The sequence below is a fragment of the Dreissena polymorpha genome, chromosome 15 (assembly GCF_020536995.1).
Source record: "Dreissena polymorpha isolate Duluth1 chromosome 15, UMN_Dpol_1.0, whole genome shotgun sequence".
NCBI lineage: Eukaryota > Metazoa > Mollusca > Bivalvia > Myida > Dreissenidae > Dreissena > Dreissena polymorpha.
In genome coordinates this window covers 63,087,329-63,231,507 of record NC_068369.1, presented here as the reverse complement: position 1 = coordinate 63,231,507, position 144,179 = coordinate 63,087,329, and the positions used below count along the sequence as shown (strand labels likewise).

The 144,179-nt window shown below is 35.7% G+C and overlaps 2 protein-coding genes across 3 annotated transcripts; one reads left to right on the top strand and one right to left on the bottom strand.

The window, feature by feature from the left end:
• The first annotated feature begins 70,102 nt into the window (after positions 1 to 70,102).
• On the top strand, positions 70,103 to 118,775 carry LOC127860432 (galactocerebrosidase-like). Of its 2 annotated transcripts, XM_052398510.1 has the most exons (19): positions 70,103 to 70,364; positions 86,027 to 86,098; positions 86,635 to 86,703; positions 87,098 to 87,161; positions 87,901 to 87,989; positions 92,182 to 92,346; positions 95,275 to 95,313; positions 95,689 to 95,825; positions 96,467 to 96,584; positions 98,388 to 98,425; positions 99,655 to 99,779; positions 101,733 to 101,872; positions 103,164 to 103,253; positions 104,774 to 104,863; positions 106,284 to 106,425; positions 108,275 to 108,446; positions 108,814 to 108,980; positions 112,067 to 112,143; positions 113,350 to 118,775. In XM_052398510.1, exons 1-19 carry the CDS (start codon positions 70,224 to 70,226, stop codon positions 113,629 to 113,631), a joined length of 2,217 nt encoding a protein of 738 aa, XP_052254470.1. In that variant the 5' UTR covers positions 70,103 to 70,223; the 3' UTR covers positions 113,632 to 118,775. The 2 variants fall into 2 exon arrangements, with proteins under 2 accessions (XP_052254470.1, XP_052254471.1); XM_052398511.1 differs by lacking the exon at positions 86,027 to 86,098.
• Positions 118,776 to 121,969: 3,194 nt separating this feature from the next.
• On the bottom strand, positions 121,970 to 130,490 carry LOC127859794 (uncharacterized). Its single transcript, XM_052397300.1, has 8 exons — positions 129,903 to 130,490; positions 129,009 to 129,306; positions 128,381 to 128,518; positions 127,938 to 128,075; positions 127,496 to 127,642; positions 125,448 to 125,653; positions 124,665 to 124,802; positions 121,970 to 122,005 (listed from the first exon to the last, which is right to left on the bottom strand). The coding sequence occupies exons 1-8, from the start codon at positions 130,191 to 130,193 to the stop codon at positions 121,970 to 121,972; spliced, it is 1,392 nt and encodes a 463-aa protein (XP_052253260.1). The 5' UTR covers positions 130,194 to 130,490.
• Positions 130,491 to 144,179: the final 13,689 nt, after the last annotated feature.

Genomic DNA, 144,179 nt, shown 5'->3' with positions numbered 1-144,179 from the left:
CAAACAAGTCTGCCAAGTTTCGTCGCTCTGGGTCACCTACTCCGAGAGATAATCGCGACTTCAGGCTCCTATTATGGGGTAACGGGGCCAATACGGGCCAGTTAGCGTACCTTCGGCGACACTTTCACCGGAAGCGGTGGCACTGAGACGCCACATTGCACTTTTGGCATGCGTGGCCCATCGGGCCAAACAAGTCTGCCAAGTTTCGTCGCTCTGGGTCACCTACTCCGAGAGATAATCGCGACTTCAGGCTCCTATTATGGGGTAACGGGGCCAATACGGGCCAGTTAGCGTACCTTCGGCGACACTTTCACCGGAAGCGGTGGCACTGAGACGCCACATTGCACTTTTGGCATGCGTGGCCCATCGGGCCAAACAAGTCTGCCAAGTTTCGTCGCTCTGGGTCACCTACTCCGAGAGATAATCGCGACTTCAGGCTCCTATTATGGGGTAACGGGGCCAATACGGGCCAGTTAGCGTACCTTCGGCGACACTTTCACCGGAAGCGGTGGCACTGAGACGCCACATTGCACTTTTGGCATGCGTGGCCCATCGGGCCAAACAAGTCTGCCAAGTTTCGTCGCTCTGGGTCACCTACTCCGAGAGATAATCGCGACTTCAGGCTCCTATTATGGGGTAACGGGGCCAATACGGGCCAGTTAGCGTACCTTCGGCGACACTTTCACCGGAAGCGGTGGCACTGAGACGCCACATTGCACTTTTGGCATGCGTGGCCCATCGGGCCAAACAAGTCTGCCAAGTTTCGTCGCTCTGGGTCACCTACTCCGAGAGATAATCGCGACTTCAGGCTCCTATTATGGGGTAACGGGGCCAATACGGGCCAGTTAGCGTACCTTCGGCGACACTTTCACCGGAAGCGGTGGCACTGAGACGCCACATTGCACTTTTGGCATGCGTGGCCCATCGGGCCAAACAAGTCTGCCAAGTTTCGTCGCTCTGGGTCACCTACTCCGAGAGATAATCGCGACTTCAGGCTCCTATTATGGGGTAACGGGGCCAATACGGGCCAGTTAGCGTACCTTCGGCGACACTTTCACCGGAAGCGGTGGCACTGAGACGCCACATTGCACTTTTGGCATGCGTGCCCATCGGGCCAAACAAGTCTGCCAAGTTTCGTCGCTCTGGGTCACCTACTCCGAGAGATAATCGCGACTTCAGGCTCCTATTATGGGGTAACGGGGCCAATACGGGCCAGTTAGCGTACCTTCGGCGACACTTTCACCGGAAGCGGTGGCACTGAGACGCCACATTGCACTTTTGGCATGCGTGGCCCATCGGGCCAAACAAGTCTGCCAAGTTTCGTCGCTCTGGGTCACCTACTCCGAGAGATAATCGCGACTTCAGGCTCCTATTATGGGGTAACGGGGCCAATACGGGCCAGTTAGCGTACCTTCGGCGACACTTTCACCGGAAGCGGTGGCACTGAGACGCCACATTGCACTTTTGGCATGCGTGGCCCATCGGGCCAAACAAGTCTGCCAAGTTTCGTCGCTCTGGGTCACCTACTCCGAGAGATAATCGCGACTTCAGGCTCCTATTATGGGGTAACGGGGCCAATACGGGCCAGTTAGCGTACCTTCGGCGACACTTTCACCGGAAGCGGTGGCACTGAGACGCCACATTGCACTTTTGGCATGCGTGGCCCATCGGGCCGAACAAGTCTGCCAAGTTTCGTCGCTCTGGGTCACCTACTCCGAGAGATAATCGCGACTTCAGGCTCCTATTATGGGGTAACGGGGCCAATACGGGCCAGTTAGCGTACCTTCGGCGACACTTTCACCGGAAGCGGTGGCACTGAGACGCCACATTGCACTTTTGGCATGCGTGGCCCATCGGGCCAACAAGTCTGCCAAGTTTCGTCGCTCTGGGTCACCTACTCCGAGAGATAATCGCGACTTCAGGCTCCTATTATGGGGTAACGGGGCCAATACGGGCCAGTTAGCGTACCTTCGGCGACACTTTCACCGGAAGCGGTGGCACTGAGACGCCACATTGCACTTTTGGCATGCGTGGCCCATCGGGCCAAACAAGTCTGCCAAGTTTCGTCGCTCTGGGTCACCTACTCCGAGAGATAATCGCGACTTCAGGCTCCTATTATGGGGTAACGGGGCCAATACGGGCCAGTTAGCGTACCTTCGGCGACACTTTCACCGGAAGCGGTGGCACTGAGACGCCACATTGCACTTTTGGCATGCGTGGCCCATCGGGCCAAACAAGTCTGCCAAGTTTCGTCGCTCTGGGTCACCTACTCCGAGAGATAATCGCGACTTCAGGCTCCTATTATGGGGTAACGGGGCCAATACGGGCCAGTTAGCGTACCTTCGGCGACACTTTCACCGGAAGCGGTGGCACTGAGACGCCACATTGCACTTTTGGCATGCGTGGCCCATCGGGCCAAACAAGTCTGCCAAGTTTCGTCGCTCTGGGTCACCTACTCCGAGAGATAATCGCGACTTCAGGCTCCTATTATGGGGTAACGGGGCCAATACGGGCCAGTTAGCGTACCTTCGGCGACACTTTCACCGGAAGCGGTGGCACTGAGACGCCACATTGCACTTTTGGCATGCGTGGCCCATCGGGCCAAACAAGTCTGCCAAGTTTCGTCGCTCTGGGTCACCTACTCCGAGAGATAATCGCGACTTCAGGCTCCTATTATGGGGTAACGGGGCCAATACGGGCCAGTTAGCGTACCTTCGGCGACACTTTCACCGGAAGCGGTGGCACTGAGACGCCACATTGCACTTTTGGCATGCGTGGCCCATCGGGCCAAACAAGTCTGCCAAGTTTCGTCGCTCTGGGTCACCTACTCCGAGAGATAATCGCGACTTCAGGCTCCTATTATGGGGTAACGGGGCCAATACGGGCCAGTTAGCGTACCTTCGGCGACACTTTCACCGGAAGCGGTGGCACTGAGACGCCACATTGCACTTTTGGCATGCGTGGCCCATCGGGCCAAACAAGTCTGCCAAGTTTCGTCGCTCTGGGTCACCTACTCCGAGAGATAATCGCGACTTCAGGCTCCTATTATGGGGTAACGGGGCCAATACGGGCCAGTTAGCGTACCTTCGGCGACACTTTCACCGGAAGCGGTGGCACTGAGACGCCACATTGCACTTTTGGCATGCGTGGCCCATCGGGCCAAACAAGTCTGCCAAGTTTCGTCGCTCTGGGTCACCTACTCCGAGAGATAATCGCGACTTCAGGCTCCTATTATGGGGTAACGGGGCCAATACGGGCCAGTTAGCGTACCTTCGGCGACACTTTCACCGGAAGCGGTGGCACTGAGACGCCACATTGCACTTTTGGCATGCGTGGCCCATCGGGCCAAACAAGTCTGCCAAGTTTCGTCGCTCTGGGTCACCTACTCCGAGAGATAATCGCGACTTCAGGCTCCTATTATGGGGTAACGGGGCCAATACGGGCCAGTTAGCGTACCTTCGGCGACACTTTCACCGGAAGCGGTGGCACTGAGACGCCACATTGCACTTTTGGCATGCGTGGCCCATCGGGCCAAACAAGTCTGCCAAGTTTCGTCGCTCTGGGTCACCTACTCCGAGAGATAATCGCGACTTCAGGCTCCTATTATGGGGTAACGGGGCCAATACGGGCCAGTTAGCGTACCTTCGGCGACACTTTCACCGGAAGCGGTGGCACTGAGACGCCACATTGCACTTTTGGCATGCGTGGCCCATCGGGCCAAACAAGTCTGCCAAGTTTCGTCGCTCTGGGTCACCTACTCCGAGAGATAATCGCGACTTCAGGCTCCTATTATGGGGTAACGGGGCCAATACGGGCCAGTTAGCGTACCTTCGGCGACACTTTCACCGGAAGCGGTGGCACTGAGACGCCACATTGCACTTTTGGCATGCGTGGCCCATCGGGCCAAACAAGTCTGCCAAGTTTCGTCGCTCTGGGTCACCTACTCCGAGAGATAATCGCGACTTCAGGCTCCTATTATGGGGTAACGGGGCCAATACGGGCCAGTTAGCGTACCTTCGGCGACACTTTCACCGGAAGCGGTGGCACTGAGACGCCACATTGCACTTTTGGCATGCGTGGCCCATCGGGCCAAACAAGTCTGCCAAGTTTCGTCGCTCTGGGTCACCTACTCCGAGAGATAATCGCGACTTCAGGCTCCTATTATGGGGTAACGGGGCCAATACGGGCCAGTTAGCGTACCTTCGGCGACACTTTCACCGGAAGCGGTGGCACTGAGACGCCACATTGCACTTTTGGCATGCGTGGCCCATCGGGCCAAACAAGTCTGCCAAGTTTCGTCGCTCTGGGTCACCTACTCCGAGAGATAATCGCGACTTCAGGCTCCTATTATGGGGTAACGGGGCCAATACGGGCCAGTTAGCGTACCTTCGGCGACACTTTCACCGGAAGCGGTGGCACTGAGACGCCACATTGCACTTTTGGCATGCGTGGCCCATCGGGCCAAACAAGTCTGCCAAGTTTCGTCGCTCTGGGTCACCTACTCCGAGAGATAATCGCGACTTCAGGCTCCTATTATGGGGTAACGGGGCCAATACGGGCCAGTTAGCGTACCTTCGGCGACACTTTCACCGGAAGCGTGGCACTGAGACGCCACATTGCACTTTTGGCATGCGTGGCCCATCGGGCCAAACAAGTCTGCCAAGTTTCGTCGCTCTGGGTCACCTACTCCGAGAGATAATCGCGACTTCAGGCTCCTATTATGGGGTAACGGGGCCAATACGGGCCAGTTAGCGTACCTTCGGCGACACTTTCACCGGAAGCGGTGGCACTGAGACGCCACATTGCACTTTTGGCATGCGTGGCCCATCGGGCCAAACAAGTCTGCCAAGTTTCGTCGCTCTGGGTCACCTACTCCGAGAGATAATCGCGACTTCAGGCTCCTATTATGGGGTAACGGGGCCAATACGGGCCAGTTAGCGTACCTTCGGCGACACTTTCACCGGAAGCGTGGCACTGAGACGCCACATTGCACTTTTGGCATGCGTGGCCCATCGGGCCGAACAAGTCTGCCAAGTTTCGTCGCTCTGGGTCACCTACTCCGAGAGATAAATGTCGGACTTCAGGCTTCATATTATGGGGTAACGAGACCGGCCACTACGGGCCAGTTAGCGTACTTTCGGCGACACTTTCACCGGAAGCGGATGGCACTGAGACGCCACTATTGCACTTTTGGCATGCGAGACCCAGAGGGTCCTTTCCCTCTTCTTTTCGTTTTCCCCTCTACTTCATATCACCACTCTTCTCTTTTCCCTCCTATTTCCACTTCCCTCAGTCCCTTATTTCTTATTCCTCCTACTTCCTTTCCCTTTCTCCCGAACAAGTCTGCCAAGTTTCGTCGCTCTGGGTCCACCTACTCCGAGAGATAATCGCGACTTTCAGGCTCCTATTATGGGGTAACGGGGGCCAATACGGGGCCAGTTAGCGTACCTTCGGCGACACTTTCACCGGAAGCGATGGCAACTGAGGACGCCATATTGCACTTTGCATGCGGTGAACCCATCGGGCCGAACAAGTCTGCCAAGTTTCGTCGCTCTGGGTCACCTACTCCGAGAGATAATCGCGACTTCAGGCTCCTATTATGGAGTAACGGGGCCAATACGGGCCAGTTAGCGTACCTTCGGCGACACTTTCACCGAAGCGATGCACTGAGACGCCATATTGCACTTTTGGCATGCGTGACCCATCGGGCCGAACAAGTCTGCCAAGTTTCGTAGCTCTCGGTGTTCTACTCCGAGAGATAATCGCGACTTCAGGCTCCTATTATGGGGTAACGGGGCCAATACGGGCCAGTTAGCGTACCTTCGGCGACACTTTCACCGGAAGCGATGGCACTGAGACGCCATATTGCACTTTTGGCATGCGTGACCCATCGGGCCGAACAAGTCTGCCAAGTTTCGTCGCTCTGGTACACCTACTCCGAGAGATAATCGCGACTTCAGGCTCCTATTATGGGGTAACGGGGCCAATACGGGCCAGTTAGCGTACCTTCGGCGACACTTTCACCGGAAGCGATGGCACTGAGACGCCATATTGCACTTTTGGCATGCGTGACCCATCGGGCCGAACAAGTCTGCCAAGTTTCGTCGCTCTGGGTCACCTACTCCGAGAGATAATCGCGACTTCAGGCTCCTATTATGGGGTAACGGGGCCAATACGGGCCAGTTAGCGTACCTTCGGCGACACTTTCACCGGAAGCGATGGCACTGAGACGCCATATTGCACTTTTGGCATGCGTGACCCATCGGGCCGAACAAGTCTGCCAAGTTTCGTCGCTCTGGGTCACCTACTCCGAGAGATAATCGCGACTTCAGGCTCCTATTATGGGGTAACGGGGCCAATACGGGCCAGTTAGCGTACCTTCGGCGACACTTTCACCGGAAGCGATGGCACTGAGACGCCATATTGCACTTTTGGCATGCGTGACCCATCGGGCCGAACAAGTCTGCCAAGTTTCGTCGCTCTGGGTCACCTACTCCGAGAGATAATCGCGACTTCAGGCTCCTATTATGGGGTAACGGGGCCAATACGGGCCAGTTAGCGTACCTTTGGCGACACTTTCACCGGAAGCGATGGCACTGAGACGCCATATTGCACTTTTGGCATGCGTGACCCATAGGGCCGAACAAGTCTGCCAAGTTTTCGTCGCTCTGGGTCACCTACTCCGAGAGATAATCGCGACTTCAGGCTCCTATTATGGGGTAACGGGGCCAATACGGGCCAGTTAGCGTACCTTCGGCGACACTTTCACCGGAAGCGATGGCACTGAGACGCCATATTGCACTTTTGGCATGCGTGACCCATCGGGCCGAACAAGTCTGCCAAGTTTCGTCGCTCTGGATCACCTACTCCGAGAGATAATCGCGACTTCAGGCTCCTATTATGGGGTAACGGGGCCAATAACTTTGACAGTATTTTCATATCAATGAGTACTCAACCCCTATCGTAAAATGAAGCAACGTAAGAATAAGTTTAGAATCATTTCCCTTGAAGTTGAGAAAAATATGAAATTACGCTTACAAGATGAAGCAGATTTTTAAAACCTACACAGTTCTGTTCCATTAATGAAAACTGCACACGGATGCCAGTAAAAAAGGAAACCTATGTAAATAAAATGAACTATGAAATATTTGGGGGTTACAACACAAAATCATAGATAATGGTTATTTGGGGTTATAACACAACATCATAGATAATCGTTATTTGGGAGTTATAACACAAAATCATAGATAATGGTTATACCAGTATCTTTTCTATTTTGTTTAAAATAATCGGCCAATATATTAATATTTACAGTAGAAAAAAATCGTTCCATGAAACTTCACTGAGTGCCTTTTACAATGAAATTTCCGTCGCCATTTGATGCTTTGCATCAATACTTATCTTGTATATAACTCTAGAATGCAATCAGAGAAGGTGCATACTACAAAGTACAACTCAATATTGAAAGATCCAGTGTGCACTGCTAAATTTGTATGCCTGAATCATACGTCCAATAGTACCTACGGCATTCAAATTAATTGTGCAATATTTACTTAATATAGTAATTGTTCGTTTTTTATTAATTGTACAGAACATAAGTTAGTAATGAAGAGCTTAAAATGACATATCATATTACATGTTTTATCATTCTTTGTAGCAGGAAGAATAAATCTTAAACTCAATTCAACTCAACTTAAAATATACATAAATATAGTTTTTGGGCAACCAACAGTTACTAGAAATCTGTACTCTGAGAAAAACACTCTACATATTAATTGCAAACAGGTGTAGTTTTTTAAATAAACAAACTTTTTTGCCGTTTTTGTTAAACAGACAACACGCACACTTGCCAAAAGTCAGATAAAATATGTTTTCTACTAATACATCAAAGCGCTGAGTGAAATACCGTTTGTCGCTTGTGAATTTATAAGACACAACAAATTAAAAAAAATACATTATTGCTATTGAAATGTGGGTTAAATGAGAGTGTGTTGAAAACGCAAATGCTGAGACTGTGTGACACAACACAATGAGATGATTGATGAAAAAGATCAGAAATAATACATTTATAAAAGCGAGCAGATTGAGCTCAGGTATAAGGAAGTCACTCACACAAAGGTTGGTTTTAATGCTGTTTTACCATAGGAACGCACTTTGATGTAACCATACTCTGACCCAAAGTGATATTAAACACTACACGGCGTTTGATATTTTGTTAAAACGATAATAACCAAAACTGGGCTGCATTGGAACGCCTTGATCCATGTTCCACTTTTTGTTCCCTGTGTATAGTATAGTTAATGTTGAACTAATGTTCAGTGGTTCGGTGATATATTAATTCATATGTATGATTAAGAACAATCACTTATGAAATTCTGCCTACAATTATACCCCATGTTATTCCCAAAGCTGTTTACCTTAATTCTGTTAGTTGGTAATTTAAAATCGAAAGCTCAACACCACTTTTAGATTAGCAATTTGAACTTGTGAGGATTCATGCAAGTAGTGGAAATTCTTGAAACTAGCAAAAGCTATTAAGTTACCCTACTCATAACTCATAACGATTTCACACTCAGCCAGAAATTAATTAAGAACTGAAAACCAGGCTATAAGTTCCTCCCCCTCCCCCTCCCTCTTATATGGCATGATCAGGTAAATAAGAGCAACCATATCAGAGATACAATGCAGCTGAATGGACTAACTGAAATGAACAGATGTTGATTATCACTTTATATTACCAAGCAGAAATGAATAAAAAAAATATTACTAGAAAAACGATATTTGGCGTTACGGTAATTGTTTAGATAAGAGTTGAAAACGGACATATGCGCATTATCAGTCAGAAAACTGGAAAATTCTTAATTTATACCACTTGTTTATACTTTTTCCGCCGTATCACAATTATGTTATTTAATTGTTTGCATATATATACATTTTTTATTCAAGTAGTACTACGATGAATTATAGTCAATGTCACTTATATCTTTAAATTTAATGTATGTTCACCATCTCTGTTTGTATAAGAAAAATATACATAAAGGTATGTGAATATCACCGACAATACGTAAGTACTTAGATGAATATTCACACAATCTCATAGTATTGTTTTAATAACGGTACATGTGTCGTGTTTTCTACATCTTAAAAAAGAGACTTTGCTATCAGCATACCCGTGCGTGTATCGATAGCCAAATCTGGCTCCCAATCGCAAAGTTACTAGAAGGTCATACAGATCGAGCAGTGACACTGAGATGACGTGCAATTGAGTGCCCTACGTTTAAAGCAAGAGAACACATATCACATATTTGCAATGCAATTAATATTTAAATGTCTGAATGTTTACATCAAATACGAGCAATTGAATTTTCTGTGTAAATCACAGGAAGGTTTAAAGGTAACACCACAAATACCGGATTGATAATAAACATAACGACCAAATTTATCCCAGCATAACATCGAACAGACACATTTACTCGCTTGTCTCAGAAAAAACGATTTGTCGTATAAACATGTTTGCAAAACAACGTTGTTGTTTTTTTTTATTTGATAACTTCGCTGTGTTTATTTTACGTCGTTGGCGTTTTCCATTATCAATAGCGGCAAGAGTGGCGTCCCAGTTTTATCGCAGCAGTTTTTTCCTTTGTATTCTGCTGTTACCATTGGAACCGGAAGCGATGTTTCAAACTTACGTAGCGGTAATTATTTGTTCATTTAATTCTTCAGCAAATACTGCCAATACTGAATTACCGCTGCTATACGTTTTACATTCCTATGTTTTGTTTTCTGTACAATGTCCTTTTATATGGTATAAATCGTTAAGTCTTATCCTTACGGTTAAAATATATTGAATGTCAGACTTCACAATGACCAAAATCTTTAAACAAGTAACTTTAAGAGAAGACACTAGGCGTGTATGTTGCCACGACAAATTAAGTACACCATGGTTATCAATAATTCGGTTGGTGTTGTAATCATTTCCTGGAGGGGCCTGTTTAACGCAGGCGATAATACTGCCAGTGCACTTATGGGTGTTAACGACCTCTATTGGGTATGACGATGCTTCGCTACAAAACATAAAAGTAAACTGTCTCATATTATGCTTGTGTGTACGAGTTTGTGTTTTGAAGTCCCTAAAATCTATCGATTCGTACCGAAATATGATTGTGTATATTGTGTAAAGAGTGTGTCCCGGCATTACGATCAAATTTACTGAACTAAGACTCATTGAAAGTTGGGATCAGCTTTCAACTATAGCAACAATATCACTATCTATTTTAACAAACTTGTTTGTGTCCTTTTTATGTGGCATTGTGCTCCTGTGAAAACCCGATGCAGCTACTCGAATCCCGCCTGCACATTAGGGCGAATACCCACAAACCTAGTATTGGCCAAGCGGAAAGCGAACATGGGCCCTCAGTGACTTTTATTTTTATATGGGAGATTTTTCAATAATGTACTATGTAAAATATTAACGGTACTTTGTATTAATATTCCACACGTTCTTAAATTCCGAACGATATAAAACACACGTGTAAACAAAAATCTCACGCACAAATGCAAATCATTTTTTTGGAATTGTGGGTTCAAACTCCTCCGCTGCCCCTTTGTTTTGGCAATTTACTTTAATTGTTTAAAATACATAATGAAGTGGAAAAAATTATATGCATATTCGTATCAATATACGTATTATACAATAAAGCATAGCTGAAATTTCATTAAACTGGTGAGATGTTGCAGGAATTTATTTATCGAAGAACATGTCGATGCAATTCTACTTCAATTTTTTATTGAATAACACAAATATTGCACGTTTATTATAAAGCGTAGCAATGTTCATACAATTGATACTTAATAAAGTTTTAATTATTTTCACACAAGAAATATATGTGTCGAACAAAAATCATTTGAAATTAACGGAATGAAATTTAAGCGTAGTTTGTAAACACATACCTTTTAGACAATTGATCCCTTCAGAAAATATAGTGACTTAAATTAGGGGTTTCTACGAACAAGTTAATCTTTGAAATAATTTCACAGATATGGAGATTCAACCAACCGCGAAACCGCGTAATATGTCAAGCATCTATAATCAATAATTTAGTTATTACATTTTTTATTGATTTTGATCCCAGTGCGTAGTAAAATGATATAGAGGATATGTGTTTTTGTCAGTATAAGATCGTTTGTTATTTCACTCGTGATCATAGAAAATATATTTTCACTCGTGGCTGCGCCACGAGTGAAAATATAATTTTTCTATGATCACGAGTGAAATAACAAACGATCTTACACTGACATGAACAAATTTTCAGTTTCTTTTATGCCCCTTTTTCAAGAAATTTTTTAACAGCTGTTCGCTGAAAAGTTACCCTTTCTACCCGTGCAGTGCCTCAATACATTTTAAAACACACAATGACATCATTAGTGTGACGAAATGACATCATTATACCAGCGGAATTCTCCAGTTAAACTTTTTTACAATGTAAATAAACGGTGAAAAAGTATAAAATAAAAAGATAATATGTTGGATTCGGTGGATTGTCGATTGTAATTCACTCGTGATCATAGAAAATATTTATAAATTATTTATGATAATCTAAAAATAGAAATAGGAGTTCCGAAAATTTGTTCTTTTCACCGGTGAAAAGAACAATTTGTTTATTTTCACTGTTGTTATTTCACTGCAAAAATGTCATATTTTATTATTAGGTATAAAAGAAATTAAAATATTCGGCGGCGATGGTATTTGAATCCACGCCTCTGCATAGACTGGTACCTAAACCCAGCGCTTAAGACCGCTCGATCACGCTTCCTCAATTGTTAACGACCATGTTTTGCGCGTTAAATCATATCACATTATCAAACAGCTAAATATATTTAGTTTCAAACGAAAGACATGCCCCAAAAAGAACTCATTTACGTAAGCTGTCAATTGCAGTGGCCGGTAAGCTCAGTTGGTTAGAGCGACGTGCTAATAACGGGAATGTCGTTTGTTCGATCCCAATACTGGCCAGTTAAATTAGTACAAATAACTACATTTTTGTAGGTTAACATCTCAGATGGATAGGTTTTGAACATGTGTCCAGTGCGGATTAATAGACTCATCCCTCATATATATAGAATGCAGATTTACATGAACTCAAAGTATATTGAATTGGTCTGTGTTGAATTTGAGCCCATGATGTTTGCATTTTCAGATTGAAGATCTAACTAGATAATGTAACCGGTCTGTTGATTTTTAAAGGCAAATGATATACCGTATATATATTTACTTATGATAGCTGCCGGTGGTCACGTTTAATAGATAGAGTAACGCTTTTGATTAAACTGATACTTATGAAAGTATTAATAATTTTCACACAAGAAATATTTGTGTCGAACAAAAATCATTTCAAATTTACAAAATGAAATTTAAGCGCAGTTTTAACACATACCTTTTGAACAATGGGCCTTTGAAAAAATATCGTGCCTTAAATCAGGGGTTTTTACGAACATGACAAGAATTTATTTATTAGCCAAGTTGTACAATTATAAAGTTAAACATTGAAATAAAATATCTGATACGGGTATTAAATAAACCGCGACACAGCGTGTTTTGCCATGCATATTTAATCAACAATTCAATTTTTACATTTTTTCTTGAGATTTTCCTTTTTAAATTAATGCTTTGAGTCTCGTTTATTTTTTATCAGGATGTGTAGTAAAAAGTAAGTGAAATGTATGGCACCGGTGGGATTTGAACCTTCGCCTCCGAAGAAAGTGACGCCTAAAACCAGAGCTTTAGACCGCTCGGCCACGCTTCCGCATTTGAAAGTGACAATGTATTGCGTATTAAATCAGATTTCATTATCAAACAGCTAAGTATACATTTTTTCACATTATTTGTGAAAACGCCAATGTAGTAAGAATATGTATATACATGTTTTTATCGATCTTCGTATTATACAATAAGGCATAAATGGAATTGAATTAACTGATGAAACGTTTCAGGAATTAAATTACCGGAGAATATTTAGGTTAAATGAACAATTATTACCTCGTATTTAAGTAGTATGAATAAAAATGGAATTCTACTTCGAGTGCTTATTTGATGAGGCAATATGTCACGTTCAATACAAAGCGAAACAATTTTCATTTAACTGATACTTAAAAAAGTATTAATAATTTTCATACAAGAAATATATGTGTGGAACAAAAATCATATGTGGCTTGTACAAATAATGCTTTAAGTCCCGTTTTTGATCCAAGTGAGTAGTATAAGTTTAGTAAAATCTATGGCAGCGGTGGGATTCAAACCCACGCCTCCTAAAGGAATTGTGCCTAAAACAATCGTCTCAGACCGCTCGTGCAGCTACCTTAATTAAAAGTGAACATGTAATGAGTATTTAATCAGATCCCATCAGATCAACCAGCTAAGTACATTTTGTTTCAAGTTAAAGGAATGTCGCTCTGTGTATCTCAGAAGTTTATTTACAGGTTTTCGCCGAGTCTTCACGACTACTTTATCTTATGAACTGCCTCTCTGACCATTCAGGAGAAAACATTTAATTTTGAGCCAATGTATACGAAGTCAAATTTTCCTCCACTGCCGGGGTATTCGGCAAATACATAAATATTTATCCAAATAGACCAGTGCATGGCGGCTAATGAGACTTTTATGTGCACTGGTAGACAATTTAAAGACAATTCATATATGGTTGCCCTCAAAGGACCAGGCTTCTCCGCCAAGGGAGTATTGACTATGTACAAATATATCTCTTCACTCTCCTAGCTAATTGCGCCGCCTTTGTTGGTGCTCTTGAGGGTCGCCAGAGTTCGACCTGAACCCCAACACGTTGAACGTTCTGAGTACCGCCGTCCTGGTACACTTCCATTATTTTCCTAAGGCCACCCCCTCGAAGTCCTCGTCTGCGTCGCTGCTAAAGGTCCGCCGTCCTCGATGCTGCCCCTCTGCCCCAGTCCATATTCCGACGAAATAGTGAATCCACTATGAACCTAAGGACAATTACCATTCCGCTTGGCGACTCTTCCAAGCTCTGGGAGTCAGCTAAGTCAGCAGGAGAGGAAGGCTGGCTCGTGAGGCTCGAGGGGTGACGACTCTCGCTGGATTATTAGAGCCGCCAACATAAGTTTCCCTATCCGACCCTCCTCAGACAATGAAGTGAGCCCACTTTCCAGTTACGGACCGTTACCATTCTGCTTGCCGATGTTTTGCAAATGTCTTCAAGACAATCTTCTGCGGGTGACTGTCGCCAAGGTCGCGACGTGCAAGCTATAGCTGCTGCTCGACGGAAAGGAACGCCTGATATAAGAACTCATATACAGTTTCTGTCACATTCAAGTGGTCGGTTGGCTCAGTTGGTTAGAGCTTCATGCTTAAACGGAATTTTTTGCCTAAATATTGCGATTAAAATGAGTTCATATTATCAAACAGTTAAGTACAATTTGTTTCAAGCAAATGGCAAACCTTATGTATGCATTTATTTATATATTCTGTCACTTTATAACAACGGGTTGGTTATTTCAGTTGACCATATCCTCATGCTAATGACGCGAATGTAGTGGGTTCGATCCCCATACCTGCCAATTATTTGGGTACAGATAACTAAATGGTAATGCAGATTTACATTGACCCAAAGTTTCTTGTGGCATATTGGCATTCCTTATTGTATTATGTTTTCCATATTATTTGTTTCAACTTGTGATATCTTAGATTTTCACGCAATCATAGTTGAGATAATCTTACATTCAACGGTAGAATTAAATGCTGAACTCATTCTGATCACCAAAATAATGTTTGAACACGTGATGAGCGATCTCCATATTATATAATTAAGCATGGTTGCAATAGCCTCGTACTGGTGACATGTTTAGCCTCGTACTGGTGACATGTTTTAGAAAGTAAATCATCAAAGAATATTTTTAAGTGAACAATTATAACCCATGTATTAAACAGTATAAATATCGATTGAATTCTCTTTCAATGGTTTATTTAACAAAACATGTTACGTTCATTAGTAAGCGTTACTATGTTCACGCAACAGATAATTAATGAAATATCAATATGTTTCACACAAGAAATATATGTATCGAACACAAATCATTTGAAATTTACGGAATGAAAGTTGAGCGTAGTTTGAAATCACATACGTTTTAAACAATGGGTCCTTAAAGTAAAATATATTGCCATAAATATGGGGTTTCTACGAACAAAAACAGAAGGCATTCAATAAGCCGAACTGAACAATTCTGTTGTCAAAATTTGGCATTATCTCTGACATACAGAGATTAAAAAACCGCGACACCGCTCAATATCTTATGCATTTATAATCAACAATAACATATGAAAATATATTTTTTCTGGATATATTCTTTTTTCATTTTATTTAATTAATAAGGTTGACTAGCGGAGAATCTCTTTGTCGTCGTCTGGTTCCCGACAACAGCCAGACAGGTCAAGGGAATGACGAGGACGCTGATGATGATGATGATGATGCTGATGTTGATGATGATGATGATGATGATGATGATGATGATGATGATGATGATGATGATGATGATGATGATGATGATGATGATGATGATTAGGATGATGATGAGGATGATGATGATGATTATGATGATGATAATAGCTGTAATAATGTCATCTAGTTTATCTATCCTTAATTGTAGATTTGTATGAGATTCTATGTCGTGATAGCTCTATCATAACTTTGTAGAATATGTACATTATACAATGGGATCAAATTGAATAATGAAACTTATCTTTAAAAAGCTAACCGACCGTAATTTTGCTTCAATTGCTCATGCATAGAAGTTCCCAATATGCAAAAGTCATGCTATGATTACTGACCCCACTTATCTGTGAAAAATGTATGACATTTATTTTGCCTTTTTGAGGAGTGTGTAATTATTTCAATCTGAAGGAAAATGCATAATATGCAAACCCTATATTAATTATTTGAACTAATAAGAAGACAAACATCACTGTTAAAGCATGTTTTAGTATTTAGATGGTACGACATGCTTGAATTGTAGAGTGATCATCATATGTCAATGATACATATAGAACGTACTAATATATAGTATTTGCTATAAAAAGTTTTATTGTTCAGGATAAACAATCCACAGTATAGTAAAAAAAGTGAACGATGCATTAAATTGTATTCGTTTGATGAAAACAGTATTTCTCCATAATTTTTTGCTTTTTTTTCATCAATCAAGTATTATAAGCCGGCCTTAATAAACAAATAAGCGGTACACATGAAGACGATATACGCCCATGCGCATTTGTTTGAATAAAATGTTCAAACGTTTTTTACGTTCGAGATGATACAACTACCCAGTTGTTTTATAACACGTCATTCAGTTACAGTAAATAATATGTGAGGACATATTATATTATAAGTATTGAAATTAAAGCACACAATAACCAAACTACACCATGCATGCAATGAGAATACTATACATTCACGGCATTAACGAGAACAATCAAGTAAGACGTTCATTATACATTTATGTTGTTTTCCGCGCTAAAAAGTGAGCATGGAAATGGTAGTGCTGATATATATTTACAGATGTTGAGTTAATAGTGTTTTTGCACGTTTTTCTGCCTGTACTGGCTGACGATGGATTGTGGACGATTATAGTGAGGTGTAACTCGAAATCACGACACAATAACTCCGCATCTACTGGCTCACGATGGGTTGTTGACGTTTATAGTGAAGTGTAACTCGAAATCACGACACATTAACTCCGCATTTACTGGCTGACGATGGGTTGTTGACGTTTATATTGAGGTGAAACTCGAAATCACGACACAATAACTCCGCTTATTGCATATGTTACTATATTAAGTAACAAAATTGGCCGTTTTTTCGCGAATAACTCGTGAAAATCTCGGTATTGAGCAAGTGTGCAAATTACCGGTTATTGGCACATTGTGCCAAAATCGGTTATTTGCAAACTTCCGGTTATCTCGCACCTGTTGTCCAGTAACGGCGGATTGTCGGCACGCGTTGACGTTACGAAATTAGCAACCGGAGCGTAAAAACAAAATGGCGTCTGAACGGGTTTTGTTATTGCTTTTTTTTAAACCGGCTTTCCGTACTTTTATTTGTCATGCAACAAATAGCGCAAATTATGACGTTTATTGTATGACGTAATTTCTCTGACGAAACACACTAGTTTGAGTTAAACTATCTGGATTTTAAGGACATGTTGGACGTGTTTTTTTATAGTAAAATATTTGTTTAAAGCATCGAACAAATGCAAAACGTATTTTGCATTGCGTGTTTATCGTGCATAATTGTTAACTTCGATAGCAATACAATAAAATAGTGTGGTTTAAAATAAGTTTCGATAAAGAGATTGAATAATAAAAAATGTAAGTGCAACTCGTTTCAATTTGCATTGTTCTAAATATTGATTTAAAGTTGTCATTGAGGTAAGCGTGTCGTTTATATTAAATTAAGTTTTTATTACGATATCCATTATTAATTTCGATATACACGATATTAATTATTAATTTCGATATACACGACATATGTATACACATGATGAACATATGCAATAAACAGGTCATTATACGGAGCAAGTGTGCCTTTAGTGGTTATTGGCACACTTGGTATTTATTTGCACCCGGGCTAAAGCCCTCGTGCAAATAACTCACCAAGTGTGCCAATAACCACTTAAAGTACACTTCCTCCATATAATAACCTCTACTGGCTGACGATGAATTGTTGACGTTTATAGTGAGGTGAAACTCGAACTCACGACACAATAACTCCCGTCTACTGGCTCAGGATGGATTATTGACGCATATAGTGAGTCGTAACTCGAAATCACGACACAATAACTCCGAACAACGACACAGTAATACAATTCACAACAAAGTATTTTATAAAGTTATTTCCAATTTTATTCAGTTAAATTAATAATAATTATGTGATGTTATTGACTTTTTTTTACAAAGTTTCTAAATATTATAATTTCAAACTCCCAAACAAAAGTTGTCAGTTTCAATTTTTATGAAATAAGCAATACGTCTAGATGTTCTGCCACAAGCTAATTTTCCATATGAGCCGAGCTGTTTATTTTAAAACACATCCCGCTTTTTATATTTAAATGGATGCCTAAAGTATTGTCTCTACAAATATTCGTTGTCAGTCACTGTTAGAATACAAAATATATTTAATTTATGCTTATTAAAAAAGTGCACACAATAGTCGGCATTTTGATAAAAGTCAGAAGTTTTATAAATATATTTTCGGTTATTTATCCTGATTATGCTATTACATAAATATAGTCGGATTTTAGTTTGTTTTCAGAAGTAATGTAAATACCATCGACAACTTTTATGTGTGAATGTATGAGTGTCTGGTGGTCCCCAAAATCCATGAATAGATTTAATAAATTCAAAAATCTTATGTGTGTAACCAGTCCTTGTATATTACGAAATTTGGCACAATTTATGAAATCCATAATACAATTTTTCAAACGCTAATAATAAAATACTGCTTTAATGTTATATAAACCAACAACGTATTACTCTTTACGACTATAAATAGTTTTTATGCTATAATTTTCCTGATTCTAAGAAAAACTAGTTTGTCTCTGTACTAAACCTAATATATGCAGGAACAAAGCCATCAAAATCATATCCATACATCAAATGTTAACTCTGTCATTTAATGTGCAAATTATAAAAATGTACTTACTTTTGCACGGCGCATTATGGTTAAACACGTTGCCGGTTTTTAATCCTTCACTAAATTGCAAACACAGTGCTGGTATCAAAATGCTGTACACGACACGCTTAGCCGAACACTCAAAATACTCCTGTCACCTTATCAATGAAATTCCTCACTTACTATCGACCAATTAAAAGTTAACATCCCTCACTGCATGTGGGCCCACTGAAGGATATATACTTTTTAAAACACGATCCTTGTATAGCGCAATACTTAACCATGATGTACATCAGTGTCTTAAATACATTATAGTATACTATAATATGAAATATTACTTCCCGCATTAAATGAAACAAAAACCTACATAATGTAACCCCTTGGCTACCCTCCTATAACTTTCTTTCGATGGGAGAGTGCCAGAATGGGCTGAGCTATATTTAAAATTACTCCCACGCAGTATAGTGCACAAAATAGTAAAGGACCCGCGTTTCCCTGATCGTAAAATGATATAAATCTAGTACCTCATCGTTGGTCTCTTACCGATCGTGCGCGCTTGGTTTAAATATATTACTCTACAATAAAAAATGTTATACCATATGATTCGTGTAATAACCTGAAATTAAACTTTTACTTATAATACATTTCTGTGTAGGCAATAAATAATGTGTTATAATGATAGCTGTATGTTTTACTCTATGTCTTACTGCCGAATCGATGCAAGCTGTATTTATTTCCTTGCAAATAATGTTGCTTTTCTGTCAAAAGTTATGTCTGTAGGCAACAACTAAATATAATCGATATGTAAGTGACTTCTTATACATAGTGCATGAATGGCTCACCTATGGATCTTCCTTTTTGTAGTTCCTTTACATAAGTTCTTTATTTATTGATGTTGCATATCTAAATGATTACTTTGTTGTTGTTGTTGTTGTTGTTGTTCTGTCTTTATTTTGTGATGCTATTTACCATTTTCTTTTTTCTCTAATCATTACGAAATATTGCTGATTAATAACTGACGTTAATGCAATTTTATTAACCTTTATGCACAATGTCGTCGTTGTCTTTGATTCGTAACTTTGTCCCCTTTTTGTAACCACAAAGTCTTGAAGTATTTTCACCAGACTATTGCTTATTTGAGACGTCTAGTTTTGTCCATTTTTTTATTATTATTTTTTTTTGTATACTACCTTCACATTCGTTAACTGTAAAATGATATCCTACTATAAGCGCTTTTAACAGCTGAGTAGCTGATTAAACACCAAAGATCACCTTCCCCACAACACCATTTCTTATAGTTTTTCTCTGACGGATTTCCCAATGTTCCATGAAACTGTAATGACACAATATATGTATATGCTCACCTGTTGTCACGATACATGTATGTTCATTGTATTATGTGACCTGTGAAACATAATAAAGATTTGTTCTGTTCAAAAAAAAAAAAAAAGTAGATATGATACGTTGTTCTGAAATCGGTAAGTTTCATTATCGAAGCTTTTTAGTTGAATTATCAACTCTCTATCATTAGATTTATTAACATTTATATGCAAAATATTTAAAATACGTTGTTATGAAATCGGTTAATTCCAAAGTCAAAGTTTTTTGGTTGAATTCATAATTTATATAAACACTGTATCGCTGTATTTAATTATCTTTTTTTTTTTTTTTATTCATTTTAAAGCATATATTGTATACATACATGTTTTATTCATTTGCAAACAATGGTTTTAACAAAGTATACATAAACTATGCCTGATAAAGTTTTTAGAAAAAAAATCTTGGTGTGAATAATACTAAAAAAAAAATGAAAAGAAAAATACATGGAAAAGCAAAACTTACATAAGAGTGATTAGTATATAAGTGGACAAGCATTATGAGAATTTAATTCGATTCCATTTTTGTTCAAAGATCTGCAAAGTGTCATTACTGAGGGCTATTTCTTTCTCAATCTGGATTTTGAGTTTAAGACTATGGATAAAACAATTAAAATTTGGTATTTGTTTCCTGTATTTCATGTGAAAGATAAAATATTTCATCAATACAAGAATACAATTCACAATATTATTACCATGTATTGATTTTAATGAGTTAATTCCGAAACTAACACTTAATAAGGATAGTTTAACGTTTAGCTGTTGTTGTTCAAGAAAGGATGCTAATTGATTCCAAATAGGCTGGATGTGTTTGCACTCCCAAAATAGATGTTCTATAGTTTCGATGTTTTCACCGCAGAAGTCACATAAATTGGAGTTAGATAATTTGCATTTGAAGAGATATTTGTTTGTAGCAATAATTCTATGGACGTATTTATATTGAAAATTTCTCAGTGTGCTCTCAATAGTTGCTTTATATGGCATGATAAATATGTGTTTCCAATTAAGTTCTTGATCTCGAAAAAGGACCTGCCATTTATTTTGGGTTTTGGAGTTTTCTGTAGGTTTTTTTATTTGTAGTGTGTAAATATTTTATTCGTTTTCTTTTGTCTTGAAAGTATGTTTTCTACGAATGTTGTTTGAGTACATGGTGTGTTATTTGTATTGATTTTAGATTTGATATGTTTGGGTATGTTTTTGATTAATGTGTAGTACTTCAGGAAATCACTTGAAGGTATTCCGTATATGTAACATATATTATCAAAAGAGTAGAAGTCCTTAATTCTGTCGTCGTATAATTGGTCGACATATTTAATGTTTCGTTCAAACCAATGTTTATAGAAAAACGTGTTATTGTTTGAAGTTATGTCTTTATTGTTCCATAAAATAATTTTACTGTTGGTTTGGTAGTCTAGGTTATGAGTAACATTACTCCATGCTGATAGAACATTAGATAGAAATATGTTTTCGTTGGCAATTTCATGTAAGATATTATTGCTGATGTTACATTCAAACAGTAAGGAATCACCATATTTTTTTAAAATTTTCTGGTAGAATAGTTTCCATTTACTCGTATTGGTACTATCTAGGTATCTTTTAACCCAGCTGCATTTGATTGCATTCAAGAATGAGTCAATGTTCGTTAAGTGGATACCTCCATTTTCTACGGGTTGAATTAACTGAGTTCGTTTAATTTTGTCAGGTTTATCGTCCCATATGAAATTAAATATTGCTGAATTAATATCGTTAATAATATCATTTGGTGGATTTGGGAGAACTGTTAATACATAAATTAATTTAGGAAGTGCAAATGTTTTCAATACTGTGTTTTTTCCGATAAGTGTTAGTTTACGGTGGTGCCATGATTTTAAGCAATTTTTAAAATTCTGTAATTTAGGCAGTATGTTTTTTAGAACTGTATCGTTTTCATTATTTGTAAATGTAATTCCTAACGTAGTGGCTTCATCGGATGTCCAATTAAATTTCATTTCTTTTTTATGATGAACATTACTTTGTTTTAATTTACCTACTCGTAGCACAGTACATTTACTTTTGTTAAGTTTAAGACCCGATGTCATTCCGAAAAGGGTTAGCGACTCTATAAGGTTATGGAAAGAGTCATAATTGTCATTTAAAAAATAAGTTGCATCGTCAGCGAATAGAGACTGTTTAATTTCTTCGTTAGGTTCTAGCGGTATGCCTTTTATTTGTTTATTTGATTGGATGTGATGTGATAGATACTCGATACATATAATAAATAGCGATGATGAAAGTGGACACCCTTGTCGAACCCCTCGTTCAATGTTAAGGCTGTTTGAGAAGAAGCCATTGTTAGTAACTATACTATTAATGTCGGTATAGAACAGTTTTACCCATTTGATGAGACTTTCACCGAAGTTCATATTTTCTAAGCAAGCGAACATATACGAATGATCAAGCGAATCGAATGCCTTTTCAAAGTCTGCAAAAAAAATTAGACCAGAATTATTTGAGTTGTTGAAATAGTTAATACATTCTTGTATAAGACGAACGTTCTCACCAATGTAACGTCCTTTTATGAAACCGGATTGAGATCTTGAAATGATTGATGGTAATATTTTTTTTAATTCTGTTTGCTATACTTTTAGCTGCTATTTTATAATCATTGTTCAGTAAGTTAATCGGGCGCCAGTTTGACAGGGATTCTAAGTTTTTTCCAGGTTTTGGAATGAGTGAAATTATACTTTGTTTTTGAAGCATGGTTAGACCTCCGTTGTTGAATGAATAATTCAGTGAATTAGTTAAATGTGTTTTAATATCGTTCCAAAATATTTTATAAAACTCGGTAGTGATGCCATCAGATCCCGGACTTTTGTTATTTTGCATTTCTTTAAGAGCTAATCCACATTCATATTCAGTTAGTAATCCGTCACATACTTGTTTTTCCTCTTCATTTAAAGCATGATGCGTATTTTTAAAGAGGGTGTTATTTTCGACATTATTTCGTTTATAGAGCGTTTCGAAAAATAGGCGTTGTTCTTCTAGTATTTGACTTCTATTTGTTATGTCTTTGCCATTGACCACAAGTTTGTGTATAGTTTTTTGTTCGCTTCTACGTTTTTCAATATTTGCAAAGTATTTTGTATTTGTTTCATTGTGTTCAACATGCTGTGCCCGTGCTCGAAGTATTATGCCATTGAGGTGTGTGTGATAAATTCCTTCTAATATTTGTTTTTTTGAAGCAATTTCATTTTCAATGGCGGTGGTATCGTTTGTGTTTGTTTCATGTAACTGTTTTTCAAGTGCTTCAATGACTTTTATGGTTTCATTTTCAAGTTTGTGTGTTTCTTTTTTTTTAAAGACGTGTATCTTATTGTTGTGTTACGTATATTTCCTTTGATTATTTCCCATAAGGTGTTTGGATTTGCATCTTTGTTATATTGAACAGTATTGGTTATTTCCTGTTTTATTTGTGTTTGATATTGTGTATCTAATAATATGCTATTATTAAGTTTAAAGTATCCTATGCCTCTTTCAGGTTGTATTTCATGCAGTTTAAGTTCAACTATCGAGTGATCAGTCATAAATCCTGGTTTTATGTTGCATGTGTCGATAATATTGCAAAGTGACTCAGATACTAGAAAATAGTCTAATCTGCAAAATATTGTTGGTTTTGTGTTTGAGTGCCAGGTGAATTTTCTTTCATTCGGATTAACTGTACGCCATATGTCTATTAAATTGTAGTTTTCAATTATGTTATTTAAAATGTTTCTATTGTTTGAGTGGGTATAAAGATTTCCATTTCTTTTATCTAATAATGGGTTAAGAACAACATTAAAATCACCTCCGACTATAATGTTTTTGTCTTGGTTATTTCTTATATAGGATTGTAATGTTTCGTAAAATTTCGATTCATCTGTGTTCGGGCCGTAAACGTTTATTAATGTTAATTGTGTTTCGTGTATTGTTATGTCTATACTTGCTTGCCTGCCAATTATTATTTCGTTAAAGTTATCCACTGTTATTCCTGTATAACTTTTGATCAGAAAAGCGATGCCTTGTTTATTTGTATGTTGTCCGCTAAGATAAATATCTCCGTCCCATTCACTTTTCAATGTTTGTGCTAAGGTATGTGTTAGGTGACTTTCCTGTAAAAGACATATATTATAATTTTTTTCGTCTAACCATTTGAAAATTTTAGTGCGTTTGTCTTTGTTATTTAGCCCTTTTACATTTAGAGTACATATATTAATACTCATACAAAAGGAGAGTTAAGTAAATTGCAATCTTTTGTGCGCCTGTCCACTTGGTTACTGTCCTAAGACATCGAATTGGGGTAAACATGCTAGATGAAAGATATTTTCTACTATACACCAAAAAATGAGTTGAAAACAAAAATGAACAAAGATATTTTCTACTATAGACCAAGAAATAAGTTGAAAAGAAACAAAATGAGCAAAAAAACATCCTAGATGAAAGATATTTTCTGCTATACACCAAAAAATAAGTTGAACACAAAGATGAACAAAGATATTTTCCGCTTAACACCAAGAAATAAGTTGAAAAGAAAAAAAAAGAACAAATAAACATGAGATAATAATACATGTATATTTGACTAGACAGTTAACAGGGGTCTGCCTATTAGAAATACGGTCAATTAATTCTAAACATTATTTAGTGCATTTTGATAGTGATATTAAAGCACTCGTTACGCAAGTGTAGAACTCGAACATAAGTACAATGTAATTCATGTTTTGCAATTATAAAAATTAAAAAGGTGCCATATTACTCTATATGTTTGTTTTGAATGCACTGCAGCATTTATATACACATAGGCTCTTATATTTCTATATACCCATACACAAACACAGCTATATATACATACATGCATTCAGATTTGCATACACATACACACATGTGCATATATACATATCCATAAATCACACAAATAAACTAATTTAAATTAATTAGCAATAAGAACAGCCTGTGCGATACCCCTTTATTAGTTTAAAGATGTACCAAGGCCGCTGTTCATCGAATTGGAAAAAAACTAAAAAAAGACAACAAGGAGCCTTAAAACGAAAAAAAACGAAATCAGAAAGGCTTCTTGATGTCTTGGTCTAAAATGAGCATTTTGACAAACGTAACTGTAAGCATGACACAAGACCTTCATTTTACACGCATACTCGTTAACATACACTACAATATCATTATAATCTGTATGCATGCCTTTTTGCACACATACATACATACACATACGAGCATACACACACATATATACACGCATACAAATGCACTTACACATATGCGTTTATATTTCTATATATACATACACCCACACACCTATATATATAAATATATATATATGAATTCAGATTTGCATAAACATACACACATGTGCATATATACATAACCATAAATCACACAAGGAGAACTAATTGAAATTAATTCACAATAGTAACAGCCCATGCGATACATCTTTATTATACCACTAATGAAGTTTAATTAAAACTGACCTAAATCTGCGAGATCGCGCATTGTTATTACAAACTTAAGTGTCTCAAAATCATTTATTAACAGCAGACTATTAATTTGACACAAGGAACATAACGGTAAAAAAGTTGTTTTTATATCGGGATTAGTAGAGTTCTGAATACATTTTATTGCTGTTATTTTTTAATATTTTTTAACGAAACATTCTCAAAGAATACGTTATTTATATAAATATGGTTTTATTGCGAAATTGTTGAGATTCAGATGAGTAAAACAGTTAAAAATAAAACTATCGAGACAGTCTCTTTCGAGGCGTACAAAAAGAGATATGCAAACAATGACAAGTTTTACATCAGTTTTTCTAACACCATATCAGCGACACATAAATTCCAGTTCACTATAAAGCGATATACTCGAGGAGCACGTGCATTATAACTTACTACAACTGTTCGATATCATGGGCAGACAAAAATCGTAGTATAGAGACCGAAACAAATCAGGTTACAATAATTTTAAACTGGTTTTAACAATAAAAAATGAGTTGATGATGTTTGTTGTATTAATATAGTATACACTTGTTATTGATGTTATTGATGAGTGCACGCACGTAATACCCCGGTATTCGTTTACATAGGGGGTTTGAGGAATACAGACGGCTTGAACCTATTTCGGCCACGGCAAGTCGAGCCAGTGTTGGTACTCATCCCATTCAACATGATGCACAACGTCCCTTGTGTCTTTATACGAAATGTACCCGTTTCTGGACCACACACTTTTCACCTCATCTTTCATTTTACGCTTGACACTCATAAATACCTCGAGATTTAAGGGTGTGAGGTCTTCGCGCACAAAAAGGTTTTGAGAACGAAGCACTTTACCTTGCCTCAGGATTCTGTTTCTAGTCATTCTCGATTTAAAACGCGCAATAATATCCTTCTTGCCAGCTGGACCCTTCTTTAACCTATGGGCTATATCTATGTCCTCTGTGGTAAGATTCTCGTTGGCAATGCTATTTATTTTTGCGACTATTATTTTGGTTGTCTCTTCTGCCGTTTCAAAGCTGGACTCACTTTCTATATTGACTTGCTCGACACCACTAATGATAATGTTGTTGCTCCTGCTGTATTGGTTTGATTCATTTTCTACTTTTCTTCGATTATCATCATAGTTTCCAATCTCACTTTTTAATTTCTCATTTTCTTCTGTCTGATGGTTTACTTCCGATTTCAAAGTTTTGATCTCGTTCTTTAACGTATCGTTTTCTACTTCCCTATCAAAAATTCTCGATTCTAGAACTTCTAGTTGCTTTGTAAGGGATTTCAGAAAGCCCTCTTTAACTTTTTCAAAGAGCTCAGTGACGAGATTTTTTAGCCTTTCTTCATCTCGCTCAACTATGTCTTTTACTTTCTCATTCATTTTACTTACTGATCTATCGACATTGGAAACCATGTTCGATAACTTAGAATTTATGTCTTTTAATTGCTTTTTAATTTCAGATATTTCATTTGAACGTAATTTATCATCAATTGGATTCTCATGTTTGGACGATTTTGGCACAACATTACTGTCTAGCTGGTCAGCTTTCAGTTCACTATCAATCTCACTCACACTCCCAGTAGAATTAATTTCCTTTTTACGTTTCTTGTCCGGTTTACTCATTTCGGATATTGGTGAGAAACTGTTTTTATTTTGGGCACTTTTTTATTTGGGCAGTATACATTTAACACCTCGACGTGACCCTTGCTTATAAATACAATCCATTGACTAAACTCGGTTAGGCTTGATTGAACATGTCACCAAAGATGGCGGTGTCCACAAAAGTTCGAAAAACATAACACAATACTTGAATCATCGACCGCTCATCAGCCTGCTAACTGTCTAGACGGTTTTAAAGCAATTTTCACATACTCACACTTTGAGACCTTTTACGTGTTAGTCCAAAACTTGAAATGGAACGTGTAAACACTGTTTTAACTCAATTAATTCCACCTATTATTCACACCATTTTAAAAACACGTCCACCATTCTTGACCCGAAAGCAGAAAAAAAAGTATTTAATTATCTTAGTCGATACACAAAACCCGTTATGTTACATACATCTTTTTCATCAAACGACATTTTTATATTTTATGCTTTTAAAATCTATACTAAGTCCACATGAAAACTAAATAAAGGCAATCTTATGATCTAATAAACAATATATAATTTTACAATATGAAATATAATGACATAAAACAATCATACAGGCACAATACTTGAACATCATTCTCAAATACACAGTACTATAGCTTGAAAGATACACAGACAATTATCTTGAAATATGACAACCATCATATATGAACATTTCGAGATGCGACCAACGACAATAATCAATAATGGTAAAACATGATATGATTAAATGATGATTTTTATTTTTAATTTATTTTATAAATAATTTATAATTGTATTTTTAAAAAAAGTTTGTAGATAATAATCTTGAAACAATTATAAAACAATATGATGATAATTTTGACATTGATGAGCATCATATTTAGACAAAATACAATACAAAACATGAAACAATGCTATGATGTTTCATGTTGTGTTTTTTGTGTGTGTGCTTTTTAAATATTTTATTTTACGTTTATACATTTACTAAATCTTAAATCATAATACCATGATGATTTCTTTATTTTATGAATTATTCAGATATTTTTATTTTTTTATTTTGATGAGAGTACTCTTGAAACAATGATTGAATAATATGATGATGATGTTTTTACATTGATGAGCATCATATTTGGACATTATAAAATACATAACATGATAGTTGAAATGAGACCAACAGCTTAGACAAGATAAAATACAAAACATGACAGTTGATATGAGACAAACGACATGGAGATTATAAAATACAAAACATGACCGTTGAGATGAGACCAACGACATGGACAATATAAATACAAAACATGACAGTTGAGATCTATACTAAGTCCACATGAAAACTGAAAAAGGCAATCTTATGATCTAAGACACAATATATAATTCAACGATATGAAATATAATGACAAAAAACAATCATACAGGCACGATACTTGAACATCATTCTCAAATACACAGTACTATAGCTTAAAAGATACACTGACAATTATCTTGAAATATGACAACCATCATATATGAACATTTCGAGATGCGACCAACGACAATAATCAATAATGGTAAAACATGATATGATTAAATGATGATTTTTATTTTTAATTTATTTTATATATTATTTATAATTGTATTTAAAAAAAAGTGTGTAGATAATAATCTTGAAACAATTATAAAACAATATGATGATGATTTTGACATTGATGAGCATCATATTTAGACATAATACAATACAAAACATGAAACAATGCTATGATGTTTCTTGTTGTGTTTTTTGTGTGTGTGCTTTTTAAATATTTTATTTTACGTTTATACATTTACTAAATCTTTAATCATACTACCATGATGATTTCTTTATTTTATGAATTATTCAGATATTTTTTTATATTTTTTATTTTGATGAGAGTACTCTTGAAACAATGATTAAATCATAGATTGATGATTTTTTTACATTGATTAGCATCATATTTGGACATTATAAAATACATAACATGATAGTTGAAATGAGACCAACGGCTTAGACAAGATAAAATACAAAACATAACAGTTGATATGAGACCAACGACATGGATTTTATAAAATACAAAACATGACAGTTGAGATGAGACAAACGACATGGAGATTATAAAATACAAATCATGACAGTTGAGATGAGACCAACGACATGGACAATATAAATACAAAACATGACAGTTGAGATCTATACTAAGTCAACATGAAAACTAAAAATGGCAATCTTATGATCTAAGACACAATATATAATTCTACAATATGAAATATCATGACATAAAACAATCATACATGCACAATACTTGAACATAATTATCAAAACACAGTACTATAGCTTGAAAGATACACAGACAATTATCTTGAAATATGACAACCATCATATATGAACATTTCGAGATGCGACCAACGACAATAATCAATAATGTTAAATCATGATATGATTAAATGAAGATTTTTATTTTTAATTTATTTTATTAATTATTTATAACTGTATTTAAAGTATTGGTTTGTAGATAATAATCTTGAAACAATTATAAAACAATATGATGATGATTTTGACATCGATGAGCATCATATGTAGAACTTATACAATACAAAACATGACATAATGCTATGATATTCGTTTTTGTTTTATGTGTGTGTGTGTGTGTGTGCTTTAAATATTTTATTTTGCATTTATACATTTACTAAATCTTTAATCATGATAACATGAAAATTTCTTTATTTTATGAATTATTCATATTTTTTATTTATTTTTTATTTTAATGAGAATACTCTTGAAACAATGATTAAATAATACGATGATGATGTTTTTTACATTGATTAGCATCATAATTGGACATTATAAAATACATAACATGATGGTTGAAATGAGACCAACGGCTTAAACATAATAAAATACAAGACATGACAGTTGAGATGAGACAAACGACATGGACATTATAAAATACAAAACATGACAGTTGAGATGAGACCAACAACATGGACATTATAAAATGTATAACATGACAGTTGAGATCTGAACTAAGTCCACATGAAAACTAAAAAAAGGCAATCTTATGATCTAATACACAATATATAATTCTACAATATGAAATATTATGACCTTAATCATAATACCATGAAGATTTCTTTATTTTATGAATAATTCATATTTTTGTTTTATTTTTTTTATTTTAATGAGAGTACTCTTGAAACAGTGATTAAATTATATGATGATGATGTTTTTTATATTGATGAGCATCATATTTGGACATTATAAAATACATAACATGACAATTGAAATGAGACCAACAGCTTAGACATTATAAAATACAAAACACGACAGTTGGGATGAGACCAACGACATGGCAATTAATAAATACAAAACATGACAGTTGAGATGAGACAAACGACATAGACATTATAAAATACAAAACATGGCAGTTGAGATGAGACCAACGACATGGACATTATAAAATACAAAACATGTCAGTTGAGATGAGACCAACGACATGGACATTATAAAAAAAAACATGATAGTTGAGATGAGACCAACGACAAAAGACAATATTGTTAAATTATGATACAATGAAGATTTTTTTTTAATTTTATTAATTTTTTATATTTATATTTTATTTATTTAATATGATAATAATCTTTAATCAATTATAAAAATAATGATGATGTTTTTGACATTGATGAGCATCATATATGGATATTATAAAATACAAAACATGATGAGACCAAAGACAATTGAAAATAATTAAAAATCATTGTGCAATGATATGATTTTTAACTGGTTTTATGTATCGACTGGGATAATTCAATCTAGCAATTAAGTGTTTATATAATAATGAATTAAACAAAAAATTGAAATCGGTCAATTTCATAACCGAGCTTTTAGGTTGAATTCATAATTTATATAAACGCTTTATTGCTAGATTTAATTATCCTAGTCGACACACAAAACCCATTATGTAACAATAGTATACATTGTATTTTGCTGGTTTACACTTCCTTACAAAACATCGTATTTATGGCTGTTTTGCAGTAACTGCACACTGTGTAAATTGCTGATATACATTTACAACATACAGTGCATATTGCAAGTTTACACTTGTTTCATAAAGTGTAAATTAAAATCTCAACTATGTGCTATGTAAAAACAAATTTTTTTCAGTCGAACGTCATTTAAATTTACACGAACACGAATATATTATATATGTTATTAGATATTATGGCCTGGGTATTTAATTGTATACCCAAAGCCATCAACTGCGGAAAAATTAAGCCAAATCTTGATTACTTCATGCAAATTACGTATAAAAATTAAGCTGAGTCGTGTCAAAATAGCAAATTCGTAAATATTTTATAAAAAGAAACAAAATCAAGTTGTGATTAAAATGTGTATAGCTCTGATAAAAAATGACAGTGTGGATGATTCATATTGCTAACTGTTTAAATACCCTGTAAGTTTTCCATTTGACAAATTCATACTTTGATACAAGTTAAAAAAAAGTTCTGAAAACTTTTAAATGAAATTTGTCTTAATATTTTAGCATTTACTGAAACATAGTTAAAGCATTTGATAAAAATAATTCATCAAAAGGTCATACCAATGACCGGACGCTAATTTACGTATGACTACGAGTGATTAAATGATACTCTTTAACGTAATTTAATCTTTAAAAATAGCTTGTTCACGTCTTCTCGGAATTTCCGCCCACTAAGTAAATACACGTAAAAGTTAAGGGCGTGATTAAGATACAAAAGAGTCACACTGGTTTCCATAATTATAAGCTCATGAACCACGTCTAAATTTAAAACCTGTCGATATTTATACATCAAAATACTGAGTAATCGAAATGGGATGTTGGTTACAAGGAATGTTAAATTGGCGACCAATAAATTAGTTGTCACAGAACTAACCCTATCGGAGTTTGCGTGTCTTCCGCCAAATGATTCCCGAATCTTTACACAAATAACTATACTAGCTGCAATTATGATGAAATATGGTATAATTAGAAAACAAATCCAGTCAGAATAAACGAACATAATCTCCCACTCAATGTTTATCGGACGTAAAAAATTTATCCCCCGCAAATTGATGCGCTGAACTGCGCTGAAGTGTCGTACATATTGAAGAACAAAAACAGCTAACGATATCACGCCCTCTGCTATTAAAACCACGCGAAGAGTAAGAACTTGCTTCACATTCAAAGGCATTGTTATGCTCAAGAATCGCTCTATAGTTATAACAACCAGAGTCCAAATCGAAAGGCTAACTGATGTTGCGGCTGTGAACTCATGCGTACGGACCACTAACGGATAACCATTCATAAATTGTAGTACAACAGGGATCCATATTGCAACTATTCTATAGAATGGCAACAGGATTGTCACAAATAAATCGATGCCTGCAAGTATTCCGAACAATACACTTGTTGTAGTTACTTTGTTCTTCGCAACAACTATTAAAATTAACAAATTGCCGAATATCGACGACGCCACAATCGGCATATAAAGGAAAGGCAATACACCGAACACTGTATCCAACCGATTTCCGTTACCATTCTTCGCCGAGGCGTTTTCTGAGTGATTCATTTTTGAATGTTGATGATGTATGAAATGATATAGCACATAACACAGACACATATATCCGTAGTATATATAGGCCGCGCAGCGGATTGAACGCAGGGTATAGGTGTCTCTTTGAATTACAAGTTTAATACTTCAAAATTAATAATTACATAAAATTAACTTCTAACTAAATTAAAATGAGAACTTCAAAGCGACAATACACGAACATTTTAAAGGGCGATTTAAGATGAACTTTCATGAACTAAAACATATAATTAACTCTTTGATCTGTTCCATTGATCACGTCACCTGTACGTGAGATTACATGCACGTACTCCTGCGTCTTCCTTTGATCGTATAAAATTTGCAATTATGCCGAACGGTTTGTATCATCAGAAATTGTAGGTATTGGTTGCGCTTTACTATCAACTATTTTGCAATAGCATAATTAGCTTCAGACTGCAAGAGTAGCGGCAATCGGAGAATAAAAAACTTGTGTTAATTAATTATTTTATATCGAAATTGATGACACAATCAACGTTCTTTATAATTATGCAAATGTCAATAGCTCGCATGATGACTTCTATCTATGGTAAATATATATTACTGCTTTCACTATAAACATCATTATCATTAATAATATCATCAAAATCTTTCATTAAGCTTGCTATCCTGCTTTTCATAAACAAAATTATAGAGTAGCTTCTTTATCGGTACAAAAGTCTTTAATATTTTATTCTGAAGCCTGTTCATAATTAAAAGCGCATGTGAAGGTGTTCTTTGATATTTAGTCTAGTATTTTAATAGGAATGTTAAACCACCAATTAAGGAATGATTAACCACGTATTAACAAAACTATTTTACTAAATGAATATAAAGATGGTGGTTTGAAAATGATTGATCTTTGTTCTTTAGTCAGTTCTCTGAAGTGCTCATGGATCCATAAAATTGCTACTGAAAATGGCAAATGGATGAATATAGTTAAAACAATAATTGATCTTCAAAAATTATACAAATGTGAAAGGCAATATCCAGAACACTTAACTAACAAGATACAAAATGAATTCTGAATGAATGCATTTGTTGAACTCTGTAAAATAAAGAACAATTTAAAACGCATTTTTGCTCCAAAATAAATTATTCTATAACCAAAACATAACAATTGGTAACAAAAGTGTATTTTTTAAATCATTGTTTGTAAAAGGCATTAAATTGTTTGTGACTTGATGCACATCGCTGAACTTTTAACATGCAAACGTTATGATGATTTTTGCTGAGTATTTAAAATCAATCCAAATTATCTATTTTTCGTAGGAATTATTAACGCAATTAAATAATACACGAAGCACAGAAGCTCTTATGACACTTGCTTTTTGAAGCATATTATTCCCACTAGCCTACGGATAAACAACCTATGTATGAAATAACACGGTATACGAATTTGCAGCGGTTTAAATACAGAATGATACATAGAACTCCTTATTAGTAATAATTTGGATATGCCACCTCAGCCAACTGCACGTGTTGTCAAACTAAATGTGAAAATGTTTTTTTGAAATGCAAGCATGTCAATAAATCAATAGCAGACATTATTTCTGGGTGTAATCATTTTTCGAAGTGTCTAAATATGCCTTTTTTATTCTTGGACGTGCAAATACAAATGGACCTTAAATCTTATATATATTTTAATTAAAATGTATATTTATAATAGTAAATTGAACCAAAGTAAACCCACTTTGAAAGCAGCAAAATTGTCGAACCTCCTACAAAAATGACCTAATCCGATGGTGACGTGCCCATGGTGTATTTTCCATACACCCCGAGTAATTTCCATACACCCCGAGTAATCGAGTAGAGAAATAATCGTTACGCAGTTAGTATATATATCCCATACACCATCAGTTACTAACAGTGTAACTAATATTAAAGAAAATATTCCAAATATACAATGTATAATTGTTGCCGATAATATTGCGAGTTTCTCTGAAACCGCTATTTATCTACAGCTCTAATTAAATAGTATTTTTGATTTTTGCCAATAAAGTGGTATATCTGCAAATGAAAAGGAAACCAAAATAATTGTATTTAGAAATGGTGACCAATTCCGAGGGGGTAATCACGTGATTATCAAGATGGCGACGTCAATGCCGAGGCAGGTATTTTCGCCGTTTAATACCCTTTATTACTTGTATCAAGTTTTTTAATTCCGCTCACTTTCCAGCCATATTAGCAAGAAAGTTACTGGCGTTTATTTCATGATTATATTCGCTCTATATCTAGACTTTACTCGGTGCGAAATTTCTTAGCGGGATGACCTAATTAGGGCTCCACTAAGAAAGTTTGCGGGGAGTAAAGTCGAGATAAAAAGCGAATTTAAATACGAAATAAACGCTAATCACCTTTTTACTAAAATGGCTGGAAAGTGAGCGTCATTTAAAAAAATAAAGACAAGAAATAAAGGGTATAAAACGGCGAAAAATAACAGTCTCGGCATGGACGTCGCCATCTTGACTATCACGTGATTACACCCTCTGCAATTGCATTCATATGAAAGTTGGCTCATAATAGAAATCTTCTTAATGTTACATCCGTGTACAAGTACATGGTTTTACTGTTCACTCTTAAAAAAAGTTGGTCCAAGGCTAAAGTTAAGCAAATCTTTAAATGCTAAAAAAAGTTACCTAGGTTATTTTGGAAAATATGAAATGTAAGAGTATTTTAAACTTTTTAATGTAATGGTAAAGCCAATCCTTACACACAGGGCTGAAAGTTGTTATCATACCTTTTCTGAAAATATCAAACAAATCCAGGGTTAATTCTGCTAAGATTTTATTTGTCTGAATAAGTCAACCAACAATTGGGTGGCTCCCGGAAAGGTTGGTAGATTAGAATTATGTGGAGACTATAATTTCAAATGTGTTAAATAATGGTGTAAACTTATTCACTTATATTAAACGTATTGCCATTTCATAGATACCCAAAAAACTGTTATAAATGTTGAAACGCCAGGATGAAATCGGGAAGACAAATTGGGTACTTCTGTTATTTAATTATGGTTTTGGTTATGTCTGGGTTTATGTTGGTAATGTTGATGTATTTTTACAACTGTTTCAATATCGCCTTATTCACTCCCGCTGATCTACGTTACAATGAGAGGTGCGTCTGTACGACAACGCGATACGGCGTCATAACTACAACGGTTACGGCGTCTTTCAACAGTTTGTTGACGATACGGGGCGTTGTTAAAATAAATGATAATAACGGTAATTCTGAATAGTTGTATATGTGTAAGCAAATGTTTATTTAATTAAGAATATTGTGTTCCTCTTTCACAGCTTGCCATGTAATTTATTCCTATGTTATGGATAAAATGGGAGTTATACAGACCTGTATAGACAACTCATAAAATCATTGGAATATAATTCAAAGTCTGACATTAAACAGAAGAATATGCAAACAAACGTAAGCAAGAACGACTATTGAAGCAATCTTATCAAGATCTGTCTAAAAAATAACTGCATGTAAGGGTTACGAGATAAATTTTGATGAATTTAAATGTTACGGCGTCTTACAGAGAGTGTTACAGTGCGTTTACTACAACATGTTTAAGGTTACGGTAAAGTATCGACGGGTACGATAGAGGTTTCGGTAAATAACAAGCTCTGTAAATTGTATTTATATAGTAAATGTTGTGGAGGCTTCGGCAAAATGGATCTTTATAGAGGTATTCCTACAATGAGGTGTTAATGCCACCTATTATTGTCTTACATCAGGGGCATATATCTGCAAACTGGTGATTAATGTTTAATTGATTAATTAATGCAATGCCTACAGGAAAGAATTTAGGGGCATGAATAAGCTACCACTGAACTTTAAAAAAAGAGTAATTTTAGGTACCAAACCAAACAATGTAGATTGAATTTAAAATGTAACTTTATTGAAAGTAAATTTACGATTTAATTTAATAAATCAATACTATTTTGTTATATTATTATATGCATTTATTAAAAAAAATAATAGTTATAATAAATGTTGATTTAACGGGACTGTCAACCACGAATAACGAAAAAATAAAAGTTCTAAAATACCGTGTGTTGTTTTAATTATTAGTTTATATTGATTAAAATTTCACGACTGGTATATTACATAACTTGAAAAAAGTTCATATTTTCAGTTTATTCGGTAATACAATTTCGCGATGTGAAATCGAAAGTACATCGCCAAAATTGGTGACATAACGATATACACACTATAAATAACGCAAGCAGATTGATCATTTGATATATAAAATATATACAATTCACAACGCATGCACAATTTGCATTCCTGTGTTAACCACGTGACGATGATGATCAATCTACTGGCGTCATTTATAGCTTACTGATAGTTACCTGGTAGACATTCCCAGTAAAATTTAATACCGAATATACTGAAAGTATGACAACTTAACAACTTTTTCGGCGTAAGCTGTATTAAGCCAGCTTTTCACCTTAGCCTGACCTTTGTAAGTGTCCAATAAAATTCCAATAAAATTTCCCGCGGCTAGGTACGAATGAATACACTTCATTTATTCCATGATTTGAGTATACCACAAGAACATTGGAAACATATCCGCGTCTTTGTAACACTGTTTTACTGTATGAAACAATTTTATCTCGAATGAAAAGGCTTAATAGATAGAACAGTTTTACACTCAATTCTCGACATCAATACAGTTTGTGCGTACACCTTTTATTTTCAGAGTATTACCAGCGCAAGAGCGTTTATACTTAAAAGGCTATGTTCTCATATTTAGTACTTACTTCCTTATTCCTGTCAACATGTTAACATGTAAAAGTATAAAGAGCAATGGAAGCGAGGCCTCACTTTAAAGCATTGCATTTCAACCCGCGAGGTATATCGGGTCAATTCGCGGACATTCAGAGTTTATATACAGGTCATCACCGGAGTTGGCGGCCAGTAAAATAATCGTTATATAATAAAGACGCTATCCGTGAACTAGGTGACCTGGAATTTTCTTTAGACCAGAAATATGTTAAATGAAGATATTCAGCAATATAATTATGGTATGTAAATAATAGATTCTTAATGTGTTTTCAACAATACAATGATAAATATTATTGTTGATAAATTTAACAATAATTATTCGTTCATATTGCCTAATGTTCTAAAGTGATATTATGAGCATGTAACAGTTTATAGGTGTCTATCGCAACCGTTGATTATTTTTGATGTTTCTACTTCATATACACTTATATTAATCAATGCAGCATCATCATACTTAAACAATATACCAGAAAGAGAAAAATAATGCATTTGAATATCAACCGTACTTTCGTTTGACAACTGATCATGCGTTTACGAGTTGAACCTAAATTTAGTTTTAGTGCAGATTTGTTCATACGACACAAAGACACGAAATTGTTTTACGGATCATTTCAGCTTACAGGACTGGGTGGGTCACGTAAGAATATCGAATATAAAATATATTTTTATAAACAACTGGTAGCAAGGTGAGTTGCAGATAATTAATCAGTAACCATATTTTAACTAACTATTTTGACCTGTTAATTCTTTTCAGCTCAATTCAACAGTGCAAAATGCCCATAATATCACTTTAAGCATTTGCACGATGATAATTGATACTGTTAATACTCGAATCAAATAGCAATGCCCGACAAACCACTAAAACAGGTTTGTTCGAAGAACGCGCCTATAAATACGGATACTTCTCGTGTGGCCGGTTGACTCATATGTTTAAATTTCACTTCCATTCTTCTTTTGGTTTTCTGTTTTGTATCTATAGGTTTATGACCAGCAATATGTTATAATGTAAAATAAGCCGCGAAAACTCCCCGTTACATCCCGTACTGCGTGTGATGCAGCTAAGAACTGCACAGAAAAAGACATTCGCTATCCTTGATCTCATTCATTAAACTATTTACGCCGTATATCTTTTTTAAAGATATTTCTTGTTGCAAGTAATGTAATATACCAGTCGTGATATTATAATCAATATAAACTAATAATTGGAAAAAATACGGTATTTTACAACTTTTCTTTTCTTCGTCGTCGTGGTTGACAGTCCCTTTATAGACTGAATTAATAGAAGATCTTCAATTTAGATTAATGCTATTAACAAATGTTCAAAGTCCTGTAAAATATTGTAGTAGATTTATTAAAAATAAAAATAAACACATATTAATGAATTTGCGATTCTAAGAATAATTCAGTCTTTAATTAAATATTTTTACTATTATTTTATCTAAAAATAAATGTACCAAATCTTTAAAAATGGTATTACTGATTGATTAAAAAACGCCATAAAGAAATACAAATAAATTTTACCGAAATAAAGTCTTGCTTTTAAATGACCTCAATTGTTATTTCATTCCCCGCTTTCGATGTGTGAAATATTTTCTACATTCCTGTTAAAGTCTCTATAACGGTCAAAATCAACGAAAATTTCGTAAAGTATTTCGTAAAATAAAGTTAACACCTAAACAATCAGTGTTCCTTATAGCAATAGCCACAATTTCAACGCTAGATGTGCTATGAATACATAGATTTTTGTAGATACAAAATGCTCGTTTTTATTTATTTGTGACAATTAATTTCATTTTAATTTCCCGCGAATATATATATATATATTATATATATATATATATATATATATATATATATATTATATATATATAATATATATATATATATATATATATATATATATATATATATCTATATATATATATATATATATATATATATATATATATATATATAGATATATATATATATATGTATATATATATATTCATACGACACACGAACATTATGTTAGTGTTCATGTGTCGTATGAATAGATATCGTTGCGGGAAATTACAGTGGAAAAACAACGAGCATTTTGTATCTACAAACAACTATTTTACAAGACCACATCTGGCGTTGAAATTTCGGCAATTGCCATAAGGAACACTGATTTTTAATTGGTTAAGTTTATATTACGAAATATTGTACGAACTTTTCGTTTATTTTGAGTAGTAATGTTACAGTAATTGAGGTAATTAGTAACTGTTGTTGTTGCAATCAATGACGACCTCCATCCTTACGTTCAAAATGCTACTATCGTGGAACGATCGAAATCTCCATGGTTGTAAATTTGACTTCCTGCAGGCGCTGTAACGCTGTAAAGAAGACACCGTAACATGCCTTAGTCGTAAGAGAAGATACCGTAACATTTACGCGGAGTTGACATGCTACAACTTTTTTGCAAAATCGGATAGAAATCACCAATAATAGTATACACATGGGCATCACATGTTTGTAAAAGAGTGAACTTGATACAAATCATTGAAAATAATCATCGTGACAGAAACTGCAAGCAGAAACAACGAATTTATTGGATTTTCTATGTTTTGAGCTTGAACTTCTTTCTTTTATCATGATTTCACGCTAGAAAATGTCTCGATAGCTTAGGTAGCGAGTAAAGAAACATTAATAAATGAAAATAAATGCCATATCGCGTTTTACGTGTAAGTTTAACAAAGAATTAACTCTGTAAACGCGTGTGTATGTCTTTAACTGTCAAGACGCTGTAACCGCTGTAGTTATGACGCCGTATCGCGTTGTCGTACAGACGCACCTCTCATTGTAACGTAGTTCAGCGGGAGTGTTATTTACCAGTAACCTCTGTCAGTATCACTTATGCTGCAAAGGCAATTTTTGCACCCGACAGTAAAAGAAGGATGCATGGACATGCAAATACAGGAACTGTGGCAGTGTCAGCACTAGACTATTACACCCAGGTGTAATCAGGTAGGCATCACTAAAGAGGCCTGTGCTAGATATTTTGGAACTACAGTCTATACCACACTAATTCTTTTTTAATGTAAGAGTTCTATTGTTTCATAATATTCATGGATATACATCTTATTTTACTGTGCAAACTTAAAGAAGTCATTTATTATTGAATACTTCCTAATTATTGTTTACAAGACCTTCCTGTACTTTCAATTTTTTCTTGAAACTCCCTACATAATTAATGATAAGGAAAAATGCTTTTAGCAGCTAACTCTAAAAAGGTTTATGGAATGAGTTCCATAGTTTAGGATATTTCAAACACTTTTGAATTAAAAAATAATAATTCCCAAGTGTACCCGTCCTTTTTCCAATTGGGCAAAGACATCGCTGCAATACAGAAAATCAGATTCCACAACACGGCACTTATAAGTACTGTATACAAATTAACATGTGTATCAAGTTGAGTCAGGTTCAAACTGCACAGGTCATACCGGTAACTCTGCTGGTATCAGTTATAGAATAAAAATGTTTTTTTCCCGTAAAATCCAAGGTAAATAACTATAATAAGTTATCAGTTATACAATTGCATATACTAGTACTTAACGTTTCTTAATAAGGCCCAAGCTTCGCATAGATCAATCTAAATATTAAATGATTTCAACCTTAACAAGACAAATGTTTTGCATTCACTTCCCTACTGTAAATGCAGGTTCCTGGTTACAACTAATGACCACCTGTTGAAGGAGCTAGACGTTACCAGGGAGAGACACCAGCACAAAGGTGAATCAGATTAACTGGAGCTACAAGCAGCTTAAGAAAAACCTTCAGGTACCAGTCTAAATGGTCTGATAATGATAATAGAGTGTGTTATGTGTTTTATTGCTATGAATTTTGGCTACTCTGTATCCAATATCTAAAGTGGTATTTTATTAAGATTTAGAAAAAAATTAGGCCAATCTTAATAAGAAATATTCTGCTGGAACATATTGAAATGTTTATTCAATCATGCAGCAATTTGTTGTTTGCCATTTGAGCATTTGGCATGTTCAAGCTCAACATAATATTAGAGAAATTGATTTATTTCACATTATTTTACTTATCTTGCAATGATTTTACAAGCATCTTTTTCACACATCTTGTAGATTGGTAAGCAGATATGTTCTTGCTAGATTTCAATGGTGTAGTTTTTTAGTAAAAATGTCTTGCCTTTCTATTTTGTTGTGCTGCCATTTAGACATTAGTTATAATTTGTTTGCAGTGAACTGCCTAGGTTAAGTAGACCTGGTACATGTATTCAATCAAATTGAGCCGCGTTCTGGGGAAATTGGCTTTATGCATGTGTGTGAAGTGTCGTCCCAGATTAGCTTATGTGGTCCACACATGCTTATCTGGGACAACACTTTCGGCCTAGACTGGATTTTCTTTTTCAAAATACTTTCTTTCAACGAAAAATCTCATAAAACCAGAAAGTGTCTTCCCTGATTAGCCTGTGCGGACTTTACAAGTTAATCTGCGACAACACTTTAGGAACATGCATTAAACCCCATTTTCCCAGAGCAAGGGTCGATTGTATTTATTTCCTTTCAATATGCACATGCCCTTTATTTTAGGATCCTACAGATTCTAAATGCCTATTTAGTGCAAGCTGAATATTCAGTTATAACCAAAAAGTGTCATAAGATCTTTGTTAAGACAGGGCCCTGAATTATAGCATTTAATGAGGTTATGTGCTTTTCCACACTTATTCTATGTCTTTTATAAGTAAAAGTTGAACACTAGCAACAATTTGCTACCAAAAATGTTTTCCATATATATTACTTCTTTTACATGAAAGAAATTAACATGTGTAAAAACAAGTTTGGCAAACAAAATGACGGGTATTAATTTCTTTGTGATTTTATGCATTTATTTTACACAAATTATAAAACCATGATGAAGTAGATCTATATGTAATTAACAAATATAAATCAGTTTATTTATTGTTCATCCAGGCATATACACATAACCAGACAGCAGTGCAATCTCACATGTATATGTAGGTTTTTAACTTATATTGCATATAGATTGTTTTGAAAACAATTGTATGATCATGTTAAAGTTGCATATGTCTAGTCATAAGCAGTATGTGTGGGATACACTAGCAACAGGACCAGAGTGATCATTTTGTTTTCAGATGATGTTTATTTAATGTGTGTTCCATCCTAATATTTATTTAACCAGTATGCCATGTAACACATATATTTCCTAATTTAATTGTTAAAAAGGTTATTCAGTATTTAGATTATGTTGACACGCTATTTCATCATGGATGGCTTCATCCACCGTCATTACAAGACACACAGCAACAACCTAATTGAGCCAAGGTCTGGGAAAATGGGTCTTAATGCATGTGTGTCAAGTGTTAATCAGGGCAAATCAGCGATGACATTTTACCTAAATGGAATTGTTCGATAAAAAAAAGTCTCTGGCGGAAAGTGTTGTCCCTGATAAGCCTGTGCTGACGGTACAGGCTAATCTGAGAAAACATTTTAAGCACATGCATTGAGTCCAATTTTCCCAGAGCCAGACTCAAATGTTTAAGCAATGCACTATTAAAAATATATCCAATGAAGAGCAGCAATAGTGGTTTGCATTTTATTGAAAATCTCATAATTGTTCAAATAAAAAAGATTTATTCATTATGAATAACAAGATGCAATCATCTTTCCAAAACAACAACACAGTTGGCATTTCTTGTAAACTTTAAAAGGCTATTCACACTATATGATAAATTAAACTGGTATTTATTATAAACAATATCATATTAAAGAAGCACATACAGTTCTCACTATTCTATTCATAGCAATTCATATTGATTTCAACAACGACTACCATAAACGACATTCAAATTTGCATCTTTTAAAAAGAACAAGTATTTTAAATGCTATTTCAAAACACAACCTATCATGGAAACATAATGTTGACTTTTGAAGAGGCACTGTCGTATAAATCTCTTTCTTAAAATGCACGTTTTTTAGTAAGCAAGATAGAAAATTACAGTACCTCTTCGACTCCTTCAAAATAAATTGGTACATACAAAATAAACACAAACTCATACTGATGTAACAACCGGTGACATGCAGTCTGATTTCTGGTTATCTGCTGAAACACCCTTTACAGTGTGAAAATTACATAAAAATAGTATTGTATCTAAGACATTTCTGGCTGAACAAAAGCTTTTTATAACAAACAAGAGCTGTGTTCGTGAAACACAATGCCTCCTACTGCGCCGCTTTGAAGCCATATATTTTACCTTGAAGGATGATCTTGACATTTCACCACTCGAAATGTGCAGCTCCATGAGATACGCATGCATGCCAAATATGGAGTTGCTATCTTCAATATTGCAAAATTTGACCTTGACCTTGAAGGATGACCTTGACCTTTCATCACTCAAAATGTGCAGCTCCGTGAGATACGCATGCATGCAAAATATCGAGTTGCTATCCTCAATATAGCATATTTGACCTTGACCTTGAAGGATGACCTTGACTTTTCATCACTCAAAATGTGCAGCTCTATGAGATACATATGCATGCCAAATAGCAAGTTGCTATCTTCAATATTGCAAAATTTTGACATTTTACCTTGACCTTGAAAAATAATGACCTTGACTTTGACCTTTCACCACTTAAAATGTGCAGCTCTATGAGATACGCATGCATGCCACATATCAGTTGCTATCTTCAATATTGCAAAATTCGACCTATGACCTTGACCTTTCACCACTCAAAATGTGCAGCTCCATGAGATACACATGCATGCCAACTATCAAGTTGCTATCTTCAATATTGCAAAATTTGAACTTTGACCTTGAAGGATGACCTTGACCTTCAACTTTCATCACTCAAAATGTGCAGCGCCAAATATCAAGGTGCTATCTTCAATATTGAAAAAAATATGACCAATGTTAAAGTTTTCGGACGGACAGACAGACGCCATATATATGAAATTTGACCTTCAAGGATGTCCTTGACCTTCACCTTTCACCGCTCAAAATGTTCAGCTCTATGAGATACACATGCATGCCAAATATCAAGTTGCTATCTTCAATATTGAAAAAGTTATGGCCAATGTTAAAAGTTTTCGGACGGACGGACAGACGCCATATATTTGACATTTGACCTTGAAGGATGACCTTCACCTTCACCTTTCACCACTCAAAATGTGCAGCTCCATGAGATGCACATGCATGCTAAATATCAAGTTATTATGTTCATTATTGAAATAGTTATGGCAATAAAAGTTTTCGGACGGACGGACAGACAGACAAACAGACTGACTGACTGACTGACTGACTGACTGACTGACTGACTGACTGACTGACTGACTGACTGACTGACTGACTGACTGACTGACTGACTGACTTACTGACTTACTGACTTACTGACTGACTGACTGACTGTCGGAAAGTTCAACTGCTATATGCCACCCTACCGGGGGGCATAAAAACATATTCCAACAATTATATTTTAAGTTATATCTAAGAAAAGGTTGTTGTTTTTTGTACAAAATCATTACCTAAAGTGTAAAAAATCTTGTATAATCTATAAAAAAAAATCATTTTAAAATCATTTTTCAAATTTTTTGAATCATTCATAATAGTTTTCTAATAAACGTTCATTCATGTATTTACATGATTTTTAGAATATACATTTAGGAAATAATAATAGTACATAAGGATGTTATTTATCATGTCTTTTGCTTGTTCTAATCGAGCAACAATATGAAAGCAGACGAGAAGTCTTTTCCACCAAATCCGTGATTAGTCATGATGCGGTAATTCTGATGAGAAAGAGACCCATATGGTGTCGGTCACTTCACTGCCATCACTCGTTTTGAGCAAGACCCAGGTCCTACAATGTTGAACATTAATGTTTATGAGCCTTGTCGTGCGAATGGATATTAGAATCTAACTTGTGCATCTGCCTACCTGTCTGCCATAAAGTCACGTAAGGTTTCGTGGTCTCATAAGGGGACATTATGAATCCTTATACGAGTGTACGGATGGCAGACGCATATCTGCAGCACCGCGCTGATATGTCCTAAGACCCATTTTTGCATGAGCTTCTGAAGTAAATTTCTCCTTTCGACATTTTTTGTGATCAAAATCTCAAAGATAACAAGCTGGTATATATTGTTTATAACTTGTTTGTAATGTGGTAGTTTATACTATTTAAGGGAAAATAAACCAAAAAACTACAAGATAATTTAAAATCAGATGCACTAATATTAGAGGAATCGTTCGTAAAATGATTAAGGGCTAGTCTATAGATGCATTTTAACATTATTGTTTTGACAAGAATAGCTGGATGCGGATGTTCTGATATTGCAGTGGTATATTAAATGCTTACTTAGGTGATCCTCACTCAATGCCGCATTGTCATGACAAAATCTCATAAAATTTAAAAACAAACACACATACAAGATATGCACTCACCTTGGTCATAAAGGGTGTCCTGAATCCACCTTTGGAGTGATTGCTGGATGGAGCCCCCTTAACGACACCAGGGCCTTGGTTTAACATTTTAGAAGATCAGCATCGCCCTGAACGCATGTTTAGAACCTTGGCAAGCAACATTAGACACAGCCGGACCTGCAATAACACAGCAGACATATGGATTTTTGATGGCATTCACACTTACGCAAGAACATGACTATATGTATATATATAATTTACTCATCTCTTCAATGTCTTACATTCATGTTAAAGGGACAAAGAAACAATACTTGACTGATTAATTCACTTTATGCACTTGTTCAAATTTAAACATGTGGCATAGTACCTCATTTTTATGCCCCAGGATCGAATGATCGGGGGTATATTGCTTTTGGCCTGTCTGTCTGTCTGTCAGGTCTGTCAATACTAAATAAACTGTACGCTGAAGTTTCTTTAGCTAGTTACAACAGAGACACGTTAAGCTTTTAAGTTCCTGTTATAGCGTAAATAAATCACAAAAAGTAGAACTTACCTGGGCATCATTTTTCTCAAAGCGTTGCATCATTTTTCTCAAAGCGTTTACAACAGCAATAAGGTGTCGATAGTGGGAATCCAAGCAAAACAATAGGCATTATGTCGACGGGCAAGTTTTTTACTCTATCACCGCTTTTTACGAAGGATTCCAGAAATAGTCGATGTATCATGGTTGATACCGGAGATTTTGATTTTGATGTTAATAGTGATCTCCCGGCAATAGTAATTTACGCTGCAATTTGCGCTGGAATTAGGTTTTTTAATACTGCTTCCCCTTTCGGATTGTGAACTATATATAATGGCGGTGTATGCAAAATCGAAGACTAATTCTTAATCAAAGACGCACTAGCAATCGACTTAAGAAGTAATATAGATCCACAAAGATATTAACAGCTTGTTAAATTTAGTAGCAACATAGCCAAATGCACATAGGTAAACAAAGAAACGCCGTTAGAATAAGCATTAATACAAATTCCAAAAGTTCAACTGCAGTTGTCAATAACACACACGAAATAAAGATATATATGAAGTAATTATAAACTTATCAACGTGCGACATGAAATGTTTGCATAGCAAATGTAACTAGGCAAAATGCAAAGACCATGTATCAGAAAGCATATGACAGTAGTTAAAATGAGAATGTCTTTTAACATCATGCATGTACTGGCGGATATTCCCTTCCATATTTCATTGGTCTACATTTCACGAAGAACATAACATTTATCTTTTTTCTTGGTATAGTGGAAACAGAGAAGAAATAAATTTTATTAATCTAATGAAAACTAAAAATAATCTGACATTGAAACTATATATATATATATATATATATATATATATATATATATATATATATATATATATATATTTTATACTGTAACCATCAAAAATCGTCAAAAGACAGGAACTAAAGGGTATTATCTATACTCAAGAAGTGATGTGTTTACATATTTTCCTCTCAAATATACACTGAGAGACTTTAAAAACATACCTTTGCTCATTATTGCCAAATATCATACAAATAGAAGAATGAATACTTTTAGCATTTCGTTATTTTTACAACTGGAGCGTTTTTAAAGTCTCTCGGTGTATATATTTAAATAAATGCACTTTACTTAATCACAATCAGTACATTAATGAGGTGCAATATTAAAATATAAGAAAATGGTGTATTGAACTTGTGACTTAAATAGTAACATAACGACTTTCAGATCGGAACGTCCAAATTACCAACAACGCAGTTCTCAGGCGTTCTTGGTCAAGCTAGTGACGGATCACACTGGATGTAAAGAGGTAACTTAGGCAATCAAACAGACATTGTTTATGTTAATACTAAGTTAGAAAGATCTAATTAAAAACATAATTAGAAATGACAAAAATGAATTGGTATAGTTATGCGTGTAAATTTTTCAAAGATGAAATTCTTAAGTTTGCCATTTAAATTTATTTTCCGAGACCCTACTTTTATTTTAATAAGGTAGGACACACACGTATTGTTTTACAGAGCAATTGTATTATTTACCGCTTTCTTCAGAATACCGAATATTACGCGGTGTTTTATTTATTTATTGAGTATGCGTCTTTAATAAACTAAGTAGGAACCCATTTAGAAAATCTTATCTTAATCATTATATGTTTTGTTTTTGTAAAGGATGTCGTTTATCGTGGCCCTCGTGACTCGTTCATGCAATATTGGATGTAACACGCATATATATGTGTATACTAAATATGATCCGGTTTGAATTCGAACGACTGTTAAAGTTATACCAAAAACGCCAATGTGGACACGAATAAATGACGATTGCATTTTTTAAAATCCGAGCTCAAATTTAATTTTCAGTGTGGTTAAGTACGAAAACTAAGGAAAACTGACCTTAAAAATTAAAATATTCATACTTATTTTTGAGAGGAAAATATATAAACACATCACTTCTTGATTATACATGAACCTATTTTCCAAAAACTTTTGTTCCTGTTTTTAGACAATTTTTTATGGTTACATTCATGTCTAACTTGCATTTCCAGGTTTGATATTTAGAAAGTGTCGCCGCACTCTATTCTTCAAAAACTGCTGGTATTTGATCAACACACATTATCTTTAGTCTCATACCAATCGTTCAGTACATAGCATTTAGCTGTTATCCAATATAGGGATAATACACGTTTTCGAGGGCATGATCATCTGCGGGCGCTCGAAAAGTCCGTTCCTGTCCAAGTGCGTAGCTTTCGTAAAAAGTCAAGTCAATCGTGCCTGAATTATTTAAAAGAAATCAGAAGAGCACTTAAGAATGTGAATGTTCGATGTAGCAAAAAAATGAATGGCTGGTGGAAACACTGCTCTACGTAGCAACACGATCATTTTTACATATTCATATGAAATACGAATTCGTTAACACATATCAAACATACATGAATAAGAAACGTTAACAAATTGGGCAATACAATACTCAACCAACTGCATTTAAATGACAAAGTTAAGCATTTGTTATTGATGGCCAATGTAACCTGAAACTTTGACCTAAATATAAACACAGCAGGGGAAATATAGTTAAATATACATGTGCACTTTGGAGTCGGTGTGGTGGAAGCACTCTCGTTCAATGACAATGGACCTTTTACATAGTGGCCTCAAAGTAGTTCAGATTTCATCTAGATACATGAACATGTCAAATTTTTAGGTAATTAGTAGAAGTTATGTTTTTAATATTTAGTGCGAAAAGGAAATGTTTCTACAAGAATTAAGTACATGGTTGCCGTGAACTTTGACCAAGTACCCTCAATGTGGATGCGATATGCAGCGATCATGCATGTACACAGACGTTTGTATGATGTGAATATTTGATGAATTATGTACGGATCATTTTATGTTCCCCATTCTATACTGGAAGACATATTGATTTTGCCCTGTCTGTTGGTTTGTTGGTTTGTTTGTTGGTTTGTTTGCATTAAACTTTAACATTTGCCATAACTTTTGCAATATTGATGATAGCAACTTGATATCTTGCATGCATGTGTATCTCATAAAACTGCACATTTTAAGTGGTGAAAGGTCAGGGTCAAGGTCATCCTTCAAGGTCAAAGGTCAAATATATGGGGGGACATAGTGTTTCACAAACACATCTTGTTTTATAATGAACTAGAAGCGCCCGTCCTGATTTTCAGCAAGAGTCATCTAAGGCATCCGAAACACGTATTCGCCTCGTTTGTTTGAAGCCAACCATTCATTAATAGAGGAGGTGATGTAACAAGTAAGTGCGTTGACCGCAGAGCGGCGGGTGAGGAATCAAATCTTTATTATATTATTGAATTGCGTCATCAGGAAATTGAACTTGTTAAACCTTCTTTATAGTTTCGACAGTATTTCTCGTCCCATAAACAAATATAGATCTGGAGCCTCAATACCGATCTAAGAGGGTAAAACATCGTGTTCCTGTATAAGAGCAATATAAAGAAGTGAAACTCCAGCTGCTGGAGCAGTATTAAATTCTCATTACACAATTAGTTGGTCCTTTATTTAAGGCAAGGCAAGTGACCTATTGCCAAAAACAGCACAAAACAGCACAATACAAAACAACAAACATAACACATAAATGAATAAAGCTGGGGTCACCGCCTTGGAACGGTCAATGCAAAACATTGGGGGTTTAAACCGGTTTTAGAGCGCTCAACCTCACACTTGGCCCAGCAATATTCATGATACATTTAAGTGTAAAATATTTAACCTCATAGCATTTTAACTCAAATTAAACAATATTAAAAGGAAATTAAAACTCATTCAATTTAATTACCGTTTAATTACTCAATGGTAGGAAAGAGATCAGAGCAACAGAGCTACACCTTTTTTAGGAACGATGAAATGAAACAACGAACAAGTTTCAACTACATTCCTTCTTTACATAAAAAGATTTAGGATTATAGCGTCATAAATTAATAAATCAGATCATCATCGCGCAAATACAGGAAGAAGCAGCAATAATGGGTGTAAAAGTTCCATATTACATTGCTTGGTTGTTTATGTGACTGCAAAAACATAAATCAAACAAGAAACGCCTGTCAGAGAGAAAATAAAATGAAAATTGAACGCTATAAACCCAATGACCTATGCATGTAGATTACAGCTGTGAAAGTTGGTCGTATGACTTCTTCAGTGGTGTATACAGATACAAGGTGCCTGAACCACGTGACTTTTTCGGCTATGTGTGGGACAATCGGAAGTAAACAAAACGCTTCAGGTAACGTTTTTGATAATTTCTTCATTATTTCAAAACCATTTGCAAAAAAACAAAGACGAGTGCCCGGTCATTGTCAAAAGACACAACTTTGGTAAGTTTGCGCTAAATTAATTAAGTATTTTTTCCAAAAAGTGCAACCGCGCGTTTTGAAAACACACGAAGGGAAATGCTATGTGTGGTATATTTTTTATTCGATCAACAAAAACGTTGATTACAATGTTGTCGAGGGTTTAAAAATAGGGCGGACATTGTAATTCTTCATAGAGAAGCTACATACATTGTATGTTTGCGCAAATACATCTGATTCGGAGTGTGTGTATGAAAATGTAATGATGCTATGTGTGGGACAAAAATTTAAATGCTATGTGTGGTATACAAACTAAACTAGAGAATCGAAAGATTGACATTAACGTCATTAATATTTAAAGTCGGTCTGAATAACAAAAGTTGGTCAATAAACATTGTTGGTAGTGTTTTGCGAGCCTTAAATATGATAATCCTACGTTCATGTTACTCGAAGTTATCATGATTGTCGATAACTTATATTCATATTTTGTTTACTTTTAGAATGCCATTTGTTTGCGAACGGTGTGGCAGAGAGGTCAAAACACGGTCGGGGATCTCCTAACACAAAGCCACCCACGCACGGACAGGAAAATAGTTCCGTTGGGCAAACTTTTTCTTGTTTCTATAAAATTGAAGTTTTACAAAATGTTGAATTTCAGTGAATTGTTACTGCCAACTAATGCACTTGTTCAATACACAAAATCGTAAGGATTGTTTTTGCAAGATGTCATGTAAATATTGTTGCAACAAAACTACAAACAGTGTTTTTTAGCAGGAATGTGTAGGCATTTTTGACTGTAATGATAGTGATTAAATAAGCATGAAGAGATCATACAGTATTTTGAAACAAATAGACACTAGGATAAAAAAAATCTGGAAAAACACGTATTTGTATCTAAATCCTATTGAGCTATCTGATATATCACGCATGCTATTTTTTTAAGTTTAACAGTTTATTTCATTTGTATTTTGTTCTTTTCAGGGAGATTTAAGTATTTTTGGAAGCATCTTTAAGAGACGTACTGATATCTTGATCAATGAAAAGTTGTCTTATACAAACATGTATAGTAAATGTTCCAAAGTTTAAATGACTGTTTTATTACCAGATGGTGCAAGTATTGCAGGAAAAGAAAACAATCAAAGTAAACATTACATAAAAAATTGACATTTTAACAAATTGAACAACATTATATGATTTAATGTTAATTACTTGGTGCAGTGGTAACAAGATCTTGCAGCGCCCTTTCATGACCGGGGCGAATGAGTATTTTCATTAAACATCTCAAACTATTTTCAGTTATAAAGATTTCATTTGAATTTGAGTAAATGAAGTATTGATGCAATTCAATATGTTTGTTGGTATAATATACCCCCACAAGTCAAGACGTTTTGGCGATGATCATTTGTTATGACTTAATTGGAGCATTCGTATGTTTGAATAGCAAGATTTGCAAATTCATAAATTGACTGATTACAATTTCTTTGTGAATACTTATGAACTTCTTTATGTATTTGGTGCTTTAATTTCTATTGTTACATGTGCATGCTAGTTATAAAGTAATGTTATTATTAATGACGTGTTTATTTTGATATACTGAAGATATTCATATCGAGATAATATTGGAATAGACCACAAACAAGCATTATTGGATTCGAAGATGTTCATATGGAGATGATATTGGAATAGACCACAAACAAGCATCATTTGATTTAAATTGTTATTTATTATGAAACACCTGTTTTATTAACACACATAATCAGATTTTATATTCATCTAATCAATTTTAGTAATAACATAGATACAAAACCCATAAATATACACACATATCAATACACACGCTTTGTTTTGCTTATGCAAAAATACATGTTAAATGGTATGTTTGCATAGTTAGTTGAAATAGCTTTCCATAAACATCACAGAATGAAGCGGGGTCCCTGTCTCTGTCACTGTGGTTTTGATAATTAACTTGCCACATATCACCTTCCGTGTGGTTTGATGGTGTTCATGTAGTTCTTACACAGCTTCGAACCTTAAAAGCGTTACAGATCTTTCGTCTAATCCTTTTCAAGTCTGAAAAACAATAGAAGTAATACCCATTTTAAAGCATGTGCTCTTATTTTCTATGTCATTCATTAAAAATGGACCAAATTCAATAATCAGGCAGAAATATCAATCATTATATTTATTTAAAGACAATAAGTAAAACAAAGAAATATTACATTTCAACATAACATGTATGCGTTTATTAGAATTATGTTCAGTTAAACATAAATTGTTTAATCATTACACGATTACTTCAGTATCCAATAATGTAACATTTGGTTAATTTGATATATTTTCAGGACAGACTAAAGTTTATGCTCTAGATTCTTGCAAAACTGTGTTCAGATTAAATGCAGAACTGACAGGCAAATTCTTGTATACCACACATAGCATTTAAAAAATGTGTCCCACACATAGCAGTATAACATTTATATACACACCCTCCGAATTAGATGTATTTGCGCAAACATACAATGTAAGTAGCTTATCTATGAAGAATAACAATGTCCGCCCTATTTTTTTAAACCCTAAACAATATTATAATCAATGTTTTTGTTGATTGAACAAACAATATACCACACATAGCATTTCACTTCATGTGTTTTCAAACACGCGGTTGCACTTTTTGGGAAAAATACTTTATTAATTTTACGCAAACTTAATAAAGTTGTGTCTTTTTACAATGACCGGGCACTCGTCTTTGTTTTTTTGAAAATGGTTTTAAAATAATGAAGAAATTATCAAAAACGTTACCTGAAGCGACGTTTTGTTTACATCCGATTGTCCCACACATAGCCGAAAAAGTCACGTGGTTCAGGCACCTTTAGATATGAGTTAACGATTCTCCAGTGCGAATGCACAATAGAACCATTGTCTTGTAAAAACCTGCAGCCACATGAAACAACTTCACGCTGACTTATGCCAAGGGCTTAAGACTGGCGCCCGCGGTGTTAATGATATCGATGAAATTGTAAAATTTGAGGTTAACTTTTTGGCATTCAGTCCTGTTTTTATAGTTATGTGTCGTTTTATTTTTTGTATTTATTTATTTACGCATATTAAAATTGTGTTATAGACAGACGCCCGTGAAATTCATGATTCAATATGTGATGTAAGTATAAATGTAATTATCATGTAGATTTGTTTATACGACACAAAGACACAATTATGTTCAACAGTGAAAAAATGCCCATAATATCACTTAAAGATTCCAAATTTTAAGAGAAGAAAGATATAGTGAATCGAAAACCAACAAACACGTGTTTTTAAGTACGTTAGCATCATATCCTTTTGTTAAAAACGAGTTAATTAAATTGAAAAGTTTAATATAAACATTTTCTTTAACATATTTTAATTTGCGAACACGCTTCAAAACATCTCCATAAAATGATGGATGGGAAATTCCATTAATTAAATGTCATTTTAAAGAAAAAATTTATTTTGAAATTTAATCACCATACTTTGAGTGAAATTTAGCGAATTTACTGCTTAGTTTATGATACAAAAAACCTTGTTTAAGCAATTTCTTCGTTTATATAAGATTACGATCATTAAAATCTTTAATACATGAACATGCTCTGGCATAACGTACCAACTGCTAAATGTAAATACCATAGGATGGACATTTAGCACAATTTATATACAACTTTATTGCGAGGAATTACTGATCTGAATTCTGCTTCACGCTGCTATATCAGTCTCCGAAAACGCTACAATGTGATTCTCTGCACTCTACAATGACGGAAAGCTTAAGATTTATTCTGTTTGACAAATTGGCATGTTACTATTAGACAAAGGTCTGATGTGGTGATCGTTTGGCAAGGGCCCGGTCAAGTTCGTCATGTAAGGTAAAATATGTGATTAGGTTCTACAGATCTCAGAAGGAAGTAAATATTTTGCAAAGCTATACAGTGGTACGTTGCGGTGCTCGTTCGAATCTATACAAGACTAGTCAAATCCATGATCAATCTAAATTTTGACACTGCAAACGTCTGATATATCCCTTACCGTCAACCATACTGTATGCCAAATATAGACTATATAAAATATAATTACAATTTTAAGACGTGCACAACATGTGTATTGTTCAGCGTCCAATCGGTAACGAAAATGGGTATAAGGGCGGGGTTAACTGGCGCTCATTATTTTTAATTGACGTCAGTCTTGAAGTAAGTGTTTATAGCAGATTAATTTAAAAGGAATCAGTTATAAAATTTACGTAATATCTATCGGTAATGAAACAGTACATGAAAGACGGTATCGGGCATCCTCATCACACCTTTTGACCGTAAACAATTACTTAACCAATAATTGTTCCTTATGAGAAGTAATTCAAGTTAAATGCAAATGGGGAGCAATTAATTACTTACAATGTATGGCAAGTAAGTTGGAAAAACATTAACCGGTACAACTTTTATGGGGTAACAATTTAATTTCAGTACAAGTTATTTTATCATGTCCATTTATAGAACTGAATTACACAATTTGTCTTCAGCCACGTGATTATATTATTTAGTCCCTTTGTATGCATATGCACCATTCACTATGCCATGTAAAATCCGTGTTTTAATAAGAGCGCGAAATTGTTGCTGACAGAGAAGTTCCACGCATGGAATGCATGCGTGTTAAATCAGGCCATGTGCCGTAACTAAATATAGACGTACAACTCAGTACTTGTAGTATCTAGAATTAAAAAATTTACATCGGAATCAATGCATACGATGAAAAAGTATTGCCCATTGAAACTATAGAAAAAATACGTACATTAACGAATAATAAATTAAATTGAAGTCACTCATTGATTGGTCGTTATAACGGTTTTATTATAGCTTCCTCATGTATTCAGGTAGCAAGTCTACTATGAGCCACAAGGCTTATCAGTTTAAATAGCCAGTACACGCTCCAGCGTGGCAGTTCAATTTTACCAGTCTCTCTCTTAACAATAGTACTCACGTTCATCAAGTAGATTCATATAGTTGTTGTATCTTAATAAATATTTAGATTAGTAACATGGACTTATTAATTAACACCCCAACAAAACAAAAACAAAATGTGAACCATTCTCGATGCTCGCACATCGTGTCACATGATTAACGCATGTTACATGGGTATTATCCAATCCAAAAAATCACTTTGCATATATGCGCTTGCGTAAAATGGCGGACTTTGTGTTTATAAATTTCTAAAACACATTAGCGTCAATACTGGTCATATTTGGGTTTTGAACATTGAAATCGCAATTATACTGGATTATAGGGTAATGGGTAGAGTCGGAACATGTAAGTATCCAGCGTATTCATTCATATTGTAGACGTACCTGTGATTTAAAACATATATTAATTTTCTATACAATTATCTTTATTTTTATTAGCCACAGTATTTAAACAATTTTTAATTACAATGTTTTTATTTTTTGCATGCACAGTAGCACACTGCTACCACGGTGTTGCGCGGCAGTGTCCTGATAAGAACGGAAATTGTCTGCATTTACCGACTAGGCTAAAGTAATACACGCCGTGGGTATTAGCTAACTCGGCGGAACGCCGAGCGTTTTAGCGAGTACACCTCGTCTTCCCCGCCGCGGAAGCACTCGCTAGCAGACAAAAGCCCCGCGGTGGGAGCGAGTTTTTTGGGGAAACGCGTGGACTATACTGTACGTTCCGACTGAAATTAATCCTGCTGACGAAACGTCTATGGGATTTTATGCGCATGAGATAGAAAATCATGACATTTGGCTGAACGGACCGGATTTCCTGCTGAAAGGTACGTCCGACTGGCCACCAATACCACAACCAGTAGCAAGTTTATCAGATGATATTGATGTTAAGCAGGACCGTTATGTGCACGCAACACAATTGAAACCCCAAAGCGGGCTTGATAACCTGTTGATAAGGCATTCATACTGGTTTAGGCTGCAGAAGTCGGTAGCCTGGCTTCTCAGATTCAAGGCATATTTTATTCAGAAATATTTATAACAGAAAGAGAATGTCTGCTAAGACGTTTAGCACTTGACGGTAAGTGAAACGCGACAAATGCTATTTTGTCACTTTTACAAAGTGGTGAGTATAGCAGCGAGATTATTAGTGTTGTGACATCAGGACGGGTTCTAGAGAAGAGTTCGATGTCAAAGTTAAGTCCGGTTTTCACAGATAGTTTGCGAAGAGTGGGCGGTGATCTTGAGAACGCTAACTTGCGCAGTGATAGTAAGCATCAAATAATATTGCCAGGTAACCACAACGTAACACGGATCCTTATAAAGGAATATCATGAAACAAACGCTCACATGGGTGCTCATCATATTTTGTCGTTGTTGAGACAAAAGTGTTGGATATTGCCAGGTCTTAAGACGGTTACGCCTGTTTTGAACAAATGCATGATTTGTAAAAGACAGAAACACCGTCCTGAATCACAATAAATATGTCAACTTCCAGTTGAAAGACTATAGCCGGACAAACCACCGTTTTCGTACGTCGGTGTGGACTTCTTAAGACCGATGTACGTCAAATCCGACAGGAGGCAACTGAAAAGGTATGGTTATTTATTTACATGTTTGTGCAAGAGAGCTGTACACATCGAGATAACGCACAGTCTAAATACGGACTCGTTCATACGCGTCATGCAACGATTTGTAAGTCGTCGAGGCCATCCAGAAAAAGTTTAAAGTGACAATAGCACAAATCTCACTGCTGGCGAAAAGAAGCTACGTGAGTCCATGCATGAATGGAATCAGAGCCGAATTTCGAGGCATTTGCAACAAAGGGGAATTATTTGGTACTTCAATCCTCCATACGCAAGCCACATGGGCGGGGTTTGGGGGAGGTTGGTATGCTCTTTCAAAACGCATTGAAATCCGTAGTACGTGAACAACTGTTTGGCCACGAGGCGCTGTCAACTCTCTGTACGGAAGTAGAAAATATTTTGAATCACCGACCGATTACACAGGAAAGTGGTAATCCCCGTGATCTAAAACCGCTTTCGCCGAACAAAATTTTGCTTCTTTGCCCAAAATAGGTGTTTCCCTCTAGGAGTATTTGAGAAGGGAGATGACTATTGTCGGCTATGGTGGAGACAAGTTAAGTATCTGGCAAACATTTTCTGGAGACGATGGCTTAAGGAGTATTTACCGAATGTAAGAAATGGCATAACAGTCGGAAAAAAATATAACAGTAAATGATCTTGTTCTCGTATGCGACCAGACATCGACTCGTGGTCAATGTAGTAAAGGTGAGTACGGGAAGAGCCTTGTTCGGTCATGCAGTTAGAGTGAACGGTACGGAACGGTACGGAAAAGGTTCGACCGATTACCAAATTGTGCTTTTTAGAGCATAACGTAGCTTAGAATCATATGCAACAAAATGCATACAGAATAGGTTCGTATGTTAATAGTCTGTATCATTTAGTATAGAAGTAGGATCTTAATATTGTTTTGTGTAGTCTAGCTGGTTGATGTAGAGGGATATACATGTATTCATATATGTTACGAGTTAGGGTTTCAGCTTTTGAGTTCGCGCCTTGTCTTGAAAGTCATTTTAAGTATTTAAATGAATTTCTGTGGAAGAATCATTGGGAGGCGGTGCTGCAGACTAGCACCATTGTTTCAAAATAGCAGAATGGTGATATAACGGTGTTCCGGGACTGGAAAGATCGACCACCCATATATCTTAATTGCTATGTCACATCTAAAGCTTAACAATTCTTTGAAATTTCGACTCTCCGAATATGGTGATGGCATTTCCAGAAGTCCAAATTTGGTAAGGGGTATATTTAGAACATGTTGCTGGGGCTAATACTATCATTCCATTAGTCAGAATGATGTCATTTTCATGGTTTTATTTAGAATTATTTAACGTCCGATTGGAACGACGCCCGAAGCCCGCAGAACACAATTAGACTCGGAAAGTGGGTCGTGGTTTCTCATTAACGAAATATAAATGTTTGGGGATTGAGAAGGCATTGTACAGTAAATTAATATTGTTATTCTATGGTTATTTTTTTTGTATTAATATTTTTGCATTTTTTATAAAAGTGAAAATTAATTGATACATTTGGTTTGAGGTAATATTAAAGTCTGATTAAAATTAGCTCTGTTATACGGGTAAAAGAAAACCACCAAGTCATTTGTGAATGAAATATAGTTTTCATTTCAAATATGTATTAGTGTATCAGTTGAGAGCAATGTTGTGTAATTTAAATAATATTATATGTTATTATTAGCACATGTATTTTGATCCTGCATGAAAGATTGTCATTTGCTTATTATACTTTTCATTCGCATTGTTAATTAAAAAATAATTCGTGTACGTTATAGTTTGTTGTCGAATAACCCACGGCCGGAAGTTCAGATGCGTAGGGATTGAATCACGAGTGCGCAGCACGAGTGATTTGAAACCACGCGTCTAAACTTCCGGCGGTGGATCATTCGACAACAAACTATAACGTACACGAATTATTTCGATTCTAACACGTTTTTTACTAAAGATTTATACAATCTATCTTATTTTTCTTGTGTACTATTTTATGTGAAGTTCCGCCCATAAAAATAACTTTCGGCTGTTCTGTCGATCAAATCTCCGCCCTTACGTGACTTTTATTCATAAAATACCGGATTATTACGCTAGTGGAAAATGTATCGGCATGTTTTGTTTCAGCGCGTTCTTTTGGTGTATCAGCTCCGCCCATAGCAGAATTGCAGAATAACTCATAGACGATTTTCTTCTTTGTTTATATGAAATGTGGCACGTGCCGTGTTAAAATTACAGATAACCGTCACACACACATGTATATATATTATCATTATACCTTTGCAAATAAACAGTACATTTTGTACAGTGAATTGTTTAAACTGTAAAATTGCCACAAATTGTGTTTTCAAAAATAATAATTATTTTTGAAAACACAATTTGTGGCAATTTAATTTATTATATATATATATATATATATATATATATATATATATATATATATATATATATATATATATATATATATACATATCAACAGGGTTCAGTGGTGTCCGCCTTGCTTTCGGGAAGTCCTGATCTTGATACAATACTTAAAAGACATTAAGAACTGTTTCTACCTTGTAAACGTTTTGCCGCCCAAACAAACATATATAGTTTTTCGTCATGTGAAGAGATATAAATGCTTAAGAACTATACCTTTACCCTCTAAATGACTAAGACTAATTAAAGATGCTCTATGTTAACCAAAAATTATACGTTTTTGTCCCTCAAAAAATCTCCTCGATGCAAGGCTTTGATACTTGAATGGGTGTTATCTATGTAAATTATCGAGATACCCACATCATCTTACCTTATTGTCATAATAACATTGATCTTCTTTTGGACTCGTTCAGGTAAACGTGCAACGTCTCTATTTCACAGGTATTTTATTGAAACTTCGTACATGTGTATATGTGTTTGTGGGTCATCGTGTGAGGTGTTAGATCACTGACCAAGTTTCATAATTCTGACTTGCTTGTACTGGGCCTCACTTGGACTACTTATTAGAAAATTGGGGGTTCGATTCCAGTCTGGAGCACATAACTTTGCGGTTTGTACGTGAAATCCTTTCTACGGCCATTTTACCATTTCCCACTACCTCTGATTTTAGTAGGGACGTTTTCATGAACTGGCATTATCATGAGCGGATTCCTGGTCTTCTTTTATAACACTGGTGCGATAGCTCATAGACCTCCCGTTCAACTCCGACTCATTAACTCATCTTTCACATGAAACGTTCAGCGTACTCGGTGCTTCACATCGGAACTAAAAAACCTATAGTCGTCATTGTAACGGGTCGTCTCCTGTTTCTCGCACTATTCCTCGAAACCCAACTAACAAAATCTTCAGGGAAGTGGTGTTGGCCATATAACATTGTCTCGGAGCATTCGATTTAATCAAATCCATACGTACTGACATATTATTAAACTAGCTTTCCCAGGAAGAAAATAAGGGGGTTGATTGCCGTCGTGACATGACGGAAATACTGTTGAAAATGGCGAAATATTGCTCAAAAACAATAAAGAAACATAACGTTTTGTGAATTACGGTTTGTTTAAAAACAAAACTTATAAAAAGCGACAAGAATGTGTCCCCTTCGTTAAGACCGATGTCAAAACAGGAAAAGGATGTGAAAAAAAGGAGACATTAACCGCCTTTTCCGTATGTCTTAGCAAATTTTGGTTCACCTCCGGCTTTATCTCATAAGTCAGGCCAATCACGTTTTTCTCGCGTCCAATGGGAACAACTTTGGACGGGTGCCTGACCGCAGTGACTTCTACGCCGCGAGGGGTAATTGCGTCATCGTCGCAACTGACTGATGTTTTCGAGCGCGTACCTTGAATAAGACAAATACGCATCGGCTATTTACAGGTGTGTGATTTAAAATATGTATACACAGGAAGTGGATTCATTGCAGAGCGTTAACGTGGAAACATTAATTAAGATGTTTGTGCAAAGTTAGACATTTGTTTATTAATGTGGCACTCCTGTTGATGAAAGGCCAACCGTTTTCGGGGAGCATCTCTTCTTCCGATTCCTTTCCTTTATGCCGGGCGCTTTGATGGAATACAATCGTTGCCATTTGATGTAACTAGCTGTCTGGTGGTCAATCTGCTATGCAACAGCCTACATCGTGTGAGAATAAAACTCAATTTTTATGATCTTCGACTCATCGTTCGGAACAGGTTTTGTTATACGAACACGACATAAAACTCAGATTGATACAATACTTAATTCAACGGGATCATTCTGCAGAAACCAACAATATTATTATATTAAGACATAACTTAATAACTCAACTAAACCTATACGTACATGTTCTTGATTGTGGAGTTGTCATATCCGACAGTGAGGCTGGATCGTTCTCAACCGTCAGTCTGATCGATTTACTTGTTCGATCTCACTAAGTTGTGTTTATCCCTTCACCACTTAGATGCTTATTTTCACGCATTTGTAGTCCCTTAGAACGTGAAATATAATTAAATACCTTTCTTACTGTATTCAAGTTTTAAAGCCTTCATTTCCAACCCTAAGATACTGATGAGTAGCAGACAGCTCAAAACCTGAACAGACTGCAAGTTACTCACAGGCTGTTCTGGTTTTATGCTGTTTGTACACAGCCATTTTCACTTTGCTTCTGAGTGGGAAAAGGTTATATCGGCAGACCGTCTTACTCAGTTCATGTGTTTTGTGTAACACAAATGGTGAATAAAAATGTTTGCAAAAACTATTTTAAACAAAAGACAATTACCGTTGAAAATCCGTATCATTTCAAGAATGCATGTACCGCAAAAGTATGTTTAGCTCAATTGCGCTTCAAGTACTCATGATGAGCTTTTGTGATCCCCTTTTGCACTTCTTTCATCATTAAAATTTACATTGTCGACACTCTATGGTCACATTTATTTCCAATCTTCATGAAACTTGGTCAGATATGTTCCCCGGTGATATAATATATATATATATATATATATATATATATATATATATATATATATATATATATATATATATATATATATATATATATATATATATCAGACGAGTTCGAAACTAGATCACATGAATCAACAGTAGGTCACTAGGTCAAATAAAAGAAAAAGCCTATGAAAACTATGGAATTCATAATGTTGTCCAATCATCATGAAGCTCACTCAGATTATTTTTGTAAGGATATCGAAGCTGAGTTTGAAAAAAAATATGGTCCATGCAAAAAACGTTGCCAACAAATTGGGGCATTTTTCCTTATATGGTTATTGTGAAACCTTGTCAACACTCTAGACGTCACTTTTTTTACCCAAGCATCGTAAACACACTCAAATCATTTCTCTATGATGCTTCCGCAGAGTTCGAAAACGGTTTCGGTGAGTTACAAAACGACAGGGGCGAATAAGTTTTAAGTATATTGCTATAGCGAAACCTTATCATTATGGAACTCACATCTTTATTCCAAAACCTAAAGCGCAATGTGAAAACTCAATTATATTTTATGAAGCTTTCTATTAGCTAAAATATCAAGATGTTGTTTTAATGTTTGTCGCATGTGTTTTAAACCTTATTTAAAAATGCACTTAAGAGATTTTAACAGGCAAAGGTGTCGCGAGCTCAAACGTCGTAGGCTCCAGATCAGGTAAGTTAAACTAACCTAAACTGTCATATAATACTCTATGAAAAAACGTTCGGAGGGAGATAATTTGTACTTATAAATAGAATACGAGTTGGTGTCTTTTGTTCTCAAAACCTAAAAAATATGTAACATTTACCCCCCCCCCCCCCCCCACACCGCGCCCGAAAAGTATGGTCAAATTCGTGTGAAAATGAAACGATTTAAACTTAAAATGAAGAGTTCGGTACATGTATGTGTATAACAAAATCTACACTTTTTAATGTGATAATGCTCGTTGTAAAACTCGACAAATAAATTGAGTGCAAACTACACAGTTTTACATACCCAATACAAAAACATGTTCTTACTTTAAGGTTATGTGCTAATGCATGAAGAAAATATCAATACCATAGAAATTTATTTCACACGTTTATTTCAACTTGAATCCTTATTGGGTGTTAATTGTTTCGAATATTGGAGAACGAGAAATATAAGATTATCGGTATGACTGAATTGCGGAAAGGATCGGTATGACTGAATAGCGGAAAGGGCCCCTTTCCGCAGAAAGGGCTTTCGGAGTTCGGAGAGGGCCTAAATTTATTTATTTTCAATGTTTTGAAAACATGTATTGGCATTTTCATAAACAGCATCTTACATTGTGTTTATAATTTAAAATGCATTCAAATCTATCAATAAATGATTTAACGTTACAATATTTTTGAATGCCGTACGATACGAATAACGGAAAGAGGCGAGCACCACAGAAAGGGCTCGTCGCGGAAAGGGGCCTCGGTCTTCGGAAAGGGGTTAAAATTGTTTAATTTTAAAGTTTTTTTTAGACATTTATCGGTATTTTCATAAACGAAACCTTACCTTACTACTATAGTAGTCTGATACTTTAAGTCATTAAAAAAAAGGCATCCAGATTTCGTATTTGTTTTGGTAATTGTTTAACCTTAACAAGTCAATTGAATTGAAAATCAATTTGATTTGTAATCAAAATGATTGGTCCATTTAACGGTTAACGCCTCGGTCATATATTAAACTTTTCATCTAGTGCGTTTATTATATGACTTTGATGTTAAAATGATACTGCTACAAACAAATTTAATTACGTATGGATCCCTTTTCAATGATATTGAGAAGCATAATTATCATTGATAAAGTTGTCGCAATGTATATAATTATCGAACATTCAAAGAAAATTATTTAAAAAAGGGACTTTCAATAACATCAAAAAAGATTTTGTAAGTTACCGCTTTTGACTTTCGCTATATAATGTGCAAGACTTTTAATAATGGCTTATTTCGTGAAAAGTAATGAAAACCACACTGAAGGATTTGTTTTGAAACATTTGTGTATTGTTTTCGAAACGCATTACTTGTGTTCGGTGTGCTCCGAAACTTGCAATGACCACTGCATCTACTGCTGGGTAAGGCTTTATAGTGATATATCTATGTACATGTACATACGTCAGCGTATAATCCAAAGAAGTATTCTGTTTTTTTTCTCAATATGACATTGTTTTAGTGCGTGCTTTTTTTCGCTAACCATCGTTTTTTTTCTTTCATAAAATGATATTAGTGGAAGATTTCTGTATAACATTTTTGTAATTACTGGATTATTTGATCACGCAGTTGGGAGCATGCTTGTTATGTCACATAGCAACTGGTAACCGTATGGTTTTTTTTAATCTCTTATCAGTGATATTCGATCGCATATTTACTGAAATTAATTGCATTAGTAAAATGTTAGTCTATTGTATTGTAATGGCTAGAAAATCACACATTGTTGTATGTGCTCTAATAAATTTATAGCGTCTACTGAATACTTATAAATACATACAGCTGAACACCGTTAAACCGAAGTTCATTTATTCGAATTAACGATTATTTCGAAGTAAAATTTCGGTCCCAAATCGAAGCCTACGTATTTTAATTAAAATTTTGAACGCTTATATCCAATTTTCTTAATTCGCATTTTTCAGTATTTCGAAAGTCATTTTCCGGTCCCATTGTCTCTTCCAATAACTTTCTCAGTGCTTTTATCATCGGCTACACACCATACGCGCACATCGACCGAAATATCCACGGCGCGGGCTCAATCATCGGACGCTTCCACGGTGCGTACATCGACGGCTAAACACCCTACTTCCACATCGACTGATGAACCCACGGCGCTCGATTCATCGCCTGGCTCTTCAACGGCGCTCACACCCGCGCCAAGAGCATCAACTCCATCGAAAAAAAAGTCCGCGTATTTTACCCATAAGCTGTCGACCATATTTGAAGCATCACCAACTACCAGCCAACCGACAACACCGGTACATAGAGTTTCGTTGGACTCAGATGGGTTTCGCAACACGTCTTTTGAACCTGTTTCAGATAGTGACAGTGACTCTGACTTTAACACCGGATAAACGCCCGGGCGGTTGAAAAACTTCATGGGAATACAGAAATACGAAACATATTAATATGTCCGTACACGGTTATCGACGAAGTGCAAATCGGAAAAAAGAACACATATTTCGTGGTAAACAACACAAAAAATGTCGATCGACGCGCACTCGGACGGCATTCTGAATTTTGGGATGATTGCGGGGCGTGGACTGCTGGAACAACTCCGTCCACATTGTACATTGAAAGAGACGGTAGACTCGTTAACGTGGTAAAGCGTGATAATGATTACTGTTTCCTTAAACAACATGCAAACAGGAGAGAATTTATTCCGATATCGCCCCAACCTGAACAAACAGACATAATCAAAGTCCATCGGTTTTACCACACTCTGAAAAAAGATAAGACTTACAAACGGAGAAAATCGTGGTTTGAGACAGTGAATACAAATGTTGATGAAATAAAATGCGACCTGGCAGTGTATGAATATATAGAAACATTTTCCGGGAAGAGCAGTTCATGGATTGGTGAAAAGGGAAGTAAAAAACGTTAATTACCTACGAACAAAACCGTAAGTTATGAAACAGATGCAAAATGAACTTACCCGTACAGAAATGAAAAGGTAGCCGAAATAGGTATCCTGAAGGTAGCGAAAGTCAGACAATAGCGGCTAGGTTGCGGCTGAGTAGCCAAAACCTATAGCCGGTACTGGCTACCATAGCCGCTAGCGGCTACTGTAGCCAAAAGGTAGCCAGAAAAAGAACACGTGAACTATTTTTATTAATTTGACACATTGTCAGCCGCTAGCGGAAACTGTAGCCAAAAAAGTAGCCGAAAACAAAACTTTGGTACAAAAACCTATATTAAATGAACAAATTAGCGGAAACTGTAGCCAAAAAGTAGCCGAAAATCAAACTTGTGTAAAATAATTATATTAAATGAACAAAGTGTCAGACACTGGAGGCAACTGTAGTTAAAAAGTAGTAGTGACACTGCATTACAAATCTATTTACACTTATTTTTTAATTCAATCCATCAATTGATCTTATTTTATTGCAAATTTTGCTCCTTTTTATTATAATATTTCATTATTACAAACTGACTGTAAGGTTTTATAAATAACAAGATTTGGTTGTTTTCATCATTTTACAGGTTTCATTTAAAATCCACACAGCACTATTTTAATTTTATGTTTTTTATATCATCAATTATCAAGTTTCTCTGCATGCTAAACTTAAATAAAATTTCATCATTTGCAATTTCTGGAGAAAAAAAATGCAGCGTCAAAATATATTCTATAGTGAAAAAAAGACCAAGGGCCATAATTATGCCAGAAATTTGTACAACTAAAATTCCTTTCTTCATAATTATCTACACATCAAGGTTTTTAAGATTTCATAACTTTGATTGAGATTTATTAGGTAATTAAAGGGGAATTACAAACAAAGAAGTTCTGACCTAAATATATATTGGAATACCATACAAAAGGCTTTAATTCTGTCAAAATTGTAGCCAATGTACGTTTCTTTACAATCATCTACACATTGAGGACATTCAACTGTGAACGTTTGAGCGAGATCCAAGCAGTCATTAAAAAAGGGTTGAAACAACAGCTTCATAGAACTCTGTATTATATGTTGGAAAAACAGACAAAGGACCATAACTCTGCCAAAAGTAGTCACAGCCCAAAATGCTTTCTGTATGATCATCTAAAAATTACTTGTAACTACACCCAGTGGGCGTCAAACGTTTTACGAACGTTGCTGAAACGTTATATTTAGTTCGCAACGTCGGCAACCATTACCGAACGTTGCCATAACGTTGCATACAAAACATTACCAGGACTTCATAACGTTGCAAGGACGTTTTAGAAACGCTGCATTCTGGTCGCGACATAAGTAACAACTTCCGAACGTTTCTGCAACGTTGCAAGCGAAATGTCGGTCGAACGTTTAATTGAGAAGGATGTTGAAACAACGTTGCTTCTAGGTTATTGTGCACTCTTTTAGCGTCCGCAGTTTTTTCTGCAGTTTTCTCTCTTGAATTCAGTATCGCCGCTAGTTTTTTTACCTTGAATTTAGTATCGCCGCTAGGTGGAATGTATAGTTTTTTTTCTAATAATTACTGTACTGGTATTTTGCTTGTAGGATAAAATAAACATTTGTTAACTATCGATCTGTGAATTTTTAACGACATAATATTAAAATGAAATGCAAAATTAAATTCTTCAATGTATATTTTTTCTTGCCTATTTTGTGTTATTGTAACATATTTGTATCAATATACATGTATTACAATTTAACACATATACTTATCGTATAATCTCGCTTCAAACTTAAAGATGCTTAAGATGAACTTTTACTCAAAATCGCTGGATAAAATTAATTGTTTAAGTTTAAGTTAAAGGGACTGTCCAACAGATTAAAGCGTCGTTTGACGCGAATCGATATTTTGGGAAACTACGAGGATTACTTATATAGCTAAAAAATACCTCCGCATTTGACGAGAGCGTGGATGGTCGAGTGGTAAAGTCGGGAGACATTTTACTCCAAGCTTCCATTACTCTAGGGGTCGGTGGTTCGAGCCCTGTGGAGGTTAACGTTTTTTCTTCTTTTTAAAAATTTTATTCTTGTTTTTTACTGCAGATTTTTAGTTCAAATGTTTAAATTTATCAATATAAAGCATTTAAAGCAGTTAAATGACAAGCTTTAATACATGCCAAAATCTGTTGGACGGCCGCTTTAACAAAATTTGCCGAAACTTTTAACTGTCGCAGTGGTGTAGTGGATGCGGTGTCCGCCTAGCGATCGGGATTTGGTGGGTTCGATCCTACTCGGGGAGCATTCTCATTATCTCATTCATAGACACTTAATACTAGTCATTCTCAGGAAACGGACGCAACAGTGTCCATATCTGCATATAAAACTCGAAAGAGCGGTTGGCAAGTGAAAATGTGATTTGTTTTAATATAAATATATGTAAAATATATCAAATATTTGCAACGTTTAAACGTAGCCAGAAAAGACAGCCGCTACGTAGCCGCTACTAGGTAGCCAGAAAAGGTACCCGCTACGTAGCCGGAACAGGTAGCCAGAAAAGGTAGCCGCTACATAGCCGCTACTAAGTAGCCGGAAAACTAATGTGCATGCGAAATACTACCCAGCTACTCAGCCACTAATGGGAAAACGAAACTCTTGCTCGTGTTGTTCTTAAAACATGTTTACACTTTATTCACAAATAAACGGCATTTAAAACTGATCACAATAATTATTATCTCCAAAAACCTTTCAGTAAATAAGATTACTTCGAAAATATAAAATTGCGTAAGCTATGATTAGAATATATAGACATTTATTAAATGTACTGATATCCACATCAACTAATGATTTTACCTGTATAATTTTGGCATTGAACGCGTATATAAAATTATATATGGTATTAAATAAAACGGATAAAAAAAGTTCGTATTATTGTATTCAACAGGTTTTTAAGGTGCATATACTCTTCTTATTAAATAATATTAATACTTATACTAATTTAAGTTATTATATAATCTGATTGCGCGCTGCGGGAAATTAGATTATCACCTTAAATCGGAGGCGATTTAATTACAACCCGCTGATAAGATAACAGGATAAACACCTTCAATCAGTTGTGATGCAATTAAAACTCCGCGGATAGTTTAACTGTGCATTCCGTTAATATTTCTATCATGAAATCAATGAAACACAAGTTAAATACCCCGTCTTATATATTTCTGTTGTTGTAATGTTTTAAAAATTATTATAGATGTGAGAAATGTTTGATAATATTTTGAATTGTATTTTCATTCACTTCATAAATCTTTGTTATTTATTTCATTTAATATGCCGTAATTGATGCTTTGTATGTTTTCAATACAAATGTTAGTATCTTGAGTATGTAATTGTTATAAATTATGAATATAATTATGAATATAACACATTTCTAGTTTTTTTGTTTTTCCCATGTATTATTCGTTTTGTGTATTCGGCATTCCTTTTAAAGTCAAAAATGTTATAAAATACTTTTTTTCCCACAAAGAGTATTCTATATATGACAAAATATGTCGTTGCGTAATGTCATTTTATTTGGGGCGAGTTGTCTTTCATTTGGGGCGAGTTGTCTTTCGATTGGGGCGATTTGTCCAAAAACATTAGGGCGAGTTGTCCAGATTTTTGGGGGGCGAGTTGTCTTGGGGCGAGTTGTCTTTTGGGCGAGTTGTCTGTTATAATTTAGATTCATTAGTTATGGGGAAACATTAGATGCCTGACCTGAAAAATGTAAGTCACAACGAATAATTATATTTTAAGTTCACTTACCAGATAAAATATAAAAGAAACAAATGTGGGGCGAGTTGTCTTTGGTTGGGGCGAGTTGTCCAATATATTTGGGGCGAGTTGTCTTGGGCGAGTTGTCTTTTGGGCGAGCTGTCTGGCTCCCGTCCATTACACAGAGTACTACATTGAGCTAAGTCTACCCAGTATTTTGTCAAAACAATGCCGATTTAAATGCAGTTTTGTTGTTTTGTCCAAGAATACATATTTAACGACAGATTTAGATATAACACATACGTGTTTTTATTTGTTCACTTCCAAAATTCGTATGTTTTCATTAAGAGGGCCGATACAACGGATAGACATTCTAGTGTAATCTACGTCTCTGACTATATTAAGGAGAGTCGATAAACAATATTTTAAATTATCACACACCGTTTTGACGTGTGACCATCTTGTCCTTAAACAAAAACAATAACAACGTACAACTTCATAGTCTGCAAACTTTTGCCAAGTTGGTGTTGCTTATTAAAATGTCATCAGTTATAGCAAATCTATTTGTCTGCATCGTAGGATTTGTTAATGTTTTAAATGCCTCCACTGTGTATAAAGTTGTTCCAACACGAAATGAAGCTGGAAGATACAATGGCATCGGTGGACTGAGCGGAGGTGGGGTAAGTTACGCTCGATTAGTCATAGTCGGCTTGGGTACGGGTGCTGGAGGTTTCGGTAAATGACAAGTTCGGTAAATTGATTTATATAGTAAATGCCGTGGAGGGTTCGGTAAATTGGTTTTTAAAGAGGTGGTATACATACAACGAGTAGTCCAAATAATTAGACGTAAGCTACCCCGCTTACGTCTAAACGGCTACCGTCGTTTTCCTATAGCAAATTGAGTTCAACTTAAACTTCAGTTTTTCTCGTTAAATCTTTGCTAATGCATAAAATTATCATTAATTAGACATAAATGTGAGCGATTACCTCTTAAATGTATAAAAATTGTGCTTTAAACCACGTATGTACATTTTAAAAAATAAACATACACAACACACGAAGTGTGTTTGTCGTTTATAGAATTACATTGAATTATCTTGAACGAAATTATTTTTTGAATAGGTTACACATAACCAATTGTTGTTGTACAACAAACCACATCACTTTTTAGCTTTCTGTACTCTTTAATTAAATGGCACCTATATGTGTGTGTTAAAACTACCAGTTGTATCACGGAGTGTATATTGTTAGGAGATGAATCGAGTATTTGACCCTTACTGTAGTAAATTCAATCTTATGCAAAAACTATTCATCCGATTTTATTGGTTTATACGTTATCTTGTTGCTTATTAATTCCTCTTTCAAAAAATATGCGTTTTAGTATATTCCCGTTGTTATTAATGGATTTATAGCGAGATAAACACAAGAAATACACATTTTATGTTTTACCACCGCGCGTTTTACCGTATTGTGGCTATCGATCTTGTACAATTAGCGTACAGCGAAGCGCCGAGGTTATACATTTTGATGTACCCACTCACGTCTTTTGTTGAATTATAGTTTCATTTCTCGGCCGATTTTGACAAATTATATATCATTAGAAAGCTTACGTTACGTAGTAAACAGATATATAAATATATATTAAGTTTTTCTTCTGATTTCGACAGCCGGCGAGTTATAACTTTAACTTTTGCAAATATCATACCGTTTTGGAGTTTTAGAATCCAGATTTACGGTTGACATGTTCGTACTTAATACCAATGTGTAGCGTTCTTCTGATTTCGACAGCCCGGCGAGTTATAACTTTAACTTTTGCAAATATCATACCGTTTTGGAGTTTTAGAATCTAGATTTACGGTTGACATGTTCGTACTTAATACCAATTTGTAGGTTCTTCTGATTTCGACAGCCCGGCGAGTTATAACTTTAACTTTTGCAAATATCATACCGTTTTGGTGTTTTAGAATCTAGATTTACGGTTGACATGTTCGTACTTAATACCAATTTGTAGCGTTTATATTTGGAGTTCAGTTTTAAAAATTACATCTTGCTTAGGAGAATAGAATTCTGTATACGATAGAAAAAAAATGTTTAAAAACGAAAGTAATTAAGGAATGAAGGCGGAAGAAAGTAGCGCGCGTTCCTAACGCACTGAACTGATGCTACGGTCTTGGCGATTATGCTTTTGATTAGAAACCGGCCATTGAATTTCCTTTGCCATGATTATTATATTTTTTATGGAATATATTGTAGTATTTTGTTCACGAAACATATCAATAAAGCTTATTATAAATAAATTAACGATTTCAGCTCTTGTATATAACACAGAAAGGGTGTTAAATTTATGATGAAACAGCGTATATAGCGGACCCTCTCGATTTTATTCGGCTTTGCATGCATACTTGAAATAAAATGGGTGTCAAAAACATTCATCGTTTGCTGTTAATTATCAACGAGGGAATTATGTATAATTATATGAAATGTTATTTACCTTAAATTATCAATTTATTAAAGATTCTTGAAAATCACGGTCGGTGTTACGCGGGTCATTTCGTATTTTGACATCAGGGCATCATGTCCAACTATTCAAAATCAGATTTTTTTTCACTGGGACGATGACGACTTATATTTAGACAGGTAGACAGATAGTTTATTCAGACTTATACAACAGTACATCGTCTTCAACTCAAATATATAAATTATTTTTAGACGAATTGTTAGTTGATTACACATATAGCAGTGATGATTCTGAGAATGTTGCCATGTTTCTTATCCGTGTAATCTAGAGTCCGTGGTTTGAGCATTTTTATCGCGGTGTTCAATAAAAGATATCTAAATAATCTTGTTTATTGATAGATCTGTGGTTTTATTGCCCCTGTGTTCAGCACAAACCAATTGTCTCGTTATGATCAGATACTGTGCCGACCAATACTAAATAACACTATGGTGTCATACGCCACAGCAGGGACCTATACTTGTGATCATGGAGTCTAAGTGCAAGACTTAAACAAGTATGTTGTTTCGCTTGCGGTTGTTAAAGCCAAAACGGGGCTTCCCAGCTGGCACAGCTGCTGATATTCAGATCTGAATACTTAAACTTATTTAGACCTTATTCTTAACCGTTGCGCGTTTTACGATATCGGATTTTAGGCGGGAATACAACTCAGTGAAACTATTCAATTTCTTATACAACATAAAGCATATTAACAGTTATTGAAATTAACAATATCAGCGACATATTTTTAAAGACTAAACACCTTTTCAAGTATCGAATTTAACATGTCAATAAAATATATTAATACCAAAAAAGGTTTCATTTAATATTGTTCACATTTAATCTTTAAATGAAAGTGTCGCTTTAACTATTTTCAGTGTCTTATTAAGCCGCGAATCGTTTGCTAAAAACAGTTAACAAAAAGGGCTACACGTTCTAATTCTTAATGAAATACAAAAACAAGTATAACATAATTAATAACGTCCATAAACACACACAGCAAGATCAAAGTTTTAATGGAAAACTAATATGACATTCCACGTAAATTATTATTTTCGTCTAAATCGAATACTATATATAGAGAAACAATGTATTTATAACCGACCAATGAGGTAACATTATGCAACTTTCAATTTACACAGTGCTATATGGCAACAATATGGAATTTGAACAGTGGTAGTGTTTTAAGGTCTGGACTATCATTACTTGTAAGTTTGTATAAACATTTTTCTAATGCAATTAGTAAAATAATGTTTATATTTTATGTTTAATAATTTATTGCATGATTATTCTGTGCTGTTATATGAATTTGATGCCGTTAAAGCTTCCGACATGAATTCATGTCGGAACGATGCTATTGCAAAATAACGTTAAACGATATGAGGTCGATGTAAATCGACCTCATATTTATAGGAGTAATATAACGAGGTGTTAATGACACCTATTATTGGCTTACAATAACATTAGGGGCATTTATTTGCGAACTGTGGATAAATTTTGAGTTGAGTAATTAATGCTATGCCTACGGTAAAGAATTAAGGGAAATGAATGAGCTACCTCTGAAAAACGAATTCTGTTAGGATATTGTAGGTAAATTTACGATTTAAATAACGCAATACTGTTGTTTTTTTATAATTGGTGCTTTTATTTAAATAACATAATAGTAATAATAAATAATGATTTATGGCGGAATCAATGTAAGATCTTCAATTAAGTTTAATGCTATTTAAAAAAGTTTCTTGTAAAAAATGATTTTATAAAAATGATTTCAGTTTAAATATAAAGCGCAATAGTATTTTAGACCACCGATAAACACTCAATTTCTCAATATATAAACATGGGGTAGTTTGCCAACATAATGAATATGAAACCAAAGCTCTTGCCACGTGGAGGCCACCTCTTGTAAGAGCCAAATGTTGAATTTTATATTACATGTTTTATTATTTCTTTCTGGTTGAGAAAAACACAAGAAAAAACAATATAGAAAATCTAATACGTGTACGTAATTAATAAAAAGTAATATAATGATACGCGTTATGTTTTATAATTATGTTAAGTTCGCGTGCCATTGAACGTTGAGTTAAGCGAAGAGATACACATAATTGAAAACCGATAAAAATGACATCTAACACAACGCCAGCAGAATGAATACACTGTGTAATAGCAAGCTGCTGTGATGATCACTATCTTATCAACTTAATACACAGGCACCTGGCTACTGTACTGGAACAATGGGTTTTACAGCAAAATAACTGATATCATTTTAAGCCTGAACAAATCCGTTGAATAAAAAAAAAATAACTGATTGACTTTGTAATCCGTTTTATTTACCATATATTATAAATAAGCAACAAGAAAAACATGGATACAATATATATATATAGGACATATTTGAATATTTCATGTCATTAAAAAAAATGAGGGAGTAGTCACATATTAATAAGATCCATTTATGACACAGTACAATATTAATACGACACATTATTATCATTCAGCTTTTCCGCATGCTGATTTAATTTCATTTCATTTCTAATAAAATGAGATACATTTCTGACACAGTACAATTAAATGTGATATATATATATATATATATATATATATATATATATATATATATATATATATATATATATATATATATATATATATATATATATATATATATAGGACAAAGTACAATTTAATGTGACTAAACATGATTAAAAAAGGAAAACGTTTGTTTATTTCACAGTTTGAAAGTTACTGGTCGTGTATGTAAAAACTCGGCCACCAATGTAAAGCGTGTTCACGATCTAAACATACATATGTAGATTATTTTAAGAATAATACCTTATGTGCTAACCTGATTGTAGGAAAAAAGAAGCGAGAAATTTATTTATATAAGAAACAAACATATTTGATCTTAGTATTTTAAACCACCGAAAATTTCTCATTATATAAACATGAGGTAGTTTGCCAACATAATGAATATGTTGCCCAGCTTTTGCCACGTGGAGGCCACCTCTTGTAAGAGCCACATTCTTTTTTTTTATCTGATACGCTTTAATTAAGGTTTTTATCAACTAATTGTTTAAAAACATATATAAAATACAAAACGATCATGACCTAAAGATAAACTTTTAATATATAATTTGCCTCCCTTGATTAGAATATTAATAGGTTGCAAGCCTGGATAATTAATATTAACACTTTGCAAACATCTCTAAATTGATAAAATCAACTCCGTACATTTAAACAGATAATTTAATTAGTGCCACACAAATCAATTAATGTACACGCTTATCGACAAAAGGTGCGATAATCCCTATTCATACCAATTTACCGAAACCTCCACGGCATTTACTGTATAAATCAATTTACCGAACTTGTCATTTACCGAAACCTCCATAACCCTTGGGTACTACTTAAATGCACAGGTCGTTAGCGTGTGGCTATGATATAAATTAGTGAAAACATCATTTTGAATGATAAATAATCATATTATAACGAAAAATTAACTTTTCTGAAAAAAAATATTTCACTATCAAATATATATATAACAAGGTGTGCAAACTCAAAATCACACCAAAACGGGGTGCATCGCTTTGAACAGCCATATCTTCATCAATTGTGCAGCGATTTTCACGATCTCGGTCTTATTCAACGCAGAAATGAATTTCCTTTCTAGAAATGTATATGTCTTGCAAAATTTCACAAATGCTGGGTCAACTTTTAAGAAATAACACGATACACAACACGCATGACCCAGTCATTCTCAGATAAAAACATGGTTCTGTGATGCAGAGGGGTCACCAAAAATGTGTTTTGGACCTTGAAGAAAACGCAGTTTGTAAAAAGTAAGTATTCCACTTTTAAACATTACAACCACATATTTCTGCCAATGCGATGTCACACCTATCATACAGGTTGTAAGCATGGACATGGTTACATGGAATTGATGATGTTCGATCAAGTGCTCAGTATCATGCACAGGGATTGACAAATTGTTTTTCAGCAACTTGCCCTGCAGGGCAAGTAGCTAAGAATTTCCACTTGCCCTGCTGAAATATTTACTTGCCCTGCAATTTATTGAAACACAAGAGATGTGTTCGTCAGAAACACAATGCCCCCTATTGCGCCGCTTTGAAAAAGAATTATTTTTTTGACATTTGACCTTGAAGGATGACCTTGACCTTGAACTTCCACCACTCAAAATGTGCAGCTTCATGAGAACGCTGCTTTGAATTTATTATTTTTTTGGACCTTTGACCTTGAAGGATGACCTTGACCTTGAAGGATGACCTTGACCTTCCACCACTCAAAATGTGCAGCTTCATGATAACACCGCTTTAAAATTATTATTTTTTTACCTTTGACCTTGAAGGATGACCTTGACCTTGAAGGATGACCTTGACCTTGAACTTCCACCACTCAAATTGTGCAGCTTCATGAGAAAGTCGCTTTGAATTTAAATTATTTTTTTTTGACCTTTGACCTTGAAGGATGACCTTGACCTTGAACTTCCCCCACTCAAAATGTGCAGCTTCATGAGATACACATGCATGCCAAATATCAAGTTGATATCTTCAATATTGAACATGAAGTTATGAGCATTTTTCGAAACCTAAATGCAGATTTCGAAACCTAAACGCGGACCCTAAGTTCATGGTCAAGGTCACAGGGGTACAAAATTGTGTGCGTATGGAAAGGCCTTGTTCATATACACATGGATACCAAATATGAAGGTTATATCTCAAGGGACATAGAAGTTATGAGCATTTTTCGAAACCTAAACGCAGATTTTGAAACCTTAACACAGACCCTAAGTTGAAGGTCAAGGTCATAGGGGTAAAAAAATTTGTGCGTATGGAAAGGCCTTGTCAATATACACATGGATACCAAATATGAAGGTTATACATGTATCTCAAAGGACATAGAAGTTATGAGCATGTTTTGAAACCTAAATGTAGATTTCGAAACCTAAACGCGGACCCTAAGTTCAAGGTCAAGGTCACAAGGGTAACAAATTTTGTGAGTATGGAAAGGCCTTGTCCATATACACATGGATACCAAATATGAAGGTTATATCTCAAGGGACATAGAAGTTATGAGCATTTTTCGAAACCTAAACGCAAAGTGTGACGGAAAGACGGACGGACAGACGGACAGTCCGATCACTATATGCCCCCTCTTCGAAAGGGGGCATAAAAATCAGTAACTAATATGTTTAATTGTGATTTTCGATTGGTTATAAAATAGAACTGTTAGTGTTAACTCATGAACTTCAATAAAGTTAATTAACTGTTTTAACACACTTTTGACTCGTTTTTAGCTCATCTATTTTTTGAAAAAAAATTATGAGCTATTGTCATCACCTTGGCGTCGGCGTCGGCGTCCGGTTAAGTTTTGCGTTTAGGTCCACTTTTCTCAGAAAGTATTAATGCTATTGCATTCAAACTTGGTACACTTACTTACTATCATGAGGGGACTAGGCAGGCAAAGTTAGATAACTCTGGCGTGCATTTTGACAGAATTATGTGCCCTTTTTATACTTAGAAAATTGAAAATTTTGGTTAAGTTTTGCGTTTAGGTCCACTTTTCTCAGTGAGTATCAATGCTATTGCATTCAAACTTGTTACACTTACTTACTATCATGAGGGGACTGGGCAGGCAAAGTTAGATAACTCTGGCATGCATTTTGACAGAATTATGTGCCCTTTTTATACTTAGAAAATTGAAAATTTTGGTTAAGTTTTGTGTTTAGGTCCATTTTATTCCTTAAGCATCAAAGCTATTGCTTTCATACTTGCAACACTTACTAACTTTCATAAGGGGACTGTGCAGGCAAAGTAATGTAACTCTGACTGGCATTTTGACAGAATTATGTGCCCTTTTTATACTTAGAAAATTGAAAATTTGATTAAGTTTTGTGTTTAGGTCCACTTTATTCCTACAGTATCAAAGCTATTGCTTTCATACTTGCAACACTTATTAACTATCATAAGGGGACCGTGCAGGCAAAGTTATGTAACTCTGACTGGCATTTGGACGGAATTATGGGCCCTTTATACTTAGAAAATTGAAAATTTGGTTAAGATTTATGTTTTGGTCCACTTTACCCCTAAAGTATCATAGATATTGCTTTCATACTTGGAACACCTAAAAAACTATCATAAGGGTACAGTAAAAGGACAAGTTGCATAACTCTGGTTGTCATTGTTACGGAATTATGGCCCTTTTTTGACTTAGTAACTTTTAATATATGGTTAAATTTTGTGTTTCGATCCACTTTACTTCTTAAGTATCAAGGCTATTGCTTTCAAACTTCAAATACTTTCATGCTATCATGAGGTTACTGTACCTGGCAAGTTGAATTTTACCTTGACCTTTGAATGACCTTGACTCTCAAGGTCAAATTATTAAATTTTGCTAAAATTGCCATAACTTCTTTATTTATGATTAGATTTGATTGATACTTTGACGAAACTACTCTTACCTGACATACCACAATAGACTCCACCCAAACCGTCCCCCGTGCCCTCCCCCCCTCCCCCCACCTCCCCCCTCCCCTCCCCCCTATTTTTTTTTTTTTTTTAAGATCATCTCACAAATGACCACCACACCCTCACACTATACCCCCACCCCACCCCCCCCCCCAATTTTTTTTTTTTTTTTTTTTTTTTTTTTTTAAGATCATCTCACAAATTACCACCACACCCTCACACTATACCCCCCCCCCCCCCCAATTTGTTTTTTTTTTAAACGATTATGTTTGAAATACCGTCCAACCATCGCACCCAAAAAATCCCCCCCCCCATCGCCCTTCCCCCCACCCCCACCCACCCCCCACCCCCCACCCCCCCCCCCCCGCCCCCGATTTTTTTTTTTTTTTTCGCTTTGTTGGAAGATAATGTAATAACTGTCCACAACCCCACACTAACACCCCTCTTCACTCCACCCCTCCCTCCTTTGTGATTGAAAATGAGAGTCCCTTTACCTTTAAAAAGAAAATAGATGAGCGGTCTGCACCCGCAAGGCGGTGCTCTTGTTTTCATTTAGCGCAGTGTGCAATAATCAACATCCGGTAAATTTTTAATCACCGATTAAACGTTGTTTTTTTGGGCAAAAATGTTTTAAAACTTGAAATTTTAATCTTTTCGGCCAGAAATGCCACCCGCCCTGCAGGACGAGCGCTGCCGGAATATTCACTCGTCCGGAGCCGATTTCTACTGATAATTACAAGCAGGCGAGTGGATTTGTCGATCCCTGATGCAGAATAAGATTGCCAATGGTGTGTGTGCGATGGATCTCTTACCAGTATATGCATTTGCTTAATGTGGGCTTATTTAAGCTTCACGCAATATTTAAAATTGGGTTGGAATACTCATTTATAGATAAAAAATGCCATTCTACTGACCCTGAAATTTTTAGGGTTGGTACCTGAAACAGTTTTCGAAGTGAAAGACTGTTTAGCAGATTTTGATTTGTATCAAATAAAACCTTAAATGTAACAATGTCTAGGTTAATTTTGTAAATGATTAAACTAGTGTTAGGCATAAACAAAAATATTGTTTGTTTCCGATGGCCCGACCCCTTCCTAATTTTTTGCCGCCAGTCCTAATCTTTTTTGAGCCCAAAATTAAAAAAAAATCAAACCTTGATTTTTCAGCGCCGCTCAATAAACTTTATCTGCATATTTTTTTTTTCGGCGCATCCTCAGTTCTTGGGCTAACATTTTTAAAATTCCAACATATGGAGGAGCAGAAACTCATAAAAAAAATTTCCCCATTTAAAGCTGCTGCACGAATTATTCGAGGAACATCACTTTCAAGGAAAATCTCGAGACAAAACTATCACTTGCACAGTGAAGTGTAGGACAGATTTGGATAAATTAGCTGAAAGTTTCGAGATCAAAGGCATACATGCCATACATCCCGGATTGTCCCGGAAATGAAGAACGTGTCCCGCAGTCCCGGAAATCTGTCAAATGTCCCGGATTTTACAAAATCCATATAAACATTATCTTTTCTTAGGCTTAACTGCACCTCGAATCTGTGTTCCCACTAATCCGCAGCGTCTCCTTGGCAATGCCTACCCGAATAGGTGACCAGGCTACGTGTCAAAATCGATCAATGAACAGGGGTCCTGTTATCATATCGATTGTCTCACGTTCGCAGTCAAACCGAAAAGGGGGCATTGTTTATTGTGGTTGTTAATTGGCTTTGATATACTATGTTATAATTTCCCTCTGCGTAAGGGCAAAGGAGTTGTTCACACATCTGAAGATTCATGCGGTTGTCAATTAGTCTTGCGTGAATAACCCCGTGTCAATATCAATCTAAAGTTTCAGTGGCCTTGTTATACCAAGCACACTAATTGGTCTGTATTGTGTACTCCTCCACGATAAAATCGTGGACAGTTACTTTGGAGACTTTTGATGAAAACATCGATGTTGTCCTCATGGAAATTGTGCATTTCATGCATAATTCAGTTATAGGAGCCCGGTTTTTCCGTCCAGCACTTTTTAGTTACATCCCAAAAAAACATGTATAATATAAATTTCATGAATGTATTTGAAAAATGTTGTGGCCATATTTGTTAGATTAACATAAAACTTGTTGAAAAATATCATAAAACTACAAAGTTCTACCCTGTTAGTATAAAAATTTGTAACAAATACATGCGGATTCTGGACAAAAAACCTTTTATAGTGCCCATGAGTTCCTGTTTCCATCACTCTACCAAAAAAAACTTGGGCTTCTTACCTTTATTTCAATATTATCAATTAAGGTTATTTCTTGGATATAAAACTTAAAAAAGGCACAAACCTATACAATTTTCAGTCTGACAATCATTATTTTTATGAATGGTGACGTAACAGTTTGTGTGAATATGTTACATCTTGAATACAGATCTCAAACTGTTTTAACATAGCTTGTGTAGCGTCTACAAATGTTTTGATACGAAAAACGATGAGGTCGAAACGCCGTGATGACCAATCAATGCCGTTTATTTCAACGAGAATGTTTTAAAATTTTGTATACAAATCATTTTTGCTAAGTGGTGTCCAATCTGTTACATCATTGACTTTTAACCAATGTAAATTGTCTGTTTTTGCAAAATGCCTTAACATATATTTTTTTTCAATTTATTAAATCGTAGGACTTTCCACAAACTCAGCACTGAAATAAAATTTTGTGGTAAACACACCAGCTTAAAATTCACAAAATGTTGGACATCAAGCTATTTATGATGTAACCAAAAAGTGCTGGAAGGAAAAACCGGGCTCATATCAAAATATTTATTTTTACGTGAGATTAAATTAAAAAAACTACTCACAAACAATGTGTATCTTTATCGTCTTTAAGATAATGAATTATTGAAACAATTACTGTAACGTATACTAATTAAACAAAATGCAAATCCCCTTTTAGGCGGATAAATTATACAATTTTACATTGCTAGGCGCACCTGCCGAATACATCATTTCAACAAGATGGTGGACTTTAAAGAAAATAAATTGTGACTCGGCAACATGGAAAATAAAGATCGAATTAACGATGGAGATCATACACTTAGAAAAGATTAATGAAATGCCTGTGATAATCAACGATGCATAAAATCATTTTAGATGCTAACAACATATTTATTAGTAATGTACTCAATTTATGATGTGAAAAAAAATGCGTACAAAAAATGCATATAATATATCGCTACAGTATATATACATGTCTTGGAAAATCGGCAAATATCCCGTAAAATTGAGCTTAATGTCCAGGAATTGGTCTGAAAATGTATGGCATGTATGTCGAAGGTATATTAAAGCAGTTGCAAACGTGTCAGTTTTACAGTATATTTAATTAATATATTTTTAACAGGTATATATCATGTTGGAATGTGATAGGTATGTTTTAATTTATATGGTGCAGTAGTTTCATATTACCCCACCCACTTATTTATTCAATATTAAAACTTTGTATGACTTGGGACAAAGTTGGGTGAAGGGTTGGGGAATTGAGCTATGCTGGCATGGGCCAATGGATAATCTCTGCCGGATTTTTTCAGAGGGCTGGACTTTGTTTTTTGTTTTTTTTCGAGGATTTTTTTTCTACAGGTATAAAATTGAGGTCGCGGTGGTGTAGTGTCCGCCTAGCGATCGGGAGATCGTGGGTCCAATTCCTACTCAGGGAGCATTCTCATTATCTCCTCCGTAGACACCAAGTACTGGTTCTTCCCGGCAAACGGATCCGACAGTGTCCATAGTTGCCAGTAATACCCCCGTGGGGAGTTCGGAAGTATTGAAAGATAGCTAGATAGGGATTTATTTCTGAATAGCCTGTCTAAAAAATCATTTTTTAACCTCTCTTATCAAAAAAGCTTTGTCTTGTTTCAGGTGGAATGTCCGTTGGAACACAACGTGACTGTTTCCAAATTTAAATATATTATAAAAAATAAATAATATAGTATACACTCCATGATCCCAAAGGACCAGAAAGTATAACAACACTGAATCCCTATAGATACTAAGGGTCAAGCTTACTGTGACTTGTAATAGTTATGCCTTTAATTGGTCATAAAATGGACTATAAATGGACTATTTTAGCTGTTGCCAAAAGTAAACATTAAACTCGGAAATAAGGAAAGCAATAAATGCAATATTAATAGCAAGTTTTTATTTTATAAAAGCATTCAAATTCAGCCATATAGCATTACATACATCATCAAATTTATTGTATATACAGTTGTACACAAAAAATGAGAAGAAGATGCACCATGAACAACATTTTCTAAAAAAAAATATTTTCAAAAATAAAATTATTTGCCTACCAACCTACCCTTATATTTTTTGCCATGTCAGTGGAAACAAACACTTTTTTTAAGGCCTTATAATTAAAATCAAAATCGAACAGTAATCATTAAATAATTGATGTTTTAAACAAATTATCAGTCGGGGTTTTCAATAGTTTCTGAATCTAATTTAAGCAGCAGTAAACCAACTTTATCTTAGATGTTGCCTGTGAAGGTATAATCACATATTGAAGTGGGATACCAGTGCTTCATATAAAGGGAAAGTACACAGATGTTCAATATTTTTGACAATGTTAAGGGTCTGTTCATGTTTTAAACCATATCTACCATCATTTTATACAACTTATTTAAACAAAGTGATCAGATGTTGGCATTTTACATGCAAAAACTCATTTAAAAATAATAAAACTCGTATTCATAACGCAATCCCTCGACTGCGTAGCTTAAATATAAGAAGTCACTAAGGAAGCAAAGAAAATAAATATATACATGTAACTACAAATCAAAATGATTCTAATGTTCCGTGCAATAATTACTTTGAATGACCTGTGTCCTTTTTTATCAATAAATTATTGTTTTGTGGATGACTATCCACACAGAACCATGTTTTTATCTGATAATGATCCGAGAGGGTTACCGATATAGCGTTTCATCAGAGAGGGGGACCGATATGATTATACACTGTGATTAATGTCAACATTTTGGAAAATGGCCTCTATATTATCGAAACTTATACTCAAAAAAGAAAGTTTAGGCAGGTTTTGTTCATAGAGAATTGTGTTTTGTATTCCGTAGCGTGTTTCCAACATCTTATTTGGGCAGAATAAAACTTCGGTATAGTCTTAATTTACTGGGTATGTTTTAGTATATTTTCTGTACCCGGGGTACATTTAAGTATACTTAAGAGTACCTGAGGTACATCAAAGAAGTACCTGAGCAAACAATGACCAATGGAAGGTAAGGGACTTTGCCGTATGTTGAATTGCACTAATTCAAGTTCCTATAGGGTCCCAATATACAACTGTCAACTTTCAAAGCATTTTTCATACCTTTTCTATGTATAAAATTGTGTAAGTCTGGTGGCGATAAATCTGTTTTCTTAGTTTTTGTTAGTCAGATTTCAATAAAAGCATTGTACTTCAATAAATGCTACTCATACATGCATCTTTCAACTCCCCTATGAAATTAACCAAATGGTTGGTAAGTGAAAATAAAATATTAACTGGAAACACCCAAGAAAAATATACGAGAAAAAAGCCGCATTTTCTTGCAATAGACTGTTGTAAAGTTTTAGCAAGTAATCATTATCTGAGTAGTATGTCCATATATGTAAAAAATACTTAAAATACAGAGCTGTCTAATGTGCACACCGCAGTGTGATGTCATTTTACTATGGCATTTTTCCATTCGTTGTAATAGTGATAGAAAATCAGGACATTCTCTCTCTATCATAAGCAAAACTCATGCAACTTTGCAAGATTTTGTGAATGACACTATATTTTGTTATAAAAGAGAAATTACTTACCCATCGATAGGCCATTTCTCTGATATTTTTATATTCAATACCGTGGGGAAAACACTAGGAAACCATGTGGCAGATATTTGGCATGTTTTGGATTACATCGATACGTTGTACCCACAAAACGCAGTACTGGAAGGATACCCCATGAGTCTTTTTCCTGGTGCTTTTTCTAGGAAATCATGAAAACGCTTCTAGTGTGGGGATTGTACCCATAACTCCTCCATGAATCAGAGTCCAAACTTCAGTTAACCCTTTCCCACTCAGAAGCAAAGTGAAAATGGCTATGAGTGTGAAAATAGCATAAAACCAGCACTTCCTGCGAGTAACTCGCAGTCTGTTAAGGTTTTATGCTGTTTGCTTGTCATCAGTATCTAAGGGTTGGAATAGAAGCCTTTAAAACTTGAATCTAGTAAGAAAGATTTTTAATTACATTTAACTTTCTTAGGGACTACAAATGCGTACAAATGCGTATCTAACTCTAAGTGGTAAAGGGTTAAAGTTTTTAACCAGGTTTTCCGAAGGAAAAAACTGGTTATTAGATTGGCGAATGCGGGCGGGCTGGCTGGCTAGCTGGCTGGCGGGCTGGCGGAATAAGCTTGTCCGGGCCATAACTATGTCGTTCATTGTCAGATTTTAAAATCATTTGGCACATTTGTTCACCATCATTGGACGGTGTGTCGCGCGAAATAATTACGTCGATATCTCCAAGGTCAAGGTCACACTTTGAGTTCAAAGGTCAAAAATGGCCATAAATGAGCTTGTCCGAGCCATAACTATGTCGTTCATCGTCAGATTTTAAAATCATTTGGCACATTTGTTCACCATCATTGGACGGTGTGTCGCGCGAAATAATTACGTCGATATCTCCAAGGTCAAGGTCACACTTTGAGTTCAAAGGTCAAAAATGGCCATAAATGAGCTTGTCCTGGCCATAACTATGTCATTCATTGTGAGATTTTAAAATCATTTGGCACATTTGTTCACCATCATGGGACGGTGTGTCCAACAAAAGAATCACGTCAGTATCTCCAATGTCAAGGTCGCCACGACTAAAAATAGATTTAAAAAAAAAAAAAAAAAATACAAAGGGGGTTAATTTTTTTTGGTCATTTCAAAAGTTCAGTTTGAGTTTTCTCCCTTTATCAGATTTTTTTTTCACAATGAAAACCTGGTTTTGTGACAATTTTGTCCCTTGTTTCTGTTGTCACCCTGATTTCTATTCACAGTTCCCTTGATATTCCATCCACCCTCATTTTTCAACCAGCTCTACAACCTTCCCCCAAGTTGTAAACATAAAACCACAAAAATTGAATTTCATGATTTTCCATATTTGCAAATGATTTTGGTTCTCATTTTATCGGAGCAAGGACGTATATTCCTAGGTTTTTCTTGTTTGTGATGGTTTTCTTTGAATGTTATACATAAAATACAAGCTGAACTGTCACAAGTCTTTAAAGATGTGCTTGTATACAGTGCATATATTATTCTGTTGTCATGGTATCTTTCTGCAAATTGTAGTAACTGTTGTATGCTTGCAGAAAGACGTTTATGTAGTTAAAACAGATAATCTCGAGAGAAGATTTTTAGGAATTGGCGGCCTTAGTGCTGGAGTAAGAAAAACTCTTTACCTTTTACAAAATAAATCTTGTCTTGGGGTGTGAATGTAATAAACAGTGCTTTGATTTTCATCCATTTGTGAGAGGTGTGAACAATCATTATTTTTGTAATTTTTCATTTCACATATTTGAGTAAAACATGCTTTGATCCGTTGGAATAAATATTTTTAGCCTGTCTTATTTATTTCAGCAACCAATATATGTTGCCACAAATTGCATCCCATATAATCATTCGCTTAATTTTGCACAAGTTTTGCTCCTGTTTCACTGCTGTCCATGCATCACTTATTTTAACCATTTAGCAATTAGATTGATATTTGTTTGTTATATTTATTGTAATCATGTTATTAAAAACATCATGTCCTTAATTAACAGACTGTTGATGAAATTGAAAACTATCTGTGTATAATAAGAATTCATCAAATTATAATCCACTCAAAATAATATTAAAGTCTTTAAATAATTTGTGTAAACATACCCACAGGTTGATATAATTTTTTGTGGCTAAAAGTTGTTGATTTGTATTGCAGGCAACATCAAAACTTTTGATGAATTATCCAGAAGAACAAAGAAATCAAATTCTCGATTATCTCTTCAAGGTAGGGTATCACGCTGTTTGTTAGAATGTACTTACAAACTTGGATGTGTAATTTGAGCAAAAGATTCCAGGGTTTCTGATATTGTTTAGTCTTAAGTGTCTGAACATGATGTTGCAGCAAGCAGGCTTAACATTGTCAATTAAAGCAGGCAATTTTAATCTAAATTCAAATAATCTACCATGTGGTGAAGTTATATAAATGGTGACTTAATATGCTCCAGTAACTATCTAAACAAGATTTCTCGTAATACAGATAAGCGCAGTCTACAATTATGGTGTCAGTATTGAAATTTGCCACAGTAAAAAAAAGTGTCACCACATTTGTTAATTTGTCGCATTTTGCAACAATTGCAAACAACCGTGAAATCTCTGCTATTTTACCTGCCATATTTCAGCCAGGGTTTGGAGCCTCCCTTCAGATGTTAAAGGTGGAGATAGGAGGAGATGCACAAAGCACCGGTGAGTGGAAAGTTGGCATCATTAGATCAATAGAATCTTTAAGTATCAAATTGGCACTGACATTTTGCCTTAATCCCAAGTTCTTTCATATATTTTTAGCATTATAGATGACCATTGAGTTTTCAAATGACATATAAACAAAAATAGAGAGTATTTAGGAAGTTTAATGCAGCTGTCAGAATATTAGTATTAGAGTACACATGGCATAACACAACAATAAATGTTGAGAACTGCTATGGAAAAGTCCATTGAAATCTTTGGGTGTAATATGTCATTTGAAATCTTAAACCTCACACAAATCTCAGATTCTGTCACTATACATCATAGGCTTGTGAATTAATTTCATAGAGCTGATTGTATAGTATACGGATATTTGTTGTACCCTTCAGATTGTATTATAGGGTAATGCCTGTTTTGATAGAGTGACTGTGATGAAAAGTGAAATTAAGAATGACCCAAAAATACCTTATGGGGGCCTAATTTTTTCAGACGGTAGTGGTGCAGGACTAGTGGCTTTAAACAGATTTGGTCACCTCTGCTCATATTAAGTATATTGCTGGTCAGTCTTGTAGAGTAGAAAACCCCTATTGATTTTGAGATCAAGAGATTAAAGGTGGAGATCCTATGACCATGCAATATTAATAAAATATATTGACAATTGCACTGATGGACAAGCTGGGTGCAGCTTGCTGACAAAAATGTTTTGAAAACTGGATGTAGATATATAATTGTAATTCAGATGGTACAGAAGCATCTCACATGCACTACCCCTGGGACGAGAATTATCAGAGAGGCTATGAGTGGTGGCTCATGGTAGAGGCAAAGAAGGTGAGAATATGGTCCCTGGACTCTGTCTAAGCCAGTCTATATGAGAGGAGCGACACTGTCTATAACAGTCTATATGAGAGGGTGTGACTTTGTCTATATGAGAGGGGGTGAACTCTGTCTATACCAGTCTATATGAGAGGGGCGACACTTTCTATAACAGTCTATCTGAGAGGGGGAGACTCCGTCTATACCAGTCTATATGAGAGGGGTTGACTCTGTCTATACCAGTCTATATGACAGGGGCTGACTCTTGTCTATAAGAGTCTATATGAGAGGGGATTAATCTGTCTATACCAGTCCATATGAGAGGGGAGAACTCTGTCTATACCAGTCTATATGAGAGGGGAGAACTCTGTCTATACCAGTCTATATGAGAGGGGAGAACTCTGTCTATACCAGTCTATATGAGAGGGGAGAACTCTGTCTATGCCAGCCTATATGAGATTGGGTGAACTCTGTCTATGCCAGCCTATATGAGAGGGGGTGACCCTGTTTTTCCCAGGCTATATAAAAGGAGATGACTCTGTTTATACCAGTCTATATAGTCTATATGAGAGGGGTTGACTCTGTCTATGCCAGTCTATATAAGAGGGCGTGACTCTGTTTATACCAGTCTATATGAGAGGGGGTGACTCTGTTTCGACCAGTCTATATAAGAGGGGGTGACTCTGTTTATACCAGTCTCTATGAGAGGGGGTGACTCTGTTTATACCAGTCTATATAAGAGGAGGTGACGTTGTTTATACCAGTCTATATGAGAGGGGGTGAGTCTGTTTATGACAGTCTATATAAGAGGGGATGACTCTGTTTATACCACTCTTTATGAGAGGGGGTGACTCTGTCTATGCCAGTCTATATGAGAGGGGTGACTCTGTTTATACCAGTCTATATGAGAGGGGAGAACTCTGTCTATACCAGTCTATATGAGAGGGGAGAACTCTGTATATACCAGTCTATATGAGAGGGGAGAACTCTGTATATACCAGTTTATATGAGTGGGGATGAATCTGTCTATACCAGTCTATATGAGAGGGGGTGACTCTGTCTATACCAGTCTATATCAGAGTGAGTGAACACTGTCTATACCAGTCTATATGAGATTGGGTGAACTCTGTCTATGCCAGTCTTTATAAGAGGGGGTGACTCTGTCTATGCCAGTCTATATGAGATTGGGTGAACTCTGTCTATGCCAGTCTATATAAGAGGGTGTGAACTCTGTCTATACCAGTCTATATGAGAGGGTGTGAACTCTGTCTATGCCAGTCTATATGAGATTGGGTGAACTCTGTCTATGCCAGTCTACATGAAAGGGGGTGACTCTGTCTATGCCAGTCTATATGAGATTGGGTGAACTCTGTCTTTGCCAGTCTATATGAGAGGATGTGAACTCTGTCTATGCCAGTCTATATAAGAGGGGGTGACTCTGTTTATACCAGTCTTTATGAGAGAGGGTGACTCTGTCTATGCCAGTCTATATGAGAGGGTGACTCTGTTTATACCAGTCTATATGAGAGGGGAGAACTCTGTCTATACCAGTCTATATGAAAGGGGAGAACTCTGTATATACCAGTCTATATGAGAGGGGAGAACTCTGTATATACCAGTCTATATGAGAGGGGATGAATCTGTCTATACCAGTCTATATGAGAGGGGGTGACTCGGTCTATACCAGTCTATATCAGAGTGAGTGAATACTGTCTATACCCGTCTATATGAGATTGGGTGAACTCTGTCTATGCCAGTCTATATGAGAGGGGGTGACTCTGTCTATGCCAATCTATATGAAATTGGGTGAACTCTGTCTATGCCAGTCTATATGGGATTGGGTGTGAACTCTGTCTATGCCAGTTTATTTAAGAGGGGGTGACTCTGTTTATACCAGTCTTTATGAGAGAGGGTGACTCTGTCTATGCCAGTCTATATGAGAGGGGTGAACTCTGTCTGTACCAGTCTATATAAGAGGGGTTTGAACTCTGTCTATACCAGTCTATATGAGAGGGAGTGACTCTGTCTATGCCAGTCTCTATGAGTGGGGGTGAACTCTGTCTATACCATTCTATATAAGAGGGGTTGAACTCTGTCTATACCAGTCTATATGAGAGGGGTTAACTCTGTCTATACCAGTCCATATGAGAGGGAGTGGCTCTGTATATACCAGTCTATATTAGAGGGGAGAACTCTGTATATACCAGTCTATATGAGAGGGGATGAATATGTCTTTACCAGTCTATATGAGAGGGGGTGACTCTGTCTATACCAGTCTATATCAGAGTGAGTGAACACTGTCTATACCAGTCTATATGTGATTGGGTGAACTCTGTCTATGCCAGTCTATATGAGAGGGGGTGACCTTGTTTATACCAGGCTATATAACAGGAGGTGACTCTGTTTAAACCAGTCTTTTTGAAAGGGGGTGACTCTGTCTATGCCAGTCTATATGAGAGGGGTGACTCTGTTTATACCAGTCTATATGAGAGGAAAGAACTCTGTCTATACCAGTCTGTATGAGAGGGGGTGACTCTGTCTATACCATTCTATATAAGAGGGGTTGAACTCTGTCTATACCGGTCTATATGAGAGGGGTTAACTCTGTCTATACCAGTCCATATGAGAGGGAGTGGCTCTGTCTATACCAGTCTATATGAGAGGGTGTGAACTCTGTCTATGAAAGTCTATATAAGAGGGTGTGAACTCTGTCTATACCAGTCTATATGAGAGGGGGTGAACTCTGACTATACCAGTCTATATGCAAGGGAGTGACTCTGTCTATACCAGTCTATATGAGATTGTGTGAACTCTTTCTATACCAGTCAATATGAGAGGGTGTGAACTTTGTCTATACCAGCCTATATTAGAGAGCGTGAACTCTGTCTATACCAGTCTATATGAGAGGGAGTGACTCTGTCTATACCAGTCTATATGAGAAGGTGTGATCTCTGTATATGCCAGTCTATATAAGAGGGTGTGAAATCTGTCTATACCAGTCTATATGAGAGGAGGTGAACTCTGTTTATACCAGTCTATATGAGAGGGGTGACTGTCTATACCAGTCTATATCAGAGTGAGTGAACACTGTCTACACCAGTCTATATGGGATTGGGTGAACTCTGTCTATACCAGTCTATATGAGAGGGGATGAACTCTGTCTATACCAGTCTATATGAGAGGGAGTGACTCTGTCTATACCAGTCTGTATGAGAGGGTGTGAACTCTGTATATGCCAGTCTATATAAGAGGGTGTGAAATCTGTCTATACCAGTCTATATGAGAGGAGGTGAACTCTGTTTATGCCAGTCTATATAAGAGGGGGTGACTCTGTCTATACCAGTCTATATCAGAGTGAGTGAACACTGTCTATACCAGTGTATATGAGATTGGGTGAACTCTGTCTATACTAGTCTATATGAGAGGGGATGAACTCTGTCTATGCCAGTTTATATGAGAGAGAGTGACTCTGTCTATACCAGTCTATATGAGAGGGTTTGAACTCTGTCTATACCAGTCTCTATGAGAGTGGTGAACTCTTGTCTATACCAGTCTATATGAGATGGGTTGAACTCTGTCTATACCAGTCCATATGAGAGTGACTGAACACTGTCTATACCAGTCTATATGAGATTGGGTGACCTCTGTCTATACCAGTCTATATGGGAGGGGTGAACTCTGTCTATGCCAGTCTATATGAAAGGGAGTGACTCTGTCTATACCATTCTATATGAGAGGGTGTGAACTCTGTCTTTGCCAGTCTCTATGAGAGGGGGTGAACTCTGTCTATACCAGTCTATATGAGAGGGGTTGAACTCTGTCTTTACTTGTCTCTATGAGAGGGGGTGAACTCTGTCTATACCAGTCCATATGAGAGGGAGTGAACTCTGTCTATACCAGTCTATATGAGAGGGGTTGAACTCTGTGTATACCAGTCTATATGAGTGGAGTTGACTCTGTCTATACCAGTCTATATGACACGGGTGGGGTGTTATTTACCTATGTAGAGGTGTTCTGCCTTCATAACCCTTGAAAGGAGATATCATGGAAAAGGCAAATAAGGATATAACATGATCCCCAGAATTCCTATTAATTTTCAATGCATTTACGCATAATTTTAATTAACATTCATTACCTTTGGTTAACTATTATTCTAAATCCTAAAGTATTCTGAAATTGGGAATAAATGTGAATCCTGTCTTTTCAGAGAAATAGTGACATCTTGCTTTATTGTCTTCCCTGGGCATTCCCAGCCTGGGTTGGGGCCGGAAAGAGGGACCCCTACAATGACCCTGAACTGACGGCCTCCTACGTTGTTAAGTTTATCCAGGGGGCCAGAAAATACTATAATCTCACCATGGCCTATGTAGGGGTATGTTTTGGGGCCAGGTTTTACTACAATTGCATCATTGACTATGTAGGGGTAGGTTATGGGGCCAGGTTTTATTACAATCCCACCATGGACTATGTAGAGGTAGGTTATGGGGCCAGGTGTTTACTACAATTCTACCATTGAATATGTAGGGGTAGCCATAGGTTATGTGGCCAGGAAATACTACAATACCACCATGGACTATGTAGGGGTAGGTTATGGGGCCAGGAAATTCTACATTCCCGCCATGGACTATGTAGGGGTAGGTAATGGGCCTGGTTATTCCACAATCTTACCATGGACTATGTAGGGGTATGTTATGGGGCCAGGTTATACCACAATCTTTACATGGCCTATGTAGGTGTAGTTGATGGGGCCAGGAAATACTACGCTATTACCATGGACTATGAAGGGGTAGGTTATGGGGCCAGAAAAGACTACAATCCAACCATAGTCTATGTAGGTGTAAGTTATGGACTATGAAAGGGGAGGGGGTAGGTTATGGGACTAGGGAATTATACATTCATATCATGTCATATGTTGTGGAAGGTGGATGGGACTATGGGATTATACATTCAAATCATGTCATATGTTGTGGTAGGCAAATGGGGCTATGGAATTATACATTCATATCATGTCATATGTTTGGGTAGGCAAATGGGACTATGGAACTATACATTCATATCATGTTATATGTTGGGGTAGGCAAATGGGACTATGGAATTATACATTCATATCATGTCATATGTTGGGGTAGGCAAATGGGACTATGGCATTATACATTCATATCATGTCATATGTTGGGGTAAGCGAATGGGGCTATGGCATTATACATTCATATCATGTCATATGTTGGGGTAGGCGAATGGAACCATGGCATTATACATTCATATCATGTCATATGTTGGGGTATGCAAATGGGACTATGGCATTATACCTTCATATCATGTCATATGGTTGGGTAGGAAAATGGAACTATGGAATTATATATTCATATCATGTTATATGTTGGGGTAGGCAAATGGGACTATGGCATTATACATTCATATCATGTTATATATGTTGGGGTAGGCAAATGGGACTATGGAATTATACATTCATATCATGTCATATGTTGGGGTAGGCGAATGGGACTATGGCATTATACATTCATATCATGTCATATGTAGGGGTAGGCAAATGGGACTATGGCATTATACATTCATATCATGTCATATGTTGGGGGTAGTCGAATGGGACTATGACATTATACATTCATATCATGTCATATGTTGGGGTAGGCAAATGGGACTATGGCATTATACATTCATATCATGTCATATGTTGGGGTAGGCAAATGGGACTATGGCATTATACATTCATATCATGTCATATATTGGGGTAGGTGAATGGGACTATGGCATTATAAATTCATATCATGTCATATGTTGGGGTAGGCAAATGGGACTATGGCATTATACATTCATATCATGTCATATGTTAGGGTAGGCAAATGGGACTATGGCATTATACATTCATATCAGGTCATATGTTGGGGTAGGCGAATGGGACTATGGCATTATACATTCATATCATGTCATATGTTGGGGTAGGTAAATGGGACTCTGGCATTATACATTCATATCATGTCATATGTTGGGTAGGCAAATGGGACTATGGCATTATACCTTCATATCATGTCATATATTGGGGTAGGTGAATGGGACTATGGCATTATACATTCATATCATGTCATATGTTGGGGTAGGCAAATGGGACTATGGCATTATACATTCATATCATGTGATATGTTGGGGTATGCAAATGAGACTATGGCATTATACATTCATATCATGTCATATGTTGGGGTAGGCGAATGGGACTATGGCATTATACATTCATATCATGTTATATGTTGGGGTAGGCAAATGGGACTATGGCATTATACATTCATATCATGTCATATATTGGGGTAGGTGAATGGGACTATGGCATTATACATTAATATCATGTCATATGTTGGGTAGGAAAATGGGGCTATGGAATTAAACATTCATATCATGGAATATTTGGCGGTAGGTGGCTGGAATTTTTGATTAATACAATCACACAATAATTTATGTGGAATATAGCTTAATTGGATTTGGAAATTATATAAAGGATATTTGTTAGTTTAGGTTTATTTTAATTTACGAGTGGTCAGAGAAATTAATATTTTCATCAGCCACTAGTGATCTTTTTCTGATAATCTATTGAATCAAAGTGTTTCATTTTTTTAATGCTTTTACTTACATTGTACGCAATTTGATATTTTAAAATGGTAAAACTGGAATATTTTGCGGAAATGATAATGTCATGATGCCTAGCATAAGACACTATTTCATAATAAAACATTGAACATTATCAATTATTTTAAATGTTATTTTATTACTGTTCACAGTTATTAATACCAGTTTTTGAAAAAAATAATTGTACCATTAACTGTTAAATAAAAAATAAAAAGTGTACATCATAATAAAAAAAACACAGCCAAAATATGACGACTCTGTTTTTAAAAAAATGGATGCCCGCAAATGGACCATGCAGGTGCAATAGAAAAAGACAGTATTTTATTTTACAAATTTTAGGTGCTTTAAACAGACAAACATCTGATCAATTTGTTGTTACCTATTTTAAGCAAATCAAATGAAAATTTGCCATATTCACAACATGAAGGCTTTTATTTATTATATTAAGTACACAATGAACATTATTAGAAGTGCATTCTTGCAACAAAGCTTTGTTTGAAATTCTTTCATCTGTCTGTAATGAATTGGAAAGAAACTTTATTCTCGTAAGAAAAGTTCAGACTTCACACTTAATACTTAGCCAGTAAAACACAAAAATATGAGCATTCATGAATTAACCAACTTAAGCCAGGCATTGAAATAAAAAATTGTATATTTCCAGATATGGAATGAGCGGCCATACAGTTCAAAATATATAAAGGTAAATAGTTTGTCATGTTGATGTTTGTTAAACACCAGTGGATACTGTATCCATTGGATATACAATTGTATAATATACCAGCAAATGGACTCAACAAATCGTTCCTTTAGCTTGTTTCACTTAAGAGAACCAGAGGTTTATTAAGAATTTTGAACTTTGGGATGAAGTCCAGCATTCTAGGTATTATATTCCATCATTGGTCTTGCACTTTTGAATATAACCTTTATTATATGAATGTCTCATTAAAATTATAAAACTTTTCAGTCAAATAATAATATTTTACTTTATACAAACCAATAACATTTAATTATTGAATTATTTTCAGCAGACCTGTTATTTTATCTGTTGAGTCTTTTGTACAACATAAATCTTCAGACCCTGAGACAAATGTTGGATGAGGCTGGTCTGGACCGGGCCCCAAAGATTGTGGCATCAGACGATTTAGGCTGGGAACCAATAGCATCAGACATCCTGGCAGACGAGGAACTCGCAAAGGCTGTTGACATTATTGGGTAATATCATGTAATTGGCTATAGTTACACAAAGGCTGTTGATAATATTGGCTAATGTCATGTAATTGGCGGTAGTTACACAAAGGCTATTAACATTATTGGCTAATGTCATGTAATTGGCGGTAGTTACACAAAGGCTGTTGACATTATTGGCTAATGTCATATAATTTGTTATAGTTACAAAAAGGCTGTTGACATTATTGGGGAGTGTCATGTAATTGGCAGTAGTTACACAAGGCTATCAATTTTGTTTAATGTATAAAATATATATATATGATACAGTCATTGTAAGGATCTTGACAGTATTAGGTATGGATACTGTTTGTATACTTAAACACAGAAACCATGTCCATCCATATTGCAGGTCAAATGTCAAGGTCATAATAAGTCCTAAGAGAAACACACAATTTGTCAACCATAGATGGATTTTCATATTCATTATATATTGAGATTTTTCTCACACAAAACTAAAAGATTCTCGAGTTCCAAGGTCATGGTCTTAATTCAAAGTCAAATACAAAATGTAAGAAATATATAAATCAATGCTTTGAGAATTGGTCTCATGTTACTCTCCACAGACTTCAATAACTGCATATAATATTCATGATATTAATATGACTTAAATTCATAAATGTTTTCAGAGTGCACTACCCTGGAACTACAACCACTCAAAAGGCCATTGACACAGGCAAGCCCCTGTGGTCCTCGGAAGACTACAGTACCTTCAATGATAACGTGGGGGCAGGCTGCTGGGCCAGGGTAAGAAATGGGGAACCAGATAGGATTTATGAGCCAGGGTAAGAGATGGGGAACCAGTAAGGAATTATGACTCAGGGTAAGATATTGGTACCAGATAGAAAATATGAACAGGGAATAAAACACCAATAAGGAACTATGAGCTATGATAAAAAATGTAGAACCAGTTGGGGAGTTTTTGAGCAAAGGTATGTAATGGGATACCAGTTAGGAATTATGAGCCATGGTTAGAAACGGGGAGCCAGTTAGAAATTATGAGCCAGGGTGAGAAAGGGGGAACCAGTAAAGAGTTATGAGCCAGAGTATGAAATGGGGAACTAGTAAGGAATTATGAGCTAGGGTAAGAAATGGTGAATCAGTGAGGAGTAATGAGTAAATAGGAAATGGGAAATAAGTCAGGAGTTATGAGGCAGTATGATAAATGGGGACCCAGTTAGGAATTCTTAGCCAGGGAAAGAAATCGGGAACCAGTTAGGAATTATGAGCCAGGAAAAGAAATGGGGAACCAGTAAAGAATTATGAGTTAGGGTAAGAAATGGTGAACCAATAAGGAGTTATGAGCCAATAGGAAATAGGTTAACCAGTTAGAAGTTATGAGGAAGTGTAATAAATAGGGAACCAATTAGCAATTACGAGCCAGAGAATGAAATAGGGAACCAGTAAGGAATTATGAGTCAGGTTAAAAAATGGGGAACCAGTAAGAAGATATGGGCTAATAGGACAATGAGAACCAGATAGAAGTTTTGAGGCCGTGTAAGAAATGGGGAAACAGTTAAGAATTATGAGCCAAGGTATGAAATGGGGAACCAGTTAACTCATGGACCAAATTACTAGAGGAGTTATGATCACATATAATTTATAAATAATTGCTATTGCATGTCTTTAACAGTTCAAATGATTGTACATTGTTTCCAGGAATATCTCAATAACAAAAAAGAAAAGCAGTTTGGACAAATTTCATGGGTTTTTTTACTTACTATTCACAAGTTTTTATTCAAATCAGTATGGATGTTCTATAACAGAAAGGAGCTCCATTGCAAGCAAAATTGTTTATATGTAAAATTGCATAAAGTGAATATGATGTAGTGTTAAAAACATTATCAAAAACAAAGAGTCTGAGCTTAAAAGGCAGCCCTGACTACAACCTGCCATTCTAAAAATATAAAGTTCAGATTTGACTTTTATGTTCAGTATGTTCAGTATGTCACCTGTAGATTGAATGTTAAAAAAAAGTAGTATGCAACCTTATTGAGGCTACATCTTGAATTGCACTATGGAAGATGATGAAAGACAATATTTAGTCGATTCCTATTTTGGTTTCATTTAATTGTGCCACAGAAAAGTACCTTCCCAGTGCTCTGGTCTGTATACAACCATTGAGTAGTTAAATGGTCATTAAACCCTAATTTATTCTTTTTATTGCTATTTAACTCGTGATGCTATAAGGACACTTTATTTACATTTAAAGGTTTTATAAATAGTTCTCGGCAAAATGTGAAGTTTTTAGCTCCTAAAACTGGTTTTAGTCCCCAATGCCAAGTATTGACACAGGTATGTGTATTAGATAATACACATACCTGCTTGACAGTTCCAAGAGTGTGACCCTAGTTTTGGCCACTGTTGTGTGTTTGTTTTGTACATGCATATCTTGTCAACATGTGTTTTGTGCCTAATTGTTTGCAAGGTTACTTGCCATAAGTAAAGAGCCACATGGCATAATAAGGTTCCTCTCCTGCTGGTGCATACTTGTCAATGGAGATGCCTTTGCTGATGCTTATTTTCACGACAATTTCAAATATGTTTCAGATACTGAACCAGAACTATGTGAACGGCTACATGACAAGGTAGCACTTTTGCTTTGTATGTTTTAGATGTTGTCAATGTCTTTCATGACTGTGTTGAGCCATATTCTGGAAAAACTCGGCTTTATTCATGTACCTAGAGTGTCATCCCAGATTAGCCCGTGCAGTTTGAACAGACTTATCAGGGACGACTCTTTCCGCCTTTTTCTACGAAAGGTGGTGCCTTCTAAACAAAAATCCTTTTAAGGTGGAAATGGTCAACCCTGAATAGCTTGTGCCAACTGGGCACACAGCTAATCTGGGATGACACTTCACTCACATGCATTAAGCCCAGTTTTCCAAGAGCGAGGCTTGTGTTACCAACATCCTTCCTTAAGCTGTTTTATGACCACATGACTGGGGCAATTACATTCTTACTTGATCTTATTTGGGTCCCCTAAAAAATTGTGTTGCGCTTACAAACATTTTAAACAGGTGCATGTGTAATTCATCAATGTTTCAGCTGTGTTGACTGACAATTCCTGCTGTTGGCGCTTATCTGTTTCTTTACGATTGCAGTTTTTCACTTTTTCAGAAGCCTCTACATCAAGTCAGCCAACAGTTACTGTACTAAGGAATAGCAGGAATGTCTCAGTTGTCTATGTCCAACAAAAATGATGATAGTTATTTGAGACACTGATAAAAAAGTATGGGCTCTGAGCATCTAAAACACAACCATTTTTTGAAGAAATAAAACATAGCTTAAAAGGACTTGCAATTTGCACCACAGGTTCATAGTCCAAATCTACTGTAAACAAATGTAATTTAAATGCCAAAATGTGACATAAGGTTTAACTCTGTTATCTAAAGATGTCGATCTGTGTACATATGGCAAACAAATGCTGTTTAACTCCTTTAGCAAAATTTTCCAGAAACCTAAAAGCCAGCTACTTTTATTATGTGTTATTATTTCAAGCACAATTTTCAGGAACAATATAGCAAGCTTTTATGTATTTCAATTTTAAGCTTAATTTCCTAAAACCCAATAGCCCGCTTATTTGTTTATATTGTATTTTAGGTTACTAGTTTAAGCATTATCCTCAAACCTGATATCTGGCTAGTATGTGTTATTATTACTTCAGCAATATTTTTTGGAATCTCTTAGCAGTCTATTTTGTATTCCTATTTTAAGCACAATTAGCTGGAACCTCTTGGCAAGCTATTATGTGTTCCTATTGTTGGAACAATTTTCTAGAACCCCATAGCCAGCTATTATGTGTTACTATTTTTAGCACAATATCCTGGAACCTCATAGCCAGCTATTATGAGGACCTTCCATATGCGCGGGATGGACTTATGACAGCAGACAGTCCTTGGAGTGGCTACTATAGAGTGGATGCACCCATATGGGTCACAGGTATTATTATTTGTAAACCATCATGGATCATATGTACCTTTCAATTCAAGCTCTGTCTGGTGAAAACGTATCATGGCTAATGCCTTTTTTTTCACCCTGTTAACAACCCACTTCTACTGCCCAAGTGCACCAGTGTTGCTGTTGACACCTTTTCAGCGATTTAACAGCAAATTATTTATTTTACTAGGCCTTCACACACACCATGATGTTGTGATGTGAGGGGTCAATAATTTCTATTGATAGATGAATCGTGAAATAAATGCCCATTGCATTTCATGTCCCAATCAAGTCCAAAGATACTATTATCCTGTGTATTATACCACATGAGAAAAAACCTACCAAAACAACAACTTTGTATATCAAACACATTGAATGCTGACCAATACACATTGATATTTCACCTACATGAACTATGGTGTTCCACTTAGTTGGAGAAAATTGTGTACATACATGTATTTCATCAAGCTAAATTAAAAGTTAATAGATGATTAACTTAAGAAGAACAGGAATTGATGTGCGCACATCGTGTTAATCAATTTACACATGTTCGATGGGAATACCCAATTCCTGATTGGATATCAAATAAAGGCATTGCCCACATTTAACTTTATGATGTCATGCGCATAGTGCTCAATTACGTTAAATCTTGGAATATAGACAATGGTAGTGTTCCTGCAATTCTTTAACACATTTATTGTTAATATTGGACATGCATTAAGATTTATTTGGTAAGTAATATATTGACTAATGACTGAATTATTGATCTTTTAGCATCCCGGTGGGACAGTCCCGCCTTTTGGTCATATGTCCCAACGATTGTTTACGGAATGAACTTATTAAGACCTGACAAATTCTGGCATGTATGCTATATCATAGTTGGTTATCCTATATGAATCACAATTATTTGTACCATTATTAGTCCCCTTTAACCAGAGGGGACTTTAGATTAGCCCCCCTGGTTTGTCCGCTTGCCCAAATCAGGGTCCTGTGATAATTCAAAAGTACGTAAGCAAGATTTATGAAACTTAGTATGAGGATAAATGGCCATATGGGAATTGTATGGGTAATTTCAGTTTTTTCATCTCATAAAAATTGTGGTTGGAATGGTTTCGGACATTATTGAAAACTTAAATCTGGATCCTGCAATGACTGAATATCTACCTTAGCTAGATTCATTAAACTTGCTATGTGAATAGAGGACCGTGTGGTTATTATGCAGGGCATGTATCTGTACTAAGGAATAACAGGAAAGTTTTTTTTGACAACATTGGGATTGCTATGGTAAGAGATGCTTTGGTTACACAATCGACAACTAACATCTTGATCCTGTGGTAACTCAAAAAGTATGTACCGTAATAACTCAAAGTTTTGAGCACTTAAAAATAATAATTTTGTTTCTGTCTGAAAATTAAGAGACAAAAAAATAGAGTTGTTTGAAAATTTTGAGACACTTTAAATATTGCATAAAGTTTGGATACGCATATGTAATGTGTATAGTGTCAATTGTTTCAACAAATAATTGCAATTGCTCGTAAAATACAGCGCCATTAAGTATAAACTTATTTTATATATGTTTCACTTTAAGCTGTCGGGTGTAAACTTTGTCTATTACCAATATACATAGCTATTTATCCAATAACGCAAATGTCATGGTCAAATGCCTTAAGGCATCAGTTTTCGAGGTTTTATGACCGTAAGCACGATCTAAGTGTCACATGTGAAAGGGAAACCCTCTGGTAAAATACCATTGTATAATAAACTGTCTGAAAATTAAGATTCATTAATTATTGACAGAAACCCATTTGTCTTAAAATTTAGAGTCACGAAAAAAACGGGGATGTCCGAAAAATTCAGTGTCGTTCCTTTTTAGCCATAGCAGACTGAAAAAGATAATCTGGGACAACATTTACGCACATGCATTAAACCAAGTTTTCTGTGTGACTTTACATTCAGCCCATACAACCCAGTTTGCGTGGCCAGGATGGTACTACGCTCCCCAGGGGTCGGGATCGTCACTTCTAAAGGACGGAGGAAGCATGGTGTCACTGGTCAGCTGGGACAGTACCCAGTTAACTATCGTCATAGAAACCATGGTAAGTATTTTATGGGCACACACAAACAAGATGGAAATAGGTTTTTAGATCTAAAACATAATTTTTATGGACGTGTTGTTAGATCTTAAACAATAATTGTTTATAGATGGGTTGTTAGAAATTAAACTTAACCAATTATGAAACAATATCATTTTAGGTGAAAACAAGTTGTTTGTCTCCACCAACCCACCAGACCATTATTTGTTGTGGCTATGCTAAACTTACTTGGGTTTTCGTGGTTGGGTGTTTGATCATTTTTAACCAGGTTTTCCGAAGGAAAAAACTGGTTATTAGATTGGCGAATGCGGTCGGGCTGGCTGGCTGGCGGGCTGGCTGGCTGGCTGGCGGGCTGGCGGAATAAGCTTGTCCGGGCCATAACTATGTCGTTCATTGTCAGATTTTAAAATCATTTGGCACATTTGTTCACCATCATTGGACGGTGTGTCGCGCGAAATAATTACGTCGATATCTCCAAGGTCAAGGTCACACTTTGAGTTCAAAGGTCAAAAATGGCCATAAATGAGCTTGTCCGAGCCATAACTTTGTCGTTCATCGTCAGATTTTAAAATCATTTGGCACATTTGTTCACCATCATTGGACGGTGTGTCGCGCGAAATAATTACGTCGATATCTCCAAGGTCAAGGTCACACTTTGAGTTCAAAGGTCAAAAATGGCCATAAATGAGCTTGTCCTGGCCATAACTATGTCATTCATTGTGAGATTTTAAAATCATTTGGCACATTTGTTCACCATCATGGGACGGTGTGTCCTACAAAAGAATCATGTCAATATCTCCAATGTCAAGGTCGCCACGACTAAAAATAGATTTAAAAAAAAAAAAAAACTTACAAAGGGGGTTAAATTTTTTTGGTCATTTCAAAAGTTCAGTTTGAGTTTTCTCCCTTTATCAGATTTTTTTTTCACAATGAAAACCTGGTTTTGTGACAATTTTGTCCCTTGTTTTCATTAATTTAATAAATTGATATTTGATAAATTAACTTAAAATTATCTGAAAGTACTTAAAAAGAGAATATTAGATTAAGATAAGGGAAATTCTGCATGACATTACATGTTTTTATTAAATTCAAGTTGATTTTTAAAAGTTAAAGAAAGAAAGAAAAAAACACCAGTTTTTTGGGGCTTAATTAACATTGAAAAATGAATTGATTGTTGGTCATGCCAGTCATTTATTCACAAATTTAAACAGGTAAGTTATAAATGCACATAATGTGATTCTTCGGTCAATTATTAAGGAACATTATGTACAGGGTTATTTTTCTATTTTTCCAGAGTCGCAACCATTCCATGTGTATCCGTCCATACCTGCCAGAGTATGAAGTCAGGCCCCAAAACATCTCCATTCAGCTGCAAGGATACTTTGTATACATGTTTATCTTTCTATCTTCTTACTAGAACTAGTAACCTTTAAAGGGGCCTTTTCAGAGATTTTGGCATTTTTTAACTTATTCATTAAATGCTTTATATTGATAAATGTAAACATTGGATCGTAAAAGCTCCAGTAAAAAATCAAGAATAAAATTAAAAAAAGGAAAAGAACATTGCCCGGAGCAGGTTTCGAACCAGTGACCCCTGGAGTCCTGCCAGAGTCCTGAAGTAAAAACGCTTTAGCCTACTGAGCTATTCCGCCGAGTACACATACTTGACGTATTTTATACCTTATATAAGCAATCTTCGTAGTTTCACAAAATTTAACGACAAAAACAGAACTCTCCAAATTATTCAATCGTTTCGCGTTGCAACGCTTTATAATTTTTAGGTTTTAAAATCGTCAAAAGATGCATATAATGGCTATATTAGACCATGGTTAATGTTCAGTATTACTGTTTCCTCACAAAAATCATAACTAAAACGAAAATTTGCGAATCTGAAACAACTTTTTTCAATTTTGTCAATTTACCAAAGCGTGAAAAGATCCCTTTAAATGATGTTTTAATTTTAAGGAAGAACACATATTTTTATTTCATCTTAGTTTGAATATCCTACAATAATGGGTTAAGTCATGATGGCTTTTACTGGCCTCTGGGGACGTTTTAAGACCGAAAACCATACTGTCGCTATTATAGCATCTTTTTAAATAAAACCGAAACAAATGAGTATATTTATAATGTTATGTTTATAGTACATGTAAGGTGTAACCCAAACTTGATTGTCTTTACCTCAAAATTTAAGCACAGTGTTCTATTATGTATTTAATTTACTAAATAATACCCCTTTTTATGCCATAACTTACACATAATTTTATTTCATGCTCTAACATTTACCATATTGGTATATTTTTCCAAAACATAGAAATAATTACATTTTATTACCTAAGATACCAAAAATATTAAGTTTTACCCTTACATATTATTGTTGCATTTTATGAGTTAACAGACCTATAAATGCATGTTATCCTCTTACATACTTCTAATTGCATAAATTCCATAACTTACTGATAATTGTATGGTATGCATTCACATGCTAATAATTGTATTTTATGGACGTACACATCAAGATTTGTATTTGATGCCCTAACATTCAAATAATTTCATGTTAACCCCGTTTTATACCAATCTTGCATTTTATGCCTTAGCATTCATATAATTGTATTTTATGCTGTAATATACCAATATTTATATTTTATGCTCTAATATACCAATTTGGATATGTTATGTCCTTACATTCCAAAAAAGGATTGGAATTCCTTAACATACCAAAAATTGCATTGTATGCCATAACATATCAATGATTGTATTTTATGCCTCAACATACAGCTAATTGTATTTTATGCTCTTACATACCAATAAGTGTATGTTATGCCTTAACCTACCAATAATTGTATATAATGATGTATATATTCATTATATGTCTAAACATACCAATTACTGTATTTATTCCAGGCACAATTGACGAGCATGTTTGTTCACTACAGCAAACTTGGTTTTGATGGCGAGGACTCCATACTGTTCAAAGACATGGGAACCATACCAGTAAGCAATCCAAACAGTGCCTTAGAAACTTCAATATGAGCCATACTCCAGGAAAACTGGGCTTAATGCATGTGCGTAAAGTACCCCAGATTAGCCTGTGCAGTGTTTACATGCTAATCATAGAGGACACTGTCCACTTTTATGGAATTTCCTGTTTCAATAAAGTTTCTTTCAAATGAAAATCCAGTCTTAGTGGAAAGTTTCATCCAAAATAATCCTGTGCGGACTTCAAAAGCTTATAATATTGGAGAATATCTTACCCCCATGCACCAGCTAAGCTCGGTTTTCTTAGAGCAAGGACCATTTAGATTAAAAGTTTATCTCAATGCTTATTTTAACTCGGTTTCGATTTAAATGCAATTCTTAGTGAAATTTCAAGGTGTATCATTTAATTTGACTTATTTAATTCTTGTTTAATTGTTGATGATGTAGGCTGTACTTTTCTTTATAAACAAGTCTTGTGTGAGAGATGTTTTTAGTTGCACGAACCTAATAAGATACTGGCCTCTGACAGCTATTTAAACAAGAAACCGTCGGAGACGGGTGATGCTCCCCAAATGTTCTTTTTGTCACAATATTGCACTATATATTCAGATAAAAGGAAACGTCTTAAGGGCACAGTAGTTGGGGGGGACAAGAATTTTTTATAGAAAATTTCAAAACCCGCTGATAATATGCACATCTCCTCTTGGTAGTGAAGCTTCCCATAAAGTTTTATTGAATTCCGGTCATTAGTTGCTGAGAAATAGCCTGGACAAAAATTGTGCACGGACGGACAGACAGACAGACAGACTCACACACAGACAGACGCACACAGTGACAGACGAAGCGGCGACTATATGCTCCCCCCCAAAATAAATTTTGGGGGAGCATAATAAATGAACAGGCTTGCCTTCACTGTCACCCTTGTTTTCTATTATCAAGTGCATACATGTCACTGCTTCATCAGTTTGTTGTATCCTTTCATCCCCATTAAGGTGGTGACTGAAACATTCTGGCATGTGATTCGTCAAATATTCTGGTGGTTTTTCCAACAGTCCAATATACAATGTGTCCAATATTCAGAGAGTGCTTGGAACTGTCTTATTTATTAATTGTCAAATATTTAGTTTGCGTATGGAACAGTCTATTTTGTGATTTGTCCAATATTCAGATACTGTTTGGAAAAGTACAATATCTTTGTCAATATTCAGATGGTGTACATGTATATAACTGTGCAATATGTGATTTGTCCAATATTCAGGTGTTGTATGGAAAAGTCCAATATGCAATTTTGCCAATTTTCAGTTAATGTTTGGAACGGTCTGATATGTGCTTTGTCCAATATTCACAAATTGTATGGAACAGTCCACTCATGCTTAACCATAATATTCAGGTGGTAAATGGAAGTGTCCAATTTTTGCTATACCGTTATATTCAGGTTGTAAATGGAACAATCCATCTAAGTTTGGGTGTAGATGAGATGTACACATTGAATACCATCGGGGGTGGCCGTAAGGGCAATAGCAGCAATATTCCACCGCAAAAACCCTTCCCACTGCCGTACATGGATGACTTTGAATGTAAGTACATATGAACACATATTCATTCAGGTTCAATCGCATAAGTTTATAAACTTAAGTCAACTTTGATTATTTGTCCTTACAGGTGGTAACAGAGGGGACAAGAGGTTTATCCTTGGTTCGTCTATCTGGCGGTTTCTCTGTTTGTCCGTCTGAATCTTGATCCTGCTATAATTCATAAAGTGCTTAAGATGGATTTATGAAACTTAGTAATACTTAATATGTGGCCATATGGGAAATATGCATGATATTTCAGTTTTTTTGTCAGACAAAAATTGTGGTTGCTATGGTTAAATAGAAATAAAAAAATTATAAAAATTTGTTTCTTGATTCTTCAACAAGTAAAAAATGTGATGAAGATCTGAGTGTAGATGAGAGGTTATATGGTAAACAAGAATGTTAATCATTTTGTCTGTCCAAAACGGCTAGATCCTACAATGATCTTTGTTAGACAAAAATGATTAAAAACTAAAATCTGCATCCTATCATAAAATAAAAGTACTTGAGCTAGGTTAATGATACTAATGGAGATTTTCTGTTTAGTCTAACAATCCGGTGAAGGACTGTTGTACTGCTACCTGGTATTTTGTCTGAGGGAGGAATATAGAATTTGGCTTATCCGTCCATCTGTCTGTCACAAAACATTTTAGGGCTTTATCTTAGAAACTATGTAAGATATCAGCATGAAACTTCATAGGTGGAAAGATATCAATGAGGAAAGTGCCATGCTTAAGAACCATAACCCGACACTTTCTTTAAGAATTATTGTGCTTTGTTTGTTTTTAGTATGATGAATTTTTTCTCTGCTAGATTTCAGGTACCATGCAAGATTTCAACATGAAACTTCGTAGGTGTATTGATATTAATGAGGAAAAGTGCAATGCATAAGAACCATAACCATTCACTTTCTAAAATAAGAGTTATTGCCCTTTGTTGTTTTTGTATGAAGTAACTTTTCAAGATACGCTTCAAGATTTAAACATGAAACTTCATGGATGTGTAGATATGAATGAGGAGAAGTGCAATTCATAAAAACAATTACCCTTCACTTTATTATTACTTATTAATCATTACCCTACACTAAATGATTATACTGTATATCAAGGGATTTGCACAGATCCATAAACGAAAAGAAACTAATCCTCAACTGGGCTCAAATCACTAATCCTTTGAGTGAAATTATTGCATTAAACCACTCTGCAATCTGTGGTCATACAGTGAGAGGTGTATTTTTTTCAGAATTCTCCAAATTATTCCATCATTTGCTGTTTGTAACACTTTATCATTTTCAGGTTTTCAAATTATCAAAATTTTAGAGTATGGTTAATGTTCAGTGTAACCTCGAAAATATCACAAATACAATGAAAATTTGCAAATCTGAAACAATTGTTTTCAATTTTGTCAATTTTTCAAAACATGAAAAGGTTCCTTTAAAGCCTGTTACCTCTCTAAACAGACCATTTAAAGTTAAATTCTCTGTTGCATGTAAAAACTGACCATTTAAAGCTAAATTCCCTGATGCCTGTTAAAACTGACCCTTTAAAGCTAAATTTTCTGTTACCTCTCTGAACTGACCAGTTTAAAATAAATTATATCTTACCTTTAAAACTGACCATTTAAAAATTAATTATCTCTTACCTTTAAAAACTGACCATTTAAAAATAAATTATCTCTTACCTTTAAAAACTGACCAATTTAAAATAAATTATCTCTCACATTTAAAAACTGACCATTTAAAAACGATTTCTCTGTTACATGTCAAAACTGATCATTTAAAGCTATATTCAGTGTTACCTACCTCTACACACTGAACTTCTGCAACTCAATGTTATGTTACCTCTCCAAACAGCGTATCAAGAGTTCATGGAGCCATTTAACCTTGCCCAGCAAGTTGGAGCCTTTGAGATCATAAAAACAACCAGTTCCCATGGTAACGTTATACGCCAGATGGTTTTGGAAGCGCCGATATTTTGGTGTGAGGAAGAAACGAGCCCTTTTAACATCATCGGAAACACGAGCTGGTATAACCAAGGAACATGTCGTAGATTGATGTGATATTACCAAGGGGAAATGTATTGTCAAGTGTTATTAAGCTGTTATTGTAAACATGAATGTCCCATTAGTTTTGTTTAAAAATGTATTCTGGTTCGATACTTGCATATAGGAAGAGAAATACATAGGGGCCTAATTTTAATTATTTAAAACTGCGAATATGTGAATTATTGTATTATCACTAATTGTCAACTGTATTACCTTGATAATTTTGCACTTTTAGTTGACTTTATTGATGTCTACATTCCCTGGTATATATTTAGGTCTGACATTTACTTAGAGGTATTGCCTACATTGGTGGAGTGTCAATATCACCATCCTCTGGTATATATTCAGGTCTGACATATACGTAGAACTAGACGTCTACATTGGTACAGTGAATGCTACGTCAGGAGCCTATATAGCGGCCAGAGTCAACAAGGGCGGATGTGAGTCGTTTTCTGCCGAGGGCGTTTTCTTCTTCATCTTTCCTGGACAGGGAATCGTTGTCACTGGAGACCTTGGTATGCCTTGCTCTAGAACATTGGGGCTTTATGTATGTGCTTAAGCTTAGTCCCAGATAAGCCAGCATAGTTCACGCAGGCTTAGCAGGGAAGTCACTTTCCGCCTAAACTTGATTTTTGTTTAACAGAGACTTTCTTTAAAGGAAAAATGTCACTACGAATTGCCTGGGTTTTTCTCCTCTGTCCTGTGCCTACAAAAATAGGTGCCATTTCCAATCCAAATCGTTCATTTTTCCAAATCCAAAAAATATTTCCAAACCATTCTTGCGCTTAAATCAGAAAAATAAAAGTTGTTTGTATCAGAATTCCCTATTATTAAGTTTCACATATATATATTGTTTTAACTGGATTCACAATAATGGTCAGCTGTCCGTATGCCTGTCTTGTCTGTCAATATGTGCAATTTTCATTAAACTGGTATTGACGAAAAGTTATAACTGTATTTTTTGGAGTATAAGACACAATTTTCTGGTGCGTATAATTTATGACAAAAATCCACTCAAAAATTATGTCAGAATAGCAAATGTTTCAAAGTCCAAATTGCATAAATGCACGAGGGATTATCATAACCGGTATTTGTGCTTGATTGGTCATTGTCGGCTCGGGTACTACTTACATGTACCCCGGGTACATGTAAGTATACTGACATGTATCCCAGTTACGGTAAATATTCTACCACATACCTGGCTGATATTATACTGTACCAGAGTTTTATTCTCGTCCAAAATCGGATGTTGTAAAACGCGCTACAGATTACTGTTATTACGAATAAGACTTCTTTTTTTTTTAAATGCATCAACATGCTTATGTAGGCCATTAACAGAAAATTGACATAAATATGAACATAATTAATTTTAAAATAAAATAGCCGACAACGACCAATTTATTGTTAAAACTCCTGGGTACATTTTAGTATATTTACCGTACCCGGGGTACATGTAAGGGTACTTAAGAGTGCCCGGGGTACATGTAAGTAGTACCAGAGCCGACAATGACCAATCAAGCGTTATTTGTTTGGCTGTTTTCATTCAACAATTTTGTCTTACACAGAAATTAATACCCACTTCTGATCAACAAGTATAACTACATTGTATATGTACAATATACTGCAACTTATGTTTGTGTAACATTGATTATGTTATAATTTATAACAAATCAAGACACAAGTAGTCTTTGGATGTATGTATTTAACGATTTTACTCTATAACACTAATTTGTCCCTTCCGTTTACATCTTCATGATAAAATCCATAGAAGACTGATGATGGCAAACGGGTGTTATCCTTGTGAAAATTTAGCATTTGATACATAATATTGTCAAATCTTTATATGGACATGTAAAGCATTAAAAACAAAAAATATCATTGAATTCCAAAAACGCAACTTTAAATTTTTGGCGAATTTTTTTTATGACCATAATTAAATGTGTAATCTGAAACATTTTTGAAGTGTTACCGTATGTAAACGGGACGATAATAAGTTGTAAGCTTAAAACAGATAGTGCTAATGTATCTTGTGTTGATCCTGTGTCCTGATAAAAAGCATGGAAAATTAATGCTGCACATGTACACAATTACTTCATCTGCATAGCAAGTATGGTTTTATTGATATTTGTATACAATTTTCGTAGCACAGAGAACATTGAGATCTTTTAATTTCGATTTAAAGGCTTGCATGGTGCTGGTATGCATATTGTGTCAAAATCAATATCTGGGTTATCATTGTTAATTTATCATTGATAGGAAATAACTGTTACTTTATCAATGTAAGGCTAATGATTGTTCCTTAGTCACTGTCTTGATTAAAATTATTCAATATTCACTGACTGGGTAATAATTGTTCCATAATCAATGTCTGGGTAGTACATGACTTTAATCAATTTCTGGGGAATAAATGTTCATTTAGCAATATGTGGGTAATAATTGTTCCTTAATCTATGTTTTGGTGTAATTGTTGTTTAATCAGTTTATTATGCCCCCCTTCGAAGAAGAGGGGGTATATTGCTTTGCTCATGTCGGTCTGTCGGTCGGTCGGTCGGTCCGTCCACCAGGTGGTTGTCAGATGATAACTCAAGAACGCTTAGGCCTATGATCATGAAACTTCATAGGTACATTGATCATGACTCGCAGATGACCCCTATTGATTTTGAGGTCACTAGGTCAAAGGTCAAGGTCACTGTGACCCGAAATAGTAAAATGGTTTCCGGATGATAATTCAAGAACGCTTATGCCTAGGATCATGAAACTTGATAGGTAGATTGATCATGACTAGCAGATGACCCCTATTGATTTTCAGGTCACTAGGTCAAAGGTCAAGGTCACGGTGACCCGAAATAGTAAAATGGTTTCCGGATGATAATTCAAGAACGCTTATGCCTAGGATCATGAAACTTGATAGGTAGATTGATCATGACTAGCAGATGACCCCTATTGATTTTCAGGACACTAGGTAAAAGGTCAAGGTCACGGTGACCCGAAATAGTAAAATGGTTTCCGGATGATAACTCAAGAACTCTTATGCCTAGGATCATGAAACTTGATTGGTACATTGATCATGACTCGCAGATGACCCCTATTGGTTTTGAGGTCACTAGATCAAAGGTCAAGGTCACGGTGACCCGAAATAGTAAAATGGTTTCCGGATGATAACTCAAGAACGCTTATGCCTAGGATCATGAAACTTGATAGGTACATTGATCATGACTGGCAGATGACCCCTATTGATTTTCAGGTCACTAGGTCAAAGGTCAAGGTCACAGTGACCCGAAATAGTAAAATGGTTTCCTGATGATAACTCAAGAAAGCTTATGGCTAGGATCATGAAACTTCATAGGTACATTGATCATGACTCGCAGATGACCCCTATTGATTTTCAGGTCACTAGGTCAAAGGTCAAGGTCACAGTGACAAAAAACATATTTACAAAATGGCTGTCACTACAACTGAGAGCCCATATGGGGGGCATGCATGTTTTACAAACAGCCCTTGTTGGTAATAATTGTTCCTAAAAACAAATCTGGGTGTAATTGTTTCTAAATCAATGTTTTATTAATAATTGTTTGCTTTTTCCTCTTATACTGGTTCACAGCCAGAACCAAGGAGTTATACAAGCAGGATATGAACATTTCCACCAACACCTGGTACAAGATGGAGCTACTGGTTAAGGTAGAGCAAAGCTATTTGTTGCATTACTCTGTGCTGTGATGGTATTTCTCTGGTTGGTGATTTGTTACATAACTCTGGTCATTGATTTGTTGTATTACTCATTGTTTGGTTAACTTGCATTACTCTGGTCTGTGATTTCTTAAATGTTATTTAAAATTCTCTGGTCCCTGATGTCACTAAACTCAGTTCTGTGATGTCACTGCTCTGGTCTGTGATGTCATAACTCTTGTCTGCGATGATATTACTCTTGTCTGTGATGTCATTACTATTGTGTGTCATGTCATTACTCTGGTCTGTGATGTCATAACTCTGGTGTGTGATCTCATTTCTCTGGTGTGTTGTCATAAATCTGGTGTGGGATGTCATTACCCTGCTCTGTGATGTCAATTCTCTGGTCTGTGATGTCATACTCTTGTATTTGATATCATTACTCTGGTGTGTTATGTCATAACTCTGGTCTGTGATATCATAACTCTTGTCAGTGATGTCACTGCTCTGGTAAGTGATGTGGTTACTCTGCTCTGTGATGTCACTTCCCTCGTCAGAAATGTCATTCTCTGGTCTGTGATATCATAACCCTGCTCTGTGATTTTTAGCTGGGCTGTTTTCGAAGAAAACCCGAGGTATTGTCATAGCCAGCTTGTTGTGTCGTGTCCGCCGTCTGCTAAAACCTTGACATTTTGTCAAGGTTTTGAACATTGGCTCTAAAATCAAAGTGCTTCAACCTACAACTTTGAAACGTCATATGTAGCTGCACCTTGATGAGTTCTACATGCCACACCCATTTTTTGGTCACTAGGTCAAAGGTTAATGTCACTGTGACCTCTGAAAAAAAAAATAAAAAAAAAATCTAAAAATTACTGACAACCTTTCATTTATTCAAAACTGCACCCGCAGCCAAGCGTGGCACCCGTTATGCGGTGCTCTTCTTTCCACTTTCAGCTGACTTTAATTTTTTTATTGCTTTGAATTGTGTATGTACTTTACTGCACTATATTTATAGATAAAGAGGTTTTGTAAACCCAGGAAATGAGTAGGGTTTTCTGTTTCAGCAAGAAAGGCCAAGGTCTTTAATATGAAGCTCAATGGCTTGAATTCTTATCAAAAGTTACTTCACATACTTGATCCCTTACACATAGAACACATTGAAGTTTATAACTTGTTTTGTTTGCTCATGATGGACATTGACAGAACCTTCCATTACAGGATGGTCAAGTGATTTGTTTACTGAATAGTAAACTAGTGGTCAGAATCGCTGCACCGTTCAGTCCCGCTCCGCAGAACGGCTTTGTTGCCTTGGGAACGGCAGACTTCGGTCTTGCAGACTTTGACAACCTCAAGATTGCGGACAGTACGGAAGGAAGTCTAGTGGTGAAGGGGAGATTTACTGCTGATGAGGTCTCTTACGATGAGAAGTTCAAAGATGTAAAAGACAAGCTGAAAGATACCCTGTACTTTAAGTCTCAGAGATTTAATACTGTAAAATAATTATTGTCGTTGGGAAAATAAAAAAAATTATTTCATGGATTGACCAATTCGCAAATCAAAAATAAGCACTTCAAAAAATGACCAACGCAAATTATTTTAAAGTTATTTATGCGGCAAAAAATTATAACATAGATTGTTAGCATACTTACCATAATTATTTTAAAGACATTCCAAATTTGTGCAATTTTATTAGCTGGACTATTATATATGAAATATATATAGTGGAGCTATCCTACTCACCCCGGGGTCGGCGTTAGCGTTAGCGTGCAAATGTTAAAGTTTGCGTACCACCTCAAATATTTCCTATGTCCTTTGACATATTGCTTTCATATTTTGCATACTTCGTTACCAACATGACCCCAATTTTTACACAAGAGCAGACAACTGTATCAAACTTTTGACAGAACTATGGCCCCTTTTATACTTAGATAATTCAACATTTGGTTAAGTTTTGTGTTTTGGTCCATTTTACTCCTAAACTATCATAGCTATTGCTTTTTAGACTTGGGAAACTCGCTAACTTTCGTAAGGGGACTGAACAGGGCAAGTTGCATAACTCTGGTTGGCTTTTTTAACGGAATTATGGCCCTTTTTTGTCTTTGTAACTTTGAATATTTTGTTAAATTTTGTGTTTAGATCCACTTTACTTCTAAAGTATCAAGGCTATTGCTTTCAAACCTCAAATACCTTCTTGCTATCATGATGTTACTGTACCTGGCAAGTTGAATTTGACCTTGACCTTGAATGACCTTGACTCTCAAGGTCAAATTATTAAATTGTGCTTAAATTGCCACAACTTCTTTATTTATGATCACATTTGATTCATACTTTGACAAAACAACACACCTGACATACCACAATAGACTCCACCCAAACCATCCCCCACGCCCCACCCCAGAATCCCCCCCCCCAAAAAAAAAAAAAAAAAAAATAATTTTTTTTCTCTTTTTTGGAAGATCATCTATTAAATGACCACACACCCACATTATACCCCCCTCTCCATGATGGCTTACGTTATACTGTCAAGCACTGGAATAGTCGAGCGCACTGTCCTCTGACAGCTCTTGTTTATTTATTGCAATTTGTATCATAAAATATTTATGTACATTAATTGCAATTTAGATGAAGATGTTTAAATTTTATACTTTTAAAATTTAAATTGTGCATTAAAGTGCAATTACTTTTAAGCTCACCTAAGCACAACATGCTCATGGTGAGCTTATGTGATCGCCTTTTGTCTGTCGTGGGGCGTCAACATTTTGAGTTGTGACCACTCCAGAGGCCACATTTATTGTCCGATCTTCATGAAACTTGGTCAGAACATTTGTCCCATTGATACCTCGACTGAGTTCAAATCTGGGTGATGCTGGGTAAAAAACTAGGTAACTAGGTCAAAAAAACAAACTTTGTGAACACTGTAGAAGTCACATTTGATGCCCAATCTTCATGTAACTTTGTCAAAATGTTTGTCTAAATGAATTGTTGGTTGAGTTCAGAAATGGTTCCGGTCCGTTGAAAAACAAGGCCACCAGGGGATGGGGCAGTATTCCTTATATGGCTATAGAGAAACCATCATGAAACTTGGTCAAAATATTACAAACACGTGTTTGTATACGTCCCTGAATGAACTAAATAACATGTGTTTCGTAATGCCTTTAATAAATGCCACTTTTTAACTATAAATCTTGTCTGTATTCATTAATTCATGATACATTGAACAAAGAAAGTTTCAAACAGCCTGAAATATCCGCATGTTCCTCGTGGCAATGAGAGTCAAACAAACGGCGGTACATGTATATGCAGGTTTGCCACTCATGGACCTGGTTGTCATTAAATAACAAAAAAAAAGCTATACATGTAAATAAAAGTTCTTTAAAATTGGCAAGGATTCGACTTGTAAAAAACACTGTCACAGTATTCAAAACTCGGCTAATCTCTAAGTAATAGCAATCTTTACCGTTACGGCCCATGTGTCTTACGAATATTCTGATATTAACAAAAGATTTCGGATCATTTTAGTTTGAATAACAATACGTAACATCATTGATTTAGGTAAATTTTATTTGTACCTCATGTAAGTGAGCGAAAAAAAACAGTCATATGCGAGGACTGAATAACAACTATTGCTGGTTTATTTCAGATAAATAGTCTGTGCCAGAAGTTTGGGTCGTCGTTGTTTGTCATTTAGAAACCTGACTATCATTATTTGTCGACACAAAACCCACGCTGTTTTCTTAAGAACAAACTCCTTTTTCTGATTGGCTTCTATTGAAAATGCTGCTTAGCTAATCAAAATGACGTATGCATCACAAAAATGCCTGGCGGAGTTAAAATGTCGTACTTGGAGTTTTACCAACTTGCGCAATTAACTGTTTCGGGATGATTATTGATTTTTACAGCACTTTTTGGGTAATAGGCCCCCTTTTATTGCGTCATATGCAGTCATGCATTAATATGCGCGTCTTGGGGACACCCAGACAAGCGATTGCAAAAGCAGATAAGACTTGATACATATGGATCTAGATAAAAGGGCACGTGGCGCTAATTGTCTTTGAAAGGGGCAGTGTGGCGCTCCGAAAAAAGGGGCATGGCGGGTCCCCACGCTGATTAGGCCTGGATAAAACACTAAGTGAAAACATGTGAACACTCTTAGAAGTCACATTTTTGGTCCAATCTTCATGAAATTTGGTCAGAACATATGTTTTTTGGATATGACGGTTTAGTTCGAAAATGGTTTGGATCGGTAAAAAAACATGGCCCCCAGGGGGTGGGGGTCATTTTCCTTATATTTAGATAGTAAAACTAGCCTGTGAACACTCTAGAAATCACATTGTTTGCCTAGTCGTCATTAACTTTTTTCTAAACATCGATTCTTATAGATATCTCGGACAAGTTTGAAATAGGTCATGATGGGTGGAAAAACATGGCCGCCAGGGGGTGGGGCAGTTTTCTCTATATGTATGTAGTGAAAACATGTGAACAGTCTAGTTCTGATAAGCTATAATGTTAAAGAAAGATAACCTGTACATACTTTCTAATAGTTAACTCCCTTGTATAAACCTGGTACTTCCTCATAAAATGTGGTGTACATAAAGACAGTAGTTTGCATGCAATTTAAGAACCTATTGTTTCTCTGTCATAAAATAACTGTACATGTACTACATGTGTATTGCACTGTAGAGCCTTATCTTTGATCTTTACTGATAAGCCAAGTTAACCTACTGTGTTTTGGTGTATTGATTGAACATCTTCTTAGATCAATTGAATTGGGAAAATCAATAATCTCAGCAGACTACTGTGCTATCAAACTGTTTCCATGACAACCTTGACTCCAGTAAAATGCAAAGGCTGACCTATACATATTTAGTGCAGTAGATAATGACCATCCATAAAGGAGACATAATGCTGATCATTTTCATGCATCTTTTTCACTATAGGGTGTCATTATTTTGCATTTACATGCGTATATACTTTGTTTGGGTACATACTGTAATTCATTTCTTTCTGAGTAGTGTTTAGATGATGTTTAATGTCTCAACTGCCAGTAACTAATTAATGACACAAGTCTGTCATCTGATAACCAATATATGTCACGTTTATACTCAAAATGAAGAATTTTGTTAGAGGAAAATGAATATGCTATTTGGTTGTTTTGTATTATTTTGACTTATTTTTATGTCCCCCACTATAGTAGTGGGGGACATATTGTTTTTGCCCTGTCTGTTGGTCTGTTGGTTGGTCTGTTGGTCTGCGCCAACTTTAACATTTGCAATAACTTTTGCAATATTGAAGATAGCAACTTGATATTTGGCATGCATATATATCTCATGGAGCTGCACATTTTGAGTGGTGAAAGGTCAAGGTCATACTTCAAGGTCAAATATATGGGTCAAAATCGCTCATTTAATGTACACTTTCGCAATATTTTAATATTCAAGATAGCAACTTGATATTTGGCATGCATGTGTATCTCATGGAGCTGCACATTTTGAGTGGTGAAAGGTCAAGGTCATCCTTCAAGGTCAGAGGTCAAATATATGTGGCCGAAATCGCTCATTTTATGAGTACTTTTGCAATATTGAAGATAGCAACTTGATATTTGGCATGCACGTGTATCTCATGGAGCTGCACATTTTGAGTGGTGAAAGGTCAAGGTCATCCTTCAAGGTCAAATATATGGGTCAAAATTGCTCATGTAATGTCACTTCTGCAATATTGAAGTGAGCAATTTTATATTCGACATGCATGTGTATCTCATGGAGCTACACATTTTGAGTGCTGAAGGTCCAAGGTCAAGGTCATCCTTTAAGGTCAAACGTCATATATGGGGACATAGTGTTTCACAAACACATCTTGTTATACATAAAATTTAGTTAATTGTCATGTTTCCTTTGTCTAAGCTAAGGAGTCACAGAGGGAGGGGCTGAAATGCCTTGTCTTAGATCAATATCTGTCAATCAAAATCTCAACACTCCTCTTAGACTGTGCAAAGCCAATTAAAATTGAGATAAGCCCAGAAAAGATGTATTGAAGTATATTATTGGATGTTGACTACTGGCCAATGTCCTTCAGCCTGAGGGTGTATAAAACATGCTGCACAGGGCTTATTAGCATCCCGAAAACTAAATTTTTACTGCTTAAAGAATCTGCATCGCTGGTAATTAATTAATATTTTGGACATTGAAGATAGTTTCTAGAAATGGACATTTTGGGAAATTCACCAACATCTAAGATAGTTTATTAAAGAACAGAGATGAAGATGATTCAATTGTTTTACAAGTATGATGATTCTCAACTTACGATTGAACTTAGTAATATCTGGACCAGTTTCAATCGGGATCAGTTTTTATGTGTACTTTAACTATTGGGAACAAAGCTATCATACATTAACCTGCGCAAAGAACAAGTCATTTCTTTTTATCTCAGGTGAGCGACTTTGGGCCTTTCAGGCCCTCTTGTTTTGAATTTTCTTTTTGTTGTTCTTTTACATTTTTTGATGTAATTCTTTCAGGTTGTTTCATCAAATGTTCTTTTACAGTGATTATTATTATTTTTTGAATATTTTATCACATTTTTGATTGACAATACTTTCAAATTGTTATGGCAAGTCTAATGAAACATTTAGGAGAAAATTTAAGTTAAGATACACAATTTAAACTAGAAGTGACACGTCAGAGGCTGACGCGTATCCCCACGCTGCATAGATGTTATATTAAAAGGCAATTTTGGGTGGGAAAGGCCTATGTTGGTGGGGCCCCGGGGTGGATAATGTGGACATGGATGGTCGAGATAGACCGTGTTGTCATAAGAGATGTTCAGTATTAATTTGAAGTAAATTGGTGAATAAATAAAGAAGTCATGTTAAAAAAAAAATTGGGTACGAAAAAATTATGCCCCAAAACAAATTGGGTACGAAAAAAATTTAGTAAGAAAAAAATTTGGGTACCCCAAAAAATTTTAGCACAACAACAAAAATTGGATACAAAAAAAATTTGGGTATGAAAAAAAAATTGGGTACGAAATAATTTGGGTATGAAAAAAAATATGGGAAGGAAAAAAAATGGGAACGAAAAAAAAGTTGGTACTAAAAAAATGGGTACGAAAAATCAATTGGTTAAAAAATAATTGAGTACAAAAAAAATTGGGTACGAAACAAATTTGGATACGAAAAAAAATTGGGTAAAAAAAAATATGGTTACAAAAAAAATGTGGGTATGAAACAAAATTGGGTACCAAAAAAAAAATGTTGGTACGAAAAAAATATGGGTATGAAAAAAAAAATGTGGGTATGAAAAAAAATGTGTATAAAAAAAATTATTGGGTATGAACAAAAAAATTCGGGTATGAAAAACAATATGTGCGACAGTGCACTATTTGGAATTTTGATCTGACCTCTGGGTCAAAATTTATTATCATGTGCGTCGCTTGTTGTTTGTAAAATGAGGGTTTTTTTTACCCATTTATTTACTCATAACTTTTGACCCAGGGGTCAGATGAAAATTCCAAATAGTGCACCGTCGCACATATGCTATATTAAACACATGCACATATATGCACATAAAAAAAATATAATCAGTTAGCATCAACTTGATTGATTTGATAGTTCAGTAACTATATCCTATAAACCTTTACATGCCTTTTATTAAATATACAGATTGATTATGAATTTGTGTTTGTTTTGAGCTGAAACATCAGTAGAAACTTAATATGTCTATTTTTAATAAGACAGGCCTATGTTATCTGTTTATCATGCTATTTTATTGAAATCCACTTACAAATTAATCCAAGTTTAACATTTCATAGCTGTACTGTGATGTTATCAAATTTAATAATGCTCAATCAACATTCCGAATGACATTTATAAAAAAAAGTAACATATACTGTTCATCATGTTTATTAAAATTGTTCTAACTGAAAAAATGTAAATTTGTTGTTACATTGGTAGAATATGATTACTGTGTCAATGTAGTTTACATTGGTTTCATGCCCTCCTTCGAAGAAGATGGTACATGTATATAGGAATCGCACAGTCCGTGTGTGAGTCCATCCTGTTGTCCGTCCACAAATGTATGTCTCAGCCTTTACTTTGCCATATATTGATGGTTTTTATAATGACTTGGCGGAAATGTAAACCATCATTCGACGTCGTGTCGAGTAAATACCCGTTTCCCTTCCCCAAAGGTCAAAGATACACTCAGGTGTCATAGGTCAAAGTCACGCGTACAGTTGAAAAGTGAAATGTCCTGTCTCAGCCATTACTTTGCCATATATTAATGATTTTAAAAATAACATTGCGCAAATTGCTACCATCATAAGGCGGCATGTCGCTTGTAACACTCGTCTCTATACTTCAAATATCTTATGTATAATTGAACAATTGTCTAATACAATATTTTCAGTCCTCACATTGTAAGTGTGGTTTCCATCAGCTTAAAAAGCGGTTTGTTTCCATTGACCCTCACCGACCTTTATGTTTGTTCCCATGGGATTTTATGTAGAGTTTTCTGTTTGTTCCCATGGGATTTTGGGGATTTTATGAGTTTTCGATCATTTTTGATTGATTTAATTATGTTTACTTAATTAAAGAAAAGGATTTAATTAGTTTACTAAATTAAATCCACTTATATTATTAGTAATTAAAGAAAACGCTTAATAAATAATTGCAAGATGTCTGTCATTGAACATCCTTGTTAAAGGTAGTGTCGTCAAAATGGCTCCTTATGTCCTCCCTCGGACACATACGGGTACCTTCAGTCTGTGATGGTCATGGGATCAATATAACTACCTTATAGGCTGCTCAGAACATCAGACATTTTTGTGGGCGATGATGCGTTGAGGTACATGAGATTCCAGACAACGGTTGGTTGAATATTGCTACAAGATGCATCGCTGTCTTATAATGCTTAATAGCTTCCTAATGTTTGATGTACGCTTAAATGTTCAATGAATAACTCGGGGAGTTAAATGAATATTTCGGGTCCAAGTATGAGGTTGGAAGCTCCTTATTGAAAGTTTAAATCCCCAGTGCTTTTGCACTGACAGTTCCATGCAGTGACCCCAGTTTTATCAGAGCTGAACAGAACATAATGGTTTATTTTTGACTTGAGCATATATACAGCTGATCGTCATAAACATAAATGTGCAATAACAGCACACGTTTTAATTAAATACAAAACATACATTATTTCGAATAAAGATAGATTTAAAAAGGATTTAAATACAACATGGTTTAGTGAGAATGTCACATGGAAGAGGTTAATACTTAGTGACCACATAATGTAAAAACGTTGTTTAATGATTGCAACAAGTATTGTATTATTCTAAGCTTATTGGCTTTGTGAAAGATATATAATGTGTACTACATAATTTTATATAAGACATTGCACCACATTTCATAACCTTTTAAACAAAATGTCATGTTTTTCGTTTGTTATGAACAAATGTATTGTGTCTAGTGAAATTATTGTGAACCTCACTGTTTGGCATATGTTCATTGCCGTAAATAAGGGACTTAATTGTAAAATGAGGTTTTTCTCTCATACAGGTGCATCTGATATTCACTTTATCTCTATTCAATGACGATTGCTGTTGATTGTTCCGTATCTTCATGGATGACGACAACGTAGTTACTTAGAGGAAAACACACACTTATTTCTTGGCCGAGAGTTAGTGACGCTATACGTATGCTTAGTAGGCGTAATTTTTATGATGTAACTTTGTCAAAGTACACTGGAATACACGTACCCATTATATAATGAGATCAGAAATATACTATATTTTAACAACTGTCATCACAATGGCATTCTACACAAACTCTCAAAGCAATCCGTTTCTGCTGTTAAAGCTTGGTACTTGTCGCAGATACTGGTATTTCCTGCAGGATACAGGTTCCAACAGCATTGTCAATTAATGCTGACAAGTTTTCACAAACCTGCAATAATATGACGGAGAATGTCAAACTTTATGACTGATTACATATAAGTGTATAATGCAAATGACATGTTTACTATTTAAAATGTGCAAAATATCACTTGTTGAATTTTTTATAAAACAGAGCTGTCTCAATCTGAAGACATATGCCCCCAAAAAACGCTTTTTCGAAACCTAAACGCAGATTTCTAAACCTAAGCGCGGACCCTAAGGTCAAGGTCAAAGGGGTCAAAATTTGTGAGCGTATGGAAAGGCCTTGTCCATATACACATGCATACCAAATATGAAGGTTACATCTGAAGCGAAATAGAAGTTATGAAAATTTGTGAGCGGAAACGCAATTTTTTATGATTCAAGGGCCGTAACTCAGAAGTGCCTGGGTAAATTTGGCTGATTATCGAACTTAACCTAGATTTTATTGTCTTACACATTTTTATGAAGTTTGGGCAAGATCCGATGACAAATGCTGGAGTTATAGAGCGGAAACGAGAAAAAATCATTTTTTCGATGATTCAAGGGCCGTAACTCAGGAGTGTCTTGGTCAATTTGTCTGATTATCGAACTTGACCTAGATCTTATGACCTTAAACATGTTCATGAAGTGGTTCGAAGATCCTATGACATTTGCTCGAGTTATTCAGCGGAAACAAGAACAAAAGAATTTTTTCAATGATTCAAGGGCCTTAACTCAGGAGTGTCTGGGTCAGTTTGGCCGATTATGGAACTTGACATAGATGTTATTGCCTTTCACATTTTCATGAAGTTTGGTGAAGATCTGATGACAATTGCTCGAGTTATTGAGCGGACATGAGAAAAAGCCAAATTTTATGATGATTCAAGGGCCGTTACTCAGTTATTGAGCGGAAACGAATGAAAAACATTTTTCTGATCTGTCAATTTGGCTGATTATCGAACTTGGCCTAGATGTTATTGCCTTACACATTTTCATGAAGTTTGTTGAAGATCTGATGACAATTGCTTGACTTATTTAGCGGAAACTAATCAGGACGGATAGACAGACGGACGGGCAGACAGACAGACGGACGGACTAACTAACGGACGGTGCGATTTTAATATGCCCCCAGAACCTATGTTCTGGGGGCATAAAAAAACAAGTTCACAGACATTTATTATACCCCCACAAACGAAATTTAGGGGGGGTATATAGGAGTGAACTTTTCTGAAGGTCGGTATTAAGTGTCCGCTCTCTTATTCAATTCGTTTTCATCCGACCTTCACCAAACTTGGTCGAAGTTGTATCTAGATGATGTCAAGGTCAAGTTTGAATATGGCCTGGTCAAAAACTAGGTCACGTGATCACTACGTGCGTTTTAAACATTCAACATGTTGTCCGCTCTCTAATTCAAGTAGTTTTCATCAATCTTCACCAAACTTGGTCAGAAGTTTTATCTAAATGATCTCTATGCCAAGTTTGAATATGGGCCATGCCGGGCCAAAAACTAGGTCACGGGGTCACTTAGTGCGTTTTTTAACATGCAGCATGGTTTCCGCTCTCTAATTCAAGTAGTTTTCATCCGATCTTCACCAAACTTGGTCAGAAGTTTTATCTAGATGATCTTAAGGCCAAGTTCGAACATGTGCCTTGCCGGGTCAAAAACTTGGTCATGGGGTCACTAAGTGCGTTTTAAACATTGAGCATGGTGTCCGCTCTCTAATTATACCCCCACAAACAAAGTTTAAGGGGGTATATAGGAGTGAACTTGTCTGTCTGTCTTGTCAGTCGGGCCGTATAAAGTGTCCGCTCTCTAATGCAAGTTGTTTTCATCTGATCTTCATCAAACTTGGTCAGAAGTTTTATCTAGATGATCTTAAGGCCAAGTTCGAACATGGGCCTTGCCAGGTCAAAAACTAGGTCACGGGGTCACTTAGTGCGTTTTAAACATGGTGTACGATCTCTAATTGAAGTAGTTTACCTCTGATCTTCACCAAACTTGGTCAGAGGTTTAATATCTATAGATGATCTCTAGGCCATATTCGAACATGGGCCATGTCGGTAAAAAAACTAGGTCATGGGTCACTTAATGCATTTTACACATTCAGTATGGTGTTGGCTCTCTATTTCAAGTACTTATCATCTGCTCTTCACCAAACTTGGTCAGAAGTTTTATCTAGATGATCTCTAGGCGATGTTCGAACATGGGCCATGCCGGGCAAAAAACTAGGTCACAGGGTCACTAAGTGCGTTTTACACATTCATCATGGTGTTCCCTATTTCAAGTACTTTTCACCCGCTCTTCATGTGGGGGTATTCGTTATGTCTTTGACAAAGCTCTAGTTGTTATTAAGACAGACTACTTTGTCGATATATTGCAATTAAGACGAACCTTAAAATGCCACACAAGTGCAGGTTAATATAAATATGCATACAAGCCAGCTTGGTAATCAGTGACACAGTGGATTTTAAAATATAAAAACTGTTAACTCTCCTTTTAAGAAAACGTGGTTATGAGCATGCAATCTGCAGTGTGTTTTCTTGGTATCTATAATAAATATCTTATAAAATAAGAAGCACTGTCCAAAAGGTTAATATCCGAGCATGTCACGACATATAAATTTACAACAATTAAAAAAATGCGTGAAAACTGTATACGACACCTTATGTTTAAGGTAATATCCTTTGCTGTCACGAACAATATCCAGAGTCTTCACTGCTTTATTCGAATCGACGAAGGCCAAAGATTGCTCGAATGTTTGAGATGTGTAAACCAGGAAACTTCCTTTCTAAAATGTTTACGATATTTACTTATATTCCAGCAAATAAATACTTTTAGTTGCTCGACACAATATAAATATTATGAGGCTTCGCATATGTCAGCTGCTAAAAGTACTTCAGCATATACAATAAGCTAGATGCCAGTTGATGAATACATTTACCAATGGATACTAGTCTCTCTTTATTACTTTAGCAAACTGATTTTTTAAGTCTTCCGTATGTTTACATTTGTCTCGAACAGTACAACTTACAAAGTTTGCTGTCGCTGAATTAAATAATACTAATTAAAGTATTACTTTTAATTATGCAAATCATTATAAAGTAATATTTTAAACACTGGTTTCGCAAAATGGTATACATATTGCTAGTAGATGATAGTTATGTATATAGCTCATTTTTGTTTTACACATGATAATTATATGTTGTAGGATAACGTATACGCGTTATTTTGATGTATATTTTTTTAAGAAATCATCAAATTTAATAATGTACCGTTACCTTGAATACAATGAAACGAAACAAAATAAAAGCTGGCATCCGCCATTTTCACGTTAAATATAAAGCAAGGAGAACTTAGCATGGATGCCAAATTTTACCTTCCTATGAGATGACTCGACATATTTACCCATACTGAATTGCAGACTATTACACACCTTTTCGAATTTTAGCTTTTCAAGAAGCTCGGCGAATTTCATTTTGCCATGGTGACATCTTGGCCAAAGCTTTGGACGCGGTGGAGGATTATGAATTGTCGCTGAACGGCGAATTGTCGCTGAGCGGCCCGTTTTTTTCGTCATGTCCGAAACGGACTTGGAATTGACTAATCTCCTTTTACTCAATTCAGACGGCATAACTTTAATTGATAATCAGAAAAGCCGAATGACAGTCATATACAATAAATTGCAAAAAAAGTTAAACTTTCAAACCAAAATATCACTTATTTGAACTGTCAATACCTCACTCACCAAACGTCTTGTTTTACAACAGTAAAGTTAAACTCGTGATTAAAACGTTCTTTCGTTAAAGTTTAATGAACGCCTGTAACGCAGATATGACTAAATGATCGACGGTTAAAACAAATTTCGCCTATATTAAAATATTTTCGCCGAAATGTATATTATGGAATTTCTAATGACAAGTTATTTATAATGATATAAAGAACATATGTAAAGACTCAAACTATTATAAGACATGTCTATCAGGCAAAACATTTAGCGATAGTCAAATATGCTTAAGAGAAGTACAGGACACGTATTAGTTGCATGATAAAACACTCTAATGAGTAATGCGTACCATTTGGGTCAAAAGTCAACAAGACATACTAGGTAAAAAGAGAAATGTACTTCGACGTACAGTTTTTACAGACCCCTAAGTGTTAGCCATTCAGAAGACGCCTTACATATGTTGCTTTTAGAGATTTTTGACATTGAACATTATTATCATTATTATTTATACCAAATTATGCGACTATCGACCGCTGACTCATAGATATTGTGCGTATTTATTGAACATTATTATTATTATTATACCAAATGATGCGACTTTCGACCGCTAACTCATAGATAGTGTGCGTATTTATTGACCTGGCGTGGCGAAATCAACCTCTGACTAATGCGAATAATGGTTATCACAAAATACGACTGAACCAGGGAGGTTATTATACATCTTTACTCCCATTATCGTTTGGTAACTTTGGTAACCGTTGGGAATTTCCTACACAGTAATGCGCTGGACCGCCCCATATGGTCAATACATACAATATGCTTGATAATTGTAATTAATTAAAATTCACAGCGTACATGCATGATTTACATGCTGGCGAATTCGACTGTACAGACATTTTCGATTGCAAAATTAAATATCTGACTTATTTCGCATTTTCGACACATGTTCTTCTTAACTTTTATTTTAATTAATATTGAAATATATGTTTAATAAGTTTTTTACACATTTTATATAAATTAATAAATATTTGACAAAATCGAATAAAATCGCTTTAATGGAAAAATGAAACGCTTGCTCATGTTGTTCTTAAAATATTTGTACATTTTATTCAAAAATAAGCGGCATATAAAACATTTGATAGAGCTACTATTGATCCATAAACAAACTTACTAAATTGTGTGTTACGTTATTACAAATCAAAGCATCGGCCTGGAATATACATGACCTACTTTCCAACGAAGCCCGGAACATTGAGTTATCGTCTTAATAGTAATGGATAACCATAAAATGAATTACAACTTTTAATAATTAAAAAAAAATACATCTTTCCAGCACTTCTTGAAGGACCGATGCTATGAGAGTAAGGGATAAGTTAAACAAAAAGTAAAATAAAAACGTTAAATATTTTGGCGCAATATTTTTGGTAACCAGTTTGTTTAGTAATGTCTATGCAATAAGAAAACAATCTCTTTTTTTGCACTACTTTGATCTTCATTGATATATTTGTTTCTAGCCTAACAGCAACGGAGTTGTTCTCGTTCTGAAAATAACAGCCCCATACCTGCGAATACCGATGTGATTTCTATGATAAGTATGTTTATTTACGAATATAGTTTATAAGAACTGTTTTTTTAACAAAATATTATTGTCTTGTATTTCCAATCATATATAGTTTTCCATTAGAAAGTAGCTTGATCATAGTGAAAATTGACATTATTTCTTGAAAACTTTTGCGCACGCGTCTCGATAAAAAAACCTGTTGGGGGTGGTGGGCGAAGTGGCAACTTTGGTGGACCTGAAGAAGCAAGAACATGCTCGTCTTGAATAGTGCTATAATGCACGTAGTCTGCTGGACGGCTGCGATACAGAGGCACATCGTTGAATATTCCTTCCTCGTTTACTCCTTTTTAACAAAAAGCAAATGGAAAAGCATTGTTCATTTATTGATCTATGAAGAACGAACAAACAACTTACAGACTATATAAGAAATTATCAGTATAAACCACTATCTAATTTGAATTGCGGGTCTTGAAATCATTTAAATTTATTTCTTTTGATTTACTTATGTTCTTTACTTTTTACGTTAGTTCCTCGTCCAGCTTATGGTTATACTTATAAAACAATGAACAATAACGACTCGTGTCTCATATTTTGCCAAGTTATATTTTTTTCTTAGTAACGTTAGTTAAAGTAAGTACTTTTATCGTCACTGACACGCCTCTGTTGTTTCCCGTAGTCAAAGTCATGAACTGTCACCTGGTAGGTACAGTATGGCTTTGACATAAACTGTTCAATAGTTCTGTGACGTAATACATTGTCAAGAGAAAATTCCTTATCTGGAATGTAAAATGTAGAAATAAATATTTTTAATCTTTTTCTCCAACACCGTTTGCTATTATTTTTCTTTGTTTTCGTTTGTGCATACAGCTTATACTTATTGTATAAACGATTTACTGTTCAGCTATTACATATTTGTCACATAGTAAATATTGGTATTTTATTGTATTGCTTATCGATAACGATGCATATTCCGTCTATATATACATATATACGTTCATTAATTTGCTCATTTATGTATGAAGTCGTGTCCATATGACTTTATCATTAACTGACATGCGTAAGTATATTGAAATTGCTTTACCATTACTTCTCTGCAGTCGAACTGATAGCAAGTCCTCTTGGACAATACTTTCAATGAGCATTGAGTTGTCAACATCATTGACAGTCTGCATCGTCTGTCCCTCGTAAACTGTACTTATTCTTTTGATGCGAACCCATACTGGAAATATATAAACTACGTTTTCTGGTGCCGTCAAAATATACCGATGATATGTATTAATATTAAATTATCTTAAATTAAAAAAAATATAAATATAATATTTATAAGTATAATATATATGTTCACTTTAATATGTGCAACTTAGTGTGTGCTTAGAAAAAGAATTCTTTACACCGTATGCATCGTTCTTAATCTAAATTTACATTAGTTTTGTTATTGATGTCTGGGACAAAATACGCATAAGTGTATAGTTGTTTGAAATAATTGCCCTTAATAGAAAGAATTCAAGAGGCACTTTGTCGGTTACACAAAGATTTTAATCTTCAATACTGAATTTATAGCATACCGGGTAATAAAGCTTAATTCAAATCATCGTATGTTTTGTATTGCAGCCCATGTCATATTGATATGATTCTATTAAGCTACAGTATTTGCGATCAGTAAAGTAAAACCTTACAATAAAGTTTACGAAAGTTTTGTGGAAATGTACCTTCTCCATTTGCGTCGATTGGAATGCATTTAATATTTTCTCCACAAAACGTTACTGTGCTTGAATGTATCGTAACGTTAATTATTGTTTTATTGTCATTCCCTATCTGTTTTGCATAAACATCACACTTCTTTTCTTTGGGAACGAATACAATCATAGAATTTTGGTCTCCACATTGAACATTTGCTTGATAAACACATTTATGTTCATTCACCGACAAAATATTTTCTTTGCAAATGGCATCATCGGTGTTAGTTTCGCTCTGTCGGACGTAATTCATAAAACTTTTTTGCACAAACTGAAAATTAATATACCTTGGAATTAATGGTATAATTATGTACATGTCAATTACTTGTATAATTATAAATGAGCTGATGATTGATGAAAAGACCAGCCGAACTGCGGTCACACTCTACAACGACTATGTCTCCATACACGACATCTTACCAACTGCTTCCTGACTATTTAAAACTTAGTGTGCCCATGAATCTGTGATCTGGTATCATTTTGCTTAAAAAGAGACCATATATGTATGGTATGCAAATTCTAATATATAAATTGTAGGTAACGTAATATATTTGTGTTGCTCAGATTTTTAGTCGACAAGAAAATAATTATAGGGCGCTTTGAATAAATAGCATATCTAACGGAGTAAAATTGTGGAGAAGGTATTACTCTTCTTTGTATTTGCAAAGCCAGTTTTTGCATTCTCAATCTATTAAAAGATTCTAAATCTGATATGAAATAAAGATAATAATGATGTCTTTGAAACTTTACTACGCAAGCAAATGAAGACCTATTTTTCAGAAAAGATTTATGGTTTTAAACGAACTAAGCCTTTCGTTCATTATTGCAGAAACAATGTTAAAATAAGAAGTTAATTAAGCGGTTTACCTCAGCCTGAGATACGGGTGCTTTTACATCAATTATTTGGGCCTGTGGCTCAGATGGTACGGCATCTATTGAAATGTCATTCTGACGTTGCATTGTATCTATGGTTGGATTCTGAATTTGAGCGTTTGGTACATAAAATCCCATCGGTTGATTGTGTGTCATACCCTGTGATGACGGCTTAAAATTTCTTTGTTGAGCTAAAGTAGGTGTCAACTCAATATTTTGCACAAATGATGTGTGTGGTATTTCAGCCGATTGTTCATTTTCGGCGGATGACGTTGTCTCTTCCATTCCATAAAAAATCTATATTCAAAATATGTAGCAAGTTGTAGTTGTTTTTGTTTTACTTGATTAAAAAAATAATGATATATTTTTTAAATAGTTTATAAGCTGTTTATGTTCGATTACTGAAAACAATAATCCGAAGTAATCACACTCCAAAACATGTTAAGTATATAGAATTAACAAAGGTTATCTGGGTTATAGTAAGCATGTAAAAATAATAAATATACTTGGAGATTTTTCCAACGCAACATGTATTCAAATCAATATATTTGTTTACGGATTTTGTTGAAATTTGGACCAATAATAATTCAAGACGATCTGATCATTCCTGTAAATTTCATTGAAATTGCTTAACAAAAAGAATATAACTTAAAACTCAAATTATCAAAATCGATCGCATCGAAAAATTTATATCAAAATATATAACGGATATATTCAAGTTTAAAAAGTGATGCGTCAGAAAAGTCTCCAAGTGTACATGTAGATTATTCGCGTTACGAGACATATCTTTTGGATGATTTTCTTAGATTGTAAATGGATGGGTTATTCAACCATATCTTTGTGCAAAGGCATACCAAATATGCCGTATTCTTTTGGTAACTCGAGGTCTTGTATAAGGTGAAATACGTTAAATTTGATTTCTGAACACTATCATTAATATACACTTACCCATCTCGACCTTTGTTTTAATTTTGTAAAAGAAATATGTCTACAAGGTAGTGTTTTGAATAACAAACCATTAATTCCTTTATTTCTACTCATGCTGATTTTCTGTTATATGAAGTTTTGTATGAGAAGCGCTATAAAGTTTTGTTTGGGAATCGCTTGTATCAAACAAAAAACTGTTTCGACGCATTACAAGCGCAATTTTTATTGCATTATTAGTTTTTGTACATGTAGGTGTCCGAAACATTGAATATATTTAAGAGATTATATTTTCGTTTCATTTTATTCTTTTATACCGAGTTTTAAACGATTTGGTTGGGTCGTTGAATTGTGAATACATTTTAGACGATGGCTATTTATCATCCCGTAGCTGTGAGTGGGCAGATATGGATGTCTGTATTATGCCGTCAAGACATATTTTATAATATTTAAATCCTCGTGATTAAGAACACTATTTATTTATAAGTATAATTTTATTGATGTTATAGATTGGATATATGTTTTATGTTATGTTGATTTGAGAAGTACTTGCAGTATGCTATATAATATATTATTTATTATTCCGGGTTTTAAATACGCGGTTAAGCACGCCCGGTTTTCGTTTCATATTCCCTTACAATTAAAGCGAAATGTCTGCAAATTAGTATAGCTATAATTGTTTGTTTAAAATAAAATTACGGAATTATAATTGAAATCGGCAATATCTTGAATATTCGATAAAACATTCAATTGATGGTGTAAACTAAAGTATAAATAGCATGTTTAAACATGTTCGTATAAGCATACTTTAGTCATAACAATTTATCGGGAATGGTCATTTAACACATATATTTTCTTAATGGCAAACACCTTATCGGATTTATATGTATATACATATTATACATGTACTCACCATATGGGTCGAACTTCAAAACTATGCTGCAATATACTACAAGAAATGAAACATTTACACCCTACCAATGCAAAATTAAATAGGTCAAATTTCAAATCAAATTTTAAGTAAGTAGTGTGTATTAGATATGTTTATATTTCGAAAACAAGACTATGGTTTTGATTTATAAATCAATCATACAAATAAGAAATATTACATGAATATAATTTGTAAACGACCTTTTGAATAAAAATAAATAAAAATTACTTACCAGAGTACCACCCTTGTACCGTTCTTAAAACAAATACAATAAGGAAGCTCCAAGCTTACGTATTCAGTTACAATTATATTTATAAAGCTGACAGATCCACGCAATTATCGATTGTTATCAATACAGTTTAAAGGGGCTTGTTAAAATATTGACGAATCGACAATTTTCATTGTTTACTGAATACAATGAACAGTGTACTAATCGAAGCATAATAACACATACTTGGTTTATGCTTATACTGAAATACCTGTTCGATTATACGCAGTCTTGTTAAACGGATAGAATTATATAGCGTTATAAATGCAAAAAGATGGTTTGATTTTTAGTATTCTTCTTGTTTCGTTGAAATTTTGTGTCAACGCGTGGGTCGATTAGATAAACTAAATTAAATACGGTAAAATATATGTTAAATTCGGATTCACCGAGATTTTCAGGCGGCAGCTTTGTAATTCGAACGTCCAGGGTTCGATTGCTCTGGGGCCAAGTGTGTGTGTTAAAATATGATATGTTCTTTTTCTCGTTGTTTAGCTATAAAACTCAGACACATTTATACAGAAATGGCATTTAATACGAAATTCAAAAAGCCCTTATTCAGTCAACAAGCCCCTTTAAGATACAACTAAGCGCTTAAACTTCTGCTTATGAGGAATACCAGCACTATTCAAGCTCTGTTTGAAATAAAACTGTAGCCATTACACGCTGCAGAATCAACGAGGTTTTCAGGCGGTTACACATAGGTTGGACAGAATGAAAACATACCGTTCGGAACTTTATTTTTTAAATATCTCGAGTTATTGAAATACATATGCAGAAATATTTCGTGCTTAAAAGACAGTTTTTCTTGCAGTTTGTGCTGATATCTTAAGGTATAATATTACATCCTTGAATACGTCTGAAATCGGTGACAAAATTTCACGTTGCGTGCAGCAAAACCATTCATTACACAGCGCATTGTTTAACAAGAACACGGGCTTATTAAATAAAGTTATTCTTGTGTATTTCGCATTGCCATAAGCAGCATAAACATCTGTCTTTTATGCACTAGTTGAAATTCTAAGAATAGAATCTTGATAAAATTTGTTTTAACAAGTTTTTTTAAAACCCAATTACCTGTGTTTATTTCAGCCATTAACGTTTAATTGGGAACCCAACAAAGTCACGTGATCCTGCACCCTGATTAAATTACCATCAATTTCAAATGCTTTACGTTGGTTTAAAAATTTAAATCGAATGATTATTAACTGTTTAAGTTGTCTCTTTACGACAGCACAAAATGTGTCGTTTTATAGAAACATGGGTAGAATGACAGCGTGTAGATCGTTACATCAACTACGTGTGCAAATACATTTATTGTATGCGACAACAAAGGAAATCTATATCACGTCTATTAATTTGTACTGTATATCATGATTTTCATATGCTACTATATTGCGTCCATTGCACGTGAACGGATTTATCTTGTACCGTATGTCGCCTTGTCAAAGGGCATTGCTAGTTTAGTTTTAAAGAGTCTTATTCATCACATGCTAAGGGAAAATGGGTGAAGAATACAATCATTACCCATAAGAAAGAGTAAACACCTAGAATAACAATGGTAATACATAGACGATCTCCGAAATCCTCCGTAAGTTAGGCCTCGTGCCTAATGGTCGCCATCTTGGCTTGTATTACCACTTTACTACCCGAAAGGTTATCAGTCTATTGCAATCTCCACGCAGAGTTGTCGTTCCTTGCTATCACATACAACTGGGAGGCGGAAAACTACAACGGGCGAGGCATGGTCAGGGGTGATAACCCCAAAAAAGGGTTAGGGTAAGGGTTAGGGTTAGGGGTCGGGTTAGGGTTAGGGTTGGGTTTAGGCTTACCCAAACCCTAATTCGACCCCTAACACTAACCCAAACCCTAACCCTAACCCTCTAACCCCCCTTGCGCAAAACCATACCATGCCTCGCCCGTTGTAGTTTTCCGCCTCCCCATACAACTCTGCGTAAGGCTCAGCACGCCATTTTGTCTACCAAATAGCTAAAACCGAACAAACGCATTCAATGTATATTTGAGTTGATATTTAAGATCGCATGCATTAAATTAAGAAATATGACTTTTAAATGTACGATAATTCGTGCAAAAACTTGCGAGTTTTTGTGCAACTCTTTGGAACTATTTTATCGCTCATTTACGCAGATTGAATCATTCCATGCACTTCACAAATGTAAACAATTGAACATACTTTTTTATTGAGTGACATTAGGAATTGCTTCGACGTGTGTATGTATGCTGGTTTCTTAACATAAAAAAACATATCAATTTAATATAATAATGAATTAAGACTGATATAAGATATCATGGTATGAGATGGTTTTCTTTAATGCAGTTAATGCAATGTCACCGTCGTGCAAGAGATTGTTTAGTATACTGTAACCTCAATGATGAACGCTTGGAATGATCATGACATGAATGAGACGCTTTCATAACAATAGTCCGTTCTGAGCCCAACACAGAGGTGAATGTAATGTGACCGTAGTGCAAGAGATTGAGTCTATTGTTATAAGGCTGTATACGACGCGCGTTGAACTAGCGCCAAACTTTCTACCCATACGTTGATATACAAAGCACTTTCTACATTCATTTGTGTTGCATTTTATCTATTATCCAAATGAATTACTATCCCATCATTAATTTGTCACGCTATTGTCCACGTTTGAAAATGAATTTATGGTGTTTACACGACCAACCAAACCGAAAGTGAAACTGCATTCATTACATTTCGCGATGATAACTGTAGTGTACCGCTACCATTTAGTTTTACCCAGCCTATAATTTAGCCGCTCTTGTCAGGATGGCTTCAAAACAACTGCGGTTCATTTTTTCAACGTCTTTTATTTGCAGATACTAAAGGTTACTAATATTATCGCATTATAAAGTCGACATGTTTCAAAAGGCACTTCAATGTAGACTTTAAACACAGATCTTATAGCAAGTATTTTCTTATAGCGCAGATAAATTCTTGAGCTCTCTGGAGTTCATAAGACATAGGATGAATCATTTTTAATGTACTAAATACTGTAACCATAGATGTAAATGTAGTTTTAACTTGTAAAATAGCTTACCATTCTCAGAACGGAGAAGATCTGACAATACGATCTAAATAATTGATAAAGATCTGATTTTTATGCCGTAATGAACGGAAATTTTGTGATCATGAAAGATGTTGTTTATCCGCGCTATTTATACCTGTCGCAGCAACTTAGGATTTAGGATTCTGCGTGATTCTGCGCACTAACCAATCAAAATGACTGAGGAATTTCCTCAGCCAATCAAAATGACTTCGGAGTACAACAACCAATCAAATGCATTTAGGAATCCTAAAACCTAAAAAAAGTTATCTAGCGGTAAACATTCAACAATAATATTATATTTTAACTAAAAAAACATTTTATGAGCATATATAAATGAGCAAAAGATTCTACATCTAACAATAAACAAATATACTTCTCTCTGACCTTAACAAAAATGCAGTTATGACAGAGAAGAAATATTACGGTACAATATATCCGAAATATTGAAACTGCTGAAAAGTGCTTTTTAGGAATGGCGAATTTTACACAAATAACAGCACATATGAACATTTAACGACAATGAAATAGTATCTTAAAGTAACTTGTAGTTGTATTATTATAATTATACAATGTTAAGTCATATGGAAATGAATATAATCAAAAGATTCATTGCAAGATGACGGTTGGACTAGCTTCACTGAAGTTCGGACATTGACAGTAAGTTTTAGCAAATACTTTTGGTTAATGATCTATTAAATACACATGCCAAATCATCATCTCAGCTTATATGTGCTGTCCTTAAACTATATGTATAAACATGAGGAAGGAGTGATAGATGAGTGATTAAAATAATTAACAAATGACAATTGTTTACTGAACATGGTAGGAGATACTGCAAGGCATTACATTTCCCCTACCTTAAACAGACAAACTTCTCCTGAAGTTTGTAAATGAACAGTAACTGGATAACAGCAATGAAATTTATAATATACAAATTGTCACATAAAAAATGCAATAATTATGTAAATAATTAAGTTTCTTTTGAATTTTTCTTCAGTTCTTGAAAGTGCTGTTTACCGAACACAGCTGGTGCTTCAGTTTTCAGGTAAGGTTATTCACAGTTCCTTCACTAAGCACTTTTTAATGTTAATTCACACTGTGGTACACATAACAAAATACTTAAACAACTTTAAATGTCCATAGACACACTATTAAAATACAATGCATGAAAGTTCATTGAACACTTGCACATAATCATTCATGAAAGTCCATGAAGCACTGTTTACTTATTATCCACTAAGTCCATGAAACACTTTTGCAGTTCATGAAATACTGAATACATATTTTTCACAAAGTCCATGAAACACTGAATACTTTTTTTTCACAAAGTCCATGAAACACTTGTTGCAGTTAATGAAATACTGAATACATATTTTTCGCAAAGTCCATGAAACACTGAATACCTTCTGTTGTTTCACAAAGTCCATGAAACGCTGTATACAGTTCATGAAACACTAGATATATATTGTTCACTGAATACTGTTAGTACGTCCATTTAACACAATAGTACCTAGTCGTAAAATGTCTGTCTGTCACACTATATTAATGTAATTACTGAAATATAACTTAATTAATGTGAACAGTCACTTGTTTATAAAAAACAATCCATACAAAAAATGTTCACTAGAATAATTGCATGTTTTTCAAATTCTTGCAGGAACATGCGCAATACGTGTTTGCAGATCCGTCAGAAGTTGGGAGTCGGGAGTGAGGGCCTTCAGGAGTTCTTCTTATTGTTGAGTAGAGGAGGAATCTCGTCCATTGGCAATATCCAAGAGGGATTGATATGTATACATATTAGCTTTGGCCTTACTGTCCATTGGATAGCCTGCTGAACCGGGAAGGACCAAGAAGTAAAAGTTATGGATCAGATATGGACGTTCTGGAAGTCGAAGAGATGAATTGTCGGATTGAGACAGCAGCATTCCAGCATATTCAACAGCTAGGAGACGTTGGTCAGGAGTGAGAAGACGCCAGATCTTCGGAGGCCAAAGAAGATTTTTGAGGAGAGGGATCGATTCTTCATCAACTGGTGTCCAATCACGTTTGGCCGCAGGAAAAGGAGGCATGTTGCCATTCATCAGCAGTGACTTGGCTTTGTATCGAAGAAGTTGCGGTGATGGAGTTGGCATATACGAGTTGTCGGCCGGTGTGTCGATAAGATTTAACTCTTCTTGAAACGGTGAATTTGGGACATACTTTGGTGTTGGTTGCTGATGAACAGTACTAGTTGGAAGAGGTGATGCAGGAGGACGTGCAGGCATATCTTTTATCGGTGAGGGTGGTGCATAGTTTGGTGTAGGTTGATTAAAAGCTTAGGTGCCGGTCTGAAGAGATGATACTGGATGATATGTGGGAAGTTCATCATGTGTCGGTGTAGAAGAAATGGATTGCTGTTCTCTCTTTGATTTGTGTTGGGGACATCTTGAATTGGACTTGGAGTTGGATCTCTTTTTGGGTTCTGGTGAAATATCTTGAGTTTCTGAAGTATCATCTGGATGAAGTGAAAATGGTGAGGGAGAGCGAAGCGATTGGGTGTCCTCCTCAGCCAAGCGGAAAGCTTTAATGATGATGTTTTCCTTCTTCCGGATAGAGTGAATGTCAGATGATTGAATTCCGAGAAGTGAGGCAAATTCTTTGATGATGAGGGTGCTGTCATGGAAAGTAAACCATTTCCCAGTGGGTTCAGGGGCATCTTTAACCAATGACTGACGCCACTTTAACGATTCCATTGCCCGGCGGTCACTGAAGAAGTTGCTGTTTAGACGGGCTTGAAATATTCCAGTAGCAGATTCGGCAAAGGCCTTGATAGAGTCGAAGGTAATGATGATTGCAAGGAGGAAGAGAGAATCAGTTGCCTTGCGCTTTGGAGGGCGGGTTTTTTTCAGGGCTTCTTCCCATTGCGAAATGCGGTCTTGAATACCAGGTTTTCTTCCAGTAGACCATTTTGACATATGGTAGCGGGCGTACTGTGCTTCAGGAGAAAGATTTCCGTCGACATCATGGATCTGAACGTATTTGAGAGGGTTTACTGAGAAAAAGAAGCATATTATGGAGGAAAAGAGGCCCTTTGGTGCATTCGCCATTTCGTCAGGATGTTTGTTTTTCACATGATGGCGGAGGTCGCCCACTCTTTTGAACTCGCGGGTCTTTTCGCCCACACAAAAAGGACAGAGAAAATCACCATCGGGCACTTTCGATGAACTCTGCAATACACAAACAGGTTCGTCTAATCAATGGTATGTATTTTTAAACGGTGCACATCTGATGTCTAGCAGAACAACGGTTTACATGGGATAAATCGCAGCTGGGTGATCAAGCCAACTTCATTATCTCCAGAGAATTCTCTTATGCGCACGCCTTCTTCATAACAAAATATACATCAGCTGTATGTGACCACCTTTTACTTACTATACTACCATGATAATTGAAGGTTTTATCCTTTTGTAGGGCGTATTTCATACTGTGATATGCGTCTAACTTACTGACTTTAAATATAGATTCTGTGTAATGAAAGTGTGCAGACATCAGTAACATGTTGCTTATTTAATTTTTATTATCATTGTGCTGAACAGTGCTCTGGAACATTTGTATCCATTTAGGTAAATGAATGCCTTTGTATCTCATCAATCTGTCAACATGTATTGCTTTGCTTTGTTTACTGTTGATTTTTTAATCATGTATACAAGGTCGTCTATCTTTTTAGTGATCACATATGGGCCTTTCCACTGAGGAGACAGTTTGCTACATATTCCAGGACGACGTGTGGTGTCGTGCAACCATTCAGGGTCACCAATGTTAAAAAGTCGAACTTTTGCATGCAATATAAAGAAGTGAAACTCCAGCTGCTGGAGCAGTATTGAATTTTCATTAAAACAATTAGTTGGTCCTTTATTTAAGGCAAGTGACCGATTGCCCAAACAGTACAAAACAGCACAATACAGCACAATACAAACCAACATAAACACAATATATGAATAAAGCTGGGGTTACCACCTTGGGACGGTCAATGCAAAGCATTGGGGGTTTAAACCTGGTTATAGAGCGCTCAACCTCACACTTGGCCCAGCAATATTCATAATACATTTAAGTGTAAATAAAATTTAACGTCATAGCATTGTAACTCAAATTAAACAATAATAAAATGGAATTAAAACGCATTCAATTTAATTACTCAATTGCATTGAAGATACAAGAGTAACAGAGTTACAACTTTTTGACGAACGATCAAATAAAACTATTAACAATTGTCAACTACATTCCTTCTTTATAGAAAAAGATTTGAGAATATAGCGTCATGGAGTTAAAATCTCAAATAATCAGTCATAATGACGCTTGCTATAATTAACTTTGCTTTTAAGACATTTTCTGGCTAGATTGTGAATTGTTATGAGATTATCATGAAGGTCCGTTACATATGTTTCAGGTTGATCGGATGCATTGCACTGAGGCGGCAAACCAAAACATGCTTGTAAAGGCAAGATTATTTCATGACCGAAAACCATCCGGTTCGGTGTTTGACCAGTGTTGGAATTAACATACGAACGGTTTGCCATCATAACTTGAGGGAGGAAGGTATCCCATGACCTTTGGTTTGAAGCGCAATACATTGTCAACATTGTCCCAAGTGTTCGATTAAAACGTTCAACCATGCCATTTGATTGTGGATGAAGAGCAGTTGAAGTTGTATGCTTTATTTGAAGAAAGGTACACATATCGTTGAACAAGGAGGAAGTAAAATTGCTACCTTGGTCGGAGTGAATTGTCAAAGGGACTCCAAATCTGGATACATACGTATCTACAAAAGCCTTTGCAATGGTTTGTGCTGCTTGGTTGGGCAATGCCACAGCTTCAGTCCAACGTGTAAAACAATCACAGATGACCAGAACAAACAAATTACCGGATTCTGATCTTGGGAGTGGTCCATAAATGTCAACAGCAACACGTTCAAGTGGACCTAACTCAACCGAATTACCCAGAGGTGACTTTCCCGGTTTGCACGTTTTACGAGCTGCACATTTTGTACACTGAAGGCAATATTTTTCAACATACTCCTTTATACCTGGCCAATAAAAAGTTTGACGCACTTCGGTCAGTGTCTTGTCAGCAGCTAAATGACCACCAGATGGTAAATCATGAAAATAGTGAACAACATCTTTATAACGATTTGCTGGAACAACAATCTGCATTTGATGTTTATCATCGCTTTCGAACCAAGTACGACAAAGAAGACCCTGCGACACACTCAGTCTATCCCACATGCGCCACAACGTTTTAATTGTAGATTACTTGTCTCTGACTGCTTGCCATTGCGGTTGGTCTTCAGACTGTTGCAGTAGTTGAATGATAAATTTAAGGTCAGGGTCATAAAGTTGATCAGCTTTAATGCTGTCTATTGACCAATCGGGCATGTTAGCCATTGTGGATTTGAAAAGCACAGTATTGGAATCTGGACTTTGTTGAACAACTCTGGTTGGAATATGTGAATCCGGCAATACATCGTCTGATATGCTTGCTGTTTCTGTCTGTGTCACAACACTGCAGTCTGGCTCGATGTTTCCGCTATGCTGTTTAGCACATTTTGAACATGGCGAACGCGACAATGCATCAGCATTTATGTGTGTCAAACCTGCTGGATGAGTGACGGTCAAGTTGTAAGTACCAAGTTCTTCCAACCAGCGGGCAACTTGCCCAGTCGGATTCTTAAGATTTCGCATCCAACTGACAGTAGCATTATCAGTCCTAAGAAGGATCGGCTGACCATAAAGATACGAGTGAAATGACTTTAATGCTTGAACAACAGCTAGCAGATCTTTGCGTGTAACACAATATGAGCGCTCATGGTCATTGAGGGATTTGCTGTGATAAGCGTTGACGACCTCAACATCATTCTGTAGTTGAGACAGGACAACACCATTAACAACATCACTGGCGTCAGTATCTAAAATAAACTTTGCCCCAGGTATTGGATAACCAAGAATGGGTGACGAAATAAGGGCAGATTTCAGAGCTTGAAATGCGCTATCGCATTCTGACGTCCAAACAAATTACACGGGCTTGTCATAAACTTTATGGAGTGGTTTTGCAATTGAGGCAAATCCTTTGACAAAACGTCTGTAATAAGAACAGAGACCCAAGAAACTTTTTACTTCCTTTGCGGTGTTGGGTGTTGGTCAGTCTTTAACGGCTGAAATATTTGCTAGGTCGGTTTGAATACCAGTCTCAGACACAATGTGCCCTAAGAATTTCACTTGTTTTTGAAAGAACATGCATTTGGATGGTTTAAGCTTTAAATTAGCTTGTTGTAAACGCATAAAGATATTCTCTAGCCGGATTAACCCATCAGCAACTGTGACGCAAGGAGAAATAATATCATCCATGAAAAGGAGCAATTCTACCCATTGAAGTCCTCTTAGTACATTCACCATTTGCCTCACAAATGTAGAAGGAGCATTAGCCAAACCAAAACTCATAACTGAATTAGTACAGGCCCATAGACGTTGCAAATGCGGTCTTCCCCTTATCATCATCTTTCATGCCAACTTGCCAATATCCACTGTCGAGATCCATGGACAAGAAATACTTAGCACCACTTAACGAGTCTATGCAATCATCCATTCTAGGCAGGGGATATGCATCCTTTACTGTCACATCATTTAGCCGCCTGTAATCAACGCAAAATCGAGGGGTGCCATCCTTCTTGGTCACTAATACCACAGGGGATGCCCACGCACTGTTAGATGACTCGATTACACCTCTGTCTATCATTTTGGAAATTTCCTCCTGTTCAATGGCCCTTTTACCAAGTGGTAACCGACGAGGTGGTTGCCTGATAGGGGCTGCATTTCCTGTATTTATGGCGTGCTCTACTAAATTAGTACGACCTATGTCCTCAGGTGAAGAGGAGAACACACTGCTATATTTGCAAAGGAGGCTGTTGAGATCAGCTTTTTCTGACTCATTCAAGTTAACAGTGCTACGTTCAAAAAGTTCTGTCAAATGTGAAGGAAGTGATAGACAGGGCTCTTGCTCTGTAACTCGTGCAATGCGTGGACCATCGCTGCACTCGTCAAACGACTCACATGTACCTAACGCTGTCTTTGCATATAGAGTAGCAGGCTCTGACCCAAAATTAATGACTTTTGCATCCGAATTTGAAACATCGATAATGCCACCAACAGCACAAAACCCATTTTTACTTATCAGATCGAAAGAGGGCTCAATAAAACCTGTTAGACCCAAATGATCTGAAAACGGTATGTTTACCGGAACCCATGCACGAGAATGGGCCGGGATTTGGGTAGTGTTGCGCACCTCAACTCAACAAATTTGTAAAGCAGTACCACCCATCCACAAAGGAATTGTTTTACTCCCAACAGTTAGACATGAACGTCTATAGCTGATACTATCAACATTTTCGCTAAGAAAATCTTGGCCAACAATACAATCAGACTCATTATCACACACAATAAATTGGACCACAAAAGAAATAGAACTCAAATCAATAGCCAACTGCACTCTGCCAAGTACGTTTATGTTTTCACCATTAACAGTACGGAACGTTTGTTGCACCGGCATTAACGCCAAGCCATGCTCCATTTGCAACTCAGAAAACTTCCTGCATGAAATCAACGACGTAGTGGCTCCACAGTCAATCAAGAAATTGCATGGATGATTAAAAATTGTACCAGACGCGTAAAATCCATTATCATATTTACTAACATCTGCACCAGAACGAGCAGTATGAATATCAACAATTGGGACATCATCACATTGAATGGGTCTTTTAAATGTTTTGGCTGACACTTGACCCTCAGCACCAGCTACAATTAGTTTTCCGAGTTTTGTTTTTGGGGAGTAGAACGAGGGGGAACATCAGGGACTTGGGAAAAGGGACGGACATTGGGGGGGGACGGAAATTATTATTTGGTCTGTCTTGGCGACCTGGTCGTGGATTCATAAAACTGCGTTGATCGTTGGGCGAAAGTTTGTTGTTTACATTTTGTGGATAATTTCTCCAGAAATGCGACGGTGAGTTGCACCCGAAACATGCACGTTGAGACTTGTTCGGCCTTATAACAGGGGAGCTGTTTTCTCAATTTGCTCAATTCGAGCTCTAAGTCGCTGAACTGCATATCTGTGATTCAGGTTGTGTTATATCGTAAGCATCTACTGCACTGACGTGTGTGGGTTGCGGTGTACCAAGAATAGCTTCATATCGTTCTATGACAATTACAGCATTATTAACTGTATGGCAGTTAGTGTCAATGCAACGGCAATGCATATCACCTGAAAATTTTTGTAAAGCTGGTTTAATGCTAGTCGCTCAACTGCAATGGGATCAAGATCTGAATACGCTTTCTGTGCTAGCTGCCTGATATCGTCGGCTAGAGAAGAAATGGATTCACCGCGAAGGCGTCGTCGGTTCTTAAATTTCGACAGCCATAAAGTTTGGTGTTTACTACTACCAAATCTTTGGGAGAGTCTTGACGTCAGTGTTTCGTATTCACGACGTTCTGATTCGGACAAGCTCATGTAATAGTTACAAGCTGCACCTCGGAGACTGCTGGCTAATATTAAGACCTTTGTTCTATAGTCCCAGCAGGAAAGTTCAGCACAGTCCTCAAAATGAGACATGTACTGCTCAAAGCATTTGGTACCACCATAAGAGTCGGGCTTCATGAGAGATTGTTGTATAGGAACACTGAATGTTGGGGGTATGGGATAATTGCCATGCTGTCGGTTTTCTGGAACGTTACCGCCTCTAAACGGATTGTTATTTATTTTATTTTTATGCATCTCTGTGTTATGTTGTGCGTTTTCAGGGTTTTCCCGAATAAATTTCAACTGTATTTAGTGAAGATTGGTCACTTAAAACGCTACGTCTATCAAACGATATTTCTGGATCTGGCGATGCCATAATTAAAAGGTTGAGTCTGCTAATATTATTACAGGATAGTCTTATTAAATTCCAAAATCTGAAAAATAAATTCGTCTGTTATTTCATTTCTTTTTCTAGGCGTGGATTTCCATCACTCGGCTGTTTATGTAAATAAAATGTATCCCAC

What these genes read in the sequence shown, in the direction of transcription:
- LOC127860432 (XM_052398510.1), top strand. Translation starts at nt 70,224, where the DNA reads ATGTCATCAGTTATAGCAAATCTATTTGTCTGCATCGTAGGATTTGTT. An exon ending in TTGGCGGCCTTAGTGCTGGA is followed by an intron (nt 86,099 to 86,634) that starts GTAAGAAAAACT and finishes TTTGTATTGCAG; the next exon opens with GCAACATCAAAACTTTTGAT. An exon ending in TTCTCGATTATCTCTTCAAG is followed by an intron (nt 86,704 to 87,097) that starts GTAGGGTATCAC and finishes GCCATATTTCAG; the next exon opens with CCAGGGTTTGGAGCCTCCCT.
- LOC127859794 (XM_052397300.1), bottom strand. Translation starts at nt 130,193, where the DNA reads ATGGAAGAGACAACGTCATCCGCCGAAAATGAACAATCGGCTGAAATA. An exon ending in AATCGACGCAAATGGAGAAG is followed by an intron (nt 128,519 to 129,008) that starts GTACATTTCCAC and finishes ATATATTTCCAG; the next exon opens with TATGGGTTCGCATCAAAAGA. An exon ending in TCGCCCACCACCCCCAACAG is followed by an intron (nt 125,654 to 127,495) that starts GTTTTTTTATCG and finishes TCTGATTATCAA; the next exon opens with TTAAAGTTATGCCGTCTGAA.